This window comes from Bufo bufo, chromosome 1 (assembly GCF_905171765.1).
Source record: "Bufo bufo chromosome 1, aBufBuf1.1, whole genome shotgun sequence".
In the NCBI taxonomy this organism is placed as follows: Eukaryota; Metazoa; Chordata; class Amphibia; order Anura; family Bufonidae; genus Bufo; species Bufo bufo.
Genome location: NC_053389.1, coordinates 618845456 through 618989224, shown reverse-complemented (window position 1 = coordinate 618989224; position 143769 = coordinate 618845456). Strand labels below are relative to the sequence as shown.

The 143769-nt window shown below is 44.0% G+C and overlaps 2 protein-coding genes across 6 annotated transcripts; both read right to left on the bottom strand.

Annotated features, from left to right (window-relative positions):
• Window positions 1–22332: 22332 nt before the first annotated feature.
• EDC3 (enhancer of mRNA decapping 3) lies at window positions 22333–96179 on the bottom strand. 5 transcript variants are annotated; one of them, XM_040413754.1, is made up of 9 exons: window positions 96119–96179; window positions 92776–92965; window positions 91958–92226; window positions 85200–85256; window positions 76174–76218; window positions 48907–49257; window positions 34367–34520; window positions 24883–25100; window positions 22333–23103 (listed from the first exon to the last, which is right to left on the bottom strand). In XM_040413754.1, the coding sequence occupies exons 2-9, from the start codon at window positions 92937–92939 to the stop codon at window positions 22769–22771; spliced, it is 1593 nt and encodes a 530-aa protein (XP_040269688.1). In that variant the 5' UTR covers window positions 92940–92965; window positions 96119–96179; the 3' UTR covers window positions 22333–22768. The 5 variants fall into 5 exon arrangements, with proteins under 5 accessions (XP_040269688.1, XP_040269687.1, XP_040269684.1 ...); XM_040413753.1 differs by having other exon boundaries at window positions 96112–96148; XM_040413750.1 differs by lacking the exon at window positions 96119–96179 and adding an exon at window positions 95773–96004.
• Window positions 96180–124982: 28803 nt separating this feature from the next.
• Window positions 124983–137921, bottom strand: LOC120985676 (cytochrome P450 1A1). Its single transcript, XM_040413749.1, has 7 exons — window positions 137774–137921; window positions 134000–134838; window positions 133728–133854; window positions 133058–133147; window positions 132765–132888; window positions 126433–126519; window positions 124983–125665 (listed from the first exon to the last, which is right to left on the bottom strand). Exons 2-7 carry the CDS (start codon window positions 134831–134833, stop codon window positions 125362–125364), a joined length of 1566 nt encoding a protein of 521 aa, XP_040269683.1. The 5' UTR covers window positions 134834–134838; window positions 137774–137921; the 3' UTR covers window positions 124983–125361.
• Window positions 137922–143769: the final 5848 nt, after the last annotated feature.

The window sequence follows — 143769 nt, the reverse complement described above, 5'->3', positions numbered from 1 at the left end:
GGGCGTGGTTATGAGCTGTTTGTGAAAATGAGTACATGAAAATATGAATGCGTATGGAGTACGATATGTGTTTTTTAAATAATATGCGCATTGAGGATTTTATTTTATTTTCCTTAGAAGATTTTTGTTTTTTTAATGGTGCCAACAGTGTTGATTGAGCTGTACATTTTTTTTTAAATTGAAGTCAATGAAAGTTTCTTATGGGCCCTTTGTGTGTTCATGTCTGTATTGTCAGATCTGTTTGTTTCAATGTTTGAAGTTACGTGTTACATGTTAAGTGTTGTGCTAAACATCAGAGCTCTGTTCTAACGGACAGCTGGCACACTACTGACGGACAAAAGGAGGACCACAGCGTCCAACTGAAAGGGGTGGACTTAGATGACTCAGAGCGGAGGGAGGAGGATAGGGGTGGACGTTACAGACGACAGCCCTTGTGCCCATCCCCTAGTTATAAGACACTCCCATGGAAGATGAGAAGTCCTGTTTTCCAGTCTATTAATTCCGCAAGAGGAAAAGTTGGAAACTTCTGTAAGCCAAAATGCAGAGTAACATCAAGCAGCATTGGGTGGCTCAGTGGTGCCAACCATAGGTAGTGTTCCTTTGGCATTGCTTCAGCCCTGTCAAACGCCTCATTGAAGTGAGGAAAAAGTAAGTCTGCCACCCTATAATGGTCCTGGGAGATGGGCCTGCAGAGTCTGTGGGACCCAGATCCCAGAAGAGAGAGTGTTGTGCTGTGTGTGGTACTCCTCGTCCACACCACACGAGAGGATTGTATTCTATGTTGACCATGCCCGGATCACTGTCCGTCCCCACAGACACCCATGTTTTTGTTGTTTTTTTTGTCATAAGGAAAACACAGAGACAGGTGAGGGGGAGTTAGATCAAGATTAGGAAACAGGAAATCCAGTATCGGCTCTACTTTTAAACATTTTTAGCAGATTCAGTCTGGCCCAATGATATCCCTCACTCTGGGTGATAAAGAAGTAGTCCCGTTTTTGATTGATACTGGAGCAGCCAAGACAGTTGTGCACAGCAAACATGGCCTCCCCTGATTTACTCTCCAAGGACACCAGTCTTTGGGTAGAAGTGGATGGGAAAGTAGTACGCTCCCTTTTCAACAGAAACCATCCATATTAGATTTGCCCCTAACCAAGATGCACTTGCCCGTTTGCTGGTCAGTGGTAACGCCCCTTGTTGCCTCCTGGGTGCAGATTTGCTTGCAAAAGTACATGCTGGTATCTCATATCAGGAGGACGGCACTGTGAAGCTTACAGGTTCCCTCAATGACCAAACTTTGTTTGTTGGCCATTAGTGATAAAATTCCCTGGTCCATGTTTGTATCAGTACTCCCAGAAGCTGAGAAAAGCAAAACCACTCACCATTGGATGGTACATGACCTACATGCCGTTAATGAAGCCACAGTTTCTAACACCCACATCGTGCCCAATACACACACCTTGTTGGCTCAGGTTCCCATTACCTCTACTCACTCCACTGTGATTGATTTGTCCTTTAGTCCCTACCGCCTCACAGATGAGGTGGTAGATGCTTTTTATGCCTAGAGCTGGCAATTTTGTGTTCCCCCACACTGGGCCTATCAGATTATTACATTTAGATTGTATTGTTATGAAGTGAGTGGCCATGACTCAGCTGTCCTCATCCAACTGCATGGCCAGCAATAACGCCCCGTAGCATGTTATTCAGCCAGACTTGATCCCATGGCCAGAGGTGCCCCTTTCTGCATCAGAGCTGTAGTAGTTGTACTAGCTATGCTTGATGAAAGCTCTGAAATAGTTCTGAACCACAAAGTGATGGTGATATTACATCTATCTATACAAACTAAGAAGACAGGTTGGCATTAGCAGGAGGTGCTCAGACCCACATGCAGTCGTGCATATATACAGGGGAGCAAATCCTGCACTTGTAGCCCGTTGCTAATGGCAATCCCCAGCAAAATGCATATGGTGGAGGATGCCCGCGGCGAACCACAAGTACCACAATAGACATCCTACACAAGGTAACAAGTGCGGATGTCATAATTAATATAACAATATAACTAAACAATAACAAAGACAGGTGCACTCTGCAGTCTCACTAAACCCTCAAACTGATTTTAAAATTGAGAGATTAGTCAACATGTCCTACGGTGTAGAACATGTCTAAGCCCGGGCACCACGCCAAGGTTTCTCAAGTAGCCCGGGACCTAACACTCTCCTACCTGAGCCGTATGGGCAATACCAGGAGCCAGTGGGCAAATTACAGGAGCATAAGGCTGACTTTTGTGAGTCGGCCTTATGCTCCTGTAATTTGACCACTGGCTCCTGGTATTGCCCATACGGCTCAGGTAGGAGAGTGTTAGGTCCCGGGCTACTTGAGAAACCTTGGCGTGGTGCCCGGGCTTAGACATGTTCTACACCGTAGGACATGTTGACTAATCTCTCAATTTTAAAATCAGTTTGAGGGTTTAGTGATATTACATCTATCCTCATGAACGTACAATCCAAATTGTTTTGTTGCCCGTTATTTGAGAATGTAGTGTTCCATTTGTTGCCTGACAATGTTGCTCTCCAAAGGTGTAATACTTTGGACCCAGCCACCCTGTTGCCTCTGGATCAAGGGGGGAGGGAAGAGTTAGGGCACCGCACTTTAAACTTTTCTTCCAGATTCAAAGGAAGAGGCTCCTGACTATTTGCAGATGATGTCACAAGAGGTAGTGGAATTTGGTAAATTAGCCATTAGGTAATCTAGATCATGTGCTCTTTGTGGATGGATCGAGGTATGGCAGGTACTACACAGGTTGGGCAGTGGTGATTAAACGTGAACTACCACACATGTCTGCTCAAGAAGTGGAGCTAAAAGACTCTGAAGATGGCTTACAGATATGCAGATGGGAAAACAGCCAACATTTACACTGATTCCAGGTGTGCTTTTGGGATAGCCCATGACTATGGGCCCATATAGAAAGCCAGAGACTCCTTGATCGCTTCAGGTAAACCCATCGAAAATGGGGAAGCAGTGAGGTCTCTGATGGAAGCCCTCTTGTCACTAACTTGAGAGGTGATGATAGCAACGAAAGGCCACTGTAAACAGATGCAGAGGAGGGAAAGGGGAAAGCCACGGCAGATCAGGCGGCAAAAAAGGCTGCCAAATTACCTAAGCAGACCCCTGTCTTAAGTGGCCACAGTTCAGGTCCCTGAAATAACTCCTCCTATCTCCAGAAAGTTCTTAAGACCTTACAGAACCAGATGGGGAAGGAGGAAAGGGACTGGTGGATGGAAAAGGGGGGACTACAAATAAGAAGGGAAACTTTGCCTTCCCAGGTCCCTCTACTCCACGATGGCACAGGCAACCCATGGAGTGATGCACCAGACAAAAACTGCTATGTGTGATTTAGTACGTAGCATATGGTACGCCCCAGGGTTCAGCACTGTAACAGTCAGACATACTCAAAGATAAATGATTTGTGCCCAGAACAACGTGGGCAAGGTGGTTAAGGTACCCAAGAAACACGTCTTGCTTTTTGTATCTGTTTCAACGTTTGCAGACTACCTTCAACCAAGGTGGGCATGTATGAGTATGTATTGAAGAGTGATGACTTGTTTTCAGGATGGCAAAAACCGTACCCAAAGAAGTAAAGAAGATTATGGCCGAAGTTGTGGGCAGGTATGGGGTACTTTAGATCATTGAAAGTGACACAGATGTTCACTTCACAGGTGAAGTGATGCAGGAGATGATGAAAGTTTTGGGTGTAGGACAGGCCTTACATGCTTCGTACCATCCACAAAGCAGCAGTAGAGTAGGAAAAAGGAACTGAACGGGACACTAAGTTAAAGATTCAAAAAGCCTTAATAGAGTGCCTGCTGGTAGCCCTCTTTTAGTAAGGTATACGCCTAACCGTGAGACAGGCCTTTGTCCCTATAAGGTCCTTTTTGGGTCAGCCCCTAGGATAGGATTTTATTTCCCACAGCAGCTTCAGATGCAACATGGTTGTCTGACAGATTATGTGATCAGTTTTGTACAAGCATTTGACTAAAGTATATTTTCGAGTTTTTGCTTCACTTCCAGGTTTTGATAAAGTAAAGTCCTAAAACCCTGGTTTGATGGTCCATTCCGAGTGTTGTTGACCACAAGCACAGTGAAGCTCAAAGAAAAGCATAATTGGATTGATTTCAAGGAAGTGTTGAGACTGGTTTTCCCTTGTGTGACTGTTGATCATGACTCAAAAGAATATGGAAAATTGTATGAAAACTTCGGTCCAGTCAAATCAGAAGCACTGATGACCTCCAGTCTCCCCCATATGATGTCAACGCAAATTAGGGAAAGATCATCTGACTTCCCCGTGCTCAAATCCAGTGTCATGGGAAGCTGTTCACTAGGAATGGCTTGTCGTGGAAGCTGGTGAAGAGGAGGCGGAGCATTGGAACAGATGTTTAGGTTTAGGGAGAGTATTAAAATTCAAGGGGGGACTGTTAGAGATGTGTGAATTTTATTCTATATTTTTGTATCTCTAGGACTGTAATGAGTTAACTTTTTCTTCTTCAAGTGCCTCCCACCCCCCTCTTTGTTTCAAGACTGGAGAAGAGAGGGGGGGGGGGGGGGGGGGGGGCAAAGAGCTTTGCTGTAGGAAGTGTCTGTTTTCTCATCTTTGTACAGGTGTCCCAAGGGAGGTATATAGATTGTGGAGGAATGCATAAGCCAATCATATGACTTGATGATATGTTTATATTATTCACTGCCTATAGAGAAGCACCTCCTTGAAGTGTCACATATGACGTATGCAGTATTATTGTTTGGTTATCATCGCCATTTTGTAATGGTGTTTATCCTGATGTTTACATTAGTTCACATTCCAAAGAAGTGCCCAGTGCGCAGATGCCACGGTGTTATCTCCTCTCTCTTAGCTCTTCTTCCTTTTGAGCCAATGAAATAATGCCTGGGCCTCAGAAAGTACTGCCCTTTTCTGAAGATACATATACCACTTACTTTCTGTAATAAATTAGAGATTGCTTTGACCAGCTTCTGTGTCAGTGTCCAGTCTCTCAACCACGTGTGGATATTAACCCCCTGGGGGTACATTGATTTGAAGCACCAGAGTGCATCTCAAATGCTCTAATTTAGGGCTACTTTAACACTGCCATAGACAGTCTATGTTGGCAGCATAGACCGTAAATGTTAAATTTTAAATGTCTCTAAAATAGTAACTGTGACCCGCAGAGTCCTGCCCTCCACAACACTAGCTGTCCTCCTGCGCCCTAGCGTCGTTCACATGCAGGACTTTCGTCTCCGCTCAAAAATCATGTTCTGAGCGGACACCGAACCGACCCAATTATAGTCTGTGGGGTCTTTAGGCTCCGTTACGCTCAGTTATCTGCAGAATCCGTCCTTTCCGTTCTCCTGCTCCTCAACGGAGCCGGAGAATGGAAAGGAAAAACGGTGATGTGAACGAGGCCTTAGTATTACTTATTGAACATACCTGTGTTGACTTTAACAGACGAGCATTGGCGATTCTTAGATGAGCCACTAAGGCCTCATGCACACAAACGTATTTTGTTTTCGTGTCCGTTCCTTTTTTTGCGGATAGGATGCAGACCCATTCAGTTCAATGGGTCCACAAAAATGCGGACGGCACATTGTGTGCTATCCGCATCTGTATGTCCGTTCCGTAGCCCCGCAAAAAAAAAAAAAAAAAAAGGCATGGTTACAGTGGATCCGCAAAAAAAAATAAAAAATGGATGGCATACGGATGCGGACCGCAAGTCACATACGGTCGTGTGCATGTAGCCTAACACTAAGGCCACCTTGCACACCAGTGCGGGGGAACGCACATTTTAAGATCTGCAAGAATTTCCGTGTGGATTTGTCCGTGTTTCTGCAGTGTATCCGCAATTTCTAATTGCCGATTTTGCTGCAGATTAGATGCAATTTTGCCGCAGATCTTACCCTTCCATTGAAAAGGGTAACATCCACATCTAAAACTAAACATAATTGACATGCTGCAGATTTGGAAATCCACAAGGGAGGTCAATTTCTGCCCGGAAACAAACCGCAACGTGTACATGAGATTTGTGTAACCTCTTACACTTTGCTGGTACTGTACTATTCTGTGGTTTTTCTGCATGGGAAAAACAAGGGTGTATTTTGCAACATGTGCAGGTGTTCTTAAAGGGGTATTCCCATCGCAGACAATGGGGACATATCGCTAGGATTATGCCCCCATTGTCTGATAGGTGCGGGTCCTACATCCGAGACCCACACCTACAACATAGAATGTGTCGGCAGATAAGAACCATTTGGCCCATCTAGTCTGCCCAATATACTGAATACTATGAATAGCCCTTAGCCCTATCTTATATGAAGGATGGCCTTATGCCTATCCCATGCATACTTAAACTCCTTCACTGTATTTGCAGCTACCACTTCTGCAGTAAGGCTATTCCATGCATCCACTACTCTCTCAGTAAAGTAAGGCTGGGTTCACACGAGCGGATCAGCGTGGCATCCGCTCCGTGAAAGAGTGCCAAGACCCGATGCAGACTGCAGAGGCACGGAGCATTAACATGACTGATAATGCTCCGTGCCTCTCTGTGACCTCTTTACTACGAAATCACAGTCATGTTATTGGTCCGTGCCTCTGCAGTCTGCATCGGGTCTTGGCACTCTTTCACGGAGCGGATGCCACGCACGGCATCCGCTCGTGTGAACCCAGCCTAATACTTCCTGATATTACTTTCAAACCTTTGCCCCTCTAATTTAAAACTATGTCCCCTTGTAACAGTTTTTCTTCTTTTAAATATTCTCTCGTCTTTTACCTTGTTGATTCCTTTTATGTATTTAAAAGTTTCTATCATATCCCCTCTGTCTCGTCTCTTCCAAGCTATATATCAGTGATGCCCAACCTGCGGCCCGCGAAGCCGTGTCATGCGGCCCGCGCAGTAACAGGACTTTATCAGCGCTGCGAACGGCACAGGCAGCAAAGCGATGCTGCCTGTGCCTGCCATCTCCCCGCCTAGCGCCGCCTCCTAGCTAATTTATTCACTGCACTTGCCTCTGTGAAATTGAAAAGAAGCACCGTAATCTTGCACAGGCGCACTGGCAGAGGCATCGAAGTGCGCATGCACCGTCTTCCTGGCGCACTGGCAGAGGCATCGAAGTGCGCATGCACCGTCTTCCTGGCCTCTGTCAATGCGCCTGTGCGAGATTACGGCGCTTCTCTTCAATTTCAGAGGCAAGTGCAGTGAATAAATAAGCTAGGAAGCGGCTCTGGGTGGGGAGGATATCTGTGCATGACACTGAGGGGGGGGGGGGGGGGGCTCTGTGGATGACACTGAGGGGGGGGGATCTGTGGATGACACTGAGGGGGGGATCTGTGGATGACACTGAGGGGGGGATCTGTGGATGACACTGAGGGGGGGATCTGTGGATGACACTGAGGGGGGGGGGGATCTGTGGATGACACTGAGGGGGGGGGGATCTGTGGATGACACTGAGGGGGGGGGGGATCTGTGGATGACACTGAGGGGGGGGGGGGATCTGTGGATGACACTGAGGGGGGGGGGATCTGTGGATGACACTGAGGGGGGGGGATCTGTGGATGACACTGAGGGGGGGGGGGATCTGTGGATGACACTGAGGGGGGGGGGGGATCTGTGGATGACACTGAGGGGGGGGATCTGTGGATGACACTGAGGGGGGGGATCTGTGGATGACACTGAGGGGGGGGGTGTGTGGATGACACTGAGGGGGGGGATCTGTGGATGACACTGAGGGGGGGGATCTGTGGATGACACTGATGGGGGGGATCTGTGGATGACACTGAGGGGGGGGGATCTGTGGATGACACTGAGGGGGGGGGATCTGTGGATGACACTGAGGGGGGGGGATCTGTGGATGACACTGAGGGGGGGGATCTGTGGATGACACTGAGGGGGGGGGATCTGTGGATGACACTGAGGGGGGGGGATCTGTGGATGACACTGAGGGGGGGGATCTGTGGATGACACTGAGGGGGGGGATCTGTGGATGACACTGAGGGGGGGGGGATCTGTGGATGACACTGAGGGGGGGGATCTGTGGATGACACTGAGGGGGGGGATCTGTGGATGACACTGAGGGGGGGGATCTGTGGATGACACTGAGGGGGGGGATCTGTGGATGACACTGAGGGGGGGGATCTGTGGATGACACTGAGGGGGGGGGATCTGTGGATGACACTGAGGGGGGGGGGTCTGTGGATGACACTGAGGGGGGGGGATCTGTGGATGACACTGAGGGGGGGGATCTGTGGATGACACTGAGGGGGGGGGATCTGTGGATGACACTGAGGGGGGGGGATCTGTGGATGACACTGAGGGGGGGGGGATCTGTGGATGACACTGAGGGGGGGGATCTGTGGATGACACTGAGGGGGGGGGGATCTGTGGATGACACTGAGGGGGGGGGATCTGTGGATGACACTGAGGGGGGGATCTGTGGATGACACTGAGGGGGGGATCTGTGGATGACACTGAGGGGGGGATCTGTGGATGACACTGAGGGGGGGGGGGATCTGTGGATGACACTGAGGGGGGGGGGATCTGTGGATGACACTGAGGGGGGGGGGATCTGTGGATGACACTGAGGGGGGGGGGGTTCTGTGGATGACACTGAGGGGGGGGGGGGGATCTGTGGATGACACTGAGGGGGGGGATCTGTGGATGACACTGAGGGGGGGGATCTGTGGATGACACTGAGGGGGGGGATCTGTGGATGACACTGAGGGGGGGGATCTGTGGATGACACGGGGGGGGATCTGTGGATGACACGGGGGGGATCTGTGGATGACACGGGGGGGGATCTGTGGATGACACGGGGGGGGATCTGTGGATGACACGGGGGGGGATCTGTGGATGACACGGGGGGGGATCTGTGGATGACACAGGGGGGGGATCTGTGGATGACACAGGGGGGGGGTCTGTGGGTGACACAGGGGGGGGATCTGTGGATGACACAGGGGGGGGGTCTGTGGATGACACAGGGGGGGGATCTGTGGATGACACAGGGGGGGGATCTGTGGATGACACAGGGGGGGGATCTGTGGATGACACAGGGGGGGGATCTGTGGATGACACAGGGGGGGGATCTGTGGATGACACAGGGGGGGGATCTGTGGATGACACAGGGGGGGGGATCTGTGGATGACACAGGGGGGGGATCTGTGGATGACACAGGGGGGGATCTGTGGATGACACAGGGGGGGGATCTGTGGATGACACAGGGGGGGGATCTGTGGATGACACAGGGGGGGATCTGTGGATGACACAGGGGGGGGATCTGTGGATGACACAGGGGGGGATCTGTGGATGACACAGGGGGGGATCTGTGGATGACACAGGGGGGGGATCTGTGGATGACACAGGGGGGGGATCTGTGGATGACACTGAGGGGGGGATCTGTGGATGACACTGAGGGGGGGATCTGTGGATGACACTGAGGGGGGGATCTGTGGATGACACTGAGGGGGGATCTGTGGATGACACTGAGGGGGGATCTGTGGATGACACTGAGGGGGGATCTGTGGAGGACACTGAGGGGGGATCTGTGGATGACACTGAGGGGGGATCTGTGGATGACACTGAGGGGGGATCTGTGGATGACACTGAGGGGGGATCTGTGGATGACACTGAGGGGGGATCTGTGGATGACACTGAGGGGGGGGGGGATCTGTGGATGACACTGAGGGGGGGGGGGGATCTGTGGATGACACTGAGGGGGGGGATCTGTGGATGACACTGAGGGGGGGATCTGTGGATGACACTGAGGGGGGGATCTGTGGATGACACTGAGGGAGGGGGATCTGTGGATGACACTGAGGGAGGGGGATCTGTGGATGACACTGAGGGGGGATCTGTGGATGACACTGAGGGGGGATTTAGGGAGGGGTGTGGGGATGTTGGGGTGGGAGGTCCTGGAGGGGTGTTTGGGTGGGAGCTCTGGAAGGGGTGGGAGGTCCGATAGGTATGTAGGGGCCCAGTCATTTCTAGCTACGCCCCTGATTGGTAAGATTGGGCGGGCACTGGAGCGATAGAGCGCCCTGCTGTAGGAGAAGCCGGCAGGAGATGAAAAGGAGGAGGGGCCAGCTCCTGGTGGTGTCAGGCACACGGCGCAAGCATGGCGGTGGAGGATCTGACTGAAGCCTAAAAACCAGACATCAAGGTAGACCTGCAGAAGAAGGTGACAGCGCAGTATGTGATGTATACGTGTGTAATGTATGTAGTGCAGTGTGTGACAATCACATACTGCACTACATACATTACACACATTTATACATCACATGCCCCCTCACAGTAATAATGCCAAGATATGTGCCCTCTTCACAGACGTAATGCTCACACATGCCCCCTCACAGTAGTTAAGCCCAGATATGTGCCCTCTTCACAGTAGTTATGCCCTGATATGTGCCCTCCTCACAGTAGTTATGCCCTGATATGTGCCCCCCTCACAGTAGTAATGCTCACACGTGCCCCCTCACAGCGTTTGCATTTCTTTCTGGCAAAGCTACCTGGTTCCGGCCCGCAAAATTTATACCAAGTCTAGTGCGGCCCTCAGACGAAAAATGGTTGGGCACCACTGCTATACATGTTAAGGTCCTTTAATCTTTCCTGGTAAGTTTTATCCTGCAATCCATGTACTAGTTTAGTAGCTCTTCTCTGAACTTTCTCCAAAGTATCAATATCCTTCTGGAGATATGGTCTCCAGTACTGTGCACAATACTCCAAATGAGGTCTCACTAGTGCTCTGTAGAGCGGCATGAGCACCTCCCTCTTTCTACTGGTAATGCCTCTCCCTATACACCCAAGCATTCTGCTAGCATTTCCTGCTGCTCTATGACTTTGTCTGCCTACCTTTAAGTCTTCTGAAATAATGACCCCTAAATCCCTTTCCTCAGATACTGAGGTTAGGACTGTATCACTGATTTTATATTCTGCTCTTGGGTTTTTACGCCCCAGGTGCATTATCTTGCACTTATCAACATTAAATTTTAGTTGCCAGATTTTTGACCATTCCTCTAGTTTTCCTAAATCCTTTTCCATTTGGTGTATCCCTCCAGGAACATCAACCCTGTTACAAATCTTTGCGTCATCAGCAAAAAGACACACCTTACCATCGAGGCCTTCTGCAATTTCGCTGATAAAGATATTAAACAATATGGGTCCCAGAACAGATCCCTGAGGTACCCCACTGGTAAAAATGGTCTGAATATACTCCATTGACTACAACCCTCTGTTGTCTGTCCATCAGCCACTGCCTAATCCATTCAACAATATGGGAGTCCACGCACAAAGACTGCAATTTATTGATAAGCCTTCTATGTGGGACAGTATCAAAAGCCTTACTAAAGTCCAGATAAGCGATGTCTACTGCACCTCCGCCATCTATTATTTTAGTCCCCCGATCAAAAAAATCAATACGATTAGTTTGACATGATCTCCCTGAAGTAAACCCATGCTGTTTTTCATCTTTCAATCCATGGGATTTTAGCTCCAACATAGCACACCCACAGACAGGACAACAAATCCCCATTCGGGGTCATTTCACATGTGACAGCAGTTTCGTGATTTATTTACTTAAATGTCCCTGTGGGTTGTGCTATGTTGGAGAGACGACAATGCGTATGAAGGACCGGGTAGCGAAGCATAAGTCTACAATCAGGAAAGAAAACACTTTGTTACCTATTCCCCAGCATTTTAAAGAAAAAAATCACCGCATCTCACAATTGCGTTTTCAAATTTTAGAAGAAGTGACCTTACCTCGACGTGGAGGAAATCGGATCCAGATGCTCCACCAGCGTGAAGCATATTGGATCCATCGACTTGAGACGCTTGCCCCCAAAGGCCTCAATAAGGAATACTCACTGAGTAGTTTCATTTGATTCAATGTGTGGAACGGATAATTGTGGATTGTTACTTTGTATTTATGTATACCTTTGTCCCGTAACTAAATACTGATGGATCTTTTAATACTGCATCGCAATCTATCTTCTGTGAGATCCAATATTGTTTGGATCAGTCACGTAACAATATGATGTCATGTGACAAATCATGTGACCGGGATTTTTTCTTCCGTGATCACATGATCTTCTATATGATGAGGAGACGGTTTAATTCTAGTGTATCGGTATTTATAAATTGTTGAAATTTGATGTCTAAAGGATTATAGATTGTTCTGATATATAATAACATATGGATCCAGATACATGTCTTACCGTACTCCACTCATAGCTAGATTTAGCTTTGTCTGGACTGGTTGCGTAGCAGTATGACGCTCTGGCCCCGTGACTGGTCACATGGCTGGGGGCGGTTTAGTCCGCCCCCGACCATGTGATCACTTACGTGGCTAGGAGGCGGGTTATTTGAATTGTATTTAAATGGTGCCATTTGTATGTTGAATTGAGCTGTTATCACCTGTACTTTGATAAAGACACAGATTAGTGTCGAAACGCGCGTCACATATGGGTGACTAATAAAGAAAGCTTTTTCTTCATTATTGGAATTACGGAGTGCTGGTCTTTCTATTGCAAGTATTGAGGTATCTACCTTTTGACCGTGCACCTGGACCGCGACTGAAGCACAGTGCCGCCCATTTATTTCTTAGTGAGATAAAGTTGTCACCGCCATTTTGTAGCGAAAAGGTCACAGAGAGGCACGGAGCATTATTAATCATGTTAATTCTCCATGTGTCTGCTGTCCGGAACGGGGCTTGGCTCTCTTTCACGCATCGGCTTACCCGCAAGGGATCCGCTCGTGTATAAGAGCCCTAAGTGCATGATAGGCCCGGGGCGGTCTTCCCAACTCGGGCCCCTCCTTCCATTTTAGTTTAAGTTTTGTTTTCTGTATGAAGAGGCTGCGGTGCTTCGCGAGCGCCACAGTCTCTTCCTAGGCCATATGACATCACATTCATCGTTCACATGGTCTAAGTGCAGCTCAGTCCCATCTGAGTGATTGTGGCTGAGCTGCAGTACCAAGCACAGTGCTGTCAAATGGACAGCGCTGTGCTTGGTAAGGAGCAAAGAGGCTGTGGCACTCACTGGAACATCGCGGTCTCCTCAAACAGCTGATTGGCTGGGGTGCCAGGAGTCAGACCCCCACCATCTCATAACTCTTTGAGTACAGATGTCATAGATGTTACCTGCAGTTCTATGTAACATCCCAGTGAACTATTGTGTTATGTGGGGTGTTACATAGGACTGCATGGAACATCTACTACATTATCTGCACACAGAAAGTTATCACCGTTATCTGGGCTTTTACATAGGACTGCAGGCGACAAATTAAAATTTTTGTTGCCAAATTTAAAAATGTATATGATTATAATAAAAAAGACGGAGGAGAAGATGAGATGCAGGTCACAGTAGTGAGCTAGCTCTACATATAGGAGAATACAGCACCACATATCTGTTACATCCAGTGACATCTCCGGTCATTTCCTCTTCTTCCCCGTTTGACCCAGACCACCATGACAAATTATTTCAACCGCATCTCGTCTCTACGGAGTTTGTTACACAGACGCATTAGATTTCTCATAATTGGGGTCATTTATCAAACTGGTATAAAGTAGAACTGGCTTAGTTGCCCCTAGCAACCATTTTCCAAAGGAGCTGTCAAAAATGAAAAGGTGGAATCTGTTGCTATGGGCTATTAACCCAGTTCTACTTTACACCAGTTTGATAAATTAGCCCAAAGGTCCCTATAGTGTCTACAGTAATTATAATGTCCCCTAGAGTGCCCCCAGTAATAACACCCTATATTTTGCTCTGAAGTAATTTGCACCCACACTGCCCCCTATGAAGTAATATGCCCCATGTAATAATCTGCCCCCAATAAAGTGATTCGCCCCCATACTGCCCCCCCCCCATGAAATTATTCACCTCCATGTCCTCCTCTGCCCCCCAAAGTTAGCGCACACATGGAAAAAAATAAATAAAGGCTAATACTTACCTGTGTCCGGGATGGAATGGCAGGCAGCAGACACGCAATCTTTATGGTATAGCGGGACGGCGCAGGAGAGTGATTATGTCATCATGCACGCCTATGCTGGGATTATACTACCACATAGGCCTCAGGCCTACTAGGCCTGAAACCTATGGTGGTGATCGGCGGTGGGGCAGGGAACTATGTGCTCCCGTGCCCCGCCGGAGTATGTGGGCGTTCAGATCAGCATTGGGCCCCACAGTGTTGCCAGGCCCGGGGCTGCCGACCCGAACACCCCTATGTTAATCCGCCACTGGCAACTAGATGGACCAATCCTGATGTTCCTACTGTTTGGAAGCTTCTTTCCAAAATGAATAAGACAATCCAACTTGACTGTAGTGTTTCTCAAAAGGAACTGTATGTCGATGTTTGCAGCCATCTGGGGCAGGTGGTTAGATACCTCGGATTACCAACCCTTGCACTCTGAGTCTACAACTCAGAAGTTTGTTCGAATGTGGGATCTCTATATGTTAATATCCCACATACTGTGACTATAGCTTTATACTACCTCTGAGGTCATGTTATTCTCAACTTCTGCAAGAAAATAAATTAATTACTCCTACCAGTAATCTGTTTTCCATGAGCCTATGACAGCACCTGTGAGAGATCCTCTCCCCTTCCGGACAGGAAACAGGAACATCCCAGATCTTTAAATAGGGTCCTCCAGACTCCATCCTCAGTTTGTGACAAGATTCCTAGGACCGTCCATTTTCTGAATATAGTGAAACTTAACATACTATACATAAAGAAGCACCTTAAATATATGACTGTCAGCATATTTCCTCTTTAAGACTACTTTTAACACATATATATATATATATATATATATACACACACACCGTATTTTCTGGCATATAAGACGACTGGGCACATAAGACGACCCCCAACTTTTCCATTTAAAATATAGGGTTTGGGCTATACTCGCCGTATAAGACTACCCCTGCCTGCCCAGCTCTCCCTGTCTCCAAGACGATCTTCTCCAGTCCAGGGAACTGACCACGGCAGTCAGGGCTTCAGTAGCGTCCTGGCTGCCATGGTAACCTATATTTTTCTTTTCACATTCCCAGTTTCCCACATAGGAACTACTAGGGGCTGGGAAAAGATGGTGGGTCCATTGCCATGGGGGATCTGTGGATGGCACTGTTATAGAGGGGATCTGTGGATGGCACGGTTATTTTTTTTTTGGGGGGGGGGGGGGGGGGGAATCTATGGATGACACTATATAGCATATGTGTCATCCACAGATCCCCCTCCCCTCACAGGAGTATACATTTATAAACTGTAATCCATATCCTGCAGTAACTTTAAATCAGCGCTCATCTCTTTACTACCTTACACTCAGCTCCAGTAACAGGCAGTGCGGGCGGCAGCGCTCACTCACTGACGTCACGCGCCTGCACCGCCTAGTGGGAGGAGCAGGCGTGTGACGTCAGTGAGTGAGCGCTGCTGCCTGTTACCGGAGCTGAGTGTAAGGTAGCAAAGAGATGAGCGCTGATTTAAAGTTACTGCAGGATATGGATTACAGTTTATAAATGTATACTCCTGTGAGAGGCGGGGCCGCTGTGACTTCTATTGGGCCAGAGCAACCCCTAGGTAAGCATCCCAGTCACCATGGGAACGCCTGGGGGTTAGAATATACCATTGGATCTGAATTTACAGCTTATACCCAGCGTATAAGATGACCCCTGACTATTGAAAATAATTTCTAGTGTTAGAAAGAAGTCTTTATACGCCGGAAAATACGGTGTGTGTGTGTATATATATATACACACACACACAGTACAGACCAAAAGTTTGGACACACCTTCTCATTCAAAGAGTTTTCTTTATTTTCATGACTATGAAGGCATCAAAACTATGAATTAAACACATGTGGAATTATATACATAACAAACAAGTGTGAAACAACTGAAAATATGTCATATTCTAGGTTCTTCAAAGTAGCCACCTTTTGCTTTGATTACTGCTTTGCACACTCTTGGCATTCTCTTGATGAGCTTAAAGATGTAGTCCCCTGAAATGGTCTTCCAACAGTCTTGAAGGAGTTCCCAGAGATGCTTAGCACTTGTTGGCCCTTTTGCCTTCACTCTGCGGTCCAGCTCACCCCAAACCATCTCGATTGGGTTCAGGTCCGGTGACTGTGGAGGCCAGGTCATCTGGCGCAGCACCCCATCACTCTCCTTCATGGTCAAATAGCCCTTACTTTCAAAGTTTTCCCAATTTTTCGGCTGACTGACCTTTATTTCTTAAAGTAATGATGGCCACTAGTTTTTCTTTACTTAGCTGCTTTTTTCTTGCCATAATACAAATTCTAACAGTCTATTCAGTAGGACTATCAGCTGTGTATGCACCTGACTTCTCCTCAACGCAACTGATGGTCCCAATCCCATTTATAAGGCAAGAAATCAGGGCACACCTGTGAAGTGAAAACCATTTCAGGGGACTACCTCTTGAAGCTCATCAAGAGAATGCCAAGAGTGTGCAAAGCAGTAATCAAAGCAAAAGGTGGCTACTTTGAAGAACCTAGAACAGCGGTTCTCAACCTAGGGGTCGCGACCCCTTTGGGGGTCGATCAGCCCTTTCCGGGGGGTCGCCTAAGGCTTCCTATTGTGGGTCCAGGCCCGTCGCTAACAGACAGGCAAAACAAGCAATTGCTTGGGGCCCCGAGCTGGCCCGGGGCCAAGCAGAGCCGGTGCTTGTTTTGCGGCTGAGTAACTCGGAAGATCCGATGGTATATTCTAACCCCCAGGCGTTCCCATGGTGACGGGGATGCTTGCCTGGGGGTTAGAATATACCATCGGATCTGAGTTTTACGAGCTCAGTGAGATCGTAAAAACTCAAATCCGATGGTATATTCTAACCCATGGTGACAGGGACGCTTGCCTGGGGGTTAGAATATACAGGGCCACGCCGCTCACAGCAGTATATTTATAAACTAATCAGTAACTACTTTAACTTTAATCATTGCTCATTGCTGAGCTCTTTACTTGGATTATAATTTATTTGGATATGGGATATCTTACTTTGTCTTAGCTCCGGTAATAGCAGGCAGTGCGGGGGGCGGCGCTCACTCACTGACGTCACGCGCCTGCTCCTCCCACTAGGCGGCGCAGGCGCGTGACGTCAGTGAGTGAGCGCCGCCCCCCGCACTGCCTGCTATTACCGGAGCTAAGACAAAGTAAGATATCCAAATAATCCAAGTAAAGAGCTCAGCAATGAGCAATGATTAAAGTTAAAGTAGTTACGGATTAGTTTATAAATATACTGCTGTGAGCGTCGGGGAGGGAGATCTGTGGATGGCACTGTAGGGGGATCTGTGGATGGCAGTGCCATCCACAGATCCGCCTACAGTGCCATCCACAGATCCCCCCTCCCCTAAACAGTGCCATCCACAGATCCCCCCCTAAACAGTGCCATCCACAGATCCCCCCCTAAACAGTGCCATCCACAGATCCCCCCCTAAACAGTGCCATCCACAGATCCCCCCCTAAACAGTGCCATCCACAGATCCCCCCTCCCCTAAACAGTGCCATCATGGCACTGTTTAGGGGAGGGGGGATCTGTGGATGGCACTGTTTAGGGGGGGATCTGTGGATGTCTTTGTGATTAATTACTCTGCTTTAATTATGTTCAATTTGTAGCAATAAAAATACATCCTGCATATCAGATATTTACATTACAGTTCATAACAGTAGCAAAATTAGTTATGACGTAGCAAGGAAAAAATGTAATGGTTGGGGGTCACCACAACATGAGGAACTGTATTAAGGGATATATATATTTATTTTTTTTAAAGGTGGGAATAATGTAGGCGCTGTCATGGGCTCATGGAAAACAGATTACCAGTAAGAGTAATCCAATCCATGTATTTCCATTACGCCCCATGACAGCACCTGTTAGAGACTAAACTAGATAAATTTAGGCTGGGATTACTGCCTGCAAGACTCTTCTTCCAAAGGTTAACTCCTAAGCAGAGGTGTTTATAAAACGTGCTTTGAGAGCTCCAGATAGCCACTCTACAAATTTGATCAATGGTGGCACAGCCTTTTTCTACCCAGGAAGCAGCTATAGCCCTTGTGGAGTGGGCAGAGAACCCTGAAGGAACCTAAAGATCTGCTGAAGAGTAGGCTAGACTTATATTTCTCATTATCCACCGGGCAATAGTGCGGCTAGTAACTTTTAGACCCTTATTTAGACCTTGGAATTGAACAAATAATTGAGGGGCTTTCCTCCACTCTTTTGTTATGTCTAAGTATTTACACATACACCTCCTTACATCTAGCGTATGGAACCTCTCCTCTCCATTTTTGTGATTCTGGCAGAAGGAGGGCAAATTGATTTCATGAGACCTGTGGAAATCAGAAACCACCTTAGGAAGAACGGCAGGGTCCAGTCTCAAAACGATTCCTGTCTTCCAAGATCAAGGTATAAGGAGGAAAAGTGGAGAAGGCCGAAATCTCCCCAACCCGTCTGGCTAACGTAATAGCCACAAGAGAGGCAGTCTTGTAAGATAACATTTTCAAGAATATTTATTCTAAAGATTCAAAGGGACTTTGCGTGAGCATGGAAAGGACAATATTTAAATCCCAGGGAGATGATCTGGGTTTAGAGGAGGGATTTAATCTACTTGACATCTTTATGAATTGTTTGATCCACAGGTGAGATGCCAAACTACAGTCGAACAATACACTAAGGGCAGAGACCTGAACTTTTAGTGTGCTTGGTCTTAATTTCTTATTGAGGCCTTCCTGTAGGAAATTTTAAATCAGTGGGATCTCTCGTAGGGCTGACAAATCCAAATCCGAGCCCGCAAACCGAATGAAGGTCTTCCACACTCTTAAATGTCAGTGGTAACTTTTTTCCTACCGGCTAGTAGAGTCTCTACTACCTGATATGAAAACCCCCTGGATTTAAGGAATTTCATTTCAATATCCATTCTGTTAAATGCAGTTTCCCTATCTCAGGATGATGAAGGGGCCCCTGAAACAGTAAATCCTTCCTCTCTGACAGTATCCAGGGGTCTGAAAGAGACAGCTTCCTTAACCAAGTAAACCATACTCTCTTTGGCCAATAGGGGGCTATTAAGATTAACGTTGCCTCCTTATTTTCTGGATTACTCTGGGCAAAAGCGTAAGGGGTGGAATGCATAAACCATATCCTTGCCCCAAGGTTGCGATCGATTCCCTGGACCTGATCCCTTAGGTTGAGAGAAAAAAAAAACCTCTTGTATTTCCTGTTTTTCTGGGAAGCAAACAGGTCTACCGATGGGGACCCCCAGATATGTACTATCTGTTCGAACACTTTCTGGCACAGGCACCATTCGCCCTGACTGATCTTGTGCCTGCTCAGGAAGATTCGTATATCGTATCTTTGTCCCAGAGAGAAAGAATGTGCATCTGAAGATTTCTGGATCTGAACTGCACCCATTTTACTGCAGGTATGCAAGAGGTAATTAATCCTAGAATTGACATGGCCTCCCTTAGAGTGGTCATTCTGGACTTGCTGAATTCCCCTATCATTTGTTGTATTGACAGAAGCTTCCCCACCGGGAGGTAGGATTTTTGGGATAAGGAATCTAGCTGAATTCCCAGGAAGGTGCATTGGTAACTCAGCGTCAAACACTATTTCTCCCAGTTTACAATCCAGCCCAAATTCATTAACCCCTTCCCGACTGCCATACAGCTATATACGTGCTAGCTGCACATACCCCGTGCAGCTAGCACGTCTATAGACATCATGGCAGGGCTTTAATCCAAGCGCTGCAAAACGCTTGGATTAAAGCCTCTGCTCCTGCCCTGCTGCTGTCACGGACAGCATACAGTGCAGTGATGCCGACAAGGGACCAATCAGAGTGGTCCCTTGCTTGCAATCGATCCAATTGGTTAGTCTATGCAGACTAAGGCAGTTGTAAAAATGCCTGTTCCAGGCTCTGATCTGCACTCTGCAGATCGGAGCCTGAAATCAGGTAGTGTATGCTATTATTGTGTTAAAGTGAAATAAATAAATAAAAAAGTACATATTAGGCATCGCCGCATTCGTAACATGCTCGATAAAAATATCACATAACCTAACCCCTCAGGTGGAGTCTCCGTGATTTTCAAAATGTGAGAACCCAAGCAAAAATAGGACATGCGGCACATTTGAAAAATAACTACAAATGGGGAAATGGGGGAACCGCGCATATCTTGCAATTTAATAATAAACTATGACACAATATTAAGTCTCATTACAGACAAAATATGCACCTCAAACATGAGCCCTTAATTACTGTGGCTGCCAGTACAGGCTTTGGTTAGGTTCACGGCACATTATTTTCCTAATCTAAAACCTGTTACAACAACACACAAAATGTCATTTGGGCACATCCCTGTAGATTTATTTGGAGTAGATGGTATAATATTAACCCTTTAAGGACCGGGCCCATTTTTTTCTTTCAGCATTTTCCTTTTTTCCTCCCCCATGTTCCAAGAGCCCAGAGGTGTTACAAAATCAGTGCTCCAAGAACTCAGCCCCCTGGTGCTCCAACATGTTCATTTGCATATGAATAAAAATGCAGATATCTTTGCAGCTGTTTAATGTACAAACAAAAGAAGGGTATTTAATCAGCATGATCAACCCTACCAAGCAATATGTCTGGTTTAATAGGGTTGATCATGCTGACTGAGGCTCTTAAAGGGAAGTTTTTTGATGTGTGTGACTTCAATACAGCACTAAAACTGTGAAGGGCAAAAATCAATGCCTTATGGAATAGGGCTTATTTCAATAAAGAAAAGTCTAAGTTATCTTCAATGTGTAATGAGTGGGACTTGACCAACAGGATCGACAAAAATCACTTGTGAAAGTGAAATGTAAGCAGCATTTGACAAAAGCATTTTTAATTCACAATTGAATGTTTTTTTCTGAACTCCAACTATATATCACAGCCAAAATGTTTGTGTAAAGACGCATCGAGTTTCCTCTGGTAGAAGAATGTGATAGGACATATAAATTTCATTTTTCATTGATCAACATGTATTGCTTTAGAATGTCCATTCTCAAAATGGCTATCGTGTAAGCTTCTCTACAGCCATCACAACTTCCCTACTCCGGTATGAAGATATCTGCAGTATTTCAGGCATGTTTAGTATGTATGTTTTATTACCTAGGCTACTCCCTAAAATGCATTAAAGGCGCTTTAAACTGCCTGATGTTGAGCAGATTATCGCTAAAGAGCATTTGTATGGACGCTCATTAGCAATAATCTGCTAGTTTAAAAGGTGCCACTGATTACCCAATAAACATGCAAAACGCTCGTTCATTGGAATTCTTCCTTCCCAACAATAGCTTGCTACCATGCACCATGTGAAGGGGCCTTCACCTGAATAGCAACACATCATGGAGTTTATTTAAAGAAGTTTTGTTGTGGGACCAAATAACAAGACCATAATACAAGTCCTCGTTTAATAGTATGCTACAGATGTAACAAGTAGTCCTTCCGCGGTTCATCAGAAGTGGTTATATAGTATATGGTGCTCTAACTTCCAGTTCTGATAAACTACAGGAGGACGACATGTAGAGTCTGTAACAGACTTAAAAAACGTGATTGAAACAATAGGGTATTTTCTGATGACACATTTCTTTTATGTTAAACATATTTTTTTTCGGATATTTGGGGAACTTTGTTTTTCTCCCATGTCATTATTTTTATATATATATATATATATATATATATATATATATATATATATATATATATATATATATATATATATATATATATATATATATATATATATATATAAAGAAAGTCCAACGGGAGCACCAACCTGACAAGCGGGTGCAATGTCCAAAAGGGGGCAACAGCAATCCCCAATAGTATAATCAAATAGAAAGCAGGACTGCACTCCAAAATGTGATGAAAAAATCAAAGCTGTTTATTCACCCATGTTATGGCAAACTTTGCCATAACATGGGTGAATAAACAGCTTTGATTTTTTCATCACATTTTGGAGTGCAGTCCTGCTTTCTATTTGATTATATATATATATATATATATATATATATATATATATATATATATATATATATATATATATATATATATATATATATATATAATCCTGTAATTTTCATACTGGTCACGAGACCTAAAAATGTTAAGACTTCCTGTCTTTTCAGAGCAGCTACATGGACACTGGACAGGAGCTGAGCCCGTCGACTTCTATGAGTTTTCTAGGCACGTCCTGTGACCTGTGCAGGGGTCAGTGTGATATCAACTATTGTGAATAATCGATTATGTGTTATAGATATATAGGTGTTACTTGTGAACATAGGAGCATAGGTACCCCGCCCACTGAGAAATAACAACAAACCACACCATACATACACAGAACACCAAGTGCTTCATTTGGTACATACCACATTATTTAAGTGATAACATGGCAAAGGCAATGAACAGCTGGTAATGCTACACAGTAACAAGAATTCAAAGTCTGTTTAAATCAGGACTTATATTACAAAAAAATTAAATAAAAAACCCTTCATTTCTCATTAGGAAGTGCACTTCTTAAATTGTTTTACTTGGCTGCTATGAGAGGGCAAGACAAAAAACAAACAACAAACCTGTCTCCTTAATAATCAGTGACTGTGGCCAGAATTAGGTTGCCCTGCACAAAGCTATTACTATTGGGGTGACGAGGGACGTCAGTGGCAGTTTTGTGCCCACAATAAAGCACCATCTTGAAGGGTGTGTGTTATTATAAGACTTGCAGGTCATATTATTCCTACATGGAATGCAAAGGAATAACAAATTTGCAACCAAAGGGTGAATGATAGCTGATTCCAACCTCTCTGAAAACCTTCTGGGGAATGCCAATGTCACACAGGTAAACTCTCCCAGCCTGCTCACCAAGGGCTAGTGGGAGTCCTAGCTCTAGAGACCACTTGGCATGGATACCCTGCTCCAGGTCTCCCACTGGAGGGTCAATGCTAAGCACTGGGGCTCGATTGTGATTGGCCCAGTCCACAGCTGATCTGTACCACGGTTGGTCTTGCAGGAAGGCATTTTCATGGCAATCGAGGCAATTAATAACCAGGTCTACAGGGCAATCTGGAAGATCTGGAAAAAACATAACTAGGTTTAATACAGCAAAAAAAATCCATTTAAACAAAACATTAGTCAGAACATACGATACACTATATCAGCAATACAACATATCCAATTTCAAAAGGTAAAATTTGTGACCAGAATGTGAGGAGTAGAAATTTGTGATTTATTGCATTACACAAAAAAGCCACAAGATGGCAGCACTGCACTGAGAGAAGCAGAACATTACTTGTTCTAGTCCTTATCTTGCACACCAGTAAAATAAGTGCCTTCTGCTTGTGGCTTTGACCAATTTGTATGACCTGCTTTTTTGGGGAAAGTTATTCTGGTTGTTAAACCTTATGCCCTATCCACAGGATAGGGCATAACTATCAGTGAGGGTCCTACCCCTGCGATTACAACCCCCTACCCCTCGGAGTGCCCCCAAATGAACAGAACGGCAGGTCGAGCTTGTGCACTGCCACTCCATTCCCCTATGGGAGTTCCAAAAATATCCAAGCACTGTCTTCTGGACTCCCATAGAAATGAATAGAGCGGCAGTTTGCATGCCCGACCTGTCACTCTGTTCATTTCATGGTGCTCTGATGGGTATGAGGTACCTGTTCGTGTTATGGGCCCAAAAGTAGGACCCCACAGATATAAAATAGTTATCCCCTATCCTGTGGATAGAGATTAAACTTAACAACCAGAATACCCCTTCCCTATAGTGTGTAATGTTTTGTTCATCTACATTTTAATGTCACATGTGCATCACCAATGCAGCTTGACAGCACGTGTGGTTGTGTACCTTTACTGAGCAGTGCTAGGCAGTTACCAAGGGCTCACAACCTCAGTAGTTGTACTGCAGAACTGACTATGGGCAGATGAATGTAAGTTTACTCCATTCAGAGACTGAATGCAATTTTAAAATCAATGTCTTCTGGTGCCTATACACCTTCAGCTGTTGGCCAGGGGATGGTTCAGCTAACATGCATTATTAATGGGAAAAGAGGAGAAAGCTGCTGTCAGACGCCTCTGGCAGAACTATCAGACCGGGAATTGAAATTCAAAGCACCTGATGATCCTCCTCCGCCCCCTTCCCTTTAAAGAGTAACTAAACTTTTAAACAACTTTAATTAAAAATGTTGCAAATGTCCTAAAAATAATTTTTCTAACATACGCTACTTTATTAATGGATTTTGCCTTTTTACTAAAGAAATGGGCAGCTGAACTTCAGCTCTCCTAAGCGCTTTAGAATCAGTACATTTGCTCCTGCTTGTGCCCCCTAATCTTGGCTAATCCTAGCATAGTGCATCAGTAGGTGCTGTGCCAGGATTTAGCCAAGATCAGAGGGCACAAGCAGGAGCGACAATCGGTACAGAGCTCGCGTTGGCCCCATTCTACCAGTACAGTGGAATCCATACACACATTCACATGTCAGCAGTGTACAAATGTACTGATTTCTAAAGCACTTAGGAGAGCCAAAGTTTAGCTGCCTATTTCCTTAGTAAAAAGGCAAAATTAATAAAGTATATTACAAAATTTATTTTGAAGACAACAGCAACAGTTTTAAATGAAGTTTAAAAGTTTAGTTACCCTTTAAAAATAAATCTGTTGGAAGAAAGTCAGGAGCTCCCCATACACATTACATTGTTGGCAGCTGCTGTTGAAAACGGTAGATTTGGTCAACAATAGTCTAAAGTGTAATGAGGCCTTCAGACAGTTATGTCAGCGAGTCTTTCTGGCGTACATTTGGAAAATCAAGCACTATCCAGATACAATCTGACCTCTTCATCCACGTAAAGCACTCACCTTTTACATTTGACACTTGCTTGCCTTCGGTTTGACAAAACAGATTTAGCTCGTTGGTAACAGGCTCCAACATCTTCACAAAATTTGGTAGGAAGAGGATAATATCTACATCATGATTGGCCAAGTGCCGACCACAGCTTATTCCCTGAGCCCCTTTAATGTGCGGCCCACACAGAAAGGCAACAGTAGGTCGCTGGTGAACATTTTTAGGATTAAGCCTGAAAATATATGAAAGAAATACAAATGACACAAATAGCTAAACAAACTAATACATTAATTATTGTGGAAGCTAGGATACTGGTCTACGTCCTGCTCTATCAAAACTGACCCAAGAAGTACATCACAGACTAACCAGTAGTTAGGCGTTTCATCACCTCCTAGACCAAAGATTCAGTGTGCCACAATCTAAACACAGACACTCACCACTTCAATTTGTCACCCCCATAAAATATAATGTAACATATCTATATCACTCACAAACATTAGTACCACTATACTGCACACATATATAGTACTGCTATGTCATACACACACTGACGTTCACACATTTTATTTTTTCTAGTGTAATGCTTTAGTTTAAATGTCAGTTCTTGTTCCTCTGTCCATGGCATCTAGGATTGCTCCAAACAACATTTCATTGTATTGTACATTGTATTACATTGTATTGTACAGTGACAATAAAGGCATCTTATCTATCTTATCATACATACTTAGGGTACTTTCACACTATCGTTTTTCTTTTCCATCATAGAGTTCCATCTAGGGGCTCTATAACGGAAAAGAACTGATCAGTTTTAGCCCTATGCATTCTGAATGGAGAGCAATCTGTCTTCAGTTCAGTCTTTTTGACTGTTCAGGACGGAGATAATACCGCAGCATGCTACCGTTTCATCTCCAGCCAAAAATCCGGAACACTTGCCGGAATGCCAGATGCGGTATTCAAAATACTGCAATGCTGGATCCGTCCTTACGGTCTAGTCATGTGCAGAGCGAAAAAAAAAAAAAAAAAGGGAAAAATAAAGGCCGGAACCGTTTTGCCGGATGACACCAAAAAGACGGATCCGGAATTTCAATGCATTTGTAAGACGGATCAGTCTTACAAATGCCATCAGTTGGCATACGTTTTGACGGATCCAGCAGGCAGTTCCGGCGACTGAACTGCCTGCCGGATCACTCTGCCAAAAGTGTGACTGTTGCGCTGAGGGGTCGGTACCACTGAGGTCACTGTTGCGCTGAGGGGTCGGTACCACTGAGGTCACTGTTGCAGTGATTTTATGAGGTTTAAAGGGTTTGTCCTAAGATCGATATTTCTCACCTGTCGTTAAACTACTTGCACCCCCCCCCCCCCCCCCAATGTAATAACAAACCTCTATTCTTATGACCTTATGTTGCACAATTCCTCTGTTACTCCTGTTATTAGTTATGAATGACTTGCTGGCAGTTTTCAGTGAAGGTCCAGATGGGGGTGTCCCTGCACAGCCTGACATTATTCAATCAGTGCTGTCAACAGGAAACATCCAGCTGGACGCTTATTGCAGACTACTAGCAATTCGTTCATAAGTTCTAGTGGGAATAATAGAGGAATGGTACAATATAGAGTCACAAGAATTGACTCCCCAGAATTGTTATTGCATGGGAAATGCAAGTAGTTACTAAAACAGACATGTCCCCTTCAAGTACATGATCGCTGGGGGTCCCACCTTGGTTACCATGGTCTAGTGTTCTCTGGGTCAAGTATGGATAGGTAAATAAGTGTTGATCTTGGGACAAGCCCTTTAATTTTTGCTGCTGTTTCTGGGCCGCTGGTCACTGGGGTATGTCATCCATCACGTGGCCATTGCTGCCCTCCAAAGTTACGTCCTTGTAGATGAGCTCTCAGGTGGGTATGTCAGTGCCACCGGGGCTGTTGGTAGACTCTGAAGAGACCTGAGGCACTGGCGGAGCAGGACACAGGTACAATGGCTGGTGGTGCATGCTGGTGCCAAGGGCATAAGCGAAAGACCCGGGCACATACCTTGCACCGCCACAGTCACATGTTGTGGATCTGGATGATGTCATCAAGCAGTGATAACCACTGATCTAGGGTGCAGCAACCTTTGGCACTGCAGCGCTGCTGTGAAACTACAACACCCAGCATGCACACTTGCTCAGCTGTTCTTGTAACTCCCAAAGAAGTGAAAGGAGGATACTGGGAGTTGTAGTTTCAGAACAGCTGGAGTTCTGGAGGTTGCTGATCCCTGATCTAGAGGCTGTCATTTTGTTATGCTTGATCTTGCTATAAAGGGGAGTTCGTCTTCCATGACCCTGTTGCCCTATCATGCCACAAAATTGCCACCACCGCTGTGGTTATTGGATTATACAATTTTATATCGAAGACTTCATGCACTTGGCAGAGGGACTGTATGTCCTGGAGGCTGTAAATGGCCACATGCAGTCCTTGTAGCACCATGTGCCGCTATGCGGCTCCGCATTACAGAATAAATCCTTATAGCAAACAATATGTCTAGTTCAGCGTCTGATGGAACATGCTGCAATAAATCCTTGATGGATTCATAAGAAAGCTGACAAGTGACATAGGTAGAGGTCTACAGGTGACAGGTCTGTCAGTTATGGAGGTTGTATGGAGGTCTCCTGTTGGCGTGTCCAGCGCTGGGACCCCCCGCTGACTTCTATAAGCAGGAGTCTGAAGCGCTCAGCCACTTTTCCTCACTGCTGAGCGCCGTAGTGAAGACGGTCCCCTAGACCTTCTATTGAGGCCGTCTTCACTACCACACCCAGCAGGGAGGAGAGACAGCGCTCGGCTGAGCGCTTCAGACTCATCATTAGAGAGGAAAACAAGGCGCTCAGATCCGGGACCCCCACTAAGTTTCACAGCAAGGCCACTTACCCCACCAGTGAGGATCGCGCACCTCCTTCCTCCCTTCAGAGCGGTGTGCCATAAGCTCCGGCAGCCCGCTCAAACTGACCAATAACAAAGCTCCTTACTGTAAGGAGCCTTGTTATTGGTTGTTTCAGGCAGCAGCAGCATCGCTGCGCTGCCTGTGCCGTTCACAGCACTGATGAATAGCAGGGAAAAGTCTAAGGCGTATCGGTACGCCTTAGACTTTTTCCAGGGAGTAAAATGGCCTGAACAGGCGTCTATGACGCTTGTACAGGCGTTATTGCGACCTCTGGCCAGGAGACACCTGGCCGATCAAGTGCTGGAGAGGGGATGGCAAAGCCCTCCAGAACATATCAGTTAATTGTCGATCCAGCATAGCCATGGGACTCAGCACATTAGGCTGTAGCAACTGTTGCAAGAGGTGAAATAAGTCATAATACTGTGGTCTCGCGGGCTCAGCCGGGTTAAACCCCCACTGATGTGCCCGCTGGGCCCGGACCAACACATTCACCCCCAGTCTTGCTAGAATCTTGATCGTCCGGCAAGTCTAAATACATCCGCTGAGAATCGGATGCCAGGAACGGAGCGACGACCTCAGCCCACTGGTCTCGGGATAGTGGCCAAAAGGGAGAAACTCTCTCGTACATCGCCAGGTAGGTTTCAACGTCATGTAAGGGATCGCCGCACGGACCGCTTTCCGGACATAATTGACGCTTTGGGATGTTCCTGCCGTCTGTATAGCCATCGTGTTGTAACAGCAGCTGGTTTGTTTCTTGCTGCTGCCTGTTAGCCTCTAGTTGTTGCAGGTTGGTTTCTCGCTGCTGCTTGTTAGCCTCCACAATAGCCTTCATTATGACCTCCATTTTGTCGAGGGTCACGGGTTGAAATTTAGTGGGTTTAATGCAAGACATACAACCGTGCCCGGAGCAAAAATGAAAAACAGTACTTTGGCGATCACGCCTGCGTCACTGCGTTTGCCCGAATCCTTCACCAATTGTGGGGCTTTGCTCTGGTATAGGGTAAGCGGACGCAGTGCAGAGGCAAAATACAAGTTCTTAACGCAAGTGCACAAACAATGCGTTACTTTGCAGTCTTGGTGTTTACTTCACACACAATGGAAAGTACATCTTGGTGTTACTTCAGACAAATTGGAAAGTTCATATAAGACAAGTCACCTTAATGTCAGTTCTGCCTCCAGCAGTCCACGGCAGGCTTTAGCGGGCCTGTTTTCTCAGCCCATGGGTCTCAGCCCTCCAAGCCTCAGATCCAAACACAGAGATCCTGCTGCTGAGCCCAGCTGCCTATTAAAGGACAGCCAGGTGCTGCCAAAATCCGGACCGGCAATTAAAATCCAGTCCGATATTTGACCCCAAGATCAGCAACAAATTACCAAATCAAATGCATTATCTGAATGTGTAAATGCACTCTTTCCCAGTGGGGCTCAAAATCTAACTCCCCTTGTAGAAGAATTATTGGCAATAATACCAAGTAGTACAGACATTACATAAAAAAATGGGTCTCAATGACACCACTACATACATTACACAGTAGTAAAGAAGACAATTTGCATAATGAGATGGCATTTTATTAGGAAAATGATTATGTTACGAGACAGTTAGCAGGCACTGAATGTTATGTCCCAGGAGGTGTCGGTGTGCTTCATGCAGCAGTAATGATATCCGGTTTATTCACACTCTGAAGACCAGCCCACACCTAGTAATTTATTTGTGCTTGTTTATACACACGCAAGGCTTGCTAAGCACGACCTTGCTAAATTGGATTGTACTCTGAAGCCTTGAGCAGAACTGGTATTACCGGAGTGGTGCGAGAGCAGGATGAGAGGAGGGCAGAAGATCTGCATCGCGTGTGAGAAGAACATTCCAGGCAGACTTGTATCACTTTAACAGTGGGAAATAGAGGCCAGGCTGTAGAACTGGCTCCAGTCCTCTCCTTATCTCGCACGCTTGGTGGCCCAGTTCCCAGTTTTAAGACTAGATATCGGTTTGGCAACTCAAATATTGATACAGTTAGAGATTCAGGCTTTTGTACAACTTGCTTGCCTTTCATGGCCCAGAGTGCTCAGAATGACCCTTATAAAGGAAACCAGTACATCTAAATTGTATCGCCCCCTAATACTGAAAGAGTGTTATACCTTATACTGGCCATAGATCTTAACAACTGGCTGAGAACTGGACTATGTGAAGAGCATCCAATGGTCAAAGTGCTTGATGCTAGTCAAAGAGATTTCCCAACAGTACACTTTCTTAAAGAGAAGATTCAGATGGTGTTTATGCCTTCAAACCTTTGGCAAAATTGAGGCCCAGTGGTATCCTCTGCAACCGCTGGCATCAATGAGACTATAGTTGTGTGTGACCACATATCAGCCACAGACGAGAGCTCTTTGGGTCACACAAAACTAGTTTCAGTCTTTATCCTCTAGATCTGGTCACAACCCACCAGACTAGGTTTACGGATTGAAGGGAAAGTTAAGTGTGAATAGTGACTTCAGTCACGTAACTTGACCACATGATACATGGTGTGAATATTGCAAGATTTAACTCCTTAGGAACCAGCTAATTTTTATTTTATTTTTTACCCTTACAATCCAAGGGGCAAAACTTTTTCAATCCTTCAGTTGACACGAGGGTTTGGTTCTCTGCAGGACGATTTTTTTTTTATGGCAACTTTTAATGTGCTATATAATATGCTGACAAACTTTAAAGGGAACCTGGGTATAGAGCTGAGGACATGGGCTGCTAGATCGCCGCTAGCACATCTGCAATATCCATTCCCCATAGCTCTGTGTGCTTTTATTGTGTAAAAAAAACAAACTATTCTATATATATATATATATATATACCGTATTTTTCGCCCTATAAGACGCACCGGCCTATAAGACGCACCTAGGTTTTTGAGGAGGAAAATAGGAAAAAAAATATTTTGAACCAAAAGGTGTGCTTTTGGTGGGTTTTGAACTAATTGTGGTCTGTGGATGGCACTGTTATGGGGGATCTGTGGATGGCGCACTGTTATGGGGGATCTGTGGATGGCGCACTGTTATGGGGGATCTGTGGGTGGTGCACTGTTATGGGGGATCTGTGGGTGACACTTATGGGGGATCTGTGGGTGACACTTATGGGGGATCTGTGGGTGACACTTATGGGGGATCTGTGGGTGACACTTATGGGGGATCTGTGGGTGACACTTATGGGGGATCTGTGGGTGACACTTATGGGGGATCTGTGGGTGACACTTATGGGGGATCTGTGGGTGACACTTATGGGGGATCTGTGGGTGACACTTATGGGGGATCTGTGGGTGACACTTATGGGGGATCTGTGGGTGACACTTATGGGGGATCTGTGGGTGACACTTATGGGGGATCTGTGGGTGACACTTATGGGGGATCTGTGGGTGACACTTATGGGGGATCTGTGGGTGACACTTATGGGGGATCTGTGGGTGACACTTATGGGGGATCTGTGGGTGACACTTATGGGGGATCTGTGGGTGACACTTATGGGGGATCTGTGGGTGACACTTATGGGGGATCTCTGGGTGACACTTATGGGGGATCTCTGGGTGACACTTATGGGGGATCTCTGGGTGACACTTATGGGGGATCTCTGGGTGACACTTATGGGGGATCTCTGGGTGACACTTATGGGGGATCTCTGGGTGACACTTATGGGGGATCTCTGGGTGACACTTATGGGGGATCTCTGGGTGACACTTATGGGGGATCTCTGGGTGACACTTATGGGGGATCTCTGGGTGACACTTATGGGGGATCTCTGGGTGACACTTATGGGGGATCTCTGGGTGACACTTATGGGGGATCTCTGGGTGACACTTATGGGGGATCTCTGGGTGACACTTATGGGGGATCTCTGGGTGACACTTATGGGGGATCTCTGGGTGACACTTATGGGGGATCTCTGGGTGACACTTATGGGGGATCTCTGGGTGACACTTATGGGGGATCTCTGGGTGACACTTATGGGGGATCTCTGGGTGACACTTATGGGGGATCTCTGGGTGACACTTATGGGGGATCTCTGGGTGACACTTATGGGGGATCTCTGGGTGACACTTATGGGGGATCTCTGGATGGCACTGTTATGAGGATCTGTGTATGACAGTTATGGGGGGGATCTGTGGATGACACATATATAGCATCTTATGCTATGTGTCATCCACAGATCCCCTCCATAAGTGTCCCTGTAGTGAATGACCCTCAATACACGCTGGGGGCCGGCATCTGCTTTTATAATGACAGCGGGGACCGTGCAGTGACTGTATTCTACTACACGGGCCCCGCTCACTGTATGATCCTATGTTTAATAGTTACCGTAATTGTAATTGTATGTAATCAGGAGCGCTGTGTATTGCCGGTACTTACAACTAGAAGCGGTAGGTAGCAGAGAGGAGGGAGGAGGGAGAAGGGAGAAGGCAGGCCGGGAGGACGGGCGCTGGCAGCGTGAGTCATACGTCATGCGTCTACGCCGCCTGCTTCATTCATTCATAAAGTGGGCGGCGCAGCCGCATGACGTATGACTCACGCTGCCAGCTTCCGTCCTCCCGGCCTGCCTCCTCCCTCCTCTCTGCTACCTACCGCTTCTAGTTGTAAGTACCGGCAATACACAGTGCTCCTGATTACATACAATTACAATTACGGTAACTATTAGACATAGGATCATACAGTGAGCGGGGCCCGTGTAGTAGAATACAGTCACTGCACGGGCCCCGCTGTCATTATAAAAGCAGATGCCGGCCCCCAGTCCCGCCTCCCTCACAGCTGATACACCCGCCGCACGGCATCGCGGCGGGTGTATCATTGAAAACCCGACAAAATCGGCAGCATTCGCCGTATAAGACGCACTGCTATTTTCCCCCCACTTTTGGGGGGAAAAAAGTGCGTCTTATACGGCGAAAAATACGGTATATGTGTAAATGAGGCTACTAACGTTTCCGGAGCCCAGCCACGGACACTGTGAAGGAGCCCAGCACCACCCCGCATCCTCCCAATCTCCTCGACGTCACAAAGCTAGAGCGCCATAATCTCGCGCAAGCTAGCACATGCGCAGTGTTAGCATAGTGTTTCTTCCCTGTGCTGGCATCAGCCTCGGAACGAACTGCGCATGCGCTAGCTCGCGCATCGCGAGGTTGCGGCGCTCTAGCTTTGCGACGTCGGGGAGCAAGGAGGAGATTCGGAGGATGCGGGGCGGTGCTGGGCTCCTTCACAGTGTGCGTGGCTGGGCTCCGAGTCAGAGAACGCTGGACTCATCTCTGAAGCATTGAGGAGACAGGACTCATCTAAGGTTCATTTACATATATAAAAAATAGTTTTTTTGACACAATAAAAGCACAGAGAGCTATGGGGACTGGATATTGTGGATGTGCTAACGGCGACCTAGAAGCCTATGTCCTCAGCTCTATACCCAAAATCCAGGTGACAGGTTCCTTTTAAAAGGGGTTGTCCGGCTTCAAGGACTTTATCCACAGGGCTGAATTTCAATATGCCAAAGCCAGAAACTATATATAGTGTACTGTGCCTTTTACTTTCGCTCTGTACACTGTTAGGCCCTGGAGCAGCAGCAGCAAACAGCTGATCAGTGGGCTGTGGAGTTTTGGACCTCACCCATCTGATATTTAGAACCTGTCCTGAGGATTGGTCATCTGTAGCCAGATGCTTCACTGGATTCTTAGACCTCAAAGGGAGTCAGTCACCGCCAACGACCATTTATAACCCTTTGCATCACAGCGTAGCACCCATCAGAACAGAGCCCCGCTCCTCCAGTCCGCCCTTTCTCCACCTCCTTGCCTAGTCTGAGCTGCCAACGTCATCATGATGCCACTCCAAATCTTGCACAGGCACACATCTCCTTTATGTGTGCATCTGAACTTCTAGGGGCCTCTGCTTCTTCAACTGAACAGCCCATGTCAGGAAGATTGCCGGTCCCGGGTCAAATGAACTGCATGTACTATTAGCACATGCACAGTTCAATCGAAGAAGCTAATGCTCACAGATGGCGCAGGCGCACACAGAGGAGATGAGCGCCTGTTCGAGATTTGAGGCAGCATCTTGATGACATCAAGGAGGTTAGGCTAGGCTAGCAGGTAGAGAGACATGGAGGAGGGGAGCTGCGTTCTGATGGGCACGGCTTCCGTGCCCTCTCCACTTTCATTGACAGGGCCAAGCATTATGAAGTTCCAGAGAGAGCAGAGCCTCTAGGTGTAACAGCAACGCCTCCGTTGCTCTTAAAGACTCATTAGCATTTTTTAAAACAATTTTTCTCAGCAATGTAGGCACATATGAACATGGGACCAAAACAGATGCCTTCAGCTGCAAAGTGCACATGCAAGAGGTCAGCCGGTTTCATAAGTACAAATCTGCTGACAGATGCCCTTTAACATGGTAGTTCCAAACAACTTCGTTCAATCTGACACAACAAATGAGAAAGGGCACATTTTAGTAGTTTTCCAAATGTTATAACCCACATGTAACAGAAATCAAATGTGCCAGATCTGTGAAGTGCAAAAAAAGTTCACACACTCACTAAACAACGTTTCCTCATGCCAAATCATTCATTATCAGCTCACCTGTTGGGTCCACCAAGTAGCGTCAGTGCCATTTGACTGGCACAAACTCCTGATATTTCCAACCGTTTCTCAACTGTCAGGCCATGCTTCTCCGCCACACTTAAGAGCTTCTTGTGCAATCCATACGAGATGCTGGGTACCACCAGACCTGAATCTGTGGAGTAAAGTTCAAGAAAACATTAAAAGGATATTTCCGTTATTTAAAGCTATCCCAGCGCTAAGACCTCCATGATCAAGAGAATGGGGGCGCCATAGCCCGTAGGGCCCACCTGGCATGTGCGCAGCTTTGGAACCAATTTATCCATATATTTTTCCAAATATTTATGGACTCCAGTCACAATGGTTTTAACAATGGTCATCCATTGCCATTGAAGAGGGGGGGGGGGGGGGGGGTTTGAGGCCTAACTACACACTACAATGTTCTACAATAGATGGTTATCATGTGCCCCTGCCTATGATATGCCATCATGTCTGAGCAGCCTATGTGTAGTATATGCAGGTGGCAAAGCATAGTGTGGAGCGAAATGACACCCCTTAAGCCCTCTAGACAGCTCTGCAATTGGAGGCATCCAGTCCTGATCACATTCTAGGACAGGTTGCTGGCGGCCAATTGAAATCATTCCCAGAGAACAACTTTAAAGTGTAACTGTCGTTTTGGCTTATTTTTATTTAATGTACAGACAGGGAGATTAACATTTTAGTAATATACTTTATTAGGGAAAGATGTTTCTTTGTACTAGAAAAAAAGGGTATAAAGAGTCTTCTTAGCAAAGTTCTAACTGACTTCAGCATCCTAATTAGCACTGAAGATGCTTATGTGTAACAACTGAGATAGGCGGGATGATGGGCAGTGATCGTTAGGGCACGTATACACAGTCAGGGACGGGGGTAGTGGAAGCTTCTGTACACACAGGGGTCTTCAGGGCTCAGTAGAATGCTGAAGACTCCTTAGCAACGCTGTTCAGTTTTGCTAAGAAAACTCTTTACACCATTTTCTAGTCCAAAGAAACACCTTACCCTAATAAAGTATCTTACAAAAATGTTCAACATCCCTGTCCTAACACAATATTAAAAATAAACCGAAACGGTTACACTTTATGGCTACTGTCATGTCTCAGTTTTCGCTGATCCGGCATGGGATCTAAAAACCACAGCAAAACGCATCCGTTTGAATAATATAACGGGCTGCATCCGTTCAGAACAGATCCGGTTGTATATCGAAAATGAACATTGTAAGGATCCGGCACCCCTGACTTACATGGTTTTTAGTGCCGGATCCAGCATGTTCCATGTCACGTGCTGCATACAAAAATATTGCTTGGTTTTGTGTCCGGCATGGGAACACAACAAACTGGAATGGAATGCACTCTGGTGCACGCCATTCTGGTTTGTTCAGTTTTGTCCCCATTAACAATGAATGGGGACAAAACTGAAGGGTTTTCCTCCGGTTTTGAGATCCTCTGCAGTATCTTAAAACCGGAAAGGAAAACACAGATGTGAAAGTAGCCTAAACTAGATAGTCTAGAAATACACCAGATGTATCACAGTGGTGGATGTTGGATGATAAAATCGGGCACACCTTCAGACAGTCTAGTTTTACTTTATACAACCTATTAGATGGATTACATTGTACCCCAAATCAAGCACCTGAATTTTGCTGCAATTTTAGCAGATATTTAGCAATTACCTCTGCAGAGCTATGTCACACCCTTTACCTCCCCGTAGTGCACGGCTCCTGTGCTAAAATTCTGGCTCAGCTGGAGACAGAATTTGGGCGAATTTACATCATCCAGTGTTTTTAGTTTTTTTTTTGCATTACTGATGGCTTTTTCATTCTACATTGTATGATCAGTTACTATTTGCTGCACCATTTTTTATTTTTTTATTTTTTGTATTTGTTATTTTTGTCCTATAGATCTTCTCACCCATGACCTGGTCCTTTTACATGGCCTGAAATGGGGCCAAATGAGTAACGATCAAGCACATCTGTCTATTTTTGGCTGATCTATGTGGTGTTTAGATGGGCCAATAATCTGCCAATCGAATGTTCATACATACATTTTCACAAGCCAGTGTCTGAGAACGAGTGTAACAAGGGATAGAGGTGATCTATTGAGATGCATTAGCCCAATTGTAAATATGCATCCTCCTGCTAAGGAAGTGCTCATTAAGATGAGGATTTTTCACACAAGACTTTTCCTGTCTGTCACTCCCATGGATTTCAAAGCACACATGGTCATGGCATGAATGACCGTTCTGACAACCCAACCAAAGTTGGTAAAAAGTGAACTTGTAATTAATCTCTTTTCTGACTGCAATATTTCAATTAGGTATGTAAAGTAAAAGGGACAAAGGGCTGAGTTCAATAGGGCCAGCATTCTGATAAGGAAAGATATGGCATTAACAGACCATGTGTTTCCTCACACATCTTACAGACTTGCGTGCAACACAGTGTAGACTAACTTAACTATGGGTGCCACCCGAGTCACATGGGGAGCAGAGTCTGTTGTTCTACTGCACGAAAGCCTGGCAGCTGTGATTAGGAATTGGCACAAGAGGCAAGGCATGCAGCCAAACCTCTCACCTCAAATAGAGGCAGCTGGTGACTTCTGGCACGAGTAGGTCTCCTTGTCACGTTATGTTCAGAGAACTCACCATTAGCCAAAAGCTTGCTCTTCTACCCTGTACCCTTATGTAACTGCACTCAAATGGTTAACCAAGATAGAAGAGAGTGAAAAAGTAGCACAGAAAACACCAAAGGCAAGTAAGGACTAAACCGTTTCCATTGGAATATACTGTATATACGGCAAAAATCTACTTTAAACGTCACATACCCAGTTAAACTGATCCTGGAGCCTATGTGATTTGGAGATATGGACTGTCATCTCTGGATAGTTCATCCCAATATTAACCTATGTGCACAATCCTGACATCCTACATGAATAAAAATCTAACTAAATACTGACTTCCTTGACAAGGTAAATACATGAAAAAAAGATAATGAGTTGTCAGACAGGTTAGTCCAACTGCACCTGCCTTCTACAGCTGTTCGCATGCCACACGCAACATACCCTCCATTCACACGAGTGCTCATTCATTCATCAACCTCTGGGTTAACCCACTCATGACAGTGCAGCATCAGGAGATCTGACAATGTAGCCTGCTCAATTTGCTAATAGTTTCGAAAATATTCAGTGTCTGAACAATTTCATTAGGCCTCTGCTTGCTGTAGGTAACGAGGCTGACATAGGATCATCCAGTGAATGGATGTTTGCTTGTTCATGGTGTGATCAGTGGAACGCCGGTTCCAGATTACTGCTTCAATTGGCAACCAGTGTAAAAAAAAAAAAAAAAAAAAAAAAAAAAAGGGACCTTAAACTGGTTTTCCCGGATTTTTATATTGGTGGCCTATCCACAAGATTCTGATATCCAGAAGCCCCTGTAGTAAGCTGTTCTGCAGGAGGGAGTTCTGTGTTCTGAGCTGTGAAGTCCCAATGCAGGAGGTACTTGGGAACAGTTGATCGGCAGGCGTGTAGAGTGTTGGACCACCACCAATCAGATATTGATGGCCTCTACTGAAGATAAGCCATCAATACAAAAATCCTGAAGAACTGGAGATCCTTTGAATCCAGTCTTCTTATTCATGCGCTTAAATCCTATCTGTTATGGATCAGTGAGTGTGGCATCTACCCGGTTTGCCGTAAGGCTAATTCTAAGGGCGTTATTTCGGTGCTCTCCTGGTATTCACACTTTAACCCCTGACAGGGATCTGCTACCTCCTGGGATAGTCCCGGTGTAGTTGGCAGTTGACCTAACTTGACCCACCAGCAGCTCAGGATACAGAAAATGCAGGAAAAATACCAGAGCAGTCTTGTCAGGTAGGGCAAGTACAGGGCTGAGTACAGACAGGAACAAACGCAGGCAGCACGCAGAAGAATCGCAGAAGCACTAGAATTCAACACCTTTGATGGTTACAAGGAACCTTAAAGCTCAGGCATCGTCTACATGGAGATGGTACCTTAAATACCTAGGGACCCCTAGCAATAGGCTGCGGAAATATTTGGAAGCGCACGCACCAGACCTTAAAGTGCCCTAAGGGGACAGATTCTGGAATACTTGGCAGAAGCAGGGAGGCAGCAGCATGCCGTCCATGCCGACAGGAGAGAGCAGGACACAGGCAGCCATGGGCAGATGTCCTACACCATCTACTGCAGATCTCACAGTTAAAATCAAATAAAAAAAAAAGTCTAAACTCCCAAGTAGTAGAGGGATTTAGAGATCCTATAAAATACAATTCAAAAACAGCACCAGTTTTTAATTTTAATGACAAAAAAAATAAAAAAAATTATATATCTGTAAAGCTGTGTGCACAAGCCCTTCAAGGGTCACTGTACTTTCAGTAAACTTTTCATATGTCATAGGGACATATCAAAACATTTTATTGATTGGGTCTGAGCGCTGAGGTCCCCACCGAATTCTAGCTCACTTAGTGCTCTCTCTGCAGGAGAGGAAGGAAGACAGTTTCAATAGAAAGTCCATGGGCCCATCTCCATCCTGTCTAGTGCAGCAAGGAGAGAACACACTAAGGCCTCTTTTGCATGGTGATGGATCATGTGATGAGCGCAGTGACGTCACCACAGGTCCTTTTCCTCCTGGGCATCAAAGAAGACAGAAGAGAAGCCGGGCTGCGCAAACAAGTGGATAAGGAAAGTTAAATTATTTTTTTTTAACCCCTCCATCCCTATTGTACTATGCATTCTGTATTAAGAATGCTATTATTTTCCCTTATAACCATGTTATAAGGGAAAATAATAACATCTACACAACACCTAACCCCGAACTTCTGTGAAGTCTGGGTACCAAACATGCCGATTTTTCTCACGCGTGTGCAAAACGCATTAAAACGCTTTGCACTCTCGCGAAAAAAAGTGAATAATTTGTTTTTCCCGCAATGCACCCGCTTCCTATCCGGCCCTCACACGCGACGCTTCTCCCCCCTCTTAACTCAACTAGTTTCACCCCATCTATGCACATTTGGATGCACACAGGATGGCATTTCTATTAAAGCAGGGGAATGTATACTGCAGTATGTGACAAGACTACAAACAGACTGATTAAAAAGTTACAGGAACATTTCTCAACATTGTAGCTCAACAAAAATTTCTAAAATTAGCCCTTCCTCCCTTAACTTCCCATTCCCTTTGATTCTATTTCGTCCCGTATTACAATTATAACAGAAATCAGCTCTCAGTGGATCAACCATATCTCAGCTTCACCCTTCCAATCCGGTGTCGGGCTGTGGAGTTCGTAAGCCAAACTGCCAACTCAAATTCTGGCATGGCTCATGTAGTAGTTAGTAATACCAAATATACTGGAGTAAAATAGTGCCATCAGGCTTTTCATCAGCATCATGTAAATCAGGGGTGGGAAACCTTTTTGCTGCCAAGGGCCATTTGGATATTTGTAACATCGTTCGGGAGCCATACAAAATTCTCAACTTAAAAATGTGACGACTATATTTGGGCAAACATATAAGTGACTTAGGGGTAAGTTACAGAAATTGCACTTCAATTTAAAAAAATCTAGAGCGCTGTATTTTTGCAGCACAAAATGGCGCCTGCACTATATATTACAAATAGTACAGGCGCCATTTTGACCACACATAGCTGTAATATTTAGGTTGGGAATGTTAATATATTTACGGTAGTTCTTTATTTGGCATTAATGGCAGCCAAGCTCATCCCAGAGGGGTCCACCCAGCTTTCACTCTCCCTGCCTCTTTCTTCGCAACTGTCCCTACCTCTGTCCCTTTCTCATCTTCAGATCTGCTCCCCACCTCCATCAGCCTCCTATCAGTCTCAGATCAGACCCTCCCCAGCCTTAGATCAGACCCCCAGCCTCAGATCACACCCCCCAACCTCAGTTCACACCCCATCAGACCCTCCCTAGCCTCAGATCACACCCCATCACACCCCCAACCTCAGATCACACCCCATCAGACCCTCCCTAGCCTCAGATCACACCCCATCAGACCCTCCCTAGCCTCAGGTCAGCCCCAATCAGACCTCAGATAATTTAAAATAAATAAATAAATAAATAAAACTTACCTCTCCAGCTCTGGACGGCACTGCCTCTTGGCAGATTCACTTACCCTCCTTGGTCTTCTTCCTGCCGTGCTGTACTGTGACCTAATAAAGGCATGGCCGCACAACATTTCACATGCAAACAATAGAACGGTTATAGAATAGTTCTATTGTTTGCATTAGAAATGTTGTGCAGCCATGCTTTTATTAGTTCTCTGTATGCTTGCTTTATGGATATGCACCTGTGACCATGAATGTGAATGTGCTAGTCTAAATTTTCTTGTAGTAGACTGTACTGTGACCTGACAGTTCACAGCGTCAGGTCATAGTGCACGTGGACTACGTCCTGACGCTGTACGTATCAGGACACAGCGTAGGGGCCGGAAGACGACTGGGGAAGGTGGGTACAGCTAGCAATGCGCTGTTCTCCCTTTCCTGTGCCTCCCGCATGCTAATGACAGCTTCCATAATGGAAGCGGTCATTAGAATTTTATGGCAGGGAGCCACATGAAATGGTCCCGCGGGCCAGAGGTTCCCCACCCCTGATGTAAATAATCAGGTTACTTAGATAGAACATAAAATATATTTATTGCAATCCAATTTAAAAAAAAACACTACTGAGAATGTGGAAAAAAAGGGTGGCCATTTTCTGGCTGCTTGTGACCAATATGTATAAGATGACTATACAGCACTTTCCAATAGCCTTTGTTGATATTCTGCACCATTCTCTATATTGAATAAGCCATGTATCCCACAAATGTCCTATCCTTGAGAGCAAAATGGACAAGAATAGGACATGTTCTATCTTTTCTGAAGGGCTGCAGAATGGACGTGCAGATGCGAACAGTACAGTTGCAAGAAAAAGTATGTGAACCCTTTGGAATGATATGGATTTCTGCACAAATTGGTCATAAAATGTGATCTGATCTTCATCTAAGTCACAACAATAGACAATCACAGTCTGCTTAAACTAATAACACGCAAAGAATTAAATGTTACCATGTTTTTATTGAACACACCATGTAAACATTCACAGTGCAGATGGAAAAAGTATGTGAACCCTTGGATTTAATAACTGGTTGAACCTCCTTTGGCAGCAATAACTTCAACCAAACGTTAACTGTAGTTAAAGATCAGACGTGCACAATGGTCAGGAGTAATTCTTGACCATTCCTCTTTACAGAACTGTTTCCGTTCAGCAATATTCTTGGGATGTCTGGTGTGAATCGCTTTCTTGAGGTCATGCCACTGCATCTCAATCGGGTAGAGGTCAGGACTCTGACTGGGCCACTCCAGAAGGCGTATTTTCTTCTGTTTAAGCCATTCTGTTGTTGATTTACTTCTATGCTTTGGGTCGTTGTCCTGTTGCAACACCCATCTTCTGTTGAGCTTCAGCTGGTGGACAGATGGCCTTAAGTTCTCCTGCAAAATGTCTTGATAAACTTGGGAATTAATTTTTCCTTCGATGATAGCAATCCGTTCAGGCCCTGACGCAGCAAAGCAGCCCCAAACCATGATGCCCCCACCACCATACTTCACAGTTGGGATGAGGTTTTGATGTTGGTGTGCTGTGCCTCTTTTTCTCCCCACATAGTGTTGTGTGTTTCTTCCAAACAACTCAAATTTGGTTTCATCTGTCCACAGAATATTTTGCCAGTACTGCTGTGGAACATCCAGGTGCTCTTGTGAAAACTGTAAACGTGCAGCAGTTTTTTTTGGGACAGCAGTGGCTTCCTCTGTGGTATCCTCCCATGAAATCCATTCTTGTTTAGTGTTTTACGGATCGTATATTCGCTAACAGGGATGTTAGCATATGCCAGAGACTTTTGTAAGTCTTTAGCTGACACTCTAGGATTCTTCTTCACCTCATTGAGCAGTCTGCGCTGTGCTCTTGCAGTCATCTTTACAGGACGGCCACTCCTAGGGAGAGTAGCAGCAGTGCTGAACTTTCTCCAATTTGTCTTACCGTGGACTGATGAACAGCAAGGCTTTTGGAGATCCTTTTATAACCCTTTCCAGCTTTATGAAAGTCAACAATTCTTAATCGTAGGTCTTCTGAGAGCTCTTTTGTGCGAGGCATCATTCACATCAGGCAATGCTTCTTGTGAAAAGGAAACCTAGAACTGGTGTGTGTTTTTTATAGGGCAGGGCAGCTGTAACCAACACCTCCAATCTTATCTCATTGATTGGACTCCAGTTGGCTGACACCTCACTCCAATTAGCTCTTGAAGATGTCATTAGTCTAGGGGTTCACATACCTTTTCTACCTGCACTGTGAATGTTTACATGGTGTGTTCAATAAAAACATGGTAACATTTAATTCTTTGTGTGTTATTAGTTTAAGCAGACTATGATTGTCTATTGTTGTGACTTAGATGAAGATCAGATCACATTTTATGACCAATTTGTGCAGAAATCCATATCATTCCAAAGTGTTCACATACTTTTTCTTGCAACTGTATATGGTGTGCTGTCCGCATCTTTTGTGGCCCCATTGAAATGAATGGGTCCACATCCAATCCACAATAAAAAAAAAAAAGTGGATCGGATGTGGACCAAACATACTGTCATGTGCATGAACTCTTAGGTAAATCTTCTGTGCTGTCCACAGATGTCCTGTCCATAAGATGGCCGCTGATGGAGGGTCATGTGACCAGACTTGTATTTGAATGGGGACGACATCACACAGGACCTTGGTGTGGACAGCAGAAAAGATTTGGCAAACAAGGGGGCATGCCTTATGAAATATAGAAAATGGCACAGAATTTCAACAAACACTACATTAGTGAGTGCCATCTTACAAACACACTGGTCAACAGTATGTGACCAACCCCTTTAAACTCCTGATATAGTACAGGAAGGAGTCAATAATATTTTATTTTGAAGCTACATTTTTACTGGCTAACTCCATAGCCCTCATTGTAGGGCAACTGGCTGTAGCAGGAACTTCTCTTCTCGACCCTGTTTGCAGTGGCACAAAAAGATATTTAATACACTACGAGAAAAACATTTCAGAATAAATGTACTAAAATGTTATCAGTAGGGATTGACCGATTATCGGAAGTACCGATATTACCAGCCGATATTCAGGATTTTGTACATTATCGGTATCGGCATCTAACCTTGCAGATATACCGATAATGCGTATAAAACGAATACTAGTGAGCGCTTCCATTATGGAAGCGCGCACTAGTATGCATCGGGTGCCGGGAGCGGGGAAGAAGCGCAGCAAGCGATTCCGATACTCACCCTCCCTGGTCTTCTTTAATGGGGCCCGCGCTGCACTGTCCTGATCCCGTACAGCGTCAGGACATAGTGCGCGCACTATGACCTGGGGCTGCACGCTGTCAGGTGACAGTACAGCACAGGCCAGAGAACACAGGGGAGAGAGACACACCGAACCCGGAGATGAAGAGGAGCCGCGGCGCAGGAGAGGTGAGGAGTTTTTTATTTTATTCATCTGAGGTCTGATAGGGGTTAATAAAGGGCTGATCTGAGGTCTGATGGGGGTTTATAAAGTCAGTGAGGAGGGGGGAAGGGGGGGATGGTGTGGAAATTGGCATTTGGCACTAGTATATTATTAAAAAATAAAAAAAATTAAAAAAAATTATTATAAATTGACTACCAACTAAGGGCTTTATTAATTTATAATTTACATTTATAATATACTAGTGCCAAATGCAAATTTCCACTACCTCAGTGAATACCAACTAATGGAATATATATTAGGAGATATAAAATATCGGTATAAATTATCGGTATCGGCTCTATAAAAAAAAAAAAACAATAAAAAAAAAAAACAATCAATCAATATCGGTCGATCCCTACTTATCAGTATAATTTTATACCAGCAATTTATCCTTGATAATTTACAGTATCTAGAAGAACTGATGCTGTGTTGAAATGGCAAACGCTGCTCACACCAAATACCAATTTGATTTTAGACTTTTCTGTTGTTGTTCTTTCACCTTTGCATTTTGTTCATGGATTTAAAAAGAAAAAAACAAACACACAACTATTAACACTTTGATTTACTTTGCAGCCTTTTTTCCACACCTGCCTAAAACTAAAACCGTGACTATCCTTGACTATTGGATGTGCTAGATACAGGGGCATTGCTTCATGATTAGGATTAATGAAAGCAAACAAAATGAACGTTATGTAACGACTCTTAATAACAGAAGCCTGTGTTCCTGACACCTTGCGTGCCACAGAACACTATCCCGGCCGCTGGCACGCTCACACTATAGCAGGAAGGTAACTTCCAGGAAGAGGATTTAACTCCTTGGCTTTTGCCAAGGTGAATTGGTCCATCGCACACAACCTAATGGAGAGCAGAGTGGGTGAAGGAGAAAGTCCTGTCACGCAAGGAGGAAGAATCTAATGCTAATGTTTAGACTTTTAATTACTGGATGACATATGTGCGAGTGGAGTAGGAACGCCTCTCGTCTCACACACACGCAAGGCAATTCTAGTCAAACCACAGAAGTAATAAAGGAGGTAATATAAACTTTACAGAGTGGTAAAGAGAGGGAGCACAAGCTCCTCAGGGAGATGAGAAAGCTGGAAGGTGAACATAAAATATGAAGTAAAATGTATGTGCTTCTAAACAAGCTGAACCTCGGGCACAATGGGGCACGCTGTGGATAGGAAGCTGGGGGGGAGGCTTGGCTGCTCAGGAAGCCAAGCAATTAAAGAGGCCCAGAAAAGAGGAGGAGGGAGGGGGGCTGTTTGAAAACTTTACTAGGAGATTTTACAGCTGGTAGTGAAGCTAGGCAGATACTGACTGAGCAGCACTCTTAACACGCAACACATGCAAGGCAATCATTCACACTGTGGGAAGGGGCAGGGGTCACTTGTAATACATACAATACTCCAGTAACCCATTTCTGTCTGCAACAATCACATTGGTCTAGAAACGTTCTAAGAAATCAGGGCAAGGCCTCCTGCACACGACTGTAATTGGGCCCATGCTGTACATCCAATTTTACAGATATTTTTCCCTGCAGATTATGTGAAGAATTATTCTGCCCTAAGTAGTAATATTGCAAGCCCCAGAGTACATGTCAATGGACCCAGCATGGCTGTGTGCACGAGCACTATCATCTTCAGATACATGTCAGAAATGTGACTATTTCCATTGCAGAATGAAATACTCGAATTATTCCAATGCACAATGATAAAGCTACAAAGTTTGTAAATTCATCAATGTATGTTGGGCTGTATTTTTGCTGTTTGTTTGCTGTATATGGCAGAAACCCAGCTTCTGCAGGAGGTGTAAGGGCCCATTACTGTACCTGGATATGACCGCAGGAGTTGCATGAATAGAAATGATTAGTATTTTTATGCCAATCTTTCTATTCATTTCAGAGGAGCTGAATCTTGCATGAAACATTTTACTGCTTTTAGATACTTGTTGTCACTGGTGTCTTGTATTATTCTTTATTTTCACAGCACGTCATTTATTTTGTAAATCAACACAATATACTGAGGGGCATTTACTCAAGTTTGTACACTGCTATTGTGGCGTAAAAAGTAGCAAATTACGGCACGCAACATATTTCCCCCATAATTTGTGACTTTTTAACCTTCTCACTGTTTTTCTAAAGTGGTTTGGTGGGAGAGGTGAGGCTCTGCGTAGCCCACTAGATTTATAGCTGAAGTCTACGCCAGGCCCTAGTTGGCGTAAACCTTTGATTCTGACACATGGAGGGCAAGAGACACAAAAAATTTAGGTGTCAAAAATTAGGTGCATCTCACAATGGCACCAGATCAAGACTAGCATATGGGAACGCCAGTCTTGATAAATGTCCCTCATGAAATCTATTACATGTATTATATTATACATATATTAGTGTTTGAAACTCATCGTTGGTTTTGAATAGTTTCTTTGAGCAATAAGAAGAAATAATTATTTTTTTGCAGATTTGGTGAGTGCTAGACATTACATTCTATCTACATCTGTTCTAGTTTCATAATAGGGCAATAGGAAAGACCTACAAAAGGTAGGACATGGCATATATAAAATAGATGATAAAAAAGGTATGACCGCCAGGGGTACAACCACTGGGACTTCCAGCAATCCAGAGAACAGTGGTCCCCAAAATGTAAGGCGCAATGGTTACACCAGTGGGGACTTGTGAATCCCCAATCTCAGGATTGGTAGGGGTCTCCACGATCAGACATTTATCACCTATACTGCGAGGGCTCACACAAGTCAAAAGTCAATTAAAATAAAACGTGTCTGCCATAACACTTCCACTAGGCTTCATTTAGGATACACTACTGGAAAACAAAAAAAAGAATCTAGAAGGACCATAAGAAACAGTCTACTTTCATGTACTCCACTAGCTCGCTTGCTACTGACCTCATCACCAAGAAGGCCTGTACTGGTGCTGTGAAAACAATAGTGCTCAGTAATGAAAGCAGGTTCTGCCTTGGTACTTCTGAAGAATGAATCACAGTTTGCAGAAGGGCTGGAGAGCACCTACTGCCATCATACATGGTGTGGAGACACACAGGACCAACACCAGGTGTCATGTGGGGGGCGCCATTAGGTACCATGCCATACCAGTCTGATATTCATGGAGAGAAGACTGACCAGAACATTGTAGAACCAGCCCTACGGCCTTTTTTCGACTCAGGAGAGGTTGTGTTCTAACAAGATAACACCTACCCACACACTGCCCGCACTACCAAACATGCCCTTCAGAATACCCAGTACCTCTCCTGGCCAGCTTGATTGCCAAATCTCTCCCTCATCGCTGGGACTGAGGGGGCGACAGATCTCCCATGCACAGCAGCCAACAACCATCTTGGATGCCCTATAGGTCCAAGTTCAAAGAACTTGAAATTACATACCAAAGATGGATATCTATCATCTATACGTCCGTTACCATGCCAAACTGGCAGCCTGCATCACACCAAGGGGAGATGCCACCCAGTATTAATGTGACCCTGCATCAACATATACCCTGCTCCAGACCCAAAATAAAGGGATGCACCACCTTGTTGACCAAGCATCACTAAACAGTTTATACTGAATCGCATTAAATGGAACCTGTCATCAACTTTATGCTCAATGTAACAGGCAATGTTTCTCTATGAAAAACACAATAGGCGCACCATAGGGTAATATAGTCATATAAGAGGAATACAATCACTCCAAAGGGAGGCTCACCTTGTTGGGTTGTGCATATAAATAGGCACAACACTACTGTGGGCTTGAAAAAGGGTATTGTAAACCCCAGGAATGGATGGTCATGCATCCAGGGATACGAGCACTTCCACGTAGGGATGCCTGGAGTCCCCAAGTAGGCAAAATGGATCCAAAATACAAAAAGATAATCCTGCAGCGCAAAGAACCAACCTTCAATGTCGACACAAACTTGGTTTATTGATTTAGCAGATGGTACCATCTGCTAAATCAATAAACCAAGTTTGTGTCGACATCAAAGGTTGGTTCTTTGCGCCGCGGGATTATCTTTTTGTATTTTGGATCAACTTTATGCTAACCTCACTGAGGGCAGCAGAAAGTAGTGACAGAAATTCTGATTTCTGCGGTGTGTCACTCATGAGATTAAAGTAAGTGGTTGCGGAGAACCAGCATCATAATCATTTCAGCACAGGCCTTGAAAAGAATTGCGGAACGAGTGCGGACCCATTCATTCTCTATGGGGACGGAATGGATGTGCTCTCCGCATCCGCATTTCTGGAGCGCAGCCCCGATCTTACGGTCCGCAGCTCTGGAAAAAAGATAGAACATGTCCTATTCTTGTGCGCAATTGTGGACAATAGGCAGTTCTATGGGGGTTCCGGCCAGGTGTATTGCGGATCCGCAATGCACTACAGACGTCTGAATGGACCCTTATTAATAATCTCCTGCTCTGCTCGCCCATCTGCTGACAATTGGCAGTTCTCTCCTAGAGAGAAAACTAGGTAGAAGACTGTCAGTCATCAGCAGGTGGGCAGGAATTTATTAATAACCATGACTTCTCAGGTGGCCGTGACTCTTTTCCAGGCCCAGTCTGCAAGAATTGTGATGTTGGTTCTCGACAACCATTTACTTTTAAATGACACACCGCTTTAATCAACTCACCTGTCTCTACTTTATTCTGCCGTTAGTATTGTAGTAAGTTTTCCAGGTGTTTTATCATTTTTCACATGTAGAAAATATGCCAGGCTGCTTTCTGTGACTTCAAATCAGTTCCATCCATCTGAATGGGTTTATTTCTGCAGCGTGTGCATGGAGTTCTGCAAGCTGAATTCAGATGAATGGTGTGGCACTTTATCAGGTCTTTAATGGAAAACCAATGCATTGTACCACATGGAAAACAGTTTCTATTTAGAGTGATCCTTCAAGGTACTACAGACTGCCACAACATCCCACTGTCCCCCTTCCCTTTTTATTTTAGGCAGACATGACTGTGACCAGTATAACAGGCTCTCTTTACTTACCTGTGCAGTATTCCTTGCTACCTGGCTGTGGTACTATAATTCTCCTATATACGATTGGCTCAGATTCAAGTATGTTTTCATCATGTCTGTATGTTGGGGCTCTGTCACTGGGGGTTCCACGAGACTTTGACCCACCACCAGTGCCTCCTCCTCCACCCTTCCTTGTGTCTATCTCTTCAAAGACAGCTGCTTTGTCAAAAAGAGCAAGATTTCCTTCAAAGTCAAAATCTGTATCTGGAATTTCCTCAAAGTCCTCTCCAAAGCACTCGTCATCTCGAGTTTTCAGTGGCCCATTCTTGGGGCCACTCTTCTTAGGGGTGACTTGGTTAGGATACCGGCTGCTTGATGACCCTAAGTAAAAAAAAAAAAAAAAAAAGAATCATGATCATCATAGAAAGCACACATATTGCTGACAAAATGCTTTGCAAGGCTGGAGTCACATGCCAGCTACAGAGAAGTGGATTTATACAATGGACTGCGATTTTGATATTTATAACATATACACACACACCAGAAAGCCTAGTGACATGTTTCTGTGCTTTCCTGTTATTAGTACATTATGTACTTGACACAAGGATTTATTTTATATATTGTACTCGTTCCACTGTTCCTTAATTCTCCTACACACAGATCTGTCTTTCAAGTAGAGCCCAGTGGTGTCCTTAGGGGACCTGTGATAAGTAAGGTCATATGCTGAGTCACACTACACACAGTAGAATACAAATGCTAAATTACACAAACTTTACGGAAAAACGGCAGTGTAAAAACGGTTACTCGTTTGTACTGGGGATCGTATCTGGGTTCTCAGCTGCCCAACATACCATATCTTTCTCCTACAATGCCAGATGTCAGGGGAGTTAGCTGGTCCCATTGAAAGTGGTTGGTTCAGTCAACATTTTTCTTAAAAAGTAAATGTATAACCTACCATATTTTTTCTCTATAAGACGCGAATACTAATGAGGGTATTTATTATGAAAGCACTCATAAGTACAGGAGGCCAGGGAAGCGGTGAAAGTAGCGCTCCCCGGGTGCTGTACTCATCGCTTCCTGGTCTTCCTTGGCTGCTCGCTGTGCTGTGGCTGCGCACAGCAGAAGGTTGACGACACTCTGCGACCACATGCTGTGCGACGAATGGTCACAGCACGGCGGGAAGAGCACTGGATGTTTGGAGTGGTGGGGACATCTGGAGCAGGAGAGGCAAGTTGATTTTTATTTTTTTGTCTGCTCTGGGCATGGGGGTATGAACCAAGGTCTGAACTGGGGGTCATTCACATTGGGGGTCTGATCTTAGGTCTGAATGGGGGTCTTATTAATATTGGCGATCTGATTGGGGCACTGAGCTGATATCTGATTAACACTGGGGGCTCCGATTGGTGGTCTGATCCGAGGTCCAATGAATAAATTTTTTTCTTATAGGGCAAAAATACTGTATAAATCTATTTTCTGATTTAAAAAAAATTATTCTATTTTCTGTACATGAATATGGGGAAGCCATCTTGCCTGTTCTTTCTTTGCTTAAGATCATGTGAGCAGTCCTATTTAGAGACTGGCAGCTATCTCTGTAGGAATACTCAGCTATTAATCACTAATAGGACCACCACATGACTAACATACATAGAAAATAAAAAGAATTTAATTGAACGAATGACGCTATAGTGGATCTTTTTACACAAACTTTATCAATCTAATGAGCTTATTATGCTCCAAAACATGGTGCATGCAGATCGGACTGCATTTTTAACCTGATGGGTTCCCTTTAACAGCATTCAGAGATATGGTGCACAGCAGTCACATGAACCATAGAAACTTGTAGACTGCAGATGGCATACGGACTTTTACTGAAAAGTGTTATGGATAGTTTGGGGTTTAAGTGAATTACGTGATGGATTCTCATGGAATCGATCACGTAATTCAATGCTGGCATGCCGCATAATACAAGTGTATGGCCAGCTCCGAGGGTTCTGTTTTGCTGGCCATACCCTGGTATTATGACGGCATGCAAAAAGGAATCCATTATTTAATTAATTTAAACCCAGAGCCTAAACTCGAACCTGCCAAAAGGCAGGTTCGCTCAACTCTAGTTATGGACTTGCTCTATGACCTGTCCTGAGGTAATTGTGCAAAGAGGTAAAGGAAGGCAAGCTGTAAGCATCACCTGCAGTGAACAGTGTGATTTCTAGACAAAAGTGTTCGGTTTAAAGGGGTTGTTCCGTTTCAGATATTGATGACCTATCCTCAGGATAGGTCATCAATATCAGTTCAGAGGGAGTCTAACAGCCGGCTGATCAGCTATTTGAAGAGACTGCAGCACTCATATGAGCACTGCCTTCTCTTCACTGTTTGCCTGCTCACTGTCAACACTGCAATTACAGCGCCTCTGCCTGATTCACTTTTAACACCTTAGTGACCACCCATACATACGCCTTTTTCTTATTTTTACGGCTGTCACTAATGGGCCTTAGGCTGGGCCTCCGCCATTTCACACAGAGTGGGGGCTCAGCTTTCACATGAGAGCTGCGCTCCTGCTCCAACAGGCTGGACAGGCAGGAGTCCGGATCCGGGCTGTTTAACCCCATGCATGTAGCGGGCAATGTCGTTTACCACATGTAATCTGTTGCAGAGGGAGCGGACTCTCTGTGTATCGCATCGGCACCCTGCAAAATAGATCACGGGATGCTGATGCCAGTGAAAGCAGGAATACGAGATTTTAGCAAAATGGCTGGGTCAATTAAAGAACGTGACCCAGCATTTTGCTAAGGGGATCTGTTACCAGGTTATATTGCCTTTAGTTAGGACACAATAAAACTGGTGGTGACAAATTCCCTTTAAAGATGCATCAAATTGAAAGAAATCTTCTCAATACTGTGTAAATGCTGTTAAGAACAGCTCAGGCAAGATGGCCATAATCATGTTCAGGAAATAGAATTAAGAAATGTGCAGACTGGCAGATAACATTTTTGGTCACACGTTTCCTTTAAATATAAAAGTACCAGAAAATACAAAATTACAAAAAAGAAAACTAAACTTATCAGAAGTGGCGATTGTTCTGCAAGAAAGAAAACCATCGACAGTGCCATGTGTACAGTACAGGTATATGTATGTGCATTAGTATGCAGCCATGTTTCCCCCCTCTCCTTCATACACTGAGAAAAAGTACAGCAATGTCCTACTTTTGAGTGACAGCGTACGTGCCTGTGGCTTACAACCTGTTCACATCTCGTGCTGAGGAAGGAATTCCCACCTCCTGGGGGATGAACTGCAGCACTGTATCTCCGTGACAGTAGGAGTGAAGCTGCGAGGCAGCGCACGCATGGAGACATGAACTCTGTCTACCCCAGCCTAGGCAATGTTTAATCTAATGGTGTATGTGTAGAGCTTATTAAGCATTTTCTTTTTGGCAGAAAGAGGACTACAATGAGACCCCAAAGAGAAAACAAACAGGGTCTCCGCTCCTGCAGGAAGGCTGCGTGCAAGGATTTGCTCATTTTCAGTGGTGGGAAAATGAGCAAATCCTCAAAGCCTGAAATGCCCTGGAAATCACTTATCATATGGGAGAGATACACTGAAAATAGAACAGCAAACTCACTTTACACACCTATAATGCAAAAATGGTATTCTATTAGCAACGTCAAATCAGCCAAGTCACTTAGTCACCTCATTCTGTAGATGCTCAAGAAGTTAGAGGGCTCATATGTAATGGAATGTAAAGCTTTTAGGAGCAAAGCCAAAACAATTTTTGAGAGGGAACATCTTATGGCACAGAGGTCTGGTGGAAGTAAAATAAGGTCAGGCTTAGGAAATCTAAAGTCTCAAGTTTCGTTCTGCAAAACATCATAGTAACGTTTACATAGTACACATTCACACCCTTGCACAAGTGTGGCAGATAGCAAGCCATTTTATTGTTGTGTCAAAAATGCTTTATTTGACAAATATTCAATAGCTAGACAGTTTCTTTCAGAACAGGATGGCATAGGTTTTTACATCCTTGTTTTAGCTCTGTCAGGAGAGGAGCAGAAGAAAAGAAAAGAAAAAAAAAAAAAAAAAAAAAACACACCCCTTTAGTTCCCCATTAACTCCTTAATTGTGAAGGACAAATTGCAGCATTTTAGCACCATTTGGGGGAACATGTAAACTTTTATTTAAAGTTAAAAGGGGTTGTCCCACGAAAAATATTCTACAGGTTTAAAACCAGCACCTGGATCTGAATACTTTTGTAATTGTATGCAATTAACCCCTTAAGGACCCATGACGTACATATACGTCATATCTTGACGGGACTTAAAGACCCATGACGTACAGTACAGACCAAAAGTTTGGACACACCTTCTCATTCAAAGAGTTTTCTTTATTTTCACGACTATGAAGGCATCAAAACTGTGAATTAACACATGTGGAATTATATACATAACAAACAAGTGTGAAACAACAGAAAATATGTCATATTCTAGGTTCTTCAAAGTAGCCACCTTTTGCTTTGATTACTGCTTTGCACACTCTTGGCATTCTCTTGATGAGCTTCAAGAGGTAGTCCCCTGAAATGGTTTTCACTTCACAAGTGTGCCCTGTCAGGTTTAATAAGTGGGATTTCCTTATAAATGGGGTTGGGACCATCAGTGGCGTTGAGGAGAAGTCAGGTGGATACACAGCTGATAGTCCTACTGAATAGACTGTTCGAATTTGTATTATGGCAAGAAAAAAGCAGCTAAGGGTCCATTCACACGTCCGTTTTTTCTTTCCTGATCTGTTCCGTTTTTTCAGGAACAGATCAGGACCAGATCTGGACCCATTCATTTTCAATGGGTCCTTGAAAAAAAATAGGACAGCACAATGTGTGCTGTCCGTTTCCGTTGTTCCGTTCCGCATGTCCGTTTAAATATAAAACATGTCCTATTCTTTTCCTGAAAAAAATCGGATCCTGGTACAATACAAAGTCAATGGATCCGCAAAAAACGGATGACATACGGATGTCATCCGTTTTATACGGAATCCGTTCCTGGAAATTACATTTAAATTTTATTTTATTTTTTTAAGAAATCCAAAACAACTTTATTTGCTTATTGAAATTTATACATGTTTCCGTTTTTTGCGGATACGCAAAAAACGGATGACATACGGAAACATTTTCAGGAACAACGGATCCGCAAAAAACGGACAGAAAATCGGATTATAGAAAAATACTGACGTGTGAATGTAGCCTTACAGTCTATTCAGTAGGACTATCAGCTGTGTATCCACTTGACTTCTCCTCAACGCCACTGATGGTCCCAACCCCATTTATAAAGGCAAGAAATCCCACTTATTAAACCTGACAGGGCACACCTGTGAAGTGAAAACCATTTCAGGGGACTACCTCATCAAGAGAATGCCAAGAGTGTGCAAAGCAGTAATCAAAGCAAAAAGGTGGCTACTTTGAAGAACCTAGAATATGACATATTTTCAGTTGTTTCACACTTGTTTGTTATGTATATAATTCCACATGTGTGGATGCCATAGTTTTGATGCCTTCAGTGTGAATCTACAATTTTCATAGTCATGAAAATAAAGAAAACTCTTTGAATGAGAAGGGGTGTCCAAACTTTTGGTCTGTACTGTACATGTACTTCATGAGGTTGGCAGGGCTCTGGGGGGGGGGGGGGGGGGGGGGGGAGATCGGGGAGAATCGTTGCACCCTGGCTGCTCTTACCGGCAGGCAGCCATGCCGGGAAAGAGCCGCATGGTGCCAATCCACCAACCTGCAGCTCCAAGCGCTGCGATTGGCCGATCAATGTGTCGGTCACATCGCAGAGCAGGAAGCTGTCAGCAGCTGCAGGGAGGGTCGGAAGGAGGTCAGTGGACGGTGCTGAACTGGTCAGCACCGGTCACATCCGAGGTGAGGCAGGGAACACCAGTGTTTTGGGTCCCCTGCCAGCGCTGCGATTGGTTGGAACAACGCTCCAGCCAATGGCAGTGCTATTAGCTGCACAGGAAGAGGCAGAACTTCCCTGCAAGCAGCCATTCTAGCTGGTGACTGCATGCAGAGAGGTTCTGTGCTGCTGTGGCTTGCGGGGACTTGGTGTACCACCACTGCGAATTTAACCCCTTTGCTGCTGAAAAGAAGATCTGGAATAGCTGCACAGATTTCATTTGCAGTTGTTCTAGATCCCTCCGTCCCTGTCCCTCTCCACCCCCCGTCCCACCCATCCTTTTTTTTTTTTTACGGACGCCATTTGGTCCATGCCTTTTTTTTTTTTTTTACAATTTTCCAGCTCTGCATCACTTTTTCTGCGTGCGAGCTGTAACCGCTAAGTGCTTTTCAGGGAGTACCTGCCTGAACAGCACCGGCAGATTATTTGTGCTGATTTTTTATTTATTTTTTGGTTAAAAAAAGAACTGGTAGTTAGGCATAGATAGATAGATAGATAGATAGAACATTACATTTTTAGCCAGTGTAGTAAAGTTTTATACTACAGTTTTTGCACGCACACACGATTTGTGTGCGTGCTGCAGAGCACACCTATCAGTGTGCTCAGTAGCATCTGCACATTTGATTTTTTTTTTTCAAATGTTCGTACGTGCATTTTGCAACCACTGAGTACCGATCAGTAGTGTCCATTTTGATCGCATCTGCTCAGTTTGCGCTGCAAGTTGTTTTTTTCTGCAAACTTTTTTTTATTTTTTTTACAACTTTTCTTCTAAATTTTATTTCAAATTTATTACAAGCCCCTTCACGTGTAAGAAGCACTACATACACACCCCACACTAAATAAAGGTGTACACGTTTCACACATTACACCCCAATAAAATAAAAATGTCCCATTCATCCCAACGTGTATACTCAACTGAAGAGGCATACGCCATCCCTGCCTCAGATACCGAGTCTGCCAGTGAGGGAGAAGAGGATGCCACTTTCCTCTTTTCTTCTACCCCCTCATCATTATAATCATTCGCTGATGAGGGACCCTCTAGAAGGCGCCCCAGGGTAGCAGCAGAGGCAGCCCCCCAAAGTGAGCCCACATGGACCCCACCCCCTGACAATTATCAGCCCCAAATTCCAGAGTTTGTAGGCAACTCAGGAATTCTGATAGATTGTGCGGACTTCACTGAGCTAGATTTTTTCAAAATCTCCTTCTCTGAAGATTTTGTAAATCTAATGGTGGCCCAAACCAATTTGTACGCCCAACAATTCATTGCTCAGAACCCTAGTTCGCCATACGCTAGACCCCTAGGTAGGACCCCAGTAGATGCAGCAGAGATGAATAAGTTTTGGGTAGTCATGCTGCATATGGGCGTAGTAAAGAAGCCAAACGTTACTTAATATTGGTAGAGGTAGTAAAGAGCTTGTATGGGACGTCGAGTATATCTCCATACAAGCTCTTTACTACCTCTACCTTTTTGATACACCCTGGGTTCATTTTCCCTGCCCCTAATAGGGCCACTTTCCCTGTCCCTGACAGGGTCACCTAGGGTAATTTACTTAGGGTTAGGTTCCGGTGGGGGCCACCCCTTGCGGGGATAGGACTCCGTGGTAGGAAGTTTACTTTAGGGCACAACAGGCCAAACAGGGACAGACTCTCCCTGTGGCCCTCCAGCACAAAGTAACCACCCACTGGAGGACTTGTTCAAGCTTGAGAACCACCTCTGCTTGTGTACCGCACGAGAAGGTCCAGACCGTCCACCACTGGTAAGACCTACCCTTTTCTTTGCCTATTGGCATGTCTATAGATCTCTAGGCACACTGCCGTGGTCTTAACTTTATTTATGTTCATTGGTCTATCAGTCCTACTTCCGCCCTGTCTAAAGGCGGTATTGCGGACTTGATCAAAAGGTGACCTGGCATACCAGGTTCCTTGCCTTTGTCTGTATTGTTTGTCTGTAAGGGGTCCTCTTTCCCATTTCAGGGATCTTAATTTTTGACAATAAAAGTTAGGTTTTAACACATTGCTGCCCCCTTTGTTTCATATAGTCTTAACTGCCGAGCAGTATTGGGGGGTGGGTGCCACTGCACCTTTTCTCCCCTGAGGGACCACCCTCCATATTTCTTTATCAATCATTTCTTGTAATAGCAGCAGTCCCTCTGAAGGAATCTGAGGCTATCAGGGCAGTAGTTACGATGGAGGCTTACAGGTGGCAGGCTCCATAAGAACACAGCACAATTCTCATAGATGATCTAACTGCTTGTTAATGTCCCCTAAGGGGACTTAATATAGGTTTAAAAAACAAAAAAAAGTAAAAAAATAAAATAAATTCAATTTAGCCTCCTTTCCCCATAAAAAGAAAAGAAAAATAAATAAATGCCCATACTATTAAAGCGAATGCTGTAACGAAAAAGAAAAACAAAAATGGCCAATTCATAATTTTTTGGAGCTTTATCTCCCCCCAAAAAATTGGATAAAAAGTGAGCAAAATGGCATACACACTGAAAACTATGGATCACCCCGCAAAAAATTTAGCCCCCACACAGCGCAATAGACAAACATTGAAAAATTACATGGTGATGCAAAGCAAATATCAGTTTTTCTTTTTTCCAAAGTTTTTAGTTGTATTAAAACACAAGAAAAACTATACAAATGTGGTATTGTGGTAATCGTACGGACCCGGTGAATGAAGGGAACGGGTCATTTTTATTGCACAGGGAATGCCGTAAAAATGGAAATCTTAAAACTATGGTGAAATAGCACTCTTTTTCCAGTTTCACCACATTTACAATTGTTTTTCAGCTTATCACTACACTGGATGCAATATTAAATGGTCCATTAGAAATTGCAATTTGTCCTGCCAAAAGGCAAGCCCTCATACAGCTATGTGAACAGAAAAATAAGAAAGTTATGGCTGTGGGAAGGCAGAGAGTGAAAAACAAAAACGGAAAATCCGAACGTCTTGAAGGGGTTAAATCATATTTTTGTTAAACTTTTTAGAATCTTTGGTGATTTTCTTTACTTTTTCCATGTCACTATATTTAATAAAAGATCCTAAAATTTTGCAATTTTTGCACTGTAAGCCTTATATGTTGATAACACTTCATAGCAGTCATCTCATTATCATCAGACAGGACAAGGCCTATATAAACACAGATCATCAACTACTTCTGCAGAATGACCTTTGCACAAATCACAGAGCATGTCTAGAAAAATATTGTATAGATCATCAATGCATCCCCTCCTGTCAATTGTGTCGATGGCCTACAGTGGCTGCTGTAAAACATCTCTAAATACTGTTAACAGCTTAGGCAAAATGGCTGTCCACATAATCAGGAAATCATTTAAAAAAAAAAATAATCTACAATTATAGGTGTCACATTCCCTTTAAGCCAGTCTTATAAACCACAGAGACAGCAGTGACAAAAAAAAAAAAAAAAAAAAGAAGTTTAACAAACCTTAGTATGTCAAAACCTGTGCAAAATTTACTGTTAATCCAGAAGTAGCAAGCAAAGTGCTGCAATGCTTTCTATATTTTATATACCGTGTTTTATAACAATATGAACATCTTCCTCACCTTGAGACAAGCCATTATGAGCTGCGAGAGGCTAAAGAATAGAAGGCATTCTTTAGCATACCCCTATGTATTCAGCAAGATTTCACCAGTTGCAATAGAATTATAATAAGGTTCCTATATGGTCTTCAGCTAAGGCTTTGTTCATGATGGTTTCACTGGTTTCAATTTTACAGCATCCATGATGGATCCATTTTGTTACAGACTAACCTACCCTGCCTATAAGGGGTAATGAAAACCTGATGGAATGGAAGCTTTATAGCCGTTTTTGCGGTTCACAAAACTGTCTGCATCCTTTGTGGTCCTATTAAAATGAATGGATCCACATCCGACCTGCACAAAATTCGGATCAGATGCGGACAAAAACAAAAGTGTACATGAGCCCTTACCAGGACTTGCTGCTCGCTCATTTCCATTCGATAACAGCAAGCAAAGGTCTTATAAACTGTGAGGAATTGAAACACAAGTGGACCCAATTCAGACTATCTGTAATTGAAGTGCTGTCTTTGTGTAATGAAAAGTAGTGCAGAGTAAAGTCAAACATGATTAGATGACCTTCCATGCAGTCTATGTCCCCTTCAGGCAGACGGTAGGAACTTGTCCATGTTCTGGACAGTGAACGTGGCCGAGGTCTAAAACACGCACACATGATGTCTACGGCCCATTTTTTCTCATTTGAATAGCAGGGGGGAAAAAAAGGCTCGGTGCTGTTGGAAGCATTGCCCATCTGAAACATGACTAAGGGCTCATGCGCACAATCGTATGTTCAGTCCGCCTCTGATCCGTATTCTTTTTTTGAAGATCAGATGTGGACCCATTCATTTCAATGGGGCCACAAAAGATGCGGACAGCACACCGTGCGCTCTCCATGTCCGTATGTCTGTTCCGTGGCCACCACAAAAATTATAGAACATGTCCTATAGGATAGGACATTTCTGCAGGAGTAAAAAAAAAAACACAGACATCTTCATTAACACACCTGTGTTCGAAACACGTCAAATGCTTTTGTGGAGTGCTGGATCCTACTTCTTTCATGTCTTTCGGATTTAACCTGATCATTTCCGTGCACTGGACTTCATCTTATTAGGTGAGCTGGAGTACATTTATATGTTAATCTTCATTAACCATTTCTCCATCACCATACTTCTATAGATATCAGTAGTAGGGTCATTAAAGATGGCGCCCTCTTCAGAGAAGGCTTTTGAAGAAAATTAACCCCTCAAATGCCATGGTCAATTGTGATCACAGTATTCAAGGCAGCTTTCCCTAGGAGCCCAGCATTCCCAGGGCCTCAATGGCTTCCATGCATGGGGATGGGGGAAGCTGTTCATTCTCTGCAATAGCTTTGGTCTCTCTGAAAAATCGGAGACTATTACGGCTGTAGTTCGTATGCAGGTGGCAGGGCTCCACAAGACCACAGCGGATCTCCCATCTGAAGATAGCATATTAAAAAAATAAAAATGGAAATTATCCCCTTTACTACTAAAAATAATATTAAAAGATTATTTGCACTGCTATGTCCCAAAATTCATATTAAAATATAAATGTATTTATTCTGCACAGTGAATAAAAAGTGCATTTTTACACATTCCAAATTGGTATCAGTAAAAACTACAAATCACCCCACAAAAATAAAATAAAAAATAAGGGCCCTCATACGACTTTATAGACTGAAAGGGCTTGCACAGGGGTATTATTTTGATAACCTATCCTCCATTCAATGACTGTTTAGAGCTTCCCAGATGACAGGAAGAAGCGCTCGCACGGAGCACTGCCCCTTCTTCAAACAGCTGATCCATACCTCTCAACCGTCCTAGATCCGGCAAGACAGTCCCAGATTTCAGTGGCTGTCCTGCTTTCTGGTAGCTGTCCCCATTTCCATAGGAAGCAGAGACAGTTGCCTATAATGATGAAGAAAGAGCCGTCCGTCGGCTCCCTGCTCCATCTTTCCTCCCCGTGTGCGCTTCACACTGCAGGTCTGGACAGGGAGTGGGGCTGGCCGAGAGCTCCGTGTGTCCTGCTGTTGGTGTTGCTGCTGCTGGGGAACAAGGTGAGTATGTGGAGTTTGTTTGTTTTTTTACTGCCTGTGAAGGGGGCACTTAGCTGGGCATATTACAGTGAGGGGGCACATATCTGGACAGAACCTGTGAAGGGGGCACAATGTGGGCAAAAAATACTGTGCGGAGGCATAAAAGGAGGAATAATTACTATGTTGGGGCCTTTAGGGGGTGCCGGTGTTGGACCCCCACCGATCGGATATTGAGGATAGGTCATCAAAAAATACTGCCTGCACAACTATATATTTAAACGGAGAATACAAATGTGATCGCACTCTATATCCAGCATTCTGCCGGATGGAGGCAGGGCAGAATGCTGGATATAGAGTGCGATCACATTTGTATTCTCCGTTTGTATATGTATTTCACCATAGTGGTCTGCACCTATATACAGGTTGTGCTGACTCAATTCCCCAAAACAACTATATATTTATTTAAAAAAAAAAAAAATTATGGGGTCCAGAATTTGCTAATAAATAAAAACTATGGGCACATTTATTAAGAAGGCGTTTTAGACTTCTAAGCAGTCTTAGATTTAGACCTATTTCTGCTCTTGAAACAGACGTAGAAAATGGTGAATGAGACGGGTCCGCAGGACCGTCCACTTTTTTAGACCTGATTTGAGCGGAGAGAAGAAGAAGTCGCAAATTGCTAGCTGTTGTGCTGCAATCTGCGCCTGAAATACGCCTAATATACACTGGCGATCAAAATTGGAGAACAATTTATGAACACTTGATTTTCTCAGAAATAATGTAATCTACATTGATCATCATTTGAAGGATTTTTTTGTATGGGGTACACCATGCCATTAGAACAGTGTTTCCAAAATAACCAAAGTATATCAACATAAAACCTTTATTTTTCAGAAAACCTGATGATCATAAATAAGAGAACAGCAATGACTGTAGCACAGAGAAATATTCTAACAAAATTTTCTGAAGGTTACACCAGTCACCAATCAGTAGGAAGTGTACAGGCCCTTGCTTTGAATGACTTCAGCACATCTGTGGCCATAGGACATCACTAGTCTCTCACACTGCTCTGGTGTGATTTTGGTCCACTCTTCTCCCAGTCTCTTCAACAGTTCTGCGACCGTTGTGGGTTTCTTGACCATAACTTTGTCACGAAGGATTTTCCAGAGGTTTTCTATTGGGTTTAGATCAGGACTCTGGGCTGGCCATTTCATTGTTTCAATGTTTCCCCTTTCAAGGAACTGCTTTACCCGTTTTGCTGTGTGACGGGGGGCATTGTCCTGCATGAAAATTGCTGGCTGATTGAGTGATGAACACAAGGAAGGAACCATGTGTTGTTGAAGGTTCTGATACACACTTGCATTCACTCTGCCATGTAGCTGTATAAGAGGTCCAACTCCTGCTGCAGAAAACATTCCCCAAACCATGACACTCCCTCCTCCACCTTTCACTGACTTCTTTACACGCTTTGGGTTCAGTCTTTCCCCAGTTTGTCGACTAACATAATGTTTCCCATCAAACCCAAATACATTAAACTTGCTTTTATCACTAAAATTAACTCTGGACCGCTTCTCCTCTGTCCACACAACATGCTCCTCAGCAAAGGTGAGTCTAGCCTTTTGATTCTTTCTGCTAATGAGAGGTTTGGTCACTGCTGAGTGGACTTTCAGTCCAAATGCTCCTAAACATCGAGACACTGTATGACGAGACAGATCCTTACCCTGTTCAGTGCTGAACTGGCAAGCAATTCCAGATGCAGTGTTGAAACGATTACCCATGGAGATTCTCCGCATTATCCTGTCCTCTCTTGCATTTGTCTTTCGAGGACGACCACCCTTCTTGGGGGACTTGAATGAGTTTGTGATGTTGTAAAGATGCAATATTCTAGAAATCACAGACTTTGAACAACCAACTTCTCTTGCTATGGCTGATAGGGTAACCCCCTTTGGCCTTCATCTGGACAACCTGCTGCCGGAGGGTTTGAGTCACTTTGGAACGGCACACCATTTTGGCAAAGTCAGTAAAAACTGGAAAGTTAGGCTGCCAGTTAAATAGGGTTTGTCAGATCATTAAAGGAAATTAGCACCAGTTGCCAGATTAACACCAATAACTTGCAGGTATCTGAAAGTGTTCTCTAATTTTGATCAGTGTTCTTTTTCAATTTTCTCATTTACATTTTTATTCTGTGCTTTAGAATAAATACAATTTATAAAATAATCTTAAAATACTGCTATTTTACTCATGTTAGGATATATTCACATAGGACTACACTATGACCGTGACATTTCGGAAATTGTGTGTTGTTCTCTATATATTTGATCGCCACTGCCGGTGTATTTCAGCTTAATAAATGACCCCCATGTTTTTATTTTGTTTTAAGTATTAAAACACAACAAAAACTATATAAATGTTTTACTGCTGTAATTGTACAGACCAGAATAATAAAGTGAACAGGTTAGTTTACTGCATAGGGAACGCCATACAAACTAAACCCATAAAATTATGTAATTATGTGTTAAGTTTTTTTCTCCAATTCTGCCCCATTTGGATTTTTTCCAGTGTTCCCACTACACCATACTTTTTAAAGCCAGCTATTACAGATGAGACAACCAATGCATCTATATATTATTTTTTTATTGTAAATGGCTTGATTTAGAGAAAGGGTGTTTTTTTTATACTTTAACCTTTAATTTGTTTTAAAACAATTTTTTATTTTGGCCTACCATGGGACAAGTTTTGAGTGTCTGTTTCAATGCTGTGCAGTACATACTGGAAGAGACGGATGTGGGCTTGTGCAAAGTAAACTGGCTTAAAGGGGACATCCTACCCCTGAAATGCACCCCCCCATCAATATACCCACACAATGTACTTACCAGGCTCACTGGCACCCGCATCACTTCTGAAGCCTGCACGGCTGCCGTGCGGATGAAAACATCCAATGGCAGACGGTGATGGGTAAGAGCCTCCCTAGCGTCACCCGCGATGCTAGGGAGGCTTGTCCCCGTCATTGCCTGCCATTGGCAAAGACCCTCTCAAAGGGATCTCTCCCTCCCTGGAAAGCCCACAAGCTAAACAGAACATAAGACAGAGTTCACACTTCAGTTATTTGGTCAGTTATTGGGAGGCAAAACCAGTAGTGAAGCCTACTCAGAGATAAAGGTATTATGGAAAGATTTGTGCCTGTTCTGCGTTTTCTGACCCACAGCTGGTTTTAGCTCACAATAAGGGCTCATGCACATAGCCGTTGCAGTTTTTGCAGTCCCCAAATCGCAGATCCACAAAACAGGAACGTCCTGCCCATAGAACAGTCCTATACTTGTCCATAAAAAAGTAAAGTATAGGACATGTTTTATTTTTTGCGGGTGCCGCGGAATGGGCATGAAGTTGTGGACAGCACAGAGTATGCCGTCTGCATTTTTCATGGACCCAGTGAATTTAATCGGTCTGCATCCAATCCAATGCAAAAAATGCGGATCAGAAGCGGACTAAAAATACAGTTGTGTGAATGGGGTCTAACTGATGGAGATAATTGACAAAATAACTGAAGAGTAAACTCAAATTGACAATAGATCCCCTTTTTGGTATTAAACAAAATGAATAATAATTGGAAACCATATGGTAAATTTCAAAACAGGGGTAATTTAAAAACATCTACACCTCCACCTAAATTTGTTATAGTCTGTTACACAGAACGGCTTGTGCTCTTCAGTAGCCCCACTCTCCCTAACTGCCAGGATGGTGTCTGCATGTACAGTGGTGAGCATATAAATAGATTTCCTGCCCTTTCACGTTGCTGCAAGTAGCTGGTCACCCATAAGTCTGAAGAATGTTCCACTCTCCGAACACTTGGATAGCAGTGGTTGTGGGAACACCATTTTAATTTTTGCACACTGCTCGACAAGCCCCTGTGTTTCCAGCATGGAGGGATTTAAAAAGATGAAGATTACTCCTACCGGTAGTTTGATTTTCTGTATAGCCTCCACAACGGCACTACACTGCGTGCAGAATTATTAGGCAAATGAGTATTTTGACCACATCATCCTCTTTATGTATGTTGTCTTACTCCAAGCTGTATAGGCTCGAAAGCCTACTACCAATTAAGCATATTAGGTGATGTGCATCTCTGTAATGAGAAGGGGTGTGGTCTAATGACATCAACACCCTATATTAGGTGTGCATTATTATTAGGCAACTTCCTTTCCTTTGGCAAAATGGGTCAAAAGAAGGACTTGACAGACTCAGAAAAGTCAAAAATAGTTAGATATCTTGCAGAGGGATGCAGCACTCTTAAAATTGCAAAGCTTCTGAAGCGTGATCATCGAACAATCAAGCGTTTCATTCAAAATAGTCAACAGGGTCGCAAGAAGCGTGTGGAAAAACCAAGGCGCAAAATAACTGCCCATGAACTGAGAAAATTCAAGCGTGCAGCTGCCAAGATGCCACTTGCCACCAGTTTGGCCATATTTCAGAGCTGCAACATCACTGGAGTGCCCAAAAGCACAAGGTGTGCAATACTCAGAGACATGGCCAAGGTAAGAAAGGCTGAAAGACGACCACCACTGAACAAGACACACAAGCTGAAACGTCAAGACTGGGCCAAGAAATATCTCAAGACTGATTTTTCTAAGGTTTTATGGACTGATGAAATGAGAGTAAGTCTTGATGGGCCAGATGGATGGGCCTGTGGCTGGATTGGTAAAGGGCAGAGAGCTCCAGTCCGACTCAGACGCCAGCAAGGTGGTGGTGGAGTACTGGTTTGGGCTGGTATCATCAAAGATGAGATTGTGGGGCCTTTTCGGGTTGAGGATGGAGTCAAGCTCAACTCCCAGTCCTACTGCCAGTTTCTGGAAGACACCTTTTTCAAGCAGTGGTACAGGAAGAAGTCTGCATCCTTCAAGAAAAACATGATTTTCATGCAGGACAATGCTCCATCACACGCGTCCAAGTACTCCACAGCGTGGCTGGCAAAAAAGGGTATAAAAGAAGAAAATCTAATGACATGGCCTCCTTGTTCACCTGATCTGAACCCCATTGAGAACCTGTGGTCCATCATCAAATGTGAGATTTACAAGGAGGGAAAACAGTACACCTCTCTGAACAGTGTCTGGGAGGCTGTGGTTGCTGCTGCACGCAATGTTGATGGTGAACAGATCAAAACACTGACAGAATCCATGGATGGCAGGCTTTTGAGTGTCCTTGCAAAGAAAGGTGGCTATATTGGTCACTGATTTGTTTTTGTTTTGTTTTTGAATGTCAGAAATGTATATTTGTGAATGTTGAGATGTTATATTGGTTTCACTGGTAAAAATAAATAATTGAAATGGGTATATATTTGTTTTTTGTTAAGTTGCCTAATAATTATGCACAGTAATAGTCACCTGCACACACAGATATCCCCCTAAAATAGCTAAAACTAAAAACAAACTAAAAACTACTTCCAAAAATATTCAGCTTTGATATTAATGAGTTTTTTGGGTTCATTGAGAACATGGTTGTTGTTCAATAATAAAATTAATCCTCAAAAATACAACTTGCCTAATAATTCTGCACTCCCTGTAAGCAGGAGGGTAACCCGCCTCCCAGGGACAGGAAACAACGTAGAGAACAAAGTTTAAAAGCCTCCTCCCCTTTACCTTCTCCAGTAAATACCTAAGGATGATGCTGAAGAAAATAAGACTTAATTTTGGGAGAGAATTTTTTTTCTCCATTCATTAGCACATAACAATCGAAAAGTATCATGGTGGGAAAAAACCCAGTGCCGTTGGAGGCTATACTGAAAATCCAGTTACCGGTAAGAGTAATCTTCATCTTTTCCGTACGCCTCACCAACAGCACGAAGCAGGAGAATTAACAAAGAAATCAGGCTAGGGAGTGACTACTGCAGACAGAACTTTTCATCCGAATGACAAGTCCCTGTTAGACTGTACATCCAGCCTTTAGTGATTAAAAATGTTGATTGACTAGACCAGGTCGCTGCCTGGCAGATTTGAGACAAAGAAGCTGAGGCATTTTCATCCCAAGAGGCCGACACTTCTCTTGTGGAATGGGCTTTTAATTCAGTTGGTGGAGAGAGTCCTTTTTCTTTATATGCCATGCTGATTTATATGCCATGCTGAGTCATTTTAATCCAGCGAGCGATGGTAGCCTTAGAAGCTGCCTGTCCCTTATTTTGTCCTGCATATTGAACCAGCAAACTGTCTGTTTTCATTAGTTCTTTCGTAGAATCTAGATAAGACAGCACGAATCTACGCACATCCAAATGATGAAACTTCAATTCATTAGATAATTTTGCTTGGGCGCAGAATGTAGACAAGATTTCCTGTTGACAGTGAAATTTCGAGAACACTTTTGGTAATTAAGAAGGTTCGTGTCTTAGCACTAGTCTGTCTTCCAAAATATTAAGATACGGAGGCCTACAGGACAAGGCTTGAATTTCTCCGATTCGCCTAGCCGAGGTGATTGCTATAAGAAAGGCTGTTTTTAGAGATAGGAGTCTGAGAGAGATTTCGTCGAGAGGCTCAAATGGATGATCCATTAAGACAGACAGGACCAGGTTAAGATCCCAGTGAGGGATCGTAGATCTATGAACAGGATGCAGCCTACTGGCCCCCTTAATGAACCTCTTGACCGAATCCAACCCGGCCAACCTGATCTCCATAAAAGGCACTAAGAGCTGCTATCTGGACCTTAATGGTGCTAACTCAGAGTCCTTTGTCGAGACCTTCTTGCAAAAAGTCTAAAATTACCTTAGTATCAGGTGTCAAAGTAGGATTCCAGGAGTCTTTGGAAAATTGGAGAAAGGTCTTCCAAGTTCTAAGATAGATGTTGGATGTGACCGGTTTTCTGCTGGAAAGAAGAGAGTGTTGATGACTGAATCGGATAATCCTTTTGATTTCAGGATGGACCGTTCAAATTCCAGGCAGTGAGCTTTAACTCGCTGATTGTTGGATGCCTGAAATCAGCAGAAGGTCCGGGATCTGAGGAAGAATCCAGTACCTCTTTCTGGATAGACTCAGAAGTAGGGGAAACCATGCCCTTTTTGGCCAAAATGTGGCAATCAGGATTAAATGAGAGCGTTCTTCTGCAATCTTTGTAAGGACTTTTGGGATCAACTGGATTGGTGGGAAGGCATATAGAAGATCTGGCAGCCAAGGACCTGAAAAGCCATCCACTCTCGTTGGGTTGTCCCTGAATGAGAGGGAATAAAAAAAAAAAGAAGATCCGTTTGCTCGTTTCTCTGAGAAGCGAAGAGATCCACCTTCGGATGTCCCCATTTGCTGCACATTTTTAAAAAGACTAATCTCTTAAGGCTCCACTCTCCTGGGAATAACCTCCTCCGGCTCAGGAAGTCTGCTAGAATGTTCTCTTCTGCTCTTAGATGGACTGAGGAGATTGACTATGTGCGTCTTGGCCCAGGAAGAAATCCGAGATGCAATCTTGCACAGAGTCCTGCTTCTCCTGCCCCCCTGTTTGTTTAGATATACAACAATAGTGCTGTTGTCTGAGAGGATCTTGACATTCTGGAAGTGAATGACTGGTAAAAACGCCCGTAGAGCCAAAAATACTGCTAGTAGCTGTGGCGGACTGAACCGTCACTAGGGCTGCTGGAGAAGCCTGAGGGCCAGCCTCCTTCCTACAGACTATGGACCCATAATTATGGAGACCCCCCCTCAGACTGTTTGGGGTTACAAGGAACTATGAACCCTGATTTATGTGTGGAATTTTTATGCCACATATTTCCGATTGCCCATTAAAGGTGCATGGTGTGGATCCAGCAACACAAAAAGGGTTAACTCTGCACTGAGACTCCCACTGATTGAGTTAGTAATGGGATTAAGTAGCTCATTATAATAGCAGCCGACTCCTAGATGAGTAGATCACCCTATGATACACTCAGGAGATAATCCCATCACATGTGTCTCCTCTCTTCCTATTCATTCATTATGGAGGGAGTGAAGATGTCTGTTTGCATGTTGTACATGGTTGATTGCATTAGGTTTTTAGACTTCTTAAACTGTATATATACTGAGTTGATCTTCAATAAAGAGAGTTCCTGTTTTACCCTTCATCATGTTGAGGCTGGTGTTTGGGTAACTGATCGATACTGGGGATTGCTATACGCTGAAGATTTGCTATACTCCCCTGGCTATAACTACTAGCTCTTCTAAGAGCTATTCCTGCTCTCTGGATTTAGGAGAGGTACACCCACTGGAGCCTTGTCGTAGGTCCGGGTTGGGTAGGAGACGGTGAGACCTCAACCAAGCTTTGGCGGTTCGTGGGGTCTGCAGTGCTTACGGTGTCAAGTGGAGTGCGTGGAGTCCTCGGGAAGCAATAGGGGCATCCATCAACGGAGGTACCCGGTCGGGGTGCTAGGAGATCCGTTACAGTAGCTCTTTTGCGTTTGAGGATAATGGGAGAATGCCTGGGTCCCATGTTCCCTGTACTAGTTGCTCTTTGCAGTGGGCCCCCCAACCTGACCCGCTTGCGTCCGTTATTATGACCACCTGATTTGTGGTCCGCCAAGGAACTCCCTGGTTCAGGTTCGACATGTTCAGCCACCAATATAGGGAGCTTTTGACTTTCGGGGAGAGGGTCACAGACCTGTCCAGTGACAGTGAACTTCTGTTCCAATGTTTCAGGAGAAACTTCTGCAAGGGTCTTCCGTGGAACTGAGCCCACTTGACTTGCCGGAATTGTTGAAGTCATAAGCCCCAGAATTTTAATGATCCTCCTGAAGTAAACCTTTTTGAGCTGCTGAAAAGCTGAGATCTTTGAAATGAGGTCTTTTTTCTTTGATTCTGGAAGAAAGGAGATCATCTGATGGGAATCCATCTGTATCCCCAAAAATACCTTTACTCTGGTGGGTATTAGATCCGATTTTTCAAAATTCAACTTCCAGCCCAGAGACTGGAGGACAGTTAAAACAGTCCTCAGATGATCCTGCAAAAGTATCTGTGAGGATGCTGAAATGAGGAAATCGTCCTTCTGATGAAAAAAAATTGATCTCAGCTACTATTTTTGTAAATACCCTGGGAGCTGACGCCAGGCCGAAAGGTAGAACTTGAAACTGTAGATGTATAAGGTGATCTTCCAAAAATACTGTGAATTGTAGATATTTCTGATGTTTTTGATAAATTGGTACATGGTAATATGCGCCTGCTAAGTCGAGCGTTACCATGTAGCAATACCGTGTTAACATATTAATTGTTGATTTCACAGTCTCCATCTTGAAATTTTTGTATTGGATGAACCTGAGATATTTTAGGTTGATAATAGCTGTGAAGGAGCCGTTAGTTTTTTTCTTATAGGAATATTGGGTAGTAGAAGCCTGTGCCTATCTGGTCTTCTGGAACTGGAATAACGGCTTCTTTCTGTAACAATAGGAGAATCTGAGACTCTAAGGCCTCTTTCAGACGGGCGTTGCGGGAAAATGTGCGGGTGCGTTGCGGGAACACGCGCGATTTTTCAGCGCGAGTGCAAAACATTGTAATGCGTTTTGCACTCGCGTGAGAAAAATTGCGCATTTTTGGTACCCAAATCCGAACTTAACAGAAGTTCGGGCTTGGGATCGGTGTTCTGTAGATTGTATTATTTTCCCTTATAACATGGTTATAAAGGGAAAATAATAGCATTCTGAATACAGAATGCATAGTAAAATAGCGCTGGAGGGGTTACATTTTTTTTTAACTTGCCTTAATCCACTTGCTCGCGCTGCCGGCATCTCGTCTGTCTCCTTTGCTAAACAGGACCTGTGGTGAGCATTCATTCCAGGAACAGGACCTGTGGTGACGTCACTCCGGTCATCACATGACCCATCACCATGGTAAAAGATCATGTGATGACCAGAGTGACGTCACCACAGGTCCTGTTCCTGGAATGAATGCTCACCACAGGTCCTGTTCAGCAAAGAAGGAGACAGACAAGATGCCGGCAGCGCGAGCAAGTGGATTAAGGTCAGTTAAATTTTTTATTTATTTTTTAATCCCTCCAGCGCCATTTTACTATGCATTCTGTATTCAGAATGCTATTATTTTCCCTTATAACCATGTTATAAGGGAAAATAATAATGATCGGGTCTCCATCCCGATCGTCTCCTAGCAACCATGCGTGAAAATCGCACCGCATCCGCACTTGCTTGCGATTTTCACGCAACCCCATTCACTTCTATGGGGCATGCGTTGCGTGAAAAACGCAGAATACAGAGCATGCTGCGATTTTCACACCGCACAAGTGATGCGTGAAAATCACCGCTCATGTGAACAGCCCCATAGAAATTAATGGGTCGGTATTCAGTGCGGGTGCAATACGTTCAACTCGCCCGTGTGAAAAGGGGCCTAAGAGATGGTGATCTACTCTTAGTTTCTTGTTTATTACGAACCTCTCTGGAGGTGGAGAGGAAAATTCTAGCTTGTATCCCTGATTATGTCCAGAATCCAAGGGGAGTTTGAGATTCCTTCCCATGCCGTGCAGAACTTTTTTAGTCTCCCCCCTACAGGATCTCTGGCGTCATAAACTTGACTGCTTAGAAGATTTGTCCTGGTTAAAGAGGAATCCTCTACCTCTACCTTTTGATGGCTGCCATGAACCTGAGCCATCTTTTCTTCCTCTGTTCTTGCCTCCCCCTTTTCTGGTTTCGAAATGATCGCCACTGCTGGAAGAACTTGGTCTCAGTCGGGAACCCTTTCTTCCTATCGGAAGCTTTTTCCAGAATATCATCCAGAACCGAACCAAAAAGTCTGTCTCCTTCACAGGGGATACCACAAAGTCTATTTTTGGAAGCAGTATCCCCTGTCCAGGATCTTAACCAAACAGACCTCCTTGCCGTATTTGAAAGAGCTGCAGATCTAGCGGATAAATTTACTGAGTCCGCAGAAGCGTCAGATAAAAAATTAGAAGCTTGTTTCAAAATCGGCAGAGAAGATAAAATGTCTTCTCTAAGGATGCCTGAGACCAAATGTTCCTTCAGCTGCGACAACCACAAGGATAAGGACTTGGCTGTGTAAGTAGCTGCAATGCTTGGTCTTAACATAGCGGTATTAGATTCCCAGGATCTTTTTAGAACCGATTCGCACTTTTTATCCATGGCGTCTTTTAAGAGCCCCACGTCTTCAAATGGCCGGAATGCTTTTTTTTTTTTTTAATTCTGACTATAGGCGCATCTACCTTGGGAGTCTTATCCCAGTGGGGCTGAGTCATCCTCGTTAAAAGGGATATTTCCTTTTAAATACTTTAGATGTACCAGCCCTTTTTCAGGATCCTTCCACTCTTCAGAAATACGTTTTTTTAATGTGGTCATGGACCGGAAAAAAAAACTTTTCTTCCCATCTCCTAGACCCTTGAATATCTGATTTTGAACGGACTGGATCCCTCTTAACTCCTCAATGTTTGAGGTGGATCGAATCGCCTTTAGAAAAGAGTGTTTCTTCTATTGAACACAGGGGTCTGCCTGCTTCATCCTCAGAGGAAGAGGCTGACTCAGAAGAATCCATGTCTTATGCTACCTCCAGGTCCCAATCCATCTGGGGTTCTATATTAGATCTAGAGGTGGAGGGTTTCTGGGGTAGGGAGGCTATTTTTGCCTCAACGGCCGAGCTGACTTCTCTAATGATGGTTCTCAGATTATCCACCAAGGAAGGTGCCTCTTCAGACAACCTGTGCATTTTTGGCAGATAGGTCTCTTACTGTGACCTGCCAACTGCTTTTTACAGATAGCACATTTCTTTTTCTGCGCAGTTTCCCCACTCCTTCCGGCATCTCAGCTCTGAAAGCACAGAAAACAACTTCTAACTAAGGAGTAGGAAATGAGTGGGGAACCTCCACCAGTGAACCAAAACAGTGGCACAAATGTGAACATAGAAATATAATTCTCTCCCAAGAGGAGGCTTACCGGGCTGAGGGCCTTACGGGTATCAGACGGCTTCTCCACAGGGAGCGACATAGTGAGTGTCTAAACCGCAACGCCAAAAATCCTCTGCACAGCGTCCCGATCTCCATATCGCCTTCTTAACTACTTCCTGGTCACAGGGTACAGGCGGGAAGTCTCGCGGCATGTCCCGTGACCATGTGACCCAATCTCGCGAGATTTCGTCCCAACAGCGTCTCGCGTGCCGTCCGTCCCCTCTGTAGGCTCAGATATGAGCCGTTTGCTGCCCGGGGATGCCCTGGAAGAAGGATTTACGCCGAAGGAAGCGGCGGGAACCATCTCCCGAACTCTGCAAGCACATCCGCAATACCCAGTCCCCATAGCTCTGTGTGCTTTTATTGTGGAAAAAAAACGATTTGATCCATATGCAAATTACCCCAAGATGTGTCCTGTACATGAGATGAGTCCAGCGTGAAGGAGCGCAGCACCGCCCTGCATCCTCAGAATCTCCTCCTTGCTCCCCGACGTCAGACAGCCAGAGCGCCGTAATCTCAAGATGCGCGAGCTAGCGCATTCGCTGTTCCTTCCCTGAGGCTGATGCCACCCTATCCCGTAGTTTCTAAAATGGGGCCACTTTTTGGAGTTTCTACTCTAGGGGGGCATCAGGGGGGCTTCAAATGGGACATGGTGTCAAAAAAACAGTCCAGCAAAATCTGCCTTCCAAAAACAGTATGGCATTCCTTTCCTTCTGCGCCCTGCCGTGTGCCCGTACAGTAATTTACGACCACATATGGGGTGTTTCTGTAAACTACAGAATCAGGGCCATAAATATTGAGTTTGGTTTGGCTGTTAACCCTTGCTTTTTTGGAAAAAAATTAAAATAGAAAATCTGCCAAAAAAGTGAAATTTTTAAAAATTGTATCTCTATTTTCCATTAATTCTTGTGGAACACCTAAAGGGTTAACAAAGTTTGTAAAATCAGTTTTGAATACCTTGAGGGGTGTAGTTCATAGAATGGGGTCATTTTTGGGTGGTTTCTATTATGTAAGCCTCGCAAAGTGACTTCAGACCTGAACTGGTCCCTAAAAATTGGGTTTTTAAAGATTTGCTTCGAAACTTCTAAACCTTGTAACATCCCCAAAAAATAAAATATCATTCCCAAAATGATCCAAAAATGAAGTAGACATATGGGGAATGTGAAGTAATAACTATTTTTGGAGGTATTACTATATATTATAAAAGTAGAGAAATTGAAACTTGGAAATTTGCAATTTGCAATTTACAAATTTTTGGTAAATTTGCTATTTTTTTTATAAATAAAAAAAGATTTATTTTTTACTTCATTTAACCAGTGTCATGAAGTACAATATGTGACGAAAAAAACAAATCTCAGAATGGCCTGGATAAGTCAAAGCGTTTTAAAGTTATCAGCACTTAAAGTGACACTGGTCAGATTTGCAAAAAATGGCCAAGCCCCTAAGGTGAAATAGGGCCGAGTCCTTAAGGGGTTAAGCAAACCGTGACTCTGCATCGCCGTGCGAATAAGGTCGATGTTCGATCCTGGTATAAATTGATTTTTGTAAATTAATTCACCCCTAGCGTTCCAGTACGGCTTGTTACCCGATCGTCCTAGTTTGTTCAACAAAAGTTCAGCATTTTTCTTATACCTAACATTAAGATCTCTTAAACATGGTCTCCGCTAGAAACGTAATTTGTCAATCGTTGTTGATCGGGTTGCGGCTGCGTAATCAAAGTTAGGGTTGACATTTCTTTACCGGTCTGTTTGTTGAGCATTAAGTATCTCTGTAACACATTAGTGTATCTCTATTTTTTTCCATCATCTGAAAGGTATTTTCTGTGTTGTATTTCGCTAATTTCGACGTCTAAACGCTGCGTAGCGGATTGGTGCATGTCTGGTGTTTCTGCAGATTGCTTTTTTTTTTAGGCGGTCCATCTCATGTTTGGAACATTTTCTCCACATACTCCATTATGAGCCGCCAACTCTATTAGCTATCAAGCTAGTGATTAAAGGTATTGCAAAGCCGAGCAGCGAACCTATAAAACCGCCGCTCTGGTTCACAATGCGCTTCTTGTCTTTAATGGGGTGGCTTTTATCGCTTAATTTCTTTAAAGCCTTGCGCCATCTTTTCTGTATATTTTTTTGTCGCTCTCTAAAAGGCATCTTTCCTTTAAGGATGTTGAGAGCGATCTTGCCGATAGCGGATATCAAATCATTACTGGCGCTGCGTAACATTGATTTTCGGACCGTTGGTTTTATTTTGACCAAAGCTTTTAGAAGATCCCAATTACGTCGGATCCAGTTTGACATCTTTACAGGATCGGCGATGCTACCAAGAATGACCGTCGAGATGCGAAATATCACATTTTAGAGCTTCTTTTTGCACACATAAGCCACTGGAAGATCTAGCGGGAACAAACCGGTTCTTAGCCGTGGTTCCTCGGGCGTATCAGCTCTTAAATCTACGAGTAAATAGCCGTAAGGCGCTTGTGTAGCATCTTCAAATGCTTCTAAAAAGAAACGTGTTTTACCAGGGTACATTTGCCGAGCCAACGTAATAACCTGTAATTTATCACAAGGGTTCTTAAAAAAGGACCATGTATTTAGTGTTTAAATTTATGGTCCTTTTCTTACCCTGACAAAAAAAAACTTTTTGAACGAGATACATGATGCTCAACATTTCTGTGGTGCACGTATTTGGTGAAAGCGTTTTGCATTTCAAGATTTTTGCAAGCCACCTTGCGGTATTCCACGATGCAAGCCGCCTTTATCGCGGTATTCCTCGATAAACCAAATTTTTGTAAACAAACGGGTTAGCTCGTCGTACAACTTCTGCAATGCATAAAACCAAATGACATTGTCAGGTTTGTGCGACATTAGCGTATCCACTTGTATTAACCGTTTTACAAAAAAATTCTTTCCGGAATTTGGGGGTCCTGCTTAAATACAAGAAAACGGGTGTTGAAATTGCGCGGCCATGTTTAATAGTCGAAAGGCAACGTTGTAAAGCAAGTCGACAGTTGTCTCTTTGTGTAGACGCACTTTAGCGTTTTACGTAACGGTCTTGTCTCTATCGCCCAACGCTTCCTATTTCTGAAAATGCAGTTTTGTTCTTTATCTTTTAAGCTGTCAAAATTAACAAGTCGAGTGTTAGCGACATTGAGAGTTATACCCTTAATCTTTAATACGGTTTGTCCATTGTGGAGTTTGTAGCCGTACGTCTTCGGACCCGCAGATACAAACCTCGGTAATGTACGTGTCAGCGAGTATTTCACTAGTTAGTTGGTTCACCAAGAAAATCGCCCAATGCGGGTTCCAGTCGCCATCTCTACTTACGAATATGACAGAGTCTGTGTCGTGATAAAGACTATGTTCTTGCAATCTGTCTAGGAGTGTGTATAATTCGAGTCTGGCATAGGCGGTTGTTAAACAGGCTATGAAAATGTTTATATTTTTGTTGAGTGTTTAGCGCTCTTTTACATACCGCCAATTGACTACGTCTGAAAGATAGATAGTTAGGATACAACCTTAATATTTTATTTTTAAAGATATTAGGACGTGTCCGGGCATGTTTTGACAACTGTTGGCTATTGTCACAGCTGCTGGTACATAAGGCTGACTATGTCTCGTGACACATGTATAAACATTGTGGACTTCTAAATTTAGTAGCTGTTTGTACAAATTGATGAACAGATGGCGTATTAGAAGATAGATACGCGTTATCGGCACCCGGGAAAGTTAGGTGCCACAATTAGCTATTGTTAATATTTATAAATGATACATATATGCGTTCGATGTGGTGATCAAATATTTTGCTTAAATCATGAGCGCCTTAGATTTTTTTTAAACAGGATCGTATATAATTAAAGCAAATTTTAATCATCTCACCTGCAGGATTTAACAAAGGGACTGCGTCAGTTCCCCTTCCAAGACCTGTGGTGACATCATCAAAGCTACTTTAGCTTTAGGAAAATAGACTGATCAATTAGCCGTTGTCAACATTTATAATGGCTTAATAAGAGGTTAATACAATATTTTATTTTTAAAGAAATTAAAACAATTAAATTACTGACGCATTATCAGATCTAACAGAATAAAAGGGGCGTTGAATGGGCAGTATGACATCAAAGGTCCTTTAGCTTTAGGAAGCTAGACGGATCAATTAGCCATTGTCAATATTTATAAGGCCCCTTTCACACGAGCGAGTTTTACGCGCGGGTGCAATGCGTGACGTGAACGCATAGTACCCGCACTGAATCCTGACCCATTCATTTCAATGGGTCTGCATACATGAGCGTTGTTTTTCACGCATCAGTTCTGCATTGCGTGAAAATCGCAGCATGTTCTATATTCTGCGTTTTTCACACAGCCCTGGCTCCACAGAAGTGAATGGGGCTGCGTGAAAAATGCATTGCATCCGCAAGCAAGTGCGGGTGCGATGCGTTTTTCACTGATGGTTGCTAAGAGATGTTGTTTGTAAACCTTCAGTTTTTTATCACACACGTGAAAAACGCATCAAAACACATTGCACCCGCGCGGAAAAAACTGAACGCAATCGCAGACAAAACTGACTGAACTTGCTTGCAAAATAGTGTGAGTTTCACTGAACGCACCCTGAACGCATCCGGACCTAATCCTTCACGCTCGTGTGAAAGAGGCCTAATGGCTTTTATAATGGCTTAGCAAGAGGTTAATACAAGCCTAATATTTTATTTTTAAAGATATTAAAACTTAATTGAATTACTGACACAATGACAGATGTAACAGAATAAGGGGTGTTGAATTGGCGGTGTTTAGGCGTGGTTTGGGAGGGACTGGGAGGGGTTGTGGGCGAAGTGGGCAGGGTTATGGGAGGCAAAAGGGGCATGTCGACATGTCACCTATAGAGGCTATACTACTCTGGGCAATATACCGCGATATTAAGAGACATCATATGGCCGTTTCTTAATTACCGCTGTATTTTTGTAACATCCCACCTGTTTCTGTCATGAGGCAGGGGGCAGCAGTTTGCCACTGGGCATGGGAGCCTGTCCATCACACCGCTCCCGTCCCCGCCGTTCAGCCCCATAGGTCTCAGGCCGCGTCGGGTCTCGCGTGGATCGATGGTGTGTTCACTTGCCTATACCATTGCGCCGCCCATCACGCGACTGCCTGCGCCAGGAAGAGGCAACTCGAGCCCTGTGCTTTGCAGTATACACCAATCAAGCCATTATCAAGTTCTCATCCTAAACTAACTTTTTTTTTTTTTTTTTAGTTTTTTTTTTTTAACAAGGAAGTGTACAAAGTTAGGCTCCAATCATACATCCGTAATAGGTCCGCATCCATTCCGCAAATTGCGGAACGGGTGCGGACCCATTCATTCTCTATGGGGACTGAATGGATGCGGAGAGCACACTATGTGCTCTCCGCATCCGCATTTCCGGAACGTGCCGCCGATCTTCCGGTCCGCGGCTCCCGAAAAAAAATAGAACATGTTCTATTCTTGTCCGCAATTGCGGGCAAGATTAGGCATTTTATTTCTATTATAGTGCCGTCGATGTGCGGTCCGCAAAATGCGGAATGCACATTGCCGGTGTCCATGTTTTGCAGATCCGAAAAACACATACGGAAGTGTGAATAGACCCTAATGGTGTGATGGACAGTAACTGTTACCCAGTGATGAACAGTAACGGACGTCCACTGACCAACAGTTACAGACGGACACTAACAAATGCCCAGTGAAAAACTGTAACAGACTGAAAATAACAGATGCCCATTGACCGACAGTTACGGGCAGAAATTTTGTATTCCTTATATAGCGTAGGGTTAACTAGGGTCGCTGAGAGGTAGGTTCCTGTGCTGTGCGCATCCATCAACAGGGTGTTAATCCGTGGTTAGCAGTAGCTAGGGGTTTGATAGAGATAGTTTCCCCTGAACATTTCAAAACATGTTACTGCTACTGTGAACGCTGCATATTTTCGCATGAAATTCTGATGCAGATTGTCTGCAGCATTTACACAACGTGTCGGTGTACTGTAAATCAGGGTTCAACTGCACACAAAAATTATGCAGGTTAATTTTTTCTGTCCTCTTGAAGAGGAGGTTCCAAATGGATTTGGTTTTGATGCCATCCTATTTTACAGATATATTTTCTAATTTGCATATTTAAAGATTATTCGTCATAGGGTTCTTTTGTATAGGCAAGTTATCAGGAACTTACATTTGTATGAAAGCTTGTTTTAGATAACTGGCTGTGTAAAGGTGCCATCACTTTACGGGGAGACGAATAGGCAAAGTAATGGTTGTTTGTCAGCATACATCAGCTATAAGCGCTGCATATAAATGTCGTTAATGAGCGGCTAATGATAGGGAATGAACTTCCTCATTCCAGATCGTAGGGTCTATTGTCCCATGTAGGAGGGTCCTCACGCATCTAAGGCCTCTATCACACAAACGTGTGCGCTACGTGGCAGTATTGCGGACCGCATTTGGGGATCCGCAATACACGGGCACCGTTCCGTGTGCATTCCGCATCATGGATGCGGACCCATTCACTTCAATGGGTCCGCAAATCCGGAGATGCGGAATGGTGCACAATGGAAGCACGGAACAGAACCCTACGGAAGCACTACGGAGTGCTTCCGTGGGGTTTCAACCCGTACTTCCATTCCATAAAAAGATAGAACATGTCCTATCTTTTTGCGTAACAGTCGGATCGCGGACCCATTAAAGTGAATTGGTCCACGATCGCTGCGGCTGCCCCACAGTGGGTGTTTGTGCATTGCGGCCAGCAATTTGCGGGCCACAGCATGGCCATGGGGCGCACACGTTTGTGTGCAAGAGGCCTAACCAGAAATCACTTATAAGAAAATAAACTTTAGGAAGAACTGCTTGCAGTCAACCACCCTTTGCCTGCAACTGCAATGATGATTGACTTGGTGGAGCCATTCTATATCATTAACACCTTAAGGACGCAGGGCGTACCGGTACGCCCAATTTCCAGAGTCCTTAAGGACTCAGGGCGTACCGGTACATCCTAACTTTAAATGCAGATTCCGGCGCCGCGGGGGTTAATGGGAACGGGATGCCGGCTGAAATCATTCAGCCGGCATCCTGTCACAAGGCCAGGGGGGGTCATGTGACCCCCCCCTATCGGCGATCGCCGCAAACCGCAGGTCAATTCAGACCTGCGGTTTGCTGCGCTTTTTGCAGTTTCGGATCAGAAACTTTAGTGTCCCTCAAACATAGATTTTACACCCCCCCTGCACCCCTGCATGATTTTTTGCTGGCGGGTGGTGCAGGGGGGGGGGGAGTTGTGGGCGGTGCGGCAGGCGGGATCGCGATCCCCCACCCGCCTCCCCTTGACAATTCGTTGGTGTACAGTGGGTATACCAGGGTGTCAGCACATTGCTGACACCCTGGTATAAAACGGCTGACATCGGTGATGCAATGTCAGCCGTTTAACCCTTTCCATACAGCGGTCCGTACGGACCGCTGTATGGAAAAAGTTAACAGTAAGAGGGAGCTCCCTCCCTCTCCCATCGGGGGGCTGCAGTGCCTTTGCAGCCCCCCGACAGCCCCGTCCAAACATGTGTAGGGAATTTTTATTTTTTTCATTTTTAATCAGTGAAATGTGTTTTTTGATTTTTACTTTTTTTTTTTTTACTTTTTTTCACTTTTTTTTTGACCCAGACCCACTTGGTTCTTGAAGATCCAGTGGGTCTGATGTCTGTATAATACAGTACAATATATATTGTACTGTACTGTATTTTACTTACACTTTGTCTGAACAGATCTCTGCCTTTAGCACAGATCTGTTCAGCACCATGGACAGCAGGATGCCTGAGACGGCGTCCTGTTGCCATGGGAACCTTCCCCGTCTGCTCAGTACTGGTCAGAACTTCGCAGACGGGGAAGGTTCCCATGGCAACAGGACGCCGTCTCAGGCATCCTGCTGTCCATGGTGCTGAACAGATCTGTGCTAAAGGCAGAGATCTGTTCAGACAAAGTGTAAGTAAAATACAGTACAGTACAATATATATTGTACTGTACTGTATTATACAGACATCAGACCCACTGGATCTTCAAGAACCAAGTGGGTCTGGGTCAAAAAAACAAAAAGTGAAAAAAAAAGTAAAAAAAAAAGTAAAAATCAAAAAACATATTTATCACTGATTAAAAATGAAAAAAAAAAAAATTCCCTACACGTTTGGTATCGCCGCGTCCGTAACGACCTGATCTATAAAACGGTCATGTTACTTTCCCCGCACGGTGAACGCCATAAAAATAAAAAAATAAAAACTATTAGGAAATTTAAATTTTGCCCACCTTACTTCCCAAAAAAGGTAATAAAAGTGATCAAATAAGTCGCATGTACGCCAAAATAGTACCAATCAAACCGTCATCTCATCCCGCAAAAATCATACCCTACCCAAGATAATCGCCCAAAAACTGAAAAAACTATGGCTCTCAGACTATGGAAACACTAAAACATGATTTTTTTTGTTTCAAAAATGAAATCATTGTGTAAAACTTAAATAAAAAAAAAAAAAGTATACATATTAGGTATCGCCGCGTCCGTATCGACCGGCTCTATAAAAATATCACATGACCTAACCCCTCAGATGACCACCGTAAAAAAAAAAAAAAAAAAGTGTAAAAAAAGCCATTTTTTGTCATCTTACGTCACAAAAAAAGTGTAATAGCAAGCGATCAAAAAGTCATATGCACCCCAAAATAGTGCCAATCAAACAGTCATCTCATCCCGCAAAAAATGAGACCCTACTTAAGATAATCGTCCAAAAACTGAAAAAACTATGGCTCTTAGACTACGGAGACACAAACATTTTTTTGTTTTATAAATGAAATCATTGTGTAAAACTTACATAAATAAAAAAAATTGTATACATATTAGGTATCGCCGCGTCCGTGACAACTTGCTCTATAAAATTACCACATGATCTAACCTGTCAGATGAATGTTGTAAATAACAAAAAAAAAAAAAAAACGTGCCAAAAAATCTATTTCTTGTTACCTTGCCGCACAAAAAAAGTGTAATATAGAGCAACAAAAAATCATATGTACCCTAAACTAGTACCAACAAAACTGCCACCCTATCCCGTAGTTTCTAAAATGGGGTAACTTTTTTGGAGTTTCTACTCTGGGGGTGCATCAGGGGGGCTTCAATTGGGACATGGTGTCAAAAAAACCAGTCCAGCAAAATCTGCCTTCCAAAAACCGTATGGCATTCCTTTCCTTCTGCACCCTGCCGCGTGCCCGTACAGCGGTTTACGACCACATATGGGGTGTTTCCGTAAACTACAGAATCAGGGCCATAAATATTGAATTTGGTTTGGCTGTTAACCCTTGCTTTGTAATTGGAAAAAAAATATTAAAATGGAAAATCTGCCAAAAAAGTGAAAATTTTTAAATTGTATCTCTATTTTCCATTAAATCTTGTGCAACACCTAAAGGGTTAACAAAGTTTGTAAAATCTGTTTTGAATACCTTGAGGGGTGTAGTTTCTTAGATGGGGTCACTTTTTTGGAGTTTCTACTCTAGGGGTGCATCAGGGGGGCTTCAAATGGGACATGGTGTCAAAAACCAGTCCAGCAAAATCTGCCTTCCAAAAACCATACGGCGCACCTTTCCCTCTACGCTCTACTGTGTGCCCGTACAGTAGTTTACGGCCACATATGGGGTGTTTCTGTAAACGGCAGAGTCAGGGCAATAAAGATGCAGTCTTGTTTGGCTGTTAACCCTTGCTTTGTTAGTGGAAAAAATGGGTTAAAATGGAAAGTTAGGCAAAAAAATGAAATTCTCAAATTTCTTCCCCATTTGCCAATAATTTTTGTGCAACACCTAAAGGGTTAACGAAGTTTGTAAAATCAGTTTTGAATACCTTGAGGGGTGTAGTTTATAGAATGGAGTCATTTTAGGGCTGTTACTATTATGTAAGCCTCGCAAAGTGACTTTAGACCTGTAGTGGTCTCTAAAAATTGGGTTTTAGTAAATTTCTTAAAAATTTCAAGATTTGCTTCTAAACTTCTAAGCCTTGTAACATCCCCAAAAAATAGAATATCATTCCCAAAATGCTACAAACATGAAGTAGACATATGGGGAATGTAAAGTCATCACAATTTTTTGGGGGGTATTACTATGTATTACAGAAGTAGAGAAACTGAAACTTAGAAATTTGCAAATTTTTCATAATTTTTGGTAAATATGGCATTTTTTTTATGTAAAAAAATTATTTTTTGGACCCAAATTTTAGCAGTGTCATGAAGTACAATATGTGACAAAAAAAACAATCTCAGAACGGCCTGGGTAAGTCAAAGAGTTTTAAAGTTATCAGCACTTAAAGAGGACCTTTCACCGATTACTACACTATGAACTAACTATACAGACATGTAGAGCGGCGCCCGGGGATCTCACTGCACTTACTATTATCCCCGGGCGCCGCTCCGTTCTCCCGTTATGCCCTCCGGTATCTCCGCTCACTAAGTTATAGTAGGCGGAGATTCCAGTCACTAAGTTATGGTAGGCGGAGTCTGCCCTTGTTCTGCTCTAGCGCTGGCCAATCGCAGCGCAGAGCTCACAGCTTGGGAGGTTATTTTCTCCCAGGCTGTGAGCTCTGCAATGCGATTGGCCAGCGCTACAGAAGAACAAGGGCAGACTCCGCCTACCATAACTTAGTGAACGGAGATACCGGAGGACATAGCAGGAGAACGGAGCGGCGCCCAGGGATAATAGTAAGTGCAGTGAGATCCCCGGGCGCCGCTCTCCATGTCTGTATAGTTAGTTCATAGTGTTATAATCGGTGAAAGGTCCTCTTTAAAGTGACACTGGTCAGATTTGCAAAAAATGGCCAAGTCCTTAAGGTGAAATAGGGCTGAGTCCTTAAGGGGTTAGTAAACATTTATACTACTGGACTTCTTGACTTCAAGCACGTATAGCTCATATATCCAAGATAATATACAGTGCAATGACTATAGTCACAGATAAGGTCAATGAGATAAGAGTATTGGAAAGTTAACACAGAGCAATGAAAGAAAAGGTCCATATTCAGCATCTGATAACACTTGTACAAAGTTAGACTACTTTCACACTGGTGTTTTGGCTTTCAGTTTGTGAGATCCGTTCAGGGCTCTCACAAGCGGTCCAAAACAGATCAGTTTTGCCCTAATGCATTCTGAATGGAAAAGGATCCTCCCAGAATGCCTCAGTTTGCCTCCGTTCCGTCTCCATTCCGCTTTGGAGGCGGACACCAAAACGCTGCTTGCAGGGTTTTGGTGTCAGTTTGATGAAACTGAGCCAAAAACGCAATGCAAGTCAATGGGGATGGATCCTTTTTTTATGACACAATAGAAAACGGATCCGTCCTCGCTATGTTAAAGATAATACAAACTGATCCGTTCTGAACGGATGCAGATGGTTGTATTATCTGAACGGATCCGTCTGTGCAGATCCATGACGGATCCGAACCAAACGCGAGTGTTAAAGTAGCCTTAAAGGGACACTGACAGGCCCAATAAGCATAATTAGCTATATATATGCGCATGCACAGGTCTTCTAATGTGCATTAAAAACATATAAGTATAACCCCTGTCCACCTTATAAATACAGCAAACTGATGTTTTATAACCTGAAGTAATCGCTTTTCTTTCTGCCCAAGGGGTGGCGTTTCAGCTTGACTTCTGCCCAGCCAGCCTCCACCCAACCGCCGTTTTGAAGCGCCGCCCAGCGAAGTGAATATTGATGAGCTTCTTCTGCTGTCCCCGACGTTCCGAGATCCGGCGCATGCCCAATAGAAAGCTATGGGTGCCGGGCGCATGCGCAGAAGCTGAAAGAGAGTCCGATGCCCATAGCTTTCTATTGGGCATGCGCCGGATCTCTATTGGGAATGCGCGGGATCTCGGAATGTCGGGGACAGCAGAAGCCACCCAGCGAAGTGAATATTGATGAGCTGGGCGACGCTTCAAAACGGCGGTTGGGGGGGAGGCTGGCTGGGCAGAAGTCAAGCTGAAACGCCGCAGAAAGAAAAGCGATTACTTCAGGTTATAAAACATCAGTTTGCTGTATTTATAAGGTGGACAGGGGTTATACTTATATGTTTTTAATGCACATTAGAAGACCTGTGCATATATATAGCTAATTATGCTTATTGGGCCTGTCAGTGTCCCTTTAACTGCTTCCTGGACATACTACTTTTTACAGTATTCAGGAGTGAACAGGCATCCCTGTATCATCCGGAGATAGCAGTGCCATGGCTCATCCTTTCACACCCTGCTCACTACTCGCTGCAAGAATGAACCCAGTGGCGGGAAATGAGCATGGCTGGTCTAAGTAATTGGGACAGGTACCTCATTAGACACTGCAGTCAGCAGCGGCATCTAAGGAGTTTAACAGTGGGTGGGCGTTCCCTCTATCACCCTCTGACTCCCCGCCTTGCCATTTTGGGTGGCTGATGCTCTATTATGCTAGTGGACTAACCATGGCCTACAAATCTGCCATTTACATCTGTCAATTAGGCCAGAAATTTAGCCTAATAGTTTGTCAGTTTTATGCTGACACACAATAATGCTTTCTAAAGTAATATGTAGGTGACCGAAGGATTGCCGTTTTTAGTTATAGGTTTCAAAAAGTGGTGCCTCGAATAGAATTTTTAAAACATGCTTTTGTTTTATGTTTAGTACTTTTGCTGACTAAAAGACTGGTATTGGGATCACGAAGAAAAAAATAAACCAGAATTCAAGCACAGCTATAATAAATGTATAGTAAATGTAAACTAATTTGTATTTATAGAAAACAATGTACACAGTAGCCCGATATGTACGCATCACTGCATAGAGAAAGGGACATACAACTCTATATAACACACACAGATATACTTCAAAATTACAGTTAATGGGAAGTCACCTAAACAGCTAAAATACCTGCTGAATCCGCTTCCTGATTCCTCCCCACAGAAAATCCAGGGCATTTGGGAGGGGCTGCCAGCAAGCAATAGGGAGAAGACAAATGAAATAATGGAAATAAATACCAAGTCTTCCTACATGGATTGCATTACAGTTAGAGCATTCAATCAGATAAGGTCATGCATCATGACCACTGTTTCCACCATGTATAATGTCATGCCTTTGCAATATTATTTTCTTATTACCACTGTGTCCACCTACTAGAAAAACAGGTCTTTTGTGACAATAAAAGGCAAATCATGGATACATATATTCACTCAATGTAGTTACAGGTACATATACAGTACAGACCAAACGTTTGGACACACCTTCTTATTCAAAGAGTTTTCTTTATTTTCATGACTATGAAGGCATCAAAACTATGAATTAACACATGTGGAATTATATACATAACAAACAAGTGTGAAACAACTAAAAATATGTCATATTCTAGGTTCTTCAAAGTAGCCACCTTTTGCTTTGATTACTGCTTTGCACACTCTTGGCATTCTCTTGATGAGCTTCAAGAGGTAGTCCCCTGAAATGATCTTCCAAAAGTCTTGGAGTTCCCAGAGATGCTTAGCACTTGTTGGCCCTTTTGCCTTCACTCTGCGGTCCAGCTCACCCCAAACCATCTCGATTGGGTTCAGGTCCGGTGACTGTGGAGGCCAGGTCATCTGGCGCAGCACCCCATCACTCTCCTTCATGGTCAAATAGCCCTTACTTTCAAAGTTTTCCCAATTTTTTGGCTGACTGACCGACCTTAATTTCTTAAAGTAATGATGGTCACTCGTTTTTCTTTACTTAGCTGCTTTTTTCTTGCCATAATACAAATTCTAACAGTCTATTTAGTAGGACTATCAGCTGTGTATCCACCTGACTTCTCCTCAACGCAACTGATGGTCCCAACCCCATTTATAAGGCAAGAAATCCCACTTATTAAACCTGACAGGGCACACCTGTAAAGTGAAAACCATTTCAGGGGACTACCTCTTGAAGCTCATCAAGAGAATGCCAAGAGTGTGCAAAGCAGTAATCAAAGCAAAAGGTGGCTACTTTGAAGAACCTAGAACATGACATATTTTCTGTTTCACACTTGTTTGTTATGTATATAATTCCACATGTGTTAATTCATAGTTTTGATGCCTTCAGTGTGAATCTACAATTTTCATAGTCATGAAAATAAAGAAAACTCTTTGAATGAGAAGGTGTGTCCAAACTTTTGGTCTGTACTGTAGGTCTAACTCTTATCTTTGCTAAAGTGGTATTCTTAAAGGGAGCCTGTCAGCATCAACCTCCCGATCCAACAATTCTACAGTTTACCAGATTACAACGCCTTCTTTCTTTTGTTAATCCGATGCTTCACTCCTGAGATACTTTTTCCTAATATGCAAATTATTCTTTTGATGCAATGAGGGTGTCAACATTGCTCTTGACACCCTTCCTTTCTGTGGCCAGCCCTTCCTTTGCTGCTTTGGCAAAGAAGCGAGAGAGTGGTTGGTAACAGAAATGAGTGGAGCTTGGATGAAACAATGATGATGCAGGTGAATATCTATGTGTCTATAAGGATAGTTGGATAGGGAGGTTGACAGTGACAGAGCCTGTCACATTGAATAGGATATCAGAGCTGAAGGCAGCGTGTAATAGAGCAGGAGGAGCTGAGCAGATTGTATATAGTTTTATAGGAAAAGAGTAGTTAGTCAGTAAAACTTGTCATTTCTCCATTTACATCCATGCTTTGAAGTCAAGGAGATGGTCCTATCAGTTACTGGCAGCCTTCCCTCTATGACCGTGTATACAGAGATAGCTGTCAGTCACTGATAGGACCGCCTCCTTGACTTTAACTTGAATTTAAATAAAATAAGTTTTACTGAATCTTTTCCCACAGAACTTTACATCAATCTGCTCAGCTCCTCCTGCTCTATAACATGCTGCCTGCAGATTAATTTGCATTTTATGGCATAAGGTTCCCTTTAAGGGGGAGTTTACACAACCACTATATATTTCCATTGTTCTGCATCATTAGAGGACTAGAACATAAATAACTGAAGTGCCAGATTCAATACACACATAACTGAGATGAACAGACTCCATTTACTACAGTGGTGTCTGTTCTGTTTCCATTCAGGATCCTTTTTTTTCCAGGACAAGAAAGCCCTGCATGCAGGACCTTTAAGTCCTATCTTTTTGATGGACTCTGCGAGGGAGGCCCCGAACTGAGCTTCCAATGCAGATGTGAAGCAGCCCTAAGCTAACCATACACAACATAATGGTCGGCTAACAGCTATCTCACTCGATCTTCCCATACATATGCATGCTAGGCCAACCATGCATATTTAATGAACGGTGAGAAAGCCTCTGTGGTTTATCTCCTGATCCTTATCTATTCAGACATCAATTATTGCGGGAAAGTCAGAAAGGTCCAAAAAGCATTAGATGGTTGGCAAAATTGGCGAGTTCAGCAACATAGATCTATTGCGCATTAGATTTTTTCGTCACTTCTGGTATCAACGGTGTGGTCCAGGGTGGAGCGCATCCTCATTTCCGATGCAGCATCAACTGGCATGCTTGTTTCAGCATGTAGCGGCGCCAAACACGGTTAGGCCACAGGACAAGACGTAGGGTGCATGAAGGGTAGGTTCCGGTACTAGTCTGTACTGGCTTAATTTTGCGGGGTGCCACAAAGTGATAGGAGTCTACTTGATATCGTTAGGGCAAGTGGCTATATCTGTATATCTATACGCTCTCTCCCTCTACCACCCAAGACTGTTCCAAATTTTTATAGATTTGTTTATCCCACCATAGGACCGATATGGTGGGTTTAGTCTGTAAAAACATTTAATTTTGTGTTTACCTTCTTATTTTAGTATTGATTATTAAAAGCTACGTTTTAACACTTGTGTTACCTTAGATTAATGTGTATGGTCAGCTTTAGTATAAAAACTTAGACAATTTAGCAACATTTTATTTCCATATGAATTCTTAAGTTCTTAAAGGGGTATTTGGGTTGGTTCAAGTTATCCCCTATACCAGTAATGGCGAACCTATGGCACGGGTGCCAGAGGCGGCACTCAGAGCCCTCTCTGTGGGCACCCACACCCTGGAAAAAGTGTATGGTGTATCAATATGCCTTAGACTTTTCCTGCCATTCAGCAGCGCAGGGCGCACTATGAACAGCACAGGCAGCGCACTGAATGTAGGCAGGATATTGTAAATAAATGATAAAGTACATGGTAGATATTCTATATTGGACTGTAGTATTCAAGGTAAATTGCTGTGTTGGCACTTTGCGATAAATAAGTGGGTTTATGTTGCCGTTTGGGCACTCGGTCTGTAAAAGGTTCGCCATCACTGCCCTATACAAAGGGTAGGGGCCGCTCCAGTCATTTCTATGGGAGTTCTGGAGATAGGTGAGCACTGTACTTGGTTACTTCCAGAACTCCCATAGAAATGACTGGAGCGGCCGCACACGTGTGACCAGTCGCTCCGGTCATTTCAGGGGAGCTGCAAGGGGCCGTCAGGGGGCACGGAGCCCCCGTTCTTGTGGTGAGGATTACAGCAGTAGGATCCCCACCGATCTTAACGTTATTACCTATCCTATGGATAGGGGATAATTTGTACCAACCAGAATACCAGTTTAAGGAAAGAATAAATGTTTCCATTATAAGGGTTGTCCACGCCTTTACTATTGATGGTCTACCCTCAGGACATGCTATCAATACTTGATTGTCAGGGTGCCTAAACCCCATACTAGGGATCGACCGATTATTAGAGTTACTGATATTAATCAGCCGATATTCATGATTTTCAAAGTTATCGGCATCTAACCTTGCCGATAATGTGTCCAGCGAGCTATCACAGAACATGAGCACGCTCATGTTCCCTCAGCAGCACAGGGGAGAAGGAGTCACGTTCCCCCCCCCCCCCCCCGTGCCGCAAAGCCAATGAGGAGAGATGGGAGGAGGGGTGGGCGCACTGCCTCACCAATGGTAATTAACGTATAATACAAATACAGGAGGCTGCGATCAGCGGCAGTTAACCCCTCAGGTGTCAGAGGCAGGGTGCAGGCTATGTGATTCTGCGCCGACACTCCTGTATTAAACGTTAATCATCATTGGTGGCGCAGTGTGCCCTCCCCATTATTAAAAACATTGGTGGCGCAGTGCGCCCTCCCACCCACCATTAAAGTCATTGATGGCGGTGGCCACAGGGTCCCCTCCCCTCCATTGGTGGCAGCTTCTTATTGGAGCCCCAGCAGTGTAATCCTGGGGCTCCTATCAATTACCATGGCAGCCATCGAATATTGGTATAAGTTATCTGCTATCAGCCTAAAAGTTCACAGGTTATCGGTAGCCGCTCTAAAAAAAAAAAAAAAAAATATCAATCAGCTGTTTCAAAGTAGCTCCAGTGCCAGAAATACACTGCTCTGTCCACTGTGCAGTGGATGGAGTTTGTAACTGTGGCACGGCTCCTATTCCAAGACCACCGCCAATCAGATATTGATGAACTATTATGAGGATAGGCCATCAATAGTAAAGGAGTGGACAACCCCTTTGGACACCATGAAGAGCGGTACTTTCTAATGGCACCATTTTGGGGTACATATAAAACTTACTAACGTTTACTAAAGGGCTTATCCCTTTTAAATGTTTCTATGAGATAATGGAGGAAAAAAACTGCAGTAATGTCATCATTCTACAGGTCAGTACGGTTTTCTCTTTATTTAATTTTTTTGCACACCACGACATTTTACTCGAAGAAAAAAAAAAAATAGTTTAAATACAGAGGAGCTATAAAGAAAGCTTGTTTTGTTTTTTTGCAGTACAAGTCCTATTTTAACCTCTTCCCAACACAGTTATTTTCCGCTTTTATTTTTCACTGTCTTCCAAAAGCCATAATTTTTTTATTTTTCAGTTCACATAGCCATTTAAGAGCTTGTTTTTTGTGGGACAAATTGTACTTTCTAATGGGACCATTTAATATTCCATACAATATATTGAGAAGCTAAAAACAAATGAATAATGGTGTGGAATTGGATGAATGCACAATTGCTGCGTTGTTTTACTGGTTTAATTTTTACAACGTTCACTTTGCAGGGCTCCAGATGGCGACCAAAATGGTCGAAAATGCGACCTAAAATTGCTAAATGGTGACAAGACTTTATAGTCTTGTCGCCATTTGCGCCTAGACCCTCCGCTGCTCTGCCGCTTTCACAAACTGACATGGCACACACTGACAGCAGCGCGTGCCATGTTCTTCTCAACAGCACAGGGGAGAAGGAGGCAGTCCCTCCCCCCTGTGCCACTGCTGCCACCAATGGGCTTATAGCAGGGAGGAGGAGGGGCTGCGGCCACTGCACCACCAATGAATATAGTTTATGCTTAATACAAACGCAGGCTGTGCTGCGGGTGCCGGACATATCCCATACCCGGCACCCCGCCTCTATGACTGTGCGCTCCGATCCGCCGCTATTAACACCTCAGGTGCGGCACCGCCCCCCCCCCCCCCCCGCCAATATTATAAAGTAGAATCATTGGCGGCGCAGTGCGCCCCCCACCCACCCAAGTATTATAATCATTGGTGGCAGTTGAAGTTACGATCGGAGCTCCGATGGGTTACCATGGCAGCCAGGATGCTACTGAAGCCCTGGCTGCCATAGTCAGCTCCCTGCTGCTGTGTGCACAAAGCACAGAGCAGCAGGGACAGTGTGAAGTCCTATTCACCCTGATAAAGCTCTATCAGGTTCTAGCCCCTAAGGGACTATCGAGTATCGCAATACTTTTTTATGGTATCGAAATAGAGTCAAAATTTTGGTATCGTGATAATCCTAGGTAAGACATGTGTGGGTTTTTTTGTTTGTTTTTTTAATTATACCGGAATTATATGTATTTTAAATTTGGCAACTAAAAAATTAAAATTTGGCTCCTAAATTTTTCAGGTTAGGAGCCAATGGCTCCTTGGATATTTTTTTTTATAGTCTGGAGCCCTGCTTTGTGGTAAAAATGACAAGTTAGCTTTATTCTGTAGATCAGTATTATTCCAGCAATACAAAATTATATACTTTTTGCTATGTTTCAACAAACAAGCGAAAAGATTAATTAAAAGATCTCTGCTTGCAGTCTATGGGAAATACTAGTAAGAGTACCATCACATGACTATCACAGATTTTTATCAACCCAATGTGAAAAATGAAGGATGCTATTAAAAATTTCAGAAAACAAAAGACCTTAATGTTGATGTATGGATACAGAAAATATATTGGAAAACTGAAAATTTTACAAAATACTTTATTTTTACGGACAATAAAAATGAATACAATAATAATTTTGTATTTTTAAAGAGAACCACTGTTTATGGAACCAATTTAGGAAAGGTCATCATAAATGATGTGAACAAGGAAGAGAACTCCCGATCTACATCTGTGTGGAATCCTATAGTACATAGCTCTTGATGAAAAAGCTCAATTAGTAACCAGAGCGATTGAACATAGTACTTACCAGTCACAGAAATCTGAAACTCCGTATAACAAATTAAACAGAGGGCAGAAAAGAAGAAAATGTACATGAAAAAAAAAAAAAAAAATCTTTTTTACAGAAAAATTTGTGATATATTGCACACAATGAAATACAAACGACCGTCGCTATTTATTTGAAAGCAGAACGTAGGGAACGTGAAAGTGGTGAAAATCCATCTGCTCATGGTTAAATGACATTATTCCCATTCATGTTAGTACTCACATGAGTTGTGCCGACGACGAAAGTTCTTGGGCTGGTTGAGGCCTTCAATGTGCCTGTCCACATAACTTTTTGGGCATGGCTGCGGGGAAGTGCCTACAGAATCATTGCTCCTCGCATCTGGTCTACGGGGGATGTTCTGTGCATTACTTGTCTCTATTGGCCTTTGTTTTGCTGTACCATTTACGTAGTCTGTAGTCACACTTATGTTTGTCTGCCGTCCGCCATCTACAGGAATCTCCAAAATCTTCAGCTCTACAATGTCTCCTGCCCTATATGAGAAAATAATTGTGTTAAACATATAGTCATTGCACAGACTGGCATTCATCACTCTGCTGAACCCTGATCTCTTTCAATGCCCTCAACCTTTTCCTGTCACATTACTCCAAGTATGAGGCACTTTATCTATCATGTATTAGGTTCTGTTCACACTGATAGCAGCATCAAATGATGGAGAAGCGTGAAGGCCAGCATTTTACCTGACAAAACAGAACAGCATGCTGCTCTATATTTCTTCTGTGATGGAGGCCCCTAACAGAGCCTTAGATGCAATGTGAACCTAACCTTATACACATCATAAATTAATATTGCGCTTTACATTTGACTACACGTCTACAGGGAAGGATGACAAAGGAATTTCAATGGCATAATCATATGGGCAGGTAGTAATGCTGCAGACAGTTGCAGTACAAAACCATCATAATAATGATGCGCTGATACCACCCCGAGTGAATGTATCCTTCCATATAAAACCTTTAGTCCTGAAACCCTGAGTATGGCCACCAAAAGCACGGGCCTATGAGAAAAAGTTATCAACTCACCTGAATGTAACCTCTGGAACGAGGCACTTAACCCCATTGTGGAAGGGCTGCATGAGTGATATAGTCTGATTGATCTGATCAACAGCAGATACACAGCCTTGGTACATTCCGAGGGCGTCCCCACAATTTATAGATACAATGCTCCCAAGCCAATCTCCTGCCATGGTACAGGCTTCAGTTATCCAGAGTGCTAGAAGACAAAAGTTTGTAAAAAGCATTATAATAATATAAGTTGAAGTAGACATTATCACACTAGGTAAAGGCTTGATATCTGGCCACATGCAACCTTTTACCATAGCAGAAAGATGTGATCAAGAGTTTATGGAATCATATGCATACATAAACGTATTCAACCACACAGCTTTGAAGGGGTTGTCCAACCTTTACTAAGTGATGGTCTATTCTCAGAACAGGCCATCACAAGCTGATCAGTGGGGGGTCCAACACCCCAAACCTCTGACAATCAGTTGTTTGGGTGTAGCTCTGTTGCTGGAAGTCTGCGCCAGAAATACACAGCTCTGTCAAACTCGCAGTGGAGGGAGCTTGTTACTACAATTATTGAAGTCATTGGGAGCAGAGCTGTAGTAACGAGCTCCTTCCACTGTAAGGCCCCTTTCACGCGGGCGAGAATTCCGCGCGGGTGCAATGCGTGAGGTGAACGCATTGCACCCGCACTGAATCCGGACCCATTCACTTCAATGGGGCCGTGCAGATGAGCGGTGATGTTCACGCATCACTTGTGCGTTGCGTGAAAATCACAGCATGTTCTATATTCAGCGTTTTTCACGCAACACAGGCCCCATAGAAATGAATGGGGCTGCGTGAAAATCGCAAGATCCGCAAACAAGTGCGGATGTGGTGCGATTTTCACACATGGTTGCTAAGAGAAGATGTTAGCAAATTGATTAAAGTCAATTCACTGTGTTATTTTCCCTTATAACATGGTTATAAAGGAAAATAATAGCATTCTTAAACTGAATGCTTACTAAAATGTGGCCTGAGGGGTTAAAAAAAAAAAAACAAAAAAAAAAAAACTCACCTCATCCTCTTGTTCGCGCAGCCGGCATAGTCTTTCTTCCTCTTTCAGGACCTGCAAAAGGACCTTTAATGACGTAATCTTCTATCTTTAATCAGCAGGACCCGCGCTGACATCACCGCGCTCACCACGTGGTGAGCGTGATTACGTCAAAGGTCCTTTTGCAGGTCCTCAAAGAAGACGATGCCGGCTGCGCGATCAAGTGAATGAGGTGAGTTATTTTTAATATTTTTTAACCCCTCAAGCCACATTTTAGTAAGCATTCTGTATTAAGAATGCTATTATTTTCCCTTATAACCATGTTATAAGGGAAAATAATAAAATCTACACAACACCGAACTTCAGTGAAGAAGTCAGGGTTCGGGTCTGGGTACCACAAAACGCATTGCACCCGAGCGATAAAAACTGAACAACACAACGCAATCAAAACTGCATCCGGAGCAAATCCAGGACGCCCATCTGAAAGAGGCCCAAGGGCTCATGCACACGACTGTAGCCTGTTTAGTGGTCCGCAAAATATGTACATCGGCCATGTGCATTGCGCATTTTACGGAACATTCGGACCCTAACAGTCCTAACCTTGCGGACAAGAATAGGACATGTTCTATATTTTTTTTTGGGGTGCCATGGAACTGACATACGGATGAAGACGGCACATGGTGTGCTGTCCACATCTTTTGTGGCCCTATTGAAGTGAAAGGGTCAGCATCCGAACCAGCAAATAATGCGGATCGGATGCGGACAAAAAAAATATGATCGTGTGCATGAGCCTTAAGGGTAACGTAGGTGTGTAGTTCTGGCACCAGAGTAAGGGCTCATTCACACGAACGTGTGTTGCCCGTTGCCGTATTGCGGATCCGCAATACACAGGCACAGTTCCGTGTGCACTCATTTCAACGGGTCCGCAAATAGAGATGCGGAACGGAACTCTACGGAGTGCTTTCTGGGGTCCCGTTTTGTGCCTCCGCAGCGCAAAAAGATAGAACTTGCTCTATCTTTTTGCGGAACGGATGGGTCTGTGATCACCATGCGGCTGCCCCACGGACGGTGCCTGTGCATTGCGGACCACAATTTGCGGTCCACAGCACGGGCTTCACACGGTCGTGTCAAAAAGCGCTAAGGAGGATGCCTGCTAAGCAGCTAGCGACAGCCTATCACTTATTTGCACCTATGAAACTGGCCGACCTGTTGTGCACTTGGCAGGTGAAGGCATCTGCGTTGGTCCCATGTTCATGTGTGCCCACATAACATAAGCAAATGAGCCTTGAGGAGCAATTGGGGCGTTGCTGTTACACCTAGAGGCTCTGCTTTCTCTGAAACAGCCACGCCCTCTGCACTTTGATTGACAGAGCCAGGTGGGGTGACATTTACACTGCTTGGCCCTGTCAATTAAAGTGCAGGGGACCAAAAACCCTTCCATCGTCACACAACCCGTTTAAAGGGGCTGTCTGGGCTTTTACTATTGATGACCTATCCTGAAATAGTAAAAGCCCGGACAATCCCTTTAAGCCAGGTTCACCGCTACGGCTCTTGTGTGCTCCAGTATAGGGAGGAGAAAAAAATATTAATAAATAAAAAACTAAAAAGTGCTCGAACCACCATAAGCCAGACAGCGACTGACAGCCCCCATTGGCTATAATAGGGGGGGGGGGGGGGGGGCATCACATCTACATCTGAAAATAAAATACTTCTGCATGCTGCTATATTTCCTCCTGCGCCTTTCTTGTAACCTGCAAAGAAGGCTCCTAAAGGAACCGCTGCCGCACATGGGCATGAGGGGTCATTTATGGTTAGGAATCAGTGTTGTCACCACAACAATTCCCACAAGGGTTGTCACACAACTTCCCAAACCCTAGAATGACAATATAGAACTGCTATGGCCGCTATGAAGGTGGCTGGATTTGGTTTATCGAGTTTCCCCAGACAAAGAACTATTGACGCCATGTTGATGGGGGACATACACCCAGCGACGCTCAGGTCCTCCTCTGTGTACATCAGGTTTCCAGCTGACACGTTACATGAGGTGACAAGGGATACTACAAGCCGTCTCCTATTTATATGACGCGTCCTGGGGGCGGGAACATCTGAAGAAAGCCTGCGACCACACGTGGAGTCTCCAGCAAAGAACTGCCCCACAGCTGCGGGCACATGGGTCACTATGGGACCCCTCGCTGGCCACATACAGTATATAGCCCCGTTAATGACGCCTCGTACCCGCACAGACCCCGCACACTGAACAAACCTCCGACGGTGCCCAGGCAGGGAGATAACAACATAAGTGTAAACTGTTATAAACCCACCTTCTACCTCACAGAAGTCTCCAAGAACAGCTTCCGGTTCCGGGCGCCCACTTAACGACGTCACTTCCGGTGTGTAAGGAGTGTGGGCGTTGCTATGGAAACGAGCGGCAAACTCCTTCCTATTTACAGCTCTCAAATGTCCGCGTGGACAGTAACGCAATTGTGTTTTATTATTTGAGTGTGGAATGTGGCCACCTCTTGCTCCTTAGATGAAGTGAAAGACATTGAGCCCCATAGCAGGAATAGGGAGACGTGGCCTTGATAGGCATAACAACCAATCACAGCTCAGCTTAAACAGTTGTGGAAAAGCAGCCATGTTGTTGGTTGTTATGAGCAACAAGGTTGTTTTATCCCTTAAGACTAGTTTGGGAATATGTATAAAACTGTTGGGGAATTATGCACACATTGTGGAGATTATTGGCAACCTTGGGTTTTCGGCCTGTTCTGTGACTATGGCCTAACGCAGATGTCTCGCGAAGCAATGCTTGAAGGCTATGTACACCTTTTTTATGATTGTATTTTACCCTTTGCTGGGGCAATTACCCCTTTCTCTACGATTATCGGCGTCCAAATCCGCTGAGAAAACTGACAGTCAAAATGGCTGAATCAAGTAGTCTGTTTATTGTTTCGAAACACACACTTCTTATAGCAAGTTCATTGGCTGTCATCCAAAGGCACAAGACAGCTTGCGTACATACGTTGTCAGCAAAACCAAACTCAAGAAAAGTTATACAAGGTCATGAAACTGAAACAAAATGTTATTTTCAGGGAATAGGACACAGATAGTGGGGGCATATGAGTGCCATGTCAGCATTCTGTATTTTTCCATCAAGACCCTTTGTACTCAGATACAAAATGGATTCCCATCTCTCACAATTCCCCCATTTTGAGATATCTGGGGACCACAAGCCTCACCTCAGGTACTTCAGATGGGCTAATTACACCTGCCAGTGTAAATACTGGATTCCCTGAAGGTGACGCGGTCATCCAGATTGTCTCAATAAATGGCTCATGCACACGACCGTATGCCCTCCGAGACATACAGTCCGTGAGCGGGCCATATGTCCCGGAGCAGCATACATCGTGCTCATGATCATATGAGTGCAGGACAGTAGTCCCGCAGGCGGCCCAATGCGCACAGTATCAAAGTAACCTATGATGTTGTGCGCTCCCGTGCGCACGATGTATGCCGCTCCGGGACATATGGCCCGCTCGCGGACCGTATGATACTGTCTCTTTCTTGTACACGTTTTATTGACACATTAAAACAACTTTAATAATAATATACACTGCTCAAAAAAATAAAGGGAACACAAAAATAACACATCCTAGATCTGAATTAATTAAATATTCTTCTGAAATACTTTGTTCTTTACATAGCTGAATGTGCTGACAACAAAATCACACAAAAATAAAAAAATAACCCATGGAGGTCTGGATTTGGAGTCACACTCAAAATTAAAGTGGAAAAACACACTACAGGCTGATCCAACTTTGATGTAATGTCCTTAAAACAAGTCAAAATGAGGCTCAGTAGTGTGTGTGTGGCCTCCACGTGCCTGTATCACCTCCCTACAACGCCTGTGCATGCTCCTGATGAGGTGGCGGACTGTCTCCTGAGGGATCTCCTCCCAGACCTGGACTAAAGCATCTGCCAACTCCTGGACAGTCTGCGGTGCAACGTGACGTTGGTGGATAGAGCGAGACATGATGTCCCAGATGTGCTCAATTGGATTCAGGTCTGGGGAACGGGCGGGCCAATCCATAGCATCAATGCCTTCGTCTTGCAGGAACTGCTGACACACTCCAGCCACATGAGGTCTAGCATTGTCTTGCATTAGGAGGAACCCAGGGCCAACCGCACCAGCATATGGTCTCACAAGGGGTCTGAGGATCTCATCTCGGTACCTAATGGCAGTCAGGCTACCTCTGGCGAGCACATGGAGGGCTGTGCGGCCCTCCAAAGAAATGCCACCCCATTACTGACCCAATGCCAAACCGGTCATGCTGGAGGATGTTGCAGGCAGCAGAACGTTCTCCACGGCGTCTCCAGACTCTGTCACATGTGCTCAGTGTGACCCTGCTTTCATCTGTGAAGAGCACAGGGCGCCAGTGGCGAATTTACCAATCTTGGTGTTCTCTGGCAAATGCCAAACGTCCTGCACGGTGTTGGGCTGTAAGCACAACCCCCACCTGTGGACGTCGGACCCTCATATCACCCTCATGGAGTCTGTTTCTGACCGTTTGAGCAGACACATGCACATTTGTGGCCTGCTAGAGGTCATTTTGCAGGGCTCTGGCAGTGCTCCTCCTGTTCCTCCTTGCACAAAGAAGGAGGTAGCGGTCCTGCTGCTGGGTTGTTGCCCTCCTACGGCCTCCTCCACGTCTCCTGATGTACTGGCCTGTCTCCTGGTAGCGCTTCCATGCTCTGGACACTACGCTGACAGACACAGCAAACCTTCTTGCCACAGCTCGCATTGATGTGCCATCCTGGATAAGCTGCACTACCTGAGCCACTTGTGTGGGTTGTAGACTCCGTCTCATGCTACCACTAGAGTGAAAGCACCGCCAGCATTCAAAAGTGACCAAAACATCAGCCAGGAAGCATAGGAACTGAGAAGTGGTCTGTGGTCACCACCTGCAGAACCACTCCTTTATTGGGGGTGTCTTGCTAATTGCCTATAATTTCCACCTGTTGTCTATCTCATTTGCACAACAGCATGTGAAATTGATTGTCACTCAGTGTTGCTTCCTAAGTGGACAGTTTGATTTCACAGAAGTGTGATTGACTTGGAGTTACATTGTGTTGTTTAAGTGTTCCCTTTATTTTTTTGAGCAGTGTATATTGCTAAAACTATTATAACTACTTGTACTATTGCTTGTAGAATTCCCAGGAACCAACCTCCAAGACCTTTGAACCAATTTGCAGGATTTAGGAATGAAAATGTGTCACCCCACCAATTATAATTCTGTGTGCTTCTAGCCACTTCTTACGCATCTCCTTCATTTTCTCTATTCCTGCTCTTACCTTGGGCAGAGGCGGCTCTAGACTTTGTGAGGCCTTAGGCGAAACTCGAACATGAGGCCCCCACGAACACAAGATATGCAAGTGATAATAAAGATCAACTACAAACAAAAACACTTGGTATAGTATCCTTAGGCTGGAACAGCCTGCCAGAATCACTAACGCATATGTGATGGCAGCCTAATACAGCGCCACATACCTTTTACATCCAGTGACGTCTTCTTTGATATAGATGATTTGCCTCTCTCCCCCCCAAATCATGTGCCAGTAACAAGTGCCCCCCCCCCCCCAAATCATGTGCCAGTAACAAGTGCCTTTCCCCCCCCCCCCTCCCTCTCTATACTTACCCCCTTATGGCAGCGATGCGATGCAGGCCTCTTCCGGCCTGTGTCCCGCGCTGTACGGCTCAGGTGGCGCGATGACGTAATCGCGCCGCCTGAACCGGCCTCTGATAGGCTGCGGGCCTTGTCCATCCCCTGTCCATCCTCTCCATCCGCTGCCCCGCCGCAACACAGTCATTTGTATCGCTGTCCTGAGGACAGCGATACAGATGACTATGGAGATGAGCGCTTCCACAATGGAAGCGCTCATCTCCCTGTGCCCTGCCGCCACTGCTGCCCACCGCAACCCCCTTGCAACGCCACTGGCGAGGACCACACCAGTGCAAGGCCTTAGGCGGCGGCCTAAGTGGCCTAATGGAAGAGCTGCCTCTGACCTTGGGGGTCTATATAATGGCAACAGGCGGGACCTGTTACCTGGCACATTCCTCCCTCCTTGGCAGTAAGATGATCCAAGACAAGGGTGTGCTGGTTGATTACTAAAATTAGCTGGGACTGGACATCATTGGTCTGGTTTAGCATCCCCAACACATTCCATATTTGATCATCCAGATAATCTGTGGCCACCACCAACTTGTCCCACATCTGCATTATCATTGGATAGATAATCAGAGTACTAAAGAACTTGTTTGAAATACTCATCTCCACTACATGAGGTCTTCCATTAGGTCTGGGATTGTTATCTGTAGCTCTTCTATATAGTGTATTTTTAGGCACAGCATTCATGTTAAGCTTATCATGTGACAGCATTAATGTGGCCGGAGTCAACCGGACAAGAGTACAGGCTCCAGAGGCTTCAGGTGGAATCCACTTATATGCTGCCACTCCACAAGCAAAATAAAGGTCACCAGGAAGAGTATAGTTATAAGTCAAATGATAGAGGAGAATATAGGCAGCCGCAGTGACCCTCCCACCTCCTGGACAGCATCCATTTTATATTCATTCGGAAGCTAAATTCTTAGTGAGAGGAGGGACAGTGTAGCTGCTGATGATTTAATAGGGAAATCGATAGCTAGGCTAGTGTATTCAGTGTCCACTACAGTCCTGAAAGACTCATCTGACCCCAAAAAGCCCTTTTTAGGGCTAGAACATCAGTTGTTTTTTTTTCCTGTGTAATCTAACATCAGCTTTTTAATTTTTTTTCCTGTGTAATCTAATTGCAGTTGCCTGCCAGCGTGTGTGTCAGGCTCACAGCGTATACTGTGCCCACTACCTAAATTTTCCCTATGGTGTCAGGATGCGTTTTTTTTTTATTTTTTATAACTTAATATACTAATGTCCCTTGGACTAACTTACACCTATTAATCCTGCACCTACCTTAACCTATTAACTTAACCTTTATTTATATTCCTTTATTAGGTGACTAAAGACTCATTGTTTAAAAGTTCGCCAGTTGGTCTCTAGATTTTGTCACTAGTTTCCTCTGGGCATACACTGTTACCTTACTGGCTGCGCTCTAGCCAGCGGTGTTTAGTTCAGTGTGTCTAATGTCTCCTATTTCCCATCACTAGAGACCATACTGATTGTTAAAACATAAGTTCCACGCTGCCCCCCCGACATGTTTCGCCGTGTACCGGCGTCTTCAGTGGTTGGGCAGGTGTGAGCGTGTTGCTGCTCGACTTAACTATATAACCTTTGTTTTCCATGTCATCAATAGAGGTCTGGCCAATGGAGATCATCCCCGCCCATAGGCTTACGATCGTGATTGGTAGTGTCCGCCGGGTCCTCCCCTCCGCGACCCCACTCATGTCTCAGTTCAAGACTGCATCTGCGCATACTTGGGGACTTAGATGTTTGTTTGCAGCAAGTTCGTCATTGCGCATGTCACAGGACTTTATATTATACCTGCTTTCTTATCATCACTTCCCCAGTTTGGTACTACAATTGCGCATGCGTGAGAACTTAGATTTTTTTCACCAGCAGGCTTATCACTGCGCCTGTCATAGGACTTTGTTATAGCCTCTCACAGCCCAAATTGCGCCTATTTACCCACTTGTGTTTTTCCACAGACAATATGGCTAACATATCTTCCGGCCACACACATCCTCGGATTCTGCATTGGCATCCTCACAGCCAGGTACTTCATTTGGATTTAACATTGATATAGAGTTAGCATTTAAATGCCCTGTATATAGGATCGTCAGGTCTACTTAGTCTCTTTTCTCCTTGTATCCGCCTTTTCTTCTATTTGCACATTCTGCAAGCAGACATTGACATACAGGAAGTGATACCACGATACCCCATGATAACTTATAGAAGGGGAAGGAATATGAGAGAGATGCTGGTCCATAGCCACTATCAACCTCATAAGACAACACATAAAACCACCTGGTTGGACCACAACGGATCATACCCGTGTGGTGACTGCACCTTCTGTGGCCAAATGAAGACCACAAAAACTTTTGAGAATCCAGTGGATGGGAGGCGCTATGAAATCAGAGATTACATCAATTGTAAAACGAAAGGAGTAGTGTACATTATCAAATGCGACTGTCCCAAACTGTATGTGGGTAAAACCACCCAAGAATTAAGAAGACAGATTTCTAGGCACCTGAGCAGCATCAACACAGGAGAGGACACTAGCCTAGCCAGACACATGAGAGATAAACATAAAGGGAAAAGTAGGGATTTTAAGTTTTGGGGAGTGACAAAGATTAAATCAGGCCCACGGAAAGGCGACATAGATAGGAAATTACAGCAGGAGGAGACCAAATGGATTTACCTGCTGGATAGCCTATCCCCAAGGTGCCTAATTGAAGGGTTCACGTACTCGTCCTTCCTGTAGCCAGTACCTCCTCCTATAATAACAATAAAATAGAAGAATTAGCAAATAGAAGGGAAGGCGGATACAAGGAGATTTACTAAGTAAACAAAGTAACTGCTCGCAAAACAATAAATTTACGGAATACGTATAATAGTTGAGGCATAGAAAATACAATGGAGACATACTCACCCATGGCTGAAAATAATGCCCAACAACAGGTGGCATATATAAAAAAATAAAATAAAATGAAGAATGCCAGCTATACTGCATCCAATGAGTGCCAGCTATATTGCATCTATGAAAGTGCATAGAAAAATACCCATGCTATGGACATATAACCAGATAGGTCATGTCACAAATAAGAACCCACAAGGGTATATTCCCACGCCACATACCCAGTTGAGTTTTGAAGAACACATCATGGGCAGATGCAAGCATTATGCACTACAAACACCCATACAAGTCATTTTAGGATACAAAAGGGGCCTGTCTCTCCTGACAAATACTCTAGCCCAACAGGGTAATATAGAGTATCAGGGAGAAGCAGATGTATCAAAGATATTGCCTGACATCTAGTTCTGTAGGCATGATACATCGAGATCATGAGGCATCAACATACATACACAAATAATATCTAGTTACAAGACCAGGTCCTAGGATATGAAAGATAAGAAAAGAGACTAAGTAGACTTGACGATCCTATATATAGGGCATTTAAATGCTAACTCTATATCAATGTTAAATCCAAATGAAGTACCTGGCTGTGAGGATGCCAATGCAGAATCCGAGGATGTGTGTGGCCGGAAGATATGTTAGCCATATTGTCTGTGGAAAAACACAAGTGGGTAAATAGGCGCAATTTGGGCTGTGAGAGGCTATAACAAAGTCCTATGACAGGCGCAGTGATAAGCCTGCTGGTGAAAAAAATCTAAGTTCTCACGCATGCGCAAACGTAGTACCAAACTGGGGAAGTGATGATAAGAAAGCAGGTATAATATAAAGTCCTGTGACATGAGCAATGACGAACTTGCTGCAAACAAACATCTAAGTCCCCAAGTATGCGCAGATGCAGTCTTGAACTGAGACATGAGTGGGGTCGCGGAGGGGAGGACCCGGCGGACACTACCAATCACGATCGTAAGCCTATGGGCGGGGATGATCTCCATTGGCCAGACCTCTATTGATGACATGGAAAACAAAGGTTATATAGTTAAGTCGAGCAGCAACACGCTCACACCTGCCCAACCACTGAAGACGCCGGTACACGGCGAAACATGTCGGGGGGCAGCGTGGAACTTATGTTTTAACAATCAGTATGGTCTCTAGTGATGGGAAATAGGAGACATTAGACACACTGAACTAAACACCGCTGGCTAGCGCGCAGCCAGTAAGGTAACAGTGTATGCCCAGAGGAAACTAGTGACAAAATCTAGAGACCAACTGGCGAACTTTTAAACAATGAGTCTTTAGTCACCTAATAAAGGAATATAAATAAAGGTTAAGTTAATAGGTTAAGGTAGGTGCAGGATTAAAAGGTGTAAGTTAGTCCAAGGGATATTAGTATATTAAGTTATACTGTGCCCACTTGCCCAGTGCCACCACTGATATCTGGTGTCACAGTAGCTTGCATTTAAAAAAAACAAAAAACTTTTTTGACTGTAATATTATAGCAGTCAGTTGCCTGCAAGCGAGTGTGTGTTTCATGCCCTGCAAGTGCATAGTGGCACCAGCGCAACTCATATCTGGTGTCACAGTAGATTACATTTAAAAAACAACAACAATTTTGACTGTGAATAAATAGCAGTCAGTTGCCTGCATGCGTGTGTGTGTTTCAGGCCCTGCAAGTGCATAGTGTCACCAGCGGAACTCATATCTGGTGTCACAGTAGATTACATAAAAAAATAAAATACATTTTTGACTGTGAATAAATAGCAGTCAGTTGCCTGCACGCGTGTGTGTGTTTCAGGCCCTGCAAGTGCATAGTGTCACCAGCGCAACTCATGTCTGGTGTCACAGTAGATTACATTTAAAGAAAAACAACAATTTTGACTGTGCATAAATAGCAGTCAGTTGCCTGCACGCGTGTGTGTGTTTCAGGCCCTGCAAGTGCATATTGTCACCAGCGCAACCCATATCTGGTGTCAAAGTAGATTACATTTAAAAAAACAAAACAATTTTGACTGTGAAATAATAGCAGTCAGTTGCCTGCACGTGTGTGTGTGTTTCGTGCTCTACAAGTGCATAGTGTCACCAGCGCAACTCATATCTGGTGTCACAGTAGATTACATAAAAAAAAATAATATATTTTTTGACTGTGAATAAATAGCAGTCAGTTGCCTGCACGCGTGTGTGTGTGTTTTAGGCCCTGCAAGTGCATAGTGTCACCAGCGCAACTCATATCTGGTGTTAGAGTAGATTACATTTTTTAAAAAACAACAATTTTGACTGAATAAATAGCAGTCAGTTGCCTGCACGCGTGTGTGTGTGTTTCAGGCCCTGCAAGTGCATAGTGTCACCAGCGCAACTCATATCTGGTGTCAAAGTAGATTACATTTAAAAAAAACAAACAATTTTGACTGTGAAATAATAGCAGTCAGTTGCCTGCACGTGTGTGTGTGTTTCGTGCTCTACAAGTGCATAGTGTCCCCAGCGCAACTCAAATCTTGTGTCAAAGTAGATTACATTTTTTAAAAAACTACAATTTTGACTGTGAAATAATAGCAGTCAGTTGCCTGCACGCGTGTGTGTGTTTCAGGCCCTGCAAGTGCATAGTGTGACCAGTGCAACTCATATCTGGTGTCACAGTAGATTACATAAAAAAAATTATTTTTTTTGACTGTAATAGATTGAATAGCAGTTAGTTGTCTGCAAGCGTGTGTGTCAGGCCTACAGCGTCTACTCTGCCAACTTCTGCCAGTGCACAGTGCCACTTATATCTGGTGTCACAGTAGCTTGCACGCATAGTACAACTAAACTAATAAAAAAAAAATGACAGGCAGAGGCAGGCCACCCCGCAGGGGCCGTCGTGGTCGTGGTGCTGTGATTCCCTTTGGCCCTAGAATAATGCCCAGTGTTCAGAGGCCACGTACCCTGAACTCGAAAAGTTCTGAGGACATAGTTGACTGGCTAACACAGGACACCCAATCATCTACAGCTTCCGCTCGGAACCTTGACGCACCATCCTCCTCCAGCTCAGCTTCGGGCACCTCTCAAGTTACCACTCGCCCGCCTGCCGCCACCACCAACACTAGCATCACAGCTGCTTCACTTGATCTGTCAGAGGAGTTATTTACACATCAGTTGGAAGAAATGAGTGATGCGCAACCATTATCGCCAGAGGATGTAGATAACAGGGATATGTCTCAGTCAGGCAGCATTACACACATGGACGTACAGTGTAATGATGATGATGTTGTACCCACTGCTGCTTCCTTTGCTGAGTTGTCAGATACAAGTGAAGCGGTTGATGATGACGATGTGTCCGTGGATGTCACGTGGGTGCCCGCTCGAAGAGAAGAAGAACAGGGGGAAAGTTCAAATGGGGAGACAGAGGGGGGGAGGAGACGAGTTGGAAGCAGGGGGAGGTCGTCGCAAGGAGCTAGTGGCACAGTCAGACAGCATGCATCAGCACCCGGGGTCAGCCAGACAGCACGCCAATCAACGCATGCTGTTGCCACCACCAGAATGCCGTCATTGCAGAGATCATCAGTGTGGCATTTTTTTTGTGTGTCTGCCTCTGACAACAGCGATGCCATTTGCAACCTGTGCCAAAAGAAACTGAGTCGTGGGAAGTCCAACACCCACCTAGGTACAACTGCTTTGCAAAGGCACATGATCTCAAATCACAAACGCCTATGGGATCAACACATGAGTACAAGCAGCACACAAACTCAAAGCTGCCATCCTCCTCCTGGTCCAGCATCTTCAGCCACGTCAACCACTGCTGTCCTCCTTGCCCCCTCTCAACCATCCGCCACTCCGTCTCTCGCCTTGAGCAGTTCCTGCTCATCTGCCCACAGTCAGGTGTCTGTCAAGGACATGTTTGAGCGTAAGAAGCCAATGTCACAAAGTCACCCCCTTGCCCGGCGTCTGACAGCTGGCTTGTCGGAACTCTTAGCCCGCCAGCTTTTACAATACAAGCTGGTGGAGTCTGAGGCCTTCCAAAAATTTGTAGCTATTAGGACACTGCAGTGGAAGGTACCCGGCCGAAATTTCTTTGCACAAAAGGCAATCCCCAACCTGTACTCGATTGTTCAAAAGGAAGTGATGGCATGTCTGGCACACAGTGTTGGGGCAAGGGTCCATCTGACCACTGATACCTGGTCTGCAAAGCACGGTCAGGGCAGGTATATCACCTACACTGCGCATTGGGTAAACCTGCTGATGGCTGCCAAGCATGTAATGCGTGGCTCTGCAGAGGAGTTGGTGACACCGCCATGACTTGCAGGCAGGCCTGCTGCCACCTCCTCTACTCCTCCTACTCCATCCTCTTCTATAACCTCCTCGGCTGAGTCCTCTTCTGCTGCTGCGTCTTACTCCACATCAATTGCACCCCCCAGCTCCCCAGGGGCTATTCCACATCCCGGATACGACAGTGTCACGCCGTCTTGGGGTTGACTTGCCTGAAAGCAGAGAGTCACACCGGACCAGCACTCCTGTCCGCCCTGAACGCACAGGTGGATCAGTGGCTGACTCCGCACCAACTGGAGATCGGCAAAGTGGTGTGTGACAACGGAAGCAATTTGTTGGCGGCATTGAATTTGGGCAAGTTGACACATGTGCCGTGCATGGCACATGTATTGAATCGGATTGTACAACGCTTTGTGCATAAGTACCCAGGCTTACAGGACGTCCTCAAGCAGGCCAGGAAGGTGTGTGGCCATTTCAGGCGTTCCTACTCGGCCATGGCGCACTTTTCAGATATCCAGCGGCGAAACAACATGCCAGTGAGGCGCTTGATTTGCGACAGCCCGACACGTTGGAATTCAACACTCCTAATGTTTGACCGCCTGCTCCAACAAGAAAAAGCCATCAACGAGTATTTATATGACCGGGGTGCTAGGACAGCCTCTGCGGAGCTGGGAATTTTTTTGCCACGTTACTGGACGCTCATGCGCAATGCCTGTAGCCTCATGCGTCCTTTTGAGGAGGTGACAAACCTAGTCAGTCGCACCGAAGGCACCATCAGCGACATCATCCCATTTGTTTTCTTCCTGGAGCGTGCCCTGCAAAGAGTGCTGTATCAGGACGTAGATGAGCGTGAAGAGGAAGAGTTGTGGTCACCATCACCACCAGAAGCAGCCTTATCAGCATCGCTTGCTGGACCTGCGGCAACGCTGGAAGAGGAGTGTGAGGAAGAGGAGTCAGAGGAGGAATGTGGCTTTGAGGAGGAGGAGGAAGACCAACCACAGCAGGCATCCCAGGGTGCTCGTTGTCACCTATCTGGTACCCGTTGGGGTTGTACGTGGCTGGGGGGAAGAACAGACTTTCAGTGAGATCACTGAGGATGAGGAACGAGACATGAGTAGCTCGGCATCCAACCTTGTGCAAATGGCTTTCGTGCTGTCGTGCCTGTTGAGGGACCCTCGTATAAAAAGGCTGAAGGAGAACGACCTGTACTGGGTGGTCACGCTACTAGACCCCCGGTATAAGCAGAAAGTGCCTGAAATGTTACCGAATTACCGCAAGTCGGAAAGGATGCAGCAGTTCCAAAATAAATTAAAAAGTATGCTTTACACAGCGTATAAGGGTGATGTCACAGCACAACGGGAATCTAACAGGGGAAGAGGTGAAAGTAATCCTGCTACCATGACCACGCCGGCAAGGACAGGGCGCTTTACAGACGTGATGTTGATGGAGGACATACAGAGCTTTTTAAGTCCTACGCATCGCCACAGCCCTTCCGGGTCCACCCTCAGAGAACTACTCGACCGACAGGCCACCTAGCCTTAACTGCAGATATCGACACTCTGAGGAGCGATTAACCCCTTGACTACTGGGTGTGCAGGCTTGACCTGTGGCCTGAGCTATTCCAATTTGCGATAGAACTTCTGGCCTGCCCCGCTTCAAGTGTCCTGTCAGAAAGGATCTTCAGTGCAGCAGGAGGTATTGTCACTGAGAAGAGAAGTCGTCTAGGTCAAAAAAGTCTAGATTACCTCACCCTTATTAAGATGAATGAGACAGTGGGCGATACATTTGACTAACAAAGGCCTGGTGATGAGATGACTTGCCTTGGGCTAAAAATGGTCCACATGCTGCTGTATTTTATCTCTGCATGCCGGATGACTTGCATGACTTATCTGCCACCAACTAGGGTTCAAGCCAAAATGTTTTAGTGCACTTTCTGCCTGGAAAACAATACCTAATTTTTTAGGCATGTGTACATGCCTAATTTTTCTGGCCTCTGGTGCTGCACTGTGGCTGCAAAAACAAAACAAAAAAAAAGGCACATACATGTGTCAATTCCCCTTCGTGATCGTTACCTTGTTGTGGTGAAGGGGCTTGCGTATCACAATGAAACTACCACCTCTATGAGTGTGTTGGCAATGGCAATGTTGGCACACCCCAGATGATAAGGTCGTTGCTTCATTGTGAACAGACCAAAAGCGGCTTGATAATTTTGCATAGAAAAACCATTCATTTTCATTGTGATCATCTAAGGTGATCATTAAAGCCTACTAGGCCAACAATGGGCCCACACTGCAGAATCATTGTTTTCTGGGTCACTTAACTGTCACTGAACTACCTCAGTCAGAACGACCATAGACTTTGAAAAACCCCCATCGCCTGCAAGCTCCCAAACGTGCGCACGAGCACAGTCATCACTACACCAAGATTGACGCATAGAGGAATAAAATTTATGTCATGAGTGTGTCAACTATTGACAACTCTTTGCGGTTGTCTAAAATCTATTCCATACACGTCCCCTGATAGGGGACGTAACAGAGATTAAACTGATAGGAATAGTACTACTTAACACACCTAATTATAATAATAATAATAATAATAGGGGACGTAACAGGGATTAAACTGATAAGAATAGTACTACTTAACACACCACTCATATCTGGTGGCACAGTCTATTGCTCGGCGCACGCGCAGTGCCCCAAATTGGAAGTAGGAGGACCAACCAAGCATCTTTTTGCATCTCCCGGTTCCTAAAATTTATTTCATACACCGGCCCCTGATAGGGGACGTAACAGGGATTAAACTGATAGGAATAGTACTACTTAAACACACCACTCATATCTGGTGGCACAGTACATTGCAAGGTGTACGCGCAGTGCCCCAAATTGGAAGTAAGAGGACCGACCAAGCATCTTTTTCCATCTCCCGGTTCCTAAAATCTATTCCATACACCGGCACCTGATAGGGGACAAAACAGAGATTAAACTGTTAAGAACAGATTTTTTTTAATTTAAAAAAAAGAGGACAGCCTCTGCGGAGCTGGGTATTTTTTGGCCGCGTTACTGAACGCTCATGCACAATGGCTGTAGGCTCATGCGTCCTTTTGCGGAGGTGACAAACCTGGTCAGTCAAACCCAAGGCAACATCATCGACCTCATCTCATATGCATTTTTTCAGGAGCGTGCCCTGCGAAGAGTGCTGGATCAGGCCGTAGATGAGCATGAAGAGGAAGAGTTGTGGTCACCATCACCACCAGAAGCAGCCTTGTCGTCGTCGATTGCTGGACCTGCGGCAACGCAGAGAGAGGAGTCTGAAGAAGAGGAGTCAGAGGAGGAAGGTGGCTTTGAGGAGGTGGAAGACCAACCACAGCAGGCGTCCCAGGGGGCTTGTTGTCACCTTTCGAGGGACCCTTGGTGTACGTGGCTGGGTGGAGGAAGAGACCTTCAATGACGTCAGTGAGGACAAGGAACGGGACATGGCTAGCTTGGTATCCAACCTTGTGCAAATGGGGAGTTTGCGGTTGTGCAAATGGACTGTTTGCGGTTGTTTGCGGTGCGTTAAACGGGGAGTTTGGTCTGTCACTGTGAAGCAGGTGTAACCCTTACACTACCTGATCGATACAACATCATTCCTGATGTTTTAAAGCACGTTATTCCAAACAATTTAGGAATGTTAGGTGATTTATGCCCTTTATGGATTAAAACCTGACTCTGCGTCAACTACATAATTTTCCATGGGAGTTTTGCCATGGATCCCCCTCCGGCATGCCACAGTCCAGGTGTTAGTCCCCTTGAAACAACTTTTCCATCACTATTGTGGCCAGAAATAGTCCCTGTGGGTTTTAAAATCCGCCTGCCTATTGAAGTCTATGGCGGTTCGCCCGTTCGCGAACATTTGCAAAAATTCACGTTCGCCGTTCGCGAACGGAAAATTTTATATTCGCGACATCTCTATTAGGCAGTTGTATGTAGTCTATCTGCAGTCTCTGAAATGGGTAAAGTGGCCTAGGGGTGTGCTTGCTTGGAGTCTTCACCACTTGGCTGGGATTATTCAATGCAAAGACCAGACAACCTTGTACAAATCGAGCAGCTACTGTAGAAAAACCCGGAGCAATCCACCCTGCATTAACCACACTTACCATGGCACCTTTCAACAGATGTGTAGCCCCATGGGCCTCCTGAGCCATAGCAGGGTATAGAGGGCATGGTAGACAAATTCTGTCTTTGTTTCTCCATATTCCCTGGTCATCTGGCCCAGCCCCTTGTTTAGTTCATAGTTCTTTTTTTTCAGATGGGCTTGTTCAAACAATTTAATCAGAGCGTCTCTGGATTTATCGCCTTCCTTTCTGGTGTTAAATGCTAGGCACAATGTGAGAGGTAAAAAGACAACCTTGTCCTTGCAAAATTGTAGTTTGTCTTTTGAGGCTTTGCAACCATTCTGATAAAGGAAAATCAACAGTGACAATGAAGCCTCCTTACAGATATTTAGATTCTCTGCACATAAAAGCAGATCATCAACATACTGAAGGAGTACTACCGATCCAGGAGGTGTCCAGTTAGTGAGAACAGATTGCAAAGCCTACATATACATGGTAGGTGAATTCTGTGCACCTTGGGGTAAAACAGTCCAGGAATATTGGTTGCCTTTGAATGTGAATGCGAACAAATACTGGCAGTCAGGATGTAAAGGAACACTGAAGAAGGCATTTGCAAGATCCACAACAGTAAAACAGGTAGCAGTGGAAGGGAGCTGTGACAGCAAAGTGTGTGGATTTGGGACTACAGGTGTCTGCAAGACTGTTACCTTGTTCACCTCTCGGAGGTCATGAACCATTCTGTAGCTAACAGGTTGTCCTTTTACTGGCTTCTTCCTAACTGGGAATAGGGGAGTGTTGGCTGGAGACAGAGTTTTAATTACCACTCCTGCCTGAAGAAATGCATCTATCTGACTGGCCACGGCCATCTCTTGTGCATGACTAAGAGGATACTGTTTAACCCGGGGAGGCTGGCAACCAGTCTTAAAATGAACTGCTACAGGGGTCACTGGCATGCTCCCTATATCTGTTTTAGAAGTTGCCTTATATATGGACTGGATCTGTTGTAACATCCTAACGGTAGGTATGGGTCTCATTAACGGGTCAGGTAATCTGGTCAAAAGTCCTAGTTGGTCTTTAGGGCTCCAAGGATGATATTCTGAGGCAGCGGCTAAAGTAAAGGGCAGTCCTCCTATACCTGAAGTGCTTTGCTGAGCTGCTGCCCCATCAGAACTGTCAGCAGACCCGGGCGTCACAGTCGGAGGGTTAGGAATGATCTGGGTCCTGGTTAACACAGGGTATATACCAGCGGGTGGTGTGTGTCTGGCTGCTTTGACAACTCTACAACATTCTGCCCAGTCAAGATTCTGAGTCCCACAAACCCTATATGTCCACCCTTCAGGTCCGTTACTTGCAGTCCTCGGAGGGGCTAAAGGATATGGGGGCGGTACGTGAAGGGTTGGTGGTATGTCAGCTGTTCTGTGAGTCACGTCAGTTTTGTCAGTTCTTTGTTTCTGCGTATACAACAATCTTCCCTTAACAACTTCTCCTCTTCATCCCTCAATCTCTGCTTCACGTGCAACTTTGATCCAAATGTCAACTACTTCTTCACATCCATGATCCTTAATCCAACCACTATGGGTTCTCTTAAATTTCTCCCAGATTTCCAGATTCAAGTTACCATGTTTCATACCTGCCTTTTCCAACACCTTATCAACATTCTTAAATCCATCTTTCCCTCCCCTTTCTTCAACCAAAGTCTTTGCTGTCTTGTAACTTTCTGGGACACTAAACGTCTATTTTTCCTTCAGTTTCCCTAGAGTTTCCTCACTATATCTACCTAGTGTACTCTAGACTGAATTTTATAATCAAGATTCAACACTCTAACATGGGGTTCCAAGGTTCTTGATTACCCTTCCTGGAATTAACAGTAATTCTCCATAAGACATAAAGAACAAAACAGACATATCAGTACTCCAAGAGTTAAACCAACAACATTCCAATCATAATGAACGTCCATATTGTCCTTACCCAATAATCATAGGAATCATATACATACATATATATATATATATACACTGCTCAAAAAAAATAAAGGGAACACAAAAAACACATCCTAGATCTGAATTAATTAAAAATTCTTCTGAAATACTTTGTTCTTTACATACTTGAATGTGCTGACAACAAAATCACACAAAAAAAAAAAAAATGGAAATCAAATTTTTCAACCCATGGAGGTCTGGATTTGGAGTCACCCTCAAAATTAAAGTGGAAAAACACACTACAGGCTGATCCAACTTTGATGTAATGTCCTTAAAACAAGTCAAAATGAGGCTCAGTAGTGTGTGTGGCCTCCACGTGCCTGTATCACCTCCCTACAACGCCTGTGCATGCTCCTGATGAGGTGGTGGACGCTGAGTGATCTCCTCCCAGACCTGGACTAAAGCATCTGCCAACTCCTGGACAGTCTGTGGTGCAACTGTTGGTGGATAGAGCGAGACATGATGTCCCAGATGTGCTCAATTGGATTCAGGTCTGGGGAACGGGCGGGCCAGTCCATAGCATCAATGCCTTCGTCTTGCAGGAACTGCTGACACACTCCAGCCACATGAGGTCTAGCATTGTCTTGCATTAGGAGGAACCCAGGGCCAACAGCACCAGCATATGGTCTCACAAGGGGTCTGAGGATCTCATCTCGGTACCTAATGGCAGTCAGGCTACCTCTGGCGAGCACATGGAGGGCTGTGCGGCCCTCCAAAGAAATGCCACCCCACACCATTACTGACCCAATGCCAAACCGGTCATGCTGGAGGATGTTGCAGGCAGAAGAACGTTCTCCATAGCGTCTCCAGACTCTGTCACGTCTGTCACATGTGCTCAGTGTGAACCTGCTTTCATCTGTGAAGAGCACAGGGCGCCAGTGGCGAATTTGCCAATCTTGGTGTTCTCTGGCAAATGCCAAACGTCCTGCACGGTGTTGGGCTGTAAGCACAACCCCCACCTGTGGACGTCGGGCCCTCATATCACCCTCATGTAGTCTGTTTCTGACCGTTTGAGCAGACACATGCACATTTGTGGCCTGCTGGAGGTCATTTTGCAGGGCTCTGGCAGTGCTCCTCCTGTTCCTCCTTGCACAAAGGCAAAGGTAGAGGTCCTGCTGCTGCGTTGTTGCCCTCCTATGGCCTCCTCCATGTCTCCTGATGTACTGGCCTGTCTCCTGGTAGCGCCTCCATGCTCTGGACACTACGCTGAAAGACACAGCAAACCTTCTTGCCACAGCTCGCATTGATGTGCCATCCTGGATAAGCTGCACTACCTGAGCCACTTGTGTGGGTTGTAGACTCCGTCTTATGCTACCACTAGAGTGAAAGCACCGCCAGCATTCAAAAGTGACCAAAACATCAGCCAGGAAGCATAGGAACTGAGAAGTAGTCTGTTGTCACCACCTGCAGAACCACTCCTTTATTGGGGGTGTCTTGCTAATTGCCTATAATTTCTACCTGAAGTGTGATTGACTTGGAGTTACATTGTGTTGTTTAAGTGTTCCCTTTATTTTTTTGAGCAGTGTATATATATATATATATATATATATATATGGCTTGACAATAAACAGACCTTTACAATTCAAGGATGTACCGATTCAGACAGACGCCGAGTGAGGCACATAGTGGAAGTGTCCATTAGATGAGCCCGACCATGGGCGCCAAGTTTTGTTGGGGCAATTACCCCTTTCTCTATGATTATCGGGGTCCAAATCCACTGAGGTTTTGTGCGCACACAGAGAAAACTGTCAAAATGGCTGAATCAAGTAGTCCGTTTACTGTTTCAAAACACACACTTCTTATAGCAAGTTTATTGGCTGTCATCCAAAGGCACAAGACAGCTTGCGTACATACGTTGTGAGCAAAACCAAACAGGACACAGATAGTGGGGGCATGTGAGTGTCATGTCAGCATTCTGTATTTTTCCATAAAGACCCTTTGTACTCAGATACAAAATGGATTCCCATCTCTCACACTCATTTTGGGATAAAAATATTTTTTTCAATTGGTCTTTATTAAAAATATTGAGCTGTTCTCTCACAAAGGGTTAACTGTTTGTCTAGCTGTGTGACTGGTACTTTTTACTTTCAGTAAAAGGATGTCTTACTGAAATACTACCTGTATCAAGAGCCACACCAGAAAGGCTGCATAAGATTAACAAGTGGCTCAAGAACGGTGTAGGAAGAAGGGGTGTGGGATCCTGAGCCGTACTTCTTTTTCAGCTATAGGCTCTATCGTAGGGATGGGTTGCACCTCAACGGGGTGAGAAGATGGCTAGAAGGTGGGAGAAGTATTTAACCTAGTGACTGGGGGGAAGGGTAATTACGTTATAGGAGGAGAAGATAGTGCCGATAGAGGTAATGGAACTGGAGGAGGAATGGAAGGAGGGACTAGAACAGTTCAGCAGGAAATGTGCATACCTCACAACTTTAAAAAAGAAGGAAGAGGGACACTATATGCGGTGTGCAAATTTTTTCCGCACTAGCATAAGTAAACAACTAATTCAACCCAGTCCCATAAATGCCCCCACATTATCATTATTCCCCCTTTATGCCACCACACAGTAGTTATGCCAGCATTGTGCCCCTTTCACAGATTATATCCAAATATGTGCCCCTTCACAGTATTTATTACAGATACAGTCAGGTCCAAAAATATTGGGACATCGACACAATTGTAACATTTTTGGCTCTATACACCACCACAATGGATTTGAAATGAAACGAACAAGATGTGCATTAACTGCAGACTGTCAGCTTTAATTTGAGGGTATTTACATCCAAATCAGGTGAACGGTGTAGGAATTACAATAGTTAGCATATGTGCCTCCTACTTGTTAAGGGACCAAAAGTAATGGGACAGAATGATAATCATAAATCAAACTTTCACTTTTTAATACTTGATTGCAAATCCTTTGCAGTCAATTACAGCCTGAAGTCTGGAACGCATAGACATCACCAGACGCTGGGTTTCATCCCTGGTGATGCTCTGCCAGGCTACTCTACTGCTTGTTCTTGGGGCATTTTCCCTTCAGTTTTGTCTTCAGCAAGTCAAATGCATGCTCAATCGGATTCAGGTCAGGTGATTGACTTGGCCATTGCATAACATTCTACTTCTTTCCCTTAAAAAACTCTTTGATTGGGGGGGCGTGGCCAACTGCCGGCATGAGAGCACGCGTTTGAGAGCAGCTCCGCTTACCCTCTGTAATCCTGCTCCATCCTGACAAACTGCCGACTCCAGGCACAGAGTGGACGGTGTGTAAACGCAGGAGAAGACCCCGCACACCGACGATGGGGCCTAACAAAGCACAGACTGCAGCGGAGAGGCTAAAAGAATTCGCCAGGTCTGAGGCCCAAAATGGCGCCGCGACCGCATCACCATCGCGCGCGGCGGTAGCCCGGGGACAGGCCGCTCAGCATGCAGAGGCTGAGGAACCTACCGAGCCTGAATTCACCCTCAAGGCTGCATATGACCAGCTGCTGGTGGCGATCTCATCATGCCAGTCCTCGCTGACCGGGAAGCTAGAGGAGGTGAGAGTCGATGTCAGCCTGCTCCGCCATGACATGCAACAACTGCGGGATCGGGTTAAGACCACTGAGGACCGAGTATCGGCCCTGGAAGACCTGACCAGACCGATTGAAGGGAGAGTGCAAGACCTGGAGAGATCTGTGGGTCAGTGGCAACAGAAGTGTGACGATCTGGAGAATAGATCGCGTCGCAATAATGTGAGGATCTTGGGCTTACCTGAGAAAGCTGAGGGCAGAGATCCGGCGGCGTTTCTGGAGGCCTGGTTCAAGGAGCAGTTCCCTGAGGCACCGTTCACTCCTGCTTATGCAGTGGAGAGAGCTCATCGTGTTCCAGCCAGACAACCACCACCTGGGGCTCCTCCAAGGCCACTTCTGGCGCGTCTTTTGAATTGGAGGGATCGCGACCTTCTTCTTAGTCAAGCCAGGCACAAGCAAAAATATAAGGCACGACAATGCGAGGATCTCCCTTTTTCCGGATTTCTCGGCTGATCTCCAGAAGAGAAGGGCCACTTTTGTAGCTGTCAAACGACGTCTCCGGGAGCTAAATTTACAGTACTCTATGGCCTACCCAGCTCGCCTTAGAGTAATAGATGGCGACAAGACCGTCTTCTTTAATGACCCCAGGGAGGCTGAGGACTGGGCCTCGAGGATGGCTGCGCGTCCTCCTCCGCGATGATTTGCCCACCGTTCACACAGCAAGTATTATCTGTTCCTTTATGTCTCCTATGAGTGGGACGTGTTTAGAGACTCCCTGACCTTATTGCGAGTTTTAATAGTATTACGGCATGTTATAATAGGCCATAATATCTAGCAGGCCTCAGAAGACGGTTAGGCTTATCCACAGGGATCTCTACGATTTTATCCGGGACGCTATACCAACATGTTCCATTCTATTAAGTAAATGATGGCAGTTTTCATGATAAAGATGTAATGAGGGAAGGGGCATTACCTGTGTGGTATTAACAACTATCTACACCTTACAGGTCCCCGAGTTTAGGACCATTCAGTTAGTTGGTCCGGTACCTGACACACTCAGGTCATTCATGTTATTGTTATATGTTATGTTATTGCACGCTCATGTATACTCGTATCAAGTATGGCCAAACTTATTCAACTTATTTGCAGGGAGATTGCTGTATTGGAAAGTCCAGATGTATGTACTAATGACGCACAAATTGTATAAGGGGTTATATGTCCTTGATTCAGCAACTGCATCATTATGGCCCCCTTGAGAGTCATGTCATGGAATGTCAGAGGCTTGGGAGACCCTAAAAAGAGGATTGCTGTATTCTCACAGATTCGGTCTTTTAACCCTCACATACTGGGACTTCAAGAAACCCATCTCACCCCGGAAACGGGAAATAGCCAAAAAAAATCCTGGGCCCAGCATCTATTTAGCGCCTGCAGCAGTGCACACTCCAGAGGGGTTGCACTCCTGTTTCATAGAAGCTTAAGGTGTGAGATCCATCACTCTATGGTTGACCTAGGAGGTCAGTACATTTTCATATTTGCTCATATCGACTGTGTCCCCTATGTAATTGTAAATTTGTATAATTCACCACCTGCATCTCTCTCCCTGCTGCAGTCAGTTGTGGGTTTTGTGACTCTTTACCCCACTGCTCGCTTCTTGTGTATGGGAGACTTTAACCAGGTGATGAGCGAGGACTGGGACAGATTTAGTGGCAGGGCTGACAGAGCGGGAATGAGTGGTGAAAATACGTCCCTTGCCAGGATCTCTCAGGAAATGGGATGGATAGACATGTGGAGGGCTAGGAATCCACATACCAGAGAATATTCTTGTTTCACACCCTCTAGAGGCACACTATCTAGAATAGATTACCTGTTTGGCAACTCCATAGTGTATACAGACTTGGTGGACATTCATCATGGTCCGCAGGGACCCTCTGATCATGCCCCGGTGTTAGCTGAGCTGGAATCCTCTAACTCTCCTAGATCAGGAAGTAAAATGCGTGTCCACCCTTTTTGGAACACTCTGTTTGGCCCAACAGATAGAGTACCTGATCAGTTGAAGGTGTTTTTTGAGGTCCAGAATGCTTCCACTGATCCCTTATTACTCTGGGAGACATTGAAGGCGTATCTTAGAGGTTGCCTCAAGTCCTCTATGTCAAGAGAGAAGCGCAGCGTAAGGAGGAGGAACTACTTGCAGCCTAGTAAGTGTGCAATCAACTTCTTGCGGGCCCAGGCGCAGTGGTTCCTCTGATAACAGATAGTTATGTAGAACTACACAAGCTTTGACTATATTATCTACGGTTTGAACCTTATGATTTATGGCTTTGGTGAGGATACACCATTTTGCAACTAAAATGCCAAAGGCGCACTCCTTCAGTCGTCTAGCTCGTGTCAGTCTGTAGTTAAACACGCGCTTAGCAGTGTTCAAGTTACGGCTAGAGTACGGCTTGATGAGGTTCTCTTACATTTGGAACGCCTTGTCCCCTACTACCACAAATGGCATTAGAGGTCCATCATACCTGGCAAAGGTCTCGGAGGTGGCAATCCAAAGTTCTTTGAATACAGGAGGCGTCCCATTGCTGAGTTTTTGAAAGCCATCGAGTCATTTGTCCACTCATAAGCTCCAATGTCAACGGCGACAAACCAATAATTGGCATCCGCAATGGCCATCAAGATAATTGAAAAGTATTTCTTATAGAATTCAGAGCCGCTTCCGGAAGATTTTACAATCCTTATGTGTTTCCCATCCACAGCTCCGACACAATTAGGGAATTGGCAGGTTTCCAGGAACTTGTCTGCAATCTGAAGTCACTGTTCTGTAGTTGGATGTGGGATGTAAACCATAAAGAGGCTGCAGAGCTCGCCCACGTGCCATGAAAGGCATACAGTGTCTTGCAAAAGTATTCACCCCCTTGACTTTTTTTTTCCGTATTTTGGTGCCTGAAATTAACATGGTTTGTGTAAGGATTTGCATCATTTAATTTACAGAGCATGCCCACAACTTTGAAGATGTTTTTTTAAAATTTATTGTGAAGCAAACAACAAATAGTACAAAATTACTGAAAAAGTCAATGGGCCAGATTTATCATTAGCTCAAGTCAGAATAATAGAGTGAAAAAGTCGCTAATTTTTGCGCATTCGCTTAAACTGCGCAGAAATTTGCAACTTTTATTGGCTCTGCACTATACTCGCCAGTTTTCTGAAAGTGGGCGTGTTTTCTTATGTAAATGAATCTCTAGACAGATTTACTATTGCAACTATTTAAAAAGTCGCAGAAAAGTCGCAAAAAAATGCGCAATTTCACTCCAGTGAGGACCATGCTTATCTTATGCGACTTTTTAATAGAACATGCGACTTTTTCGTAAAGACGTGCGACTTTTGTAAAGCTGCTTACTGACAGATAAACTGCTACCGTCAAACCACATTTATTACAGTCTTGAAGGGGTGATCATAAATCTGACTTGGCTAAAACTGACTTTAGCCATATGTGAAAGTGGAGTGAGCTGTCAGAGTAATGATAAATCTGTCCCTATGTGCATAACTATTCACCCCCTAAAGTCAATACTTTGTAGAGCCACCTTTTGCGGCAATCACAGCTCCAAGTCGCTTTGGATAAGTCTCTATGAGTTTGCCACATCTTACCACTGGGATTTTTGCCCATTCCTCCTTGCAAAACTGCTCTAGCTCCTTCAAGTTGGATGGTTTGCTCTTGTGAACAGCAATCTTTAAGTCTGACCACAGATTTTCTATTGGATTGAGATTTGGGCTTTGACTAGGCCATTCCAATACATTTACATGTTTCCCCTTAAACCTCCCCTTAAACCACTCAAATGTTGCTTTAGCAGTGTGTTTGGGGTCATTGTCCTGCTGGAAGGTGAACCTCCGTCCTAGCCTCAGATCACGCACAGAGTGGTACAGGTTTTGCTCAAGAATATCCCTGTATTTAGCACCATCCATCTTTGCCTCAACTCTGACCAGTTTCCCAGTCCCGGCTGCTGAAAAACATCCCCACAGCATGATGGTGCCACCACCTTGTTTCACTGTGGGGATGGTGTTCTTTAGGTGATGTGATGTGTTGGCTTTGCGCCAGACATAGCGTTTTCTTTGATGGCCAAAAAGTTCAATTTTAGTCTCATCAGACCAGAGCACCTTCCTCCATACATTTTGGGAGTCTCCCACATGCCTTTTCACAAACTCACAGCGTGCCTTTTTGTTTTTTGCTGAAAGTAATGGCTTTCTTATGGCCACTCTGCCATAAAGCCCAACTCTATGGAGCGTACGGCTTATTGTGGTCCTATGTACAGATACTCCAGTCTCTGCTGTGGAACTCTGTAGCTCCTCTAGGGTTACCTTAGGTCTCTGTGCTGCCTCTTGGATTAATGACCTCCTTGCCCGGTCCGTGAGTTTTGGTGGGCGGCCCTCTCTTGGCAGGTTTGCTGTTGTGCCATGTTCTTTCCATTTGGTTATGATAGATTTGATGGTGCTCTTGGGGATATTTTTTTATAACCTAACCCTGACTTGTACTTCTCAACATTTTCCCTTACTTGTTTGGAGAGTTCCTTGGTCTTCATGGCAGTGTTTGGTTAAAGAGGCATTCTTGCTTAGGTGTTGCAGCCTCTGGGGTCTTTAAGAAAAGGTGTGAATATGTAATGACAGATCATGTGACACTTAGATTGCACAGAGGTGGACATCATTTCACTAATTATGTGACCTCTGAAGGTGATTGGTTGCACCAGAGCTTTTCATGGGCTTCCTAACAAAGGGGGTGAATACATACGCACATGCCAATTTTCTGTTTTCTATTTCTAAACAATAGTTTTATTTATATATTTTTCTCATTTCACTTCACCAACTTAGACTATTGTGTTTTGATCCATCACATATAATTCAGATTAACAAAACATTGAACTTAAGGCTGTAATGTAACAAAATACGAAAAAAGTCAAGGGGGTGAATACTTTTGCAAGGCACTGTACCTCCCAACTTTCTGGATGGTCAAAGAGTGTCCACTTATGCTTCAATGTGTAAATGCATATCTATTCACTTTAACTTTTTTCTTTTACATAATAACGCAAAAATTATCCAAATATAGAAATTTTTAAAATCCGAATTATATCAAATAATAAATTACTATATATGACGGGCTCTAATATACAGATAGGAACTGGACTAACATGTTCTGGATCAATATTTTAAACAAGGGGGTAGCTATAGTGGAAGAATGGGAAGTGACTGCTACGGGCCCCAAACTCAGAAGGGGCCCATTTAGGAGAAGGACTAAAAGATTTTGTCAGGGCCACCTCAACAGTATTATATAATGACATTATATACAGTGACATAACATACAGTATATATGTGTAGGAAACAGACGGAGAGGCTGCCAGGCCTGGTCTGATCTTGACTAGACACAGGAGCTTCTAAGCCACTGCTGGTGAAGGGAAAAAAAACTGGAAGACCGTCAGGTGGGCTCTGGACAGGGGGGAGTGCATCTCTCCCCCTCAGTCAGTCACAGAGTGACTGGTCTGCCAGCCCTAGTGACTGGGGGGAAGGAAGCCTCGGTCTGAGCTACTCTCAGCTACTGTCTGAGAGTGAGCTATTGAAAAGGTGAATAGGAAGGAGCTGTCCCACTGAAATGAATGGGGATGGAGGAGCTGTAATTACACCTGCATACTGCTGCAATGTCGACAGCAAGCAGACAAACAGAGAAGAGAACACAGCGTTCATACAAGCTCTGCATTCTTTTCAAACAGCTGATCTGCCAAATGCCGGCATTCCCACCGATCTAATATTGTTGACCTATCCTGATGATAGGTCATCAATATACTAACCAGACAACCCCTGTGAACTCCTTTAATTCACTGGGTTAGTATGATTACAGCAATACCACATTTAATTAGTATAGTGTTTTTTGTATAATGTGTTACATTGGAAAATATTTTTTTCTTTACATCACCATATTCTGACCTCTATAACGTTTTTATATAGTTAAAGGGGTTGTCCCATGAAAAATATTCTAAAGTTTTCAAACCAGCACCTGGATCTGAATTCTTTTGTAATTGCCTGTAATAAAAAAATGTAGAATACCGACTGAGTATTTCAATAAAATGTATCTGTATAGCACCACCTGCTGTTTGTTCTTTTGCTGTTCTTTGTCCTGCTCACTGAGAAGGCCGCACATGCTCAATTTCATTCTTCAACTACCTCCTGAGCTGTGATAGGGACAGCATGGACACACCTCCTGTTCTGCAGCAGAAAAGACACTCCCCTTGAGCCGCCAACTTGATATAAATCTAGCAGAGCAATCCAAGATTTCTCCCGCGCATCCCCCACACTCTGGAACTCGCTACCCCAACATATCAGACTCTCACCAACAGTGGAATCCTTCAAAAGAAACCTGAAAACCCCACAACCAGTGACCCTGCAGCCACTATGACCAGTTTCCCCCTCACCTACTGTGTCTTTCTCCCATACCATGTATATTGTGGGCCCTCTCTCCTTCTGTACCAGTTTGTAGCTCGTCTTGTTTATGCTTAGTGCAATTGTCTGTATTATGTATGTGCACCCCTTATCATATGTACAGTGCTATGGAATGAATGGCGCTTTAATAGTAAATAATAATCTCTGGAACCATGTGAGGTACAGGGCTGGTTCTAGCTTTGTTAGAAAGAGACTCTCATGTACTATATGATGTCTGATATTCAGCTTTTACATTAGTCTTGGGATAACCCCTTTAAGCAGGGGCGTAGCTAAAGGCTCATGGGCCCTGGTGCAAGAGTTCAGCTTGGGCCCACCTTCTCTCAGTGCTTTGTGGCCAGGGACAGAGAAGCACATACTTGGTGCTGCCTGAGGCAAAAATTGAAACGACCCTCCCCATGCCAAATTCTTGATCTAACCCCTTCCCTCCAGCCAGAGGTGTAACTTGACCAGCATGAACTTTCTATAATACTGGTGTCTTCTTATGTGGCACCAGGGTCTTTGGGCCCCTCAGGCTCCTGGGCCCGGTAGCAACTGCTACCTCTGCACCCCCTATCGCTACGCCCCTGCCTTTAAGACTACGGAGCTGTGAGAGGTCTCATTTTTTTGCAGGGTCATCTGTACTTCATACTTTCATGGAGGGTGTGACTTTTTTTTTAATCACTTTTTATTAAATTTTTGGGGAGGTGAAGCTGTGAATCGGCCTTTTTTTTTTTTTTTATTACAGCATTCGCCGCGCTGGATAAATACATTTATATATATATTAATAGTATGGGCATTTTGAGATGCTGCAGTTCAAATTATCAAGCTACTTAAACTGGCTCTTCCCCTAGTAACCCCTACACCACTCCTTTCAGTACAAAGACGACTGGATCGCTTCATATAACAACTACCTTTTGTGTCACTCCCACTTCCTCATAGATCGTAAGCGCTTAGGAGCAGGACCCTCACTCCTAGTGTTTCACTTGTACATTAGCCGGTAACTTTGTGATGTCTTTTGTTTTGTACATGAACACTCTGAATTGTAAAGGGCTGTGGAATATGGTGGCGCTATATAAATAAAGATTATTGTCCATGATGTTTTATTATCTCACAGAGATCAAAAGAGTATACAAATATTCACAAAGTATTTCATTATAACATGACAAATATACCATTTACATAAAGCTTATTTCTGAATATTTTAAGACATCCATCACCTAAAAGTGAAACTTGTATTTAATACCTATTGTAACTGTAGCCTGGGTTCTTCTACCAGAGACATACAGTATAACATTAACTACATTGGATCTGTGAATATACAAGTCCAGACATGGTTCATATCATGTCTCAAGCATGTGTGGCAAGATTTGGCATTATTTTGTATATACAATGGTTAATAAGAATTCGCTATATAACGGCAAATAGTTTGTTTTTCAAGGATCCTTAGCTATAGGAGAACCTTTTAAATTTGGCTACAAGCAGGGAATGAATTATATAAAAATAAGTACTCATTAGATTCTCCCCCACTGCTCTAGTTCTGATGTCGCTTACATCATTGAGATAACCACCGCAGCATTCACATGTTGGCATTGGCATTGAGTCCAGTGATTGACTGCAAGGGTCATGTTAATGCAATAATCAATGCAGTACTGGCAGTGACCACCGGGGGAAGGGGAATTCAAAGGTGAGGGCTGGTTTTCCGTTTATTTAAAGGGTCACTGAATTTTCATAACTTTTGACAGGTCATAATGACCCATCAAAGGTTTTCATCTTTGATCACTAGAATGAGGAGAGAGAAGCGTTCACATATCACACTCTCTCCTTGATGCAGGGGGAAGAAGAGAGATGGGCTTAATAGAAAGTCCATTAGCCCATTTCAATTCCATCCCCTGCAGTGAGGAGAGAGCGCGCCATATGCACTTCTAGTGCTCAGTGGGGGTCCTGGCATTCAGACCCCCACAAATCAAAACTTTTGACTCAAACTTTTATGAAAGCTCAGTGACCCTTTAATAATAGTCCCTGCTTGTAGGCAAATTTCACAAACTCCCAGACAATTCCTTTAATGGAACTTCACGTTCATAGCCTTTCCTGGGGCAAAATGCAAATGATTCCTCAACAGATAGTATAAAAAATAATAACGGTGTGCTGTCCATGTGCTTCCTTGGTGCCAGCAGTAAAAGGGAGCCCAATGCTTGGCTTGGATGACATATCAGAAAGTGAGCGTGGTTAGGATTCATTAATTACTAGTTAATGTACATAGCTAGTGCCAGGTAGAAATATAAAGATTACATTTAGATATAATTTTTTTGCTCTTAATTTCTTGGTCTTTTTAGGAATATTTTACAGCACAGACAAGTACTATATAAAATCTAATCGAGAATACCTAAGCACATTGGATAGCTTAACAAAAATAGCTTGCTCAAACATATTGGTTTCCTTCATATAGGACAATTGGCATGAGATTTTTTTTCTTAAAAGATTCTCACCCTATGCATTAGGAAAAGTCTGTTCAGTTCTGTGCGGTTACCCACAATGTTTCTTGTATCACTCCTACGTTGTGTGTTTAAGAATTGTTAAACGTTGTGCTCATGCAATATTTCACTTTACACCTAAGTCAAAGTAAAGAAAATGTTCAGGATATCCATGTGAACACAACTGAGCATGTCCAGTTAGACAGTGCTAACTTTTCTAACTGGTAGGCATCATTGGAAAACGGAGTTTGGCAGTAAGATAACACCGGTTATGTTTCATTGTCAGTCCATAATTTGCTGACATGTCCAATTTCTCTCCCTCTTGTTTGGAGAACTGCATCTGCTGAAGCATAATAGTGAGGAATAGGAACACCTCCATTCTTCCAATGGCTTCACCAAGGCATCTTCTCTTGCCCAGACCAAAGGTCATGACTTTCTCAGACTCATATTTGTTGATTGATGAGCCATCCTCATTCAGGAAACGTTCTGGGCAGAAACTGAATGGATCTTTCCATAGTTTCCTGGAATTAGAAAAATGTACTGAGCTTCAATGAGGAAGTAAACCCAACAACATAAATAAAATGCAATCGGTAAGAAAGGTTTTAAGAGGTTGTGCAGTGGCAAAATATTGATGACCTATCCTGAATTAATATGAGATCGGTGGGGGTCTGACTTCAGACACCACCACCAGTGAGCGGCGGCCTCTGCGCCCATGAGCATTGGGTCCTCTTCAGTATTTACCTGCAGGCTGCCTCCCTTACAGCAGTGGCGCAGTGTAATTACAACTGTTCATCCCAATCAAGTGATCTGAATGTTTCTCAGCCAAACAGGGCCTCTTATGCTTCTATGTGATGTTGCTCCATTCATATGTGCACGTTAAATGTATGGTATAATAGGTTCTATACTCACTACTTTAAACAAAAAATCTCCACACAAACCTTACTGGTGCTACATACAGTATGTTCACAACTTTTAAGCACATTGCAATTTGAATGTCCCTTTGCTTAGACTGTTGCAATTGCACTATTTAGTGGCACTTAATAGGTTTGAGGACTCTAAGAAATGTTACATGCATGTAGCATTTATTTTCTGATGCTGCTGGGAACTTTGTTATTGTAAGTGATTTAAATGTGATTTTAAGTTGTTTTATCCCACTTCTTTGCTCCCAGAGGATATTCTGTAAGGTGCCATCCTCTTTAGGCGTTAGTCGTCTTCTCAGCATTTTGTTTCAGTGTTTAATTTTTTTTAAATATGTAAAAGTACATTTTTTTATTATTCAGATACTTACGGGTCATGATTCACTTGCCATTGGTTGATTAGCACACATATGCCCTTAGGGATGAAGTAACCATTGAGTACGGTATCAGAATTTGTGCTGTAACAAGAGGACATGTGTTTTATTTCAAATATAGTGGAAAATGATGATTACACTTACCGGTAATCGGATTTTCCTGACCCCACGACAGCACCACTGAGAGATGGCTCCGCCTCCAAGGACAGGAAACCTGTAGCATAAAAAAGGTGGAGCCACTCTCCCACCTCAGTGGGTTTACAGAGTATGAGAGGGACTCCCCTTTTGGTTAATACAATATCTAAATCCTTTTTTTTTTTTTTTTTTTTTTTTTTTGCATATCACCACGTGAAATCTTAACACCAACCACCACCTTAGGGAGGGAATTAGATGGGTGCTGTCGTGGGGTCAGGAAAATCCGATTACCGGTAAGTGTAATCATCATTTTTCCCCTCCCCCACGACAGCACCACTGAGAGAGATTTCATAGAATCTAAGGGTGGGTACCAACTTCTAACACCTTTGTGCCGAAAAGGAGGTCAGATATAGAATCAAGTTGTAATCTATAGTGCCTATAAAAGGTAGATGGAGAAGCCCAGGTGGCAGCTCTACAGATCTGATCAACTGACACACTGGACCTTTCTGCCCAGGAGGTAGATACCGCTCTGGTAGAGTGAGCCTTCAAGGATAGTGGAGGAGAAACCCCAGAACAAGAGTATGCTAGAGAAATCAGCTCTCGAATCCATCTAGCGATGGTACTCTTAGAGGCAGCATTACCTCTCCTAACCCCCGCATGTAGGATCAACAAAGATGAGGACTTTCTCCAGTCCCTGGATCTTTCTAGGTACTGGATCAGGCACCTTCTTACATCTAGGAGATGCCATTTCTCTTCATCCTCATTCTTTGGATCTGGAAAAAAAACTGGGAGAACTATCTCCTGTAACCTGTTGGTCCTAGAAGGGACTTTAGGAACGAATTTTGGGTCTGGCCTTAACACTACCCTATCCTCTCGTATAGTCATAAACGGTGGATTAATGGACAGGGCCTGGATCTCACTAACTCTTCGTGCTGAAGTGAGGGCTATCAGAATCACCAGTTTCAGAGTTAGATTTTTTATGGAGCTATCCTCGATAGGCTCAAATGGATGACAAGTTAAGGCTTTCAGAACTAAATTCAGATCCCAGGGAGGAAACCTAGGCCCCCTCACTGGAACAATCCTATCTACTGCCCTGAAAAATCTGACTATCCAGGGATCCATGGCCAGACTTCTACCACTTAATCCCGAGAGGGCTGAAACTTGAACCTTTAGGGTGCTTTTCGCTAAACCTAAGGTTAATCCCTGTTGTAAAAATTCCAACACCTGTCTAGTGGAAATCCTTTCTGGCCAAACATTAATGTCGAGGCCTGAAAAGGATAAGAATTTTCTCCAAATTCTAGCATAAATCGTGTTGGTCACTTTTTTCCTGCTTTTCAGAATTGTGGAAACGAGAGCCTCTGAAAAACCTTCCCTGATTAAGTGTGCCCTTTCAATCTCCAAGCAGTGAGATGGAGGGACTCTACCTCCGGATGCATTACTGGGCCCTGCCTTAGGAGATTCGGGATCTCGGGGAGAACCCAAGGTTCCACTACCGACATGGACCTGAGGAGGGAGAACCATGCCCTCTTTGGCCAAAAGGGGGCGACCACTATCATGTCCGACCTCTCCTCTCTGATTTTCCTGAGCACTCTGGGAAGGAGCTGAAGAGGGGGAAAGGCATACCCTAGATGAAACTTCCATTCCAAAAGGAAGGCATCCACCCCAACCGGAGATTCGTAAGGGTTGAGAGAGCAAAATTTCTCCACCTGCCTGTTCTCTCTGGTGGCAAAGAGGTCTATCTCTGGGACCCCCCATAATCCTACAATTTTTGCAAATATCAAGGGATCTAGAGACCATTCTCCCTGTCTTAATCGGTGGCGACTCAGAAAGTCGGCCTGGACATTCTCCCTTCCTCTTATATGAAGAGCGGATATGTGTGTCACCTGACTTCTTATCTCCCAAAATATCAACTCTGTCTCCCTCATTAAAGATCGGGATCTCGTACCTCCCTGACGGTTCAGGTATGCCACTACCGTCCTGTTGTCTGACATGATCCTGACATGCTGGTGATGAATCTCTGGAAGGGCTGCTCTTAGGGCCAATAACACTGCTCTCAACTCCTTCCTGTTTGAAGAGAATAGTCTCTGTAACGGGGACCACCTTCCCTGCCTTAACTGATCTTGGAAGTGTGCCCCCCACCCCCATGGGCTGGCATCTGTCGTAATGACTACCGGATCTGGGTAATTCCATGGGATACCCTGATCTAAATTCTTTACCTCCAACCACCAGTTGAGGGAGATAAGAGTCCTCCTGCACAGATTCATCTGGGAGTCCAAGGTAATCTCCTTCCGTCCAGTTACCTGCAAAATATTCTCCTGCAACTGTCTTGAATGGAACTGTGCCCACTGGACCGCTGGTATACAAGCTGTCATCAAGCCTAATAGAGACATGGCTTTCCGGACCGACATTCCCGGATTTTTCTGAGCTTTCCGGGCCTCGTTCCGAATTTTCTCTATTTTCTCTACTGGAAGAAAGGTCCTCTGTCGCAGGGAATCTAGCCGCAATCCCAAAAAGGTCTGTACCGTGCTGGGTTCTAATCTGGATTTTTTCATATTGATCATCCACCCCAGATGCTCTAGAATCCGAATCACTCTCTGGACAGATTTCTGACACTTCTCTTGTGATTCTGCTATTATTAAAAAATCGTCTAGATACGGCAGGAAAAGAATATCCTCCTTGCGGATAAATGAGGCCACTTCTGCCATTACCTTGGTGAAGGTTCTTGGTGCGCTTGATAGTCCGAAAGGCATAGCCTGGAACTGTAGATGTCTGGTCCTGCCCTTTCTGACTACCGCCACCCTCAGGAATTTCTGGAAGAAAGGATGCACCGGAATATGCAGATATGCATCTTTTAGGTCTAACACTGCCATGAAACACCCTTGGAAGACTAAATGAATTGCCGATTTTATGGTCTCCATTTTGAATTTTTTTATGACTAGGGATTTGTTTAATTGTCTTAAATTTATTATAGTCCGAAATGAACCGTCCGGTTTTTTCACCAAAAACAGAGTCGAGTAAAAACCTCTCCCCCACTCCATTTCTGGTACTGGTATCAACACCTTCTTGACTATTAATTGATCTACCTCTTCTGTCAATCTTTTGGATTCTCTGGTGACCACAAATCTTTGTGGGTAATGTCTCTTGAATTGCAGTCTTAAACCTTCCATCATAATATTTGTGACCCAAATGCCTGCTACATCTTTCCAGGCAGGAAGGAAGAATCTTAATCTCCCCCCTACCTGTAGTCTGGCGTCATTTTTTGGACATCTTATCCTTCTGGGAGGAGGAGTTCCCGAACATAAAGCCCCTACCTCCTGACCCCCTGGGTCTGGTGAACTGATCCCTGTCTCCTGACTGTCCTCTTCCCTGAAATCTTGATGTATTCCGAAAGGGACGCCTGTAGGGTCTAAATTGTGAAAAAGAGGATTCCTGTGGCATCCTCTTTTTCCTATCCGCTGCTTTCTCTAGGAGAGCATCCAGCTCTGGGCCAAACAGGAATTGACCCTGACAGGGAATACCACATAAGCGCTGCTTAGAAGCCATGTCTCCTCCCCTCCAGTTCTTCAGCCATAAAGCTCTACGGCCTGAATTAGAGATGGAAGCAGACCTGGCCGATAAACGAACCGCCTCAACCGAGGCGTCGGATAAAAAATCCGCCGCCTTCTGTAAGGTGGGTAAAGAAGCTAGAATTTGTTCCCTAGGACACTTGTCCCTTAGCTGTCCTTCTAGTCTTTCAAGCCAGATGGCTAATGACCTAGCTGTGACCGTTGCGGCTATGTTGGGCCTGAAGGAAGCCGTAGATGCCTCCCATGTATTTTTAAGGCAAGAGTCTATTTTTTTATCTAATGGATCCTTCAAAAACCCCATATCTTCAAATGGTAGGGAAGATCTTCTGGACACCTTGGATATTGCCACATCTAATTTGGGCGCTTTGTCCCAGGACGTAGTGGCCTCTTCCTCAAAAGGGTATTTTCTTTTGAAATTTTTACTTATAAACGCCTTTCTGTCAGGTTTTTTCCATTCCTGATCTATTAGGGCTGAAATGCTTTTATGTAAGGGAAAACATCTCTTTTTCTTTTCCCGTAGTCCCTCAAAAACTGTATCGGCCATGGATATGTCCTCTCTGACGTCTTCCAATTCCAAAGTAGCTCTAATGGTCTTCAGGAGTTTTTCTGTATCCGTTACTGGAAACAGAAATTTTTTTCTCTTTCTCGTCTTCTGATAAGGATGAATCCTCAGACTCCTCATCCCTATCCTCCTCACTATCATCTACTGACTCCACCTCTGAATCTACTCTTTCCGCTGCTTTTTTAGGTTTTTTTGAGGTTTTAAGGGACTCCTTAACCTCCGATCTAATGAGTGCTCTAATACCCTTCATAAAATTCGGGGATTCTTCTGCCAGTGTTCTGTCAATACATTCCTGGCATAGTTTTTTAGAATAAGATGAGGACAAGGGGCATCTACATAGTGCACATTCCTTATTCTTTCTCTTTGATGCGACCTTTTTAGGTGGTACCTAAGAAATGACAGCAGATACAAAGAACACCATCAGTATTTATATCAACCGTTGCCTCTTACCCCTTCAGAAGATTCTATACCGGCATCTGCTTTTCAGCGTCCACTTCTTCTGACCTCTTGTCCTCCTCCATAATATACCTAGAGGCATAGAGGTTTTTAGGAAAAATATGAAGCAGGGAACAGCACCTCTCCTTGGAGAGTTCCACATGTTCCCCGGGAGCTTTCTTGTGCCAGAAGTCACCAACCTGGTCCGGATGCTTTCTGAAAGGAAAAATGACTAGCAGCCCAGCGTTAGGAGAAATCTCTGCAGGTTCAATGGTGCCTGCCAACACTGAGAACGCTGCACCGCCTGGTCTCCCCTTTTATTTCCGGTCATCTGACCGGAACTTGTATCTGGAACGCACGTCTCACCTCTGTGACGTCATTCCGCGACTTCCGGTTCCTGCTCCGGTGCGTTCCACTGCTCCTGCGTCGGCAGTCTGCAGCACACACGTGCGCACCCGGAACTATCGCCCTCTGGCGTGTTCCATGCGAGCCGCTCGTGCGGCCCCACGCGGTCTCACTCCTTTGAGGGACCGGTGTCCTCAGCCTCTGGAATGAAGAATCGGCCCCGGACCGACCTCCATCGTCCCTAAACAGACCCGGCACCCGGTCTCAGGCTGGTAAGACCCATGACTCTCTAGGCTTTCCTAGGACTTCCAAGCCATGGGCCTCCTAGAAATAAAAACTACAAGTCTCCTGCTCCAGGGACAGGAAACCTCACTGAGGTGGGAGAGTGGCTCCACCTTTTTTATGCTACAGGTTTCCTGTCCTTGGAGGCGGAGCCATCTCTCAGTGGTGCTGTCGTGGGGGAGGGGAAAATTTAGTTGTAGAATAAAAAGTACTGCTTTTTTTTTTTCTTTAATGCCTTCCCACCCTTGACCAAATTGTTACTAATCTTGTAAACTCATTTAAGTCATCGATTTGTATTAGACACCCCGATCACACAGACGATTGTCGGGAGGGAAGTGTTCCCTCCCAGGCAATCGACTGCTCACTTGCTGAGGAGACAACTGCTATTACATGCAGTAATCTCCCCAGCAACATGGGGAGAAGCAATCGCTACACCATGCTCTACAGTGGTTGCTGGCGGCAGATCGTAATTAGACAGCACGATCTGCCGCCAGCAAAATCTGGATTGCTCGTTCATCGTGCAATTGGTGGCACTATTACATTGCCAGATGATTGCGAACGAGCATTACTATAATTGCTCAGCGATCAGGCAGAAAATCTGCCTGTCTAATATACCCTTAAGCTTAAATTAAAAGTTTTACTACAAGCATACTAATAATTCTGCTTTTGTAGTAATATATGAAACAGTGTGCTGTAAATTTGTAGTAAACAGATAAAGTGCATGTCACCATTTATAAACATTGGGGCAGTTATACTAAGACTGGGATTACAATCCCAAATTCCGTTGGCGTGGAATGCACCAAATTTCAGCTATCATTTATACCAGTTTCTAAAGCTGCCCCCTCCCGCTAAGCACATTTAACAAGTGGCAAGAGAAGTAAAAATGTACAAATTATGCCACGGAAACAGTGTACACAAAATTTTCCACTTTTATTGTGGAATGTAAAACATTTGATAAGTGTCTTAATTTTTTTTGGTCTAAAATGCACAATGATATCACTCACCAGTGTGGAATTGTGAAGGGAAGAAAGGATGAATGACGGAACATCTCTAAGATGAAGGCTTCTGTGTAAGGCAGCTGAGCTCTGTCTGATGCCTTTGGCCTTCGTTCTCTACCAATGACCTGATCTGTAACACAAATAACAATATCCCATGTAGAAGTAATCACATGCTCATAGCTTACTCAAGGTGCTTAGAGTATGTGGTCAATGTGATGAATAAATACTAATCTGATCTAATTCAAATAGTATTTTAAAATTACGCTTTAACACAGGTCATTCAGCGGGGAGTAACTCACCAAGTTCTTTATGGATCTTCTCTTGTATTTCTGGGTTGGCAATCAAGTACATGAGACTCCATGACAAAGCAGTTGTAATGGTATCAAACCCTATAAAAACAATGCAACAGTCTTAGCTTCTGTACATAAAATATGAGAATTGTCATTATGAACAATCATGCAAGTAAATAAGGTACTCTGCAATGCAAACAGGGACAACTTACTAAGGCCTCCTGCACATACATCCGGTCATCCAGCTCAGTTCCCCTCCGGTGTGAAGTACAAAAAGCAGGAGGAGAACTGAGCTTGTACTGATCCCATGTTTTTTTTATAGGATCGTTTTCATATATCTGTCACATCAGTTGTGATGCAAGATGTCATATAGCTCTGGACATAAAATCGCTGCATGCTCAGTTTTTCTGTCCGGCGCGATCAGTGTACAGACACCGGATCTGTGGACCAAGTGCAGTGTACTGTACATATATCAGTTGCATCCAGCATAAAGCAACTGACCAGGCACAATTGATATATATGAAGCTAGCCTAAAGGAAATGCATATTAATGCCTTATATATACACATACCATCAAGATAAAGAGGTTATTAAAGGGCAATACTTCAGTGAGTGATACTAATTAATGATTTCATGATAATTTTTAGGGTATACACTTTTAGGACATGGTTTAAACTCACCAGCTCCAAAAAGGTCATTTACAATGTTTACAATTTTCTGTTCTGACAATTGGACATTGAAGTTCTCATCTAATCTCTTCTCTTGAGAATGCTGAATAAGGGAGTCAGTAATATCACGAATGGCATTCTGAAATGGAGAACAGTACATTTTTTAAAGATCCATTTATGAAACTATAATTGAAGTTTATTAAGTATTTTAGTAGAGCTTGTAACTACATATTAAAATAATAAAAACTCCATATCACAAGCTAGTATTTACAGCAAGTACTTACGTTATCCAATGTTCTGTAGTGTTCTTGAACAATTTTCTGTGTGAAGGATGTAAACTTCTTATTGATATCAATAAAGTTCTTCATGGTGCGACTTGGTAGATACTGAAGAATAGGGATGAAATCGGCTGGGTTTCCCGATGCAGCAGCTGCCCCAAACTCATCAGTCAAGTTGACTATGTCCACAAACTCTTGGTCATCATGGTCATATCGTTTTCCGAAGCACATTGCGCAGATGACATTAGCTACAGAAACAACCAGATACCTATAATGGTCAAATTCACCTTTCTCTTCCATTAGCTTTTGGAATGTCCTTACTAGATACTCAGCTTCTTTAGATATATGGTCTTCTACTAAAGTTGTGTTAGAAGATCCCAAGGAGGGAGAGATGGAAAAGTTCTTAAGAGCATTGTGTGCCAGTTTACGACGTGCTCTCCATACTTCACCAGAATCCTGACTGAATGTCAGACTCTGCCCATCAGCAATCAGGCGAAAGGTAAAAAGGTCTGGACGTGCAGAAAATACATCACCTTGCTTCAACAGGGCTTGTCGAAGCGTTTCCAGTCCATTTAGCACTAAAACAGGCTTTGTGCCAATCTGGATTTGAAACACATCTCCATAGGTCTCACTCATCTTGCTGAGGCTAATATGTGGATTCTTGCCTATTGAGAGCAAATTTCCTATCAGTGGCCAAGGCGTTGGGCCTGGCAGTGGCTTTGTTCCTTTTGGGACATTTTTACTGTAGGACTTGATTAGCAGGAAGACGATTGAGAAGATCACAGAGGCAACAAGTACCTCTGTGGCAGATATCCCAAAGGAGCTGATCAAATCAATCATTTTGTCTAAAAAACAAAAATACAAACATAAGGACCAAAATGAAGAAGGATGATTAACTATAACGAGACATATGATCATGTGTTATAGAATACAATGTTTGTTGAACACGAAACCAGTTACTATATGGTAGTAATAGCCCCAATTTTTTAATGAAATCAAGCTGACAATGTAATTTCAAAGGCGTGCATGATTATGTAGACTGCCTCAGTTATATCACAGTCATTAAGACAAATGCTAGTAGTTTTCAGATCTTGGCATTGTATTGTTCTGTTCTTTGTAATTGGATAAGGTGGGTTGTCTAAGGCTCTAGACAGGAAACATTTCCTACATGTTACTTCACAGTTGGAAAACCATGAATAATAGTTCCATCAAAGACTAGAATTAAAGTAAAATCCTATGAAGTAGCGTAAAGCCCATGCCCAAGCCATATAATATTAATAGCTCTTTTGGCCTTTGATGGTTATATAAAATGTTCTTTTATGTAGTCACTGTTTCTTACATGACTGTTGATAGAAACATTCTCCAGAAAGAAATAGAGGAATGTGTGTCTGGGCCAATTACTAATATTTCTAGAGAACTAGTAAAGACGAGTCTGCCATACATATTTACTATAGGGGCCATTTATGAAGACCAGCGATTTAGACACAAGTCTTTGTCCCTCCTGCGCTGCCGGTTCATCCGCCTACGTTAACATAACTTAGGCAGACTTTACACTTTGCTGGTGTAGATTTAAATCATTTTCTACACCTAAAACAGGCGTAGAAAATGATAAATGAGAGGGGCCTGCTTGCCCGCCCTTTTCCCCACCCACGCCACTCCCCCTCTTTTTTAGATCTGGTGTGTGTCGGAAAAAGGGAAAAAGTCGCAGATTGCGACGCAAATAACCTTTGCGCCGCAATCTGCAACAAATATATGCCAAAAAGTGGTGTATATCTGTTCGTAAATGACCCCCAATGTATATTATCATTCTTCATACTTGATCCATATTGTATTTTTTTTAAATCATTTTTTACATCACAATTTGGATTGCCCATCATATACTTGTCTCTAACATGACAATACTAATATTACACAGTAAACTAGTATTATAAAAAGTGATCATTAATAATTGAAGAGGTGGTAGTATATTCGCTTTAATAAATAGGATACACTAGCACATATAATTTATGTGCACAAAGTTTTACACTAAGGCAGTGATCTTGGCCGCTACATCCATCACGTGATCACTGTGTAGCACCGCAGTCATACAACTGAATGAACTTGCAAGTTGCCACAACCCCAGAATCACAAAAAACTTCCAAAAGGGTTGGATTTTTTTGCCGATTTTTATATTAGTAGTAACTTGTGTGTCATGCTGCGACCCCACTCAGTTCTATGGCTGTGGTGCTACACAGAGATCCTTGTTGGCGTGACAAGTTTCGCAGCCAAGATCGCAGTGTAGCCCCAGACTTAGGCCTCATGCACATGACCATATGTATTTTGCAGTCCGCAAAAAAACAGATCCGCAAAAAATACGGATGACGTCCGTGTGCAATACGTATTTTGCGGAACGGAACAGCTGGCCCCTAATAGAACAGTACTATCCTTGTCCGTAATGCGGACAATAAATAGGACATGTTCTATTTTTTCGCGGAACGGAAATAGAATGCACACGGAGTAACTTCCTTTTTTTGGCGAACCCATTGAAATGAATGGATTCGCATACGGTCCGCAAAAAAAACACAGAAAGAAAATATGTTCATGTGCATAAGGCCTTAAACATATAATAGTAACCTAGCCACACCCTGCTGCTGAAGTAGATGCAGACCAAGACTGCCCAGGTATTCCGATACATGCGTTAACCTTTTTAAAATCAAAACCTCAGTTATAGACCATTCTTACAACACACCTATTGGCAAACTAGGCACACATTGTTTCTTGTATACATACACAGTGTCGGACTGGGCTACCTAGGGCCCACCAGTAAAATGTATTTTGGGGGCCCACCATATGGATACATTCAAATATAATAAATAATCTAACAAGTGTTTTATATGAACATAGGCGGGTTGAGATGCTGTACATTGAATATTATATATATATATATATATATATATATATATATATATATATATATATATATATATATATATATTGCAGTAAATCAAATGTGTTATGTGACACTAGTGCAGGAGGTAGTAGACTAGGGGCCAACTTTGCTCAGGGGCCCATCGGGGGATTACCCTGTACCCCTGTGGGCCAGTCCGAGCCTGTACATACATCTCCAATATAAACACTAAGATCCTCTTCATGGTGCAGAGGACTCCAGAGAGAAACTGAAGCTAGAACAGAAGGTATCCATATTTTGCGGACCCCAATACGGACACTGTTGTGTGCAGAAAGGTAAGTTACAGGGTGTTTGGCAGGGACCTCCTAGTGCTGGCATTCACCACTAGTGATCCTTCTCTGCACAGTTAGAGACTTATAGGTGGAAACATTTTCAGTGACCATCAGCATGGGAACCTTGTCAGAAAAGTTCTCATATCTCACCTTCAAGCTTCTCCATATCAGCACCCAAGTGAGTGTGACATGAAATTACCATAATATTGGTTTACTATCCATTATGTTTCAGACTGATGTGTAAATATATACATTTGATTATTGAATAGTGTAAGCTACAATATGTCGCAGAAGCATAGCTTCTATAATACTGTCTAATCCTTTCTAACCAAAGCCAGTATCAAAGTCTTAAAACAATTTTCAGGTAGCCCCTCTGCAATCCTAGCCATGGACCTGCATCACACAAGTCCTGCCTGTATATTGTACACTCGCATTTCCTAAAGGAGCTGCAGGCTAATATAGCAGGACACCACAGAACAATGCTCATCAAGTTCAAACATAGACACCTAGCCAGTACTCTAAATGCCCCAAAAGTAATGAACAGCAGCATTCAGTACCTACCTTCAGCAGGAGGTGAGCAGAAGATCTTATGGATGAGGAGGCTTCAATGCAGAAGAAGACCTACAGGAGGACCATAGTGTGTGAGCTGCCTGAACTCCCTCTTATATACTCCTCCCTGACTCCTGATTGGTCAGGCCTCCACCTCACGTGACCACAGTACAGGAGCGCTCTGGGCACCGGTGCAGGGGGTGGTGTAGACCTGGAGCCAGCGCTTCCCAGAGCAGATCTAATGGGCAGATTAGAGGTGCACGCTGCCAGCAGGATTTATTACAGGCTGGGCATGATACCGTGCTAGCTGCATATTACAGCACAGCGTGCATCTGCTGCTACAGTCCATTCCCCCAGCAGACAGGATTTTCTGTATGTGCCACCTAATTATATACTGTATTACAGCCATCCTGCACGGCTGCTGTCACATCCTTTATAGGACCAGGGACTACGCCTCTCATCATTCCAGCTATATGTCACCGTTATTAGCACAAGAACCTATCATTCTAAGCGTGAAATAGTGGAAGAGATATTATGTGGGAGCCCCCCCAACATATAGCTTTATAGCAGCTGTGGGTTGTAGCATGCACTGCAGTGTCTTAAAGCATATTTCCCAGGACACCTTCAGTCCCATAATCTCTCATATTAGAATACGTGCAGCACATAGTCTGCTGAATACCTCCATCATTATAATGTGATGCTGAACTTAGGGGTAATAGCAGGTCTGTAATATCAGCAGGGACAGACCCCCCTTTCATCATCATAGTCCCCTAAGCGCTGATCACTGTACATTTACCCCTGTGTGATAGTCAAACATAGTAACGAAATACTGCTCTATATGGTCTGGTCACCTGCACAGGGGTAGATGTAATAGTACATCTACCCCTGTGTGATCGGCCGACTTCACCCCTGTAGCGACTAATAGTCGGGCGTAGTCCTGAGCAGGAGCACACACAAAGTAACGAAATACTGCTCTACATGGTCTGGTCACCTTCACAGGGGTAGATGTAATAGTACATCTACCCCTGTGTGATCGGCCGACTTCACCTCTGTGGCGACTAACAGTCCTGAGCAGGAGCACACACATAGTAACGAAATACTGCTCTACATGGTCTGGTCACCTTCACAGGGGTAGATGTAATAGTACATCTACCCCTGTGTGATCGGCCGACTTCACCTCTGTGGCGACTAACAGTCCTGAGCAGGAGCACACACATAGTAACGAAATACTGCTCTACATGGTCTGGTCACCTTCACAGGGGTAGATGTAATAGTACATCTACCCCTGTGTGATCGGCCGACTTCACCTCTGTGGCGACTAACAGTCCTGGGCAGGAGCACACACATAGTAACGAAATACCGCTCTATATGGTCTGGTCACCTTAACGTGATATAATATTAACAGGTTGACGTGAACATCCATCAGATATTACAGTTCTTTACAATTACAGTGAATGCACACTGTATATTCTGTACAGTATATTATTTTCTAAAAAGAAACATTATTTCCTATGGAGTTTTCTCCCTTACTGTGTAGGTGGTGTATAGACAGTTCCCTCTAATGTCGGGACAGTCGGGACTTTGTGTGTCCTGCTTCATTCACATTGTTACAACATTCCTTTTCCGTTACTGTTCTAATAATCAGGTAGATCGCATTCGATGTCTCCATACATTAATCAATGGCTGTTACCTCACGTATTATCCTACAATTATAATAACCAAATTCAGTATTTAATAGCAATTCATATTTGCGTTCCCGTGAGTAATTTTTATATTTATTCGTTCCATAACGAAATAGAAGTTTTGCCATCAATTGTTTCGTTTACAGATGATCTTACCAAACTAACCCCAAAAGGCTTCAATACTGAACAACGGGCATCGTATGGTAACGAATACAGTAATAAAGGTAAAACATGAATTTCCAAATGTTTAATATACGTTGATGTGTAGGTCCAGGAACCAATAACAAATGATATTTTCCAGTTTATTACAGATAGGAAGATAGATTAGATAATAGATAGATAGATAAATAAATAATAATATCCAAATGTTTAGTATACATTGATGTGTAGGTCCAGGAAAGAATAACGAAATGATATTTTTCAGTTTATTACAGCTAAATAATAGATAGATTAAAAAAAAATATATAATATCCAAATATTTTATATACATTGATGTGTAGGTCCAGGAAAGAATAACGAATGGTATTTTTCAGTTTATTACAGATAGATAGATAATAGATAATAGATTAAAAAAAAATTATAATATCCAAATGTTTAATATACATTGATGTGTAGGTCCAGGGACCAATAACAAATGATATTTTCCAGTTTATTACAGTTAGGAAGATAGATAATAGATAGATTTAAACAAATTATAATATCCAAATGTTTAATATACATTAATGTGTAGGTCCAGGAAAGAATAACGAATGATATTTTTCAGTTTATTACAGATAGATATTAGATAGATAATAGATAGATAGATAATTAGATAGATACATAGATAGATATTGTTAAAAAATATATATACTGGGCACACTCACTTATGTAGACTCATATATTTTATTTGTAGTGTAAAGTACAATCAATTATTCTAAAACACATATACTACAATCAAGCAATATAAAAACACATTAGTACAATAAAACCCATAAGTATAGAATAAATAGTAGGACCGGTGGTAAATAGGGTGGAGATGGTGTATATCAGTCCATACAAAAGTTAGAAAAAATGAATAAATAGATAAAATGGAAGTATATCTCCACTGATAGCTTGAGCTAATGTGGTGGCTGGCTCCACAAGTGCTACCAGGGTCACAGTCCTGATTCGCTGGGAGAAAATGCAGCTATAGTCAAACAGAATTCACTTGAGTGGGTATGCTTGCGGCGTCCCGCTACTACTCACTGTTCAGTGCGATTCCTTCTGCAGGTAAAGTTGGAGACAAATTGTCTTTATCGGCTGCTACTGCAAAGCCTGAAAGATACTGTGTCTTTTTCTTTGTGCCTTTACGGTCCTCTGACTGCCGTTCCGTGATAACAAGAAGCCGGTCAGCACTGGGACTCAAAAATGCTTTTTCCCTCGTCGGTTTAATGTGCGACACACTCCTCGTGTGTTTGCACTTGTAGATCCCGGCGTCTCAGGGATTTGGTCAGGCACGGAGTTCACAAAGACTTCAAATTGCCGCACGGCTCTGGATAATACAAGCACGTACTCCTTGGGGTTGTTCCGGGGGGCTCCTCACCAAACGCGTTTCGGGGTACTTGCCCCTTCTTCAGTGGTCAAGTACCCCGAAACGCGTTTGGTGAGGAGCCCCCCGGAACAACCCCAAGGAGTACGTGCTTGTATTATCCAGAGCCGTGCGGCAATTTGAAGTCTTTGTGAACTCCGTGCCTGACCAAATCCCTGAGACGCCGGGATCTACAAGTGCAAACACACGAGGAGTGTGTCGCACATTAAACCGACGAGGGAAAAAGCATTTTTGAGTCCCAGTGCTGACCGGCTTCTTGTTATCACGGAACGGCAGTCAGAGGACCGTAAAGGCACAAAGAAAAAGACACAGTATCTTTCAGGCTTTGCAGTAGCAGCCGATAAAGACAATTTGTCTCCAACTTTACCTGCAGAAGGAATCGCACTGAACAGTGAGTAGTAGCGGGACGCCGCAAGCATACCCACTCAAGTGAATTCTGTTTGACTATAGCTGCATTTTCTCCCAGCGAATCAGGACTGTGACCCTGGTAGCACTTGTGGAGCCAGCCACCACATTAGCTCAAGCTATCAGTGGAGATATACTTCCATTTTATCTATTTATTCATTTTTTCTAACTTTTGTATGGACTGATATACACCATCTCCACCCTATTTACCACCGGTCCTACTATTTATTCTATACTTATGGGTTTTATTGTACTAATGTGTTTTTATATTGCTTGATTGTAGTATATGTGTTTTAGAATAATTGATTGTACTTTACACTACAAATAAAATATATGAGTCTACATAAGTGAGTGTGCCCAGTATATATATTTTTTAACATTATTTATTCACTTGGGAGGAAGGGCGGATCCTCTTTTACTGGCAGCACCTCGTCCTAATTTTTCCTCAGTCCTGTGCGTCTCACTAATCTGTGACATAGATAGATATGTATAAAAAAGTTGATGAACAGCACACAAATCCAAACTGGTGCAATTCCTTGAAGCAGAGGGACCGGTCCTATTAGATATGTGTAAAAAGAAAAAAAAGCCAAGGCAGCACTCAAATATCCGTGAAAAAAGGGTATTTTAATCACCCATGTGGAAACAGCAACGTTTCAGCTCACTCCATGGAGAGTTTATCAAGGGTTACCACATGGGTGATTAAAATACTCTTTTTTCACGGATATTTGAGTGCTGCCTTGGCTTTTTTTTTACACATACATAGATAGATAAATAGATTTAAAAAAATTATAATATCCAAATGTTTAATATACATTGATGTGTAGGTCCAGGAAAGAATAACAAATGATATTTTCCAGTTTATTACAGATAGATAGATAAGATAATAGATAAATGGATATTTAATTTGTGCAGTGATGGTTCAGTAAAATAAAATATACTGTATTATACTGCTATACTGTACTGAGGTATACAGTTATAACTGTATAACTTTAGTAATAACATACAATTCTAAAATAATATACTGCTATACTGTAGGGTGCTATATGTGCTATAGTAAAATATACTTCCATATGATACTACTGTATACTATACTCTGCTACATCATACTCAACTGATCTACACAGCAAATTATAATACCATATTATACACCACAATACCATACTGCTATATCATACTACCACACCAGTGCTTATCAATCAGGCAATATTATACCTTACCACTCCACCTTATACCAGTCTGTACTGCACAATATACGATAGTTCTATACCAAACTACTATATACAATACTACTACTCCTCCATACCATAGAATTCTATATTATTTTTTATCTAAACCATACTATATATTCTAGAACTATATTATACCATACTACCCATTACACTAGACTCTTCTACACTATACTACATGCTATCCTCCTATACTAATAACTACATCAGTATACTGTATGACTAGTAATAGTGGATGGAGGTCATTAGATAGCACCATCTTTTCTAGTCTGTGCTGTGGTGCATTGTGTGTATGGCGCCCTATGCCTCTATGCACTGAGCACTGACCGCTCCTGTTCTGCAGCTGGTTACAGTAGTTTTAGGGGCTGTGGGGCTCTGGACAATAGGTAGGTAGTGATTTATTCCAGTGTCAGAGCCAGCAGCACCCTGGTTAACGTTTACCCTGCCCTGGCCGGTTAAAGATTGGCCAATGTGCGTGACAGCTTTGGGCTGAAGGTGTAGCAGTGCCCTGATAAGGGTCAGGTGTGCTGGCATGAGGGGGTATCCATGGTATTCAAGGGGGGGAAGGAGTTATGGAATAGGGTCTGGGCAGGGATCTCTCACTTATTATCTGCTTTACATAAGCCAATAATGCTTTATTGATAGTTTCTGGTCTGTCATTATACAAGTATATTATCATTTATTTCACTGCCCCCCCCCCCCCTCATAAAAAAAAAATAAAACACATAGTTGACAGTTACACTAAACCAAATTAAAAGTTACAATAGCAAATGACATAAAAAATAAATACTGTACAATAAATTAGCATAAATAACCAGGAGATCAGCCTTCCTTCAGATAAGCATGACCTGTACATAGGAAATATGCTTTGTATTATAGCATTACACCATGCCTGTAGTCTCATCACTAAATATGTAGACTTCTGGTCAATTATTATACAGGTAAAATGTGTACAGAAAAAAATTACTAGTATTATTATTACTGCTGTATTTTCAGAATGAGTGGTGCTAGTATTACTATGATGATGATTATTACTATATGATGATTATTATTATTATACACTTTATGATGAAAGTAAGGTTATGATAATTGATTCATTTATTATTATTATTATTATTACTACACTTT

What these genes read in the sequence shown, in the direction of transcription:
- EDC3 (XM_040413750.1), bottom strand. Translation starts at nt 95,992, where the DNA reads ATGTGGCCAGCGAGGGGTCCCATAGTGACCCATGTGCCCGCAGCTGTG. An exon ending in CTACTTGGTGGACCCAACAG is followed by an intron (nt 25,101 to 34,366) that starts GTGAGCTGATAA and finishes ATATATTTTCAG; the next exon opens with GCTTAATCCTAAAAATGTTC. An exon ending in GCAAGTGTCAAATGTAAAAG is followed by an intron (nt 23,104 to 24,882) that starts GTGAGTGCTTTA and finishes TGTTTTTTCCAG; the next exon opens with ATCTTCCAGATTGCCCTGTA.
- LOC120985676 (XM_040413749.1), bottom strand. Translation starts at nt 134,833, where the DNA reads ATGATTGATTTGATCAGCTCCTTTGGGATATCTGCCACAGAGGTACTT. An exon ending in ACTACAGAACATTGGATAAC is followed by an intron (nt 133,855 to 133,999) that starts GTAAGTACTTGC and finishes TCTCCATTTCAG; the next exon opens with AATGCCATTCGTGATATTAC. An exon ending in AAATGACCTTTTTGGAGCTG is followed by an intron (nt 133,148 to 133,727) that starts GTGAGTTTAAAC and finishes TTGTTTTTATAG; the next exon opens with GGTTTGATACCATTACAACT.